Consider the following 144,179-nt stretch of genomic DNA (forward strand, 5'->3'; position numbering starts at 1 on the left):
TCTCTACATCTGGTCTCCCATACCCAGCCACCTCCTCATTCACACCTGATTGCCCTTAACTGGGGATATATTCACATGCAGGAGTCTGCTATAGACTCAGTCTGCTGCATATTCATCTTTTAACTTCCATCTTTTAAATTACATCTTTTTAATTATGATTCTGAATTAGACTGAATTCTAGAATGCATTGGGCTACTATCATCATCTGCACCATCTAATCGAGCTGTTCTCCTCTTCCCACAGGTATGCACTGACTTTACCCAGCTCTCCCTGGCTCCCGAATGTCTCTGTATACTGCATTGATTTTCCATGGTATGCACTGACTTTACCCAGCTCTCCCTGGCTCCCGAATGTCTCTATATATTGCACTGACTCTTCTATGCTTCCCCTGGATCTGAGTGTCTTGGTGCAGCACATATAATTCTTTTAGTATGCTTTCTTACCTATCAGCTTGTTTCCATGACCTGTTTTCATGTATCTCATTGTGTGATCCTGGCATCTCTTTGAGTGGTCAGTCTTACCCCTCCCTCACTTTATGACCTTTGCTTAACTCTCTACATCTGGTCTCCCATACCCAGCCACCTCCTCATTCACACCTGATTGCCCTTAACTGGGGATATATTCACATGCAGGAGTCTGCTATAGACTCAGTCTGCTGCATATTCATCTTTTAACTTCCATCTTTTAAATTACATCTTTTTAATTATGATTCTAAATTAGACTGAATTCTAGAATGCATTGGGCTACTATCATCATCTGCACCATCTAATTGAGCTGTTCTCCTCTTCCCACAGGTATGCACTGACTTTACCCAGCTCTCCCTGGCTCCAGAATGTCTCTGTATACTGCATTGATTTTCCATGGTATGCACTGACTTTACCCAGCTCTCCCTGGCTCCCGAATGTCTCTATATATTGCACTGACTCTTCTATTATTCCCCTGGATCTGAGTGTCTTGGTGCAGCACATATAATCCTTTTAGTATGCTTTCTTACCTATCAGCTGGTTTCCATGACCTGTTTTCATGTATCTCATTGTGTGATCCTGGCATCTCTTTGAGTGGTCAGTCTTACCCCTCCCTCACTTTATGACCTTTGCTTAACTCTCTACATCTGGTCTCCCATACCCAGCCACCTCCTCATTCACACCTGATTGCCCTTAACTGGGGATATATTCACATGCAGGAGTCTGCTATAGACTCAGTCTGCTGCATATTCATCTTTTAACTTCCATCTTTTAAATTACATCTTTTTAATTATGATTCTGAATTAGACTGAATTGGACTGGAATTGACTGGAAGGTAACAGAACACCGACCACTACAATGTTTCGATTTCTTTTCTCTTTCACCCCCATACTACTTTCCTTCTTACAATCTCCTGCAATCACTCCACCTAGTACGGAAATAGTCATTTCTCCCTCAATACTCCCCAGCCATCTCGCCTTCTCCTCAGAACTGTTCCTCCACATACAATCCTTTTTATCCAGACACACACGGCCGCATCATGTCCTATCCTGCTCCCACCTTCTAATGATCTGTCTGCTACTCCTCATTGCTGGTGACATATCCCCAAATCCCGGCCCTCCCCAATTCATCCCCACACTCGTTTCTAACCCCCTGCCACGATCCTCCGCACGTTTTCCCAACCACGACAACCTCATACCCATTCATCCAGCCCCCACTCCCCAGCTCCCCCTACTTGGAGCACTATGGAACGCACGCTCCATCTGCAACAAACTGACATTTATCCATGACCTCTTCATCACCAACAAACTCTCCTTCCTCGGCCTCACCGAAACCTGGCTCACCCCATCTGACTCTGCCTCTCCAGCTGCGCTCTCCTATGGCGGATTCCACCTCTCTCACACCCCTCGCCCCAGCAACAAACGCGGTGGAGGAGTTGGCTTGCTCCTGTCCGACACCTGCTCCTTCACTCCAATCCCGTTACCACCCTCCGCTAATCTTCCCTCGTTTGAGGTGCACTCTGTCCGCATCTATTCCCCCTCCAACCTCCAGCTGGCTGTCATCTACCGCCCCCCAGAACTAGCCATCTCCACCTTTCTCGACCACTTCACCACCTGGCTACTTCATTTCCTCTCTGTTGACATCCCCACTATCATCATGGGTGATTTCAATGTCCCCATTGACACTTTCACCTCAGCTGCCTCTAAACTTTTATCACTGACTGCCTCCTTCGGCCTCACTCAATGGTCCTCTGAGGCCACTCACAAAGATGGCCACACGCTGGACCTCATCTTCACCCGCCTCTGCTCCCTTACTAACCTCACTAACACACCCCTCCCCCTGTCTGACCACAACCTACTGACATTCTCGTCCCTCTCCATTCCTAGTGTGCAACCCCCACTCCACAAACTCACTCACCCTCGCAGAAATCTCAAACATCTCAACTTACAATCACTCTCTGAGTCCCTTCTCCCTCTCACAGACATAGCTTCCCTTCACGACACAGATGCTGCTGCCACTTTTTATAACACCACAATAACAGCAACACTCGATTCGGCCGCCCCACTCATGCATAGTAAAACTCGTACAATTAACAGGCAGCCCTGGCTGACCAGCCTGACCAAAGAATTGAGACGGGCTTCCAGGATTGCTGAGCAGAGATGGAAGCGATCCCACTCTGCCGACCACTTCACTGCATACAAGCAGTCCCTCGCCAGCTTCAGGTCTGCGCTCACTGCCGCAAAACAAACTTACTTCTCATCCCTCATATCCTCCCTGTCCCACAACCCTAAACAGCTTTTCAACACTTTCAATTCTCTACTCCGTCCCCCCGCACCTCCTCCCTCCCCCCTTATTTCTGCTGATGACTTCGCCTCTTTCTTTAAACAGAAGATCGATACGATCAGAGAAAGCTTTGGCCCACAGCGCCCACTACCCCTCTTAGCTGCTCAGCCCTGCTCCTCAAAAACCAGCTTCTCCACCATGACAGAAGATCAGCTCTCCACCCTCCTGTCAAGATCACACCTCACCACCTGCACGCTTGACCCGCTCCCATCCCACCTCATCCCTAACCTTTTCACGGTCTTCATCCCAACCCTAATGCACCTCTTCAACCTCTCACTCACAACAGGTGTCTTTCCCTCATCCTTCAAGCATGCCAAGATCACACCCATCCTCAAAAAGCCCTCCCTCGACCCATCCTCTGTGTCTAGCTATCGCCCGATATCTCTTCTCCCTTATGCCTCCAAATTGCTGGAGCAACACGTCCATCTTGAACTGTCCTCCCACTTCTCCTCCTGCTCCCTCTTTGATCGGTTACAATCAGGCTTCCGTTCCCATCACTCAACTGAAACTGCCCTAACTAAAGTCACCAATGACCTACTAACTGCCAGGAGCAAGCGACACTACTCTGTCCTCCTTCTCCTGGACCTGTCTTCTGCCTTTGACACTGTAGACCACTCCCTTTTGCTACAAATCCTCTCATCCCTTGGCATCACAGACTTGGCCCTTTCCTGGATCTCGTCATATCTGACATACCGAACATTCAGTGTCTCCCTCCCCCACACCACCTCCTCACTTCGCCCCTTGTCAGTCGGTGTTCCTCAAGGCTCTGTTCTAGGACCCCTACTCTTCTCCATCTACACTTTCGGCCTGGGACAGCTCATAGAATCCCACGGTTTGCAGTACCATCTCTACGCTGATGACACGCAGATCTACCTCTCCGGACCTGACCTCTCCTCCTTGTTTACCAAAATCCCGCACTGTCTGTCTGCCATTTCAGCCTTCTTTTCTGCTCGCTTTCTACAACTGAACATGGACAAAACAGAATTCATCATCTTTCCCCCATCTCACTCTACCCCTCCACCAGACCTATCCATCAATGTCAATGGCTGCTCACTATCCCCAGTCCCACACGCCCGGTGCCTCGGGGTGATCCTCGACTCTGCTCTCTCTTTCAAGCCACATATCCAAGCCCTTGCCTCCTCCTGTCGTCTCAAACTCAAAAATATTTCCCGGATCCGTGCTTTCCTTGACCGCAACACTGCAAAAACGCTAGTGCATGCCCTTATCATCTCCCGCCTCGACTACTGCAACCTCCTACTCTCTGGACTCCCCTCTAGCACTCTGGCACCACTCCAATCCATCCTACACTCTGCTGCCCGACTAATCCACCTGTCCCCCCGCTATTCCCCAGCCTCTCCCCTGTGTCAAGCCCTTCACTGGCTTCCTATCGCCCAGAGACTCCAGTTCAAAACCCTCACACTGACATACAAAGCCATCCACAACCTGTCTCCTCCATACATCTGTGACATGGTCTCCCGTTACCTACCTACACGCAACCTCCGATCCTCCCAAGACCTCCTTCTCTACTCCCCTCTCATCTCTTCTTCCCATAACCGCATCCAAGACTTCTCCCGTGCTTCCCCCATACTCTGGAACTCTCTACCCCAACACATCAGACTCGCGCCTACCATAGAAACCTTCAAAAAGAACCTGAAGACTCTTCTCTTCCGACAAGCCTACAGCCTGCAGTGATCCTCAACCTACTGAACAGCCGCACAGCCAGCTCTTCCCTCTCCTAGTGTATCCTCACCCACCCCCTGCAGACTGTGAGCCCTCGCGGGCAGGGTCCTCCCTCCTTATGTACTCGTGTGCCTTGTTATCTGCCCATGTTTAATGTATTTGTCTATATCTGCCCCGTATTCACATGTAAAGCGCCATGGAATAAATGGCGCTATAAAAATGCATAATAATAATAATAAATAATAATAATAATAATAAACCACCCAGAGACTTGAATATAAAGTGTTCCTGTGTCTACCTCGGGAAGCAGCTGAGTGAGCCGACCTTCCACAAGTGGTGTTTTGGATGTGGGCAACGTTCCAGGAACACGGGTAGAAGTTGTGGACAGATTATATGTCCTGGGTGAAGACGACTACAGGGAAGGAACAACGGTAGGACAAAATGGAGGAGCTTATCAAGCACCTGATCCTGAGCCAACAGCAGCATCGAGAGCAGCAGCGCCAAGAGCAACAGTATAGTGAGCAGCAGTTACAGCAGGAGACAAATAAACTCCTGGTGCAACAGATTCAACAGCAACAAAAGCAGATGGAACTCCTGGTGGGAGATGTCCGCAGCAGAGAAACCGCCCCTCCCCCAAATCAAGGTGATGATTCGTATGTCCAGAAAGCCTTAAGACCAGTCATGCAAAAGATGTCACCAGGGGATGATGTACAGGCATTTTTGACTGTTTTCTAACAGGTTGCAGAGTGGGAGAAGCTGCCCCAGGAGCAGCAAGCAGAGGTGTTGGCGGCCCCCTATCTGACTGACGAACTACAGAAAGCTTATTTTGACTTGGCCTTACGGGATGCCTGGGAATATGCCAAGTTAAAAACGGAGATATTGGCACACTCAGGGGTCACTATTATGGTGACAAACCTCCCCGCTCTCAGATGATTGACTTGTTGCATTTGGTCCAGAAATGGCTGCAGCCGGAGTCCTCCACTCCAGTCATGATGGTCGAACAGGTGGTCATGGACAGATTTATTCACTCCACAGGCAGGTGGTTGCCCCGGGCAGGGCCGGCGTCAGCACCCGGCACAGCGGGCAAATGCCGGGGCCCTGGGGAGAGGGGGGGGCCCACTCATGCTGTCATAGATACAGCTGGGAGAGCAGAGCAGGAGATAAAATGCTCTCTCCCCCCACAAAGTCATGCTGGCTGCGTTCTCTTAACCCCTATGTGCCAGCTCTGACACAAGCATCTTCTCACTCAGTCAGTGCAGCCAGGCAGGCACACATAGGGGTTAACAGAAGGCAGCCAGTGTGACATTGTGGGCGGAGAGAGCACATTCTCTGCTCTCCCCCCTGGGTGGCTGCAGACAGTGCTGAAGTTTATCAGGCAGATTCCTAGGAGCTCTGTCCTACTAGTGCCTGAGTGAGTGCAAAGGTATCCAGCAGTGATTGCAGTTGGACTTGTGGCTCAGTCTGCTGCTGTCTTTCTCCGCTGCCTAAAAATGTGGGTGATGTCTGGAGGAGCAGCTGGTGGGGTGCAGCCTGTAGCCGCCTAGCTCACCCAGAATACATGCATGCTGCACCAAACCTGCACCAGTGGGGTAGGAAGAAGCTTAACCCCTTCCCATCTGTATGAAGGTTATTGCTGAACCTTAAAGATAACAATCCGACCCGCATAAATGGGGTTAACCAGATGCCAGGAGGAAGGGGAGCTGCTGCCATGGATAAAACTGAGCTGTGGGCTGTACATTGGGGCCCCGTGGCCCCAGGCTGGTGACTGGAGGGACTCTGCCCAGTGCTGGCATGTGGGTGATTTCTGCTCCGGAGTCTCAGCTTCTCTCCTCCACATCACACTGTGCAGTCACAGCAACATTGGTTGTGTCTGTCCAGGTCCCAGCAGATGCCACTGCTCCCACCAAGGACATGGCATCACTTAACCCTTCCCCTGCAGCCACCGGCAACAAATCCACATTATTCCTTGATTAAATCAGGTTCCAACCCAATAGAGGAGCAGACATTTCCTGCTGCCATTAGGGTCCGGGAGGGGGTGACATTGGCTGCCCTGCTACTCTGTAGTGGGGGGTGACAAGTGTAACATGGGGTAACGATGACAGAGAAATGCACAGGATAATAGTGAGAGCGACAGAGGGCAGTGTATGGTATGGAGCAGTCAGGGGGTGGGCTGCAGGATCCCCCCATACTGTACATGACTGCTCGGGACAGGGAGGCGTTTAATGAGCTTCTAATGACGGGGCACTAATTGGGTCATTAGGGTTTGTGGAAAGGATTCAGCATCAGGTCCCTCATTAATGCCCGAGCCGCCTGTTACTTTGTAGCACAGATCTGTTGGGGCCGCAAAACCAAACAACGTTGTTTATGTAGAAAAGTCTTTGTTTCATAGAAAAACTCAAAACAGAAAAGCACCTCTACTGTATATATACACTGCACAGCACCTTTCCTCCTGTATATATACACTGCACAGCACCTCTCCTGTATATATACACTGCACAGCACCTTTCCTCCTGTATATATACACTGCAGAATCTACAATAGCTGTCACTCATGTAAGAACTGAAATCTGGCATTGTACTATACATTTCTCTGCCGTATCTGTGCATCATAAATCGGGGTATGTGTTAAAGGGGGGGCCCACTGAGACTCTTTCGCCCGGGGCCCTCGAAAACCTGGAGCCGGCCCTGGCCCCGGGCGACCCCTGGAATGCCGACAACCTGGTGGGCCTCGTAGAAAGGTACCAGGTGGTTGAGAGGTCCCCAAGGAAGCTGGAGGGTAGGGTATCTCCATAATGGGGTACTCAGCTGGAGCCTGAGTCCCAAAAGACGGGTAGTAGAGCCACCACTGGGGTAGGTCCGAGATCCCAAGAAGTCGCTGAGCAGTTGCCTAAGGCTGCTGGTAAAGACCTGATCTGCTGGAGATGCCACGGGCCTGGCCACATAGCCGCCCGTTGTCCTATGTCCTTCAGTATGGCTTACCCTCAAGTGGGGACAGCCATTGCTCTAACTTGGCCTGGATAGCTGTCCACAACTCTTGAGCTGTGTGACGGTGATCTCCAAGGCATATTAATTTAAAAACTGCCTGATTGCGGTGAGCCCTGGCTGGGCAGTACAGAGTTGGGGGGAGATTCTCTCTGCACTGTTGGAACACGTGTTTCCTTAAGGGAGAGGTTGGGGACACAGATGGAGGCCCTAGAGGAGGTGGAGGTGCCACAAGCAGTGGAGGAAGTGTTGGATACAGAGGTTTGTCCCACAAACCTTGGGGATTCCAAGACTTGTGGAGCAGCCCCTTGACTGCCTGCCACCCCACCAGCAGAGTCACCCCGTGCCCAGTCAATGAGATGTAACGTTCCTGCCCATGTTTACTCGACCAGGTGTCAGTGGTAAAATGCACTCTGGCAGACATAGATTTTTTTCAGGGAAACGGTGATGTCTGTGACATGCTGGTGTAGTGCAGGCACAGCTTTCTTAGAGAAGTAATGGTGACTGGGCAACTGGTACTGGGGGCCTATGATGGCCATCATCTTTTGGAAACCATCTGTATCCACCAGGCAGTAATGCAGTATTTCCATGGCCAACAGATTGGAGATTGTGGATTTCAAACTCTTAGCTTTGGCATGTGTATGAGGAAACATTCTTTTATGTGACCAAAACTGCAGGTCCAAGGGCTGGCTGCTGTGTTGAGTAGGGTGAACAGGACAAACTGTTGGACTGTGAGTGAGGTGCAGGCGGAGATGTTATGGAGGATTGAGAAAGATGTGTTATGCTAGGTGCCAGAAAAACAGCAGGCATGTCCATTTCTGTAACAGCTGAATTACTCTCACTCACCACGACTGTATGGGGTAAACAAGGTGGAGTTTCTGTGGCCGGAGTCCTGTGTGAGAAGACTTGGCATGGTGATGGAGGAGGAAGAAGCAGCAGATGTGCTTCATGGGATGGCTGGTAGTTGGCGAGGCCCACTAGTCTGCATTTTAGCGCAGTGAGATTCCAAGACTAAGGCATGTTGATCACACATGTGCCGGTTTGTGCATGTAGTAGTCAAATTATTGCAATCTTTGCCACTACTGAGTCTTTTTTTTTTGCAAATTTGGCAGATAATGCGAGTTGGGTCATCCTTTGCTGTCTCCAAAAGGGCCAAGCTAAACAACCTTTGCCGCACCTGCGAACTGCAGACTCATGACTGGTGCTAGCCAAAGCTACGGTTGTGGCTGAGGATGCAGTGCTTGTTGTGGCTGCATAACTCCATGTCCTTGAGGCAATCCGCTACGTAACCTCCTCATTTTCCTCCTCCTCCAACTCATCTGCTGAGCTACTCACCTGCGTGCCTCTGGACTCACAACAAGTGGGATCTATATCCTCATCCTCTCTGTTAACCCAGTCCTCACCCTGAGAGTCACCCTCCTCCTCTTCCTGCCCTGACACCACAGTACTGTCCGCATACGCCTCTGGTATCTGAGTCTCATCAGGATCACCTGCACCCTTGGGTTTTAGCATCTGGTTACGAAGGTATGCATTCTGCTCGGACCCTACTTCGTCCAGCCACCTGGATCCAACATGAAAAATTTGGGGCATTGGTGCAGATGATTTCCTCCTCTGGATTCTGTGAATCTTTGGAGCAGAACTCTGATGTCCATTGACTAGAATGTGTGAACAGTTCTGCAGAATGTCCCATCTGTGGTTCACCACAGTCCTTTGGGAGCTTGGAAATTTGTGATGCGGGGGGGAAACAAGGGTGATTGGGGGCCACCTCTGAGGATTGCACTTTCTGTCATGTTAAAGTGGAGGAAGAGGCTGAGAGGCCACTTGATGCAGCGCTTGCCATCCACTGGAGCACATGCTTTTTCTACAAGGCGTACCGCTGTGTGGCTGCCAAAGAAAGGTAGTCGAGTAGCCCATCCAGTAACAGATGTTGATAGTGGTCTTTGGATAGGACAAGACAGTGTTTGTTCAGTTGATCTTTCATTCACATTAATGCCTAGCCAATGTACACGTCAAACACCAAGCCTATTCTAGTTTAAACCACGACCTTGCTTTTTCCCACTCATGTTATATGTACCCTTCCCCACTGCCATCTTTCGCTCCTTGGTCACCATGGAGACCATTGGCACAATGCAGTTGCAATTGCTTTGTGCTGGTGTGAGGAGAGAAGGAGCTCTCTCCTTCTGTGTTGCCCCTCAATGTCGCTGTGGGTGCTGCTGCAGGGTGTTGGCGCTCAGCTGGAGTCCGTGCAATAATCGCGTGTACACCACGCAAAGAACAACAAATGGCAGTCATAAAGTCCCAAAAGTGTGTAAACTTTACTAAATAGCAAATTTAAAACCTAACAGTACAGTTACAATGGCATGTGTAAGGGGAATAACTACGTGCCCACAATGATCATATGTAGAAATAAAAGGGCCAAATTGGTCAAACACTCCTGCACAATCCCAGGAGTGGGCTATTGGCTTCGCACTCTTGTATTCAGTAGGTATGTATCATGTGGTTTTTACATCTTTACTGGGAATATGATGTAGTACTATTAGTATTGTCCTACTATTGTCATCTGCCATATTTTGGCATATGGTTGGGATTGTGCAGGAGTGTTTGATCAATTTGGCCCTTTTCTACATATGATCGTTGTGGGCATGTAGTTATTCCCCTTACCCATGCCATTGTACCTGTATTGTTAGGTTTTAAATTTGCTATTTAATAAAGTTTATACATTTTTGGGACTTTATGACTGCCATTTGTTGTTCTTTGCGTGATGTATACTGTTTGCAGTTGGCCCCTATCGGTCTTTATTTACATGTTGTTTTTTTATATATACTTAGTAACTCCAAACTAAACCCCATTTGGGATTGCCTACATGTAATATGCTTACTACAATTAGTTTGTGTTGAATAATCGCGTGTGTATGTACAGTGATTTGCGGGAACGCAACCAGTGGGGCACGGTTACACCTTTATACTGTTCAGAGAAGTCCGGCCAGAAGTGGTCTTCATTAAAAATGAGCAGAGAAGGAAATCTCCACAGATTTAATGCACCTTATTACGCTGTCAGATGTAACGCTGGTGGGTGTGGACCCGTTGCACCACAGGCTAGGCTTACCCTGGAGGGGAGTGACTAAGTGTCTACCGGGTCTTCACTAGGGCCTCTGATGCTGAGGATAAGCTGAGCTGCTGGTAGACACCAAGTACCATTTCAGGGCATTCCCTGGGACTACAGCACCTGACTGGAGGGTCAGAGGCATGAGTACGAGGTACAGGTGGGCAAGACAAAAACGTAGTCAGACGGTGCGAGGTCAGGGCAGTCAGCAAGTGTTCACAGAACAAAGCCGAAGTCAGGGATGGAGAAATCAAATAGAGTGGGTAAACTGTCCAGGTCGATAACAGGAAATATGCCGATATGCTTAAACAAAATGCTAGCATGCTAGGAACCAACATTTAGGTGAGAAATAGGGGGTGGAGTCACCTGCTAGCAGGTGATAGGCCAGGGAAGCAAATCTCTGCAGGACAGAGTGGATACAAATTCCTGTAGTGTTTGGCCGCATCCCCATGACTCACATCCAGCATAAGGTAACTCAGAGTGATGGTCATGTACTGGGTGGAGCAGAGCAAAACAGACAGTGAATAGGGTGGCGCTTAGAAGGAGTGAAAGTGGCCAACATAACATGGGGTCTAGACCCCACAGAATAATAATCACAATATATAAAAAATAATTGTTGTACTCATTTTATCTGGTGTTTGTCGTATGTTCAGATTCCCACAGCCCATGTTGAATTCCCTGTGCCTCTCACGGCAGAACTTCTGGGTCTGATGAGGTCTGGGAGGGTTCTGCTCAAGTGCTTGCCAAAGGTCATGATGTCATGGCGTGTGCCATGACTTTGTGCACACATGTGCAGAACTTTCCCAGGCGTAATCAAACCTGGAAGCCCTCTCCTAGTATCAGATGCCTGAGTTTTTCAACCCAAGTGGCGGTGATCCAAAGATGCAATGAGGATCAGAAAAGTCACTGTGAAGAGTGGAGAAGCTGGAGAGGTGAGCAGTAAGGTAAGATAAGGATATTTCTTTTTAAAATTTGATGGCTTATGGCTGCTATTTTGCTGAATTCATGTGGAAATGAATTATAACAAAAAATCTGCATTTTGGCAATGGCAGATTTTTGTAAAATTTGAGAACAATTCAATTCCACTTGAGGAATTGCAGCCCAAAACACATACTTTTGACATTGAAACAATACCAAAAACACAACTATGCAGGAAAACATAGGAAATGGGTGTAGAAAAAAGGCAGCGGTTGCTCTGGATTGATGAGTTGAAATTTTAAATATTTGGAAGGAAGTTGGTTCAAATAATACTCATAAGCTGATAACCAGCCAAAAAAAGTTCAGAAAATCAATTAAATCAATGCAAATAACCCTTGTATCTTTATGATAACATGGATAAAACACTAAAGTTTATTTAAATTCAATTTAAAACCATGAGACAACTACAAACAGATATCCACATAGAACACACAACCGTGCACTCTAGATAAACCCTGCTAACACAGCCTATATACAATTCCTGCCTGTCAGCGGAGGTTGGCACCCTAAACATAAATACGAGAATGGCGCCCCCCACTCACCGTCAGCTGACCCTATGTCTCCTAATGTGAACCCTGACATAAGTGTCAAAAATGCGCCAACATTGATACTAGACCAGAAAGGATAGGCGGGATTGAAAATCACTTAATATATATATATATATATATATATATATATATATATACATATACATATACATATAGGCCTTGTTTGTGGCAGGGTGAGATACATGGACAAAGACAAAATGTGCAAAGCAAAAAAGTGCTCGTGCTTAAAATATGGACCTCACTACCTCTGTTCCCTGCTGATATGCGGCCTACCCAGCTGTGGGGGTTGGCACCCTACTTGTCAGCGGATATGGCACCCCCACTCAATGAAGGCTGACCCTGGGACACCCTACTGATATTCTAATAATAAATCTCAGATGGGTGATAACCACAGATATATAAATGCAAAAACAGGCAAGGCACAAAAGACTGCAACATTCAGCTCTAATCTTCAGCCGAAGATTACATTAAATATATAACATGATAAACAGAGGGTGGGAACCGATACTTATCAGAGATGATATTTCATACGCCTCTACGCGTTTCACCCCAACGGATCATCAGGAGGCCATGATATGTAGATGCTGCATGGAATCAAACTTAGTCCACTTATATACATGTGTCAATAAGCGTTTAGGCAGTATATTGTCAAAGAACACAAGAGCCAGAAACAGGGCCGCCATGATATTGTAGCCCAGATATAATGTCAAAGATGCCTGATACCTATAGACCGGCTTATGGCTGCCACCCACAGTTGTAGACATGCTTACTCGTGCGGTTAAGAGAATAGACCATGGCGTATAGTTAACTCATAGCCTACCAATGCCATGCTGCTCTTAGGCCATGTTCACACCATCCTTTTTTTTAATGCGGAATCGCCGCAATTTTCCCGCTGCGGGTCCGCAGCTGTTTTCCATGCAGGGTACATTACAATGTACCCTATGGAAAACAGGAACTGCTGTGCCCACATTGCGGAAAATCGCGAAAAAAGCCGCGCGGAATAGCCGCGGTAAAAAAGAAGTACCATGTCACTTCTTTTTGCGGAACTGCAGCGGTTCTGCACCCATAGACCTCCATTGTGAGGTCAAACCCGCAGTAAAACCCGCAGATGAAAAAAATATCTGCGGGTTTTCTGCGGTTTGTGGTGCAGAACCGCTGCAGTGTGGCTGCCCCCCTGTGCCCCAATCCCACCCCCCCATGCTCCGATGCCACCCCCCCGTGCTCTGACGCCCCCCCGTGCCCTCATCTCCCCCCCTTATACTTACCCGGCCTCCCGGTGTCCGTCCGGCCGTCTTCTCCCTGGGCGCCGCCATCTTGCAAAATGGCGGGCGCATGCGCAGTGCGCCCGCCGAATCTGCCGGCCGGCAGATTCGTTCCAAAGTGCATTTTGATCACTGAGATATAACCTATCTCGGTGATCAAAATAAAAAAAATAGTAAATGACCCCCCCCCCCTTTGTCACCCCCATAGGTAGGGACAATAAAAAAATTAAGAATTTTTTTTTCCACTAAGGTTAGAATAGGGTTAGGGTTAGGGGTAGGGTTAGGGGTAGGGTTAGGGGTACGGGTAGGGTTAGGGGTAGGGTTAGGGGTAGGGTTAGGGGTAGGGTTAGGGTTAGGGTTAGGGGTAGGGTTAGGGTATTTTCAGCCATTTTAACCCTAAAAAACTTCCTAGAAAACACACAGACTCAGCATAGAAAACTGCATAAAAAAACGCATCAAAAAACGCACCAAAAAACGCACCAAAAAAAGGACCTGCGTTTTCTGCCAAGAGCTGCGGTTTTTAGTCCTGAAAAAAAAGGAGGGAAATCAGGAACGTGTGAACATAGCCTTAAGGGAGTTATCTCGGCGTGCGTTCCAGCTGGACCGCACCGGACTGCGCATATCAGGATCCCATTGTGCGCCCAGCTGCACCGAGAGATGACATTGATATGCGTGTCAGCTGGACCGCATAGCACCGCGCATGCGCGAAGGACGCCGCTGATCCAGATGCGGCGCACAAAACAGTAAAGCATGTAACAGCGCTGAAACCTGGGATAATGAAACCACAGAAAGGGAACAACACTCCCCCTCTACACATACACTTGTAGGTTAACAGATGCGAGCATAGGACTACGCATCCTAACCAGGGATTCAAGCTTCAGGAGGCTAATTTGCATATTCCAGGTGCCTTCTGGGAGAAGCGAAGTCTCCCTAAGCTAGAAGATCGTTGGGTACAGCCGGGACCAGCTGCTTCGAAAGCATCACCAAACCAGGGATTCAAGCTTCAGGAGGCTAATTTGCATATTCCAGGTGCCTTCTGGGAGAAGCGAAGTCTCCCTAAGCTAGAAGATCGTTGGGTACAGCCGGGACCAGCTGCTTCGAAAGCATCACCAAACCAAATTTTTGCCTGTAGGACATTATTGCAAGAGAGCTTGGCTGAGTAGATTACACAAGAAGGAAAACACACAGCAAGTCAGCAGGATCTAGGAGCAACATGGCAGATGTGACAACCTACATGGTGAGCTGCAGCATGTGCTACATGTTCACAGATCGACCAGAAGAAGAATCCAATTTCACCTGTCAGAAGTGTAGACTAGTGGCCCTTTTAGAAGAAAAGGTGCGGGGTCTGGAAGAAAGAATAGCAACTTTGAAACTCATCAAAGAGAATGAAGACTTTCTAGACAGAACAGAAGCATCTCTACTGGTCACAGAAGGTGCAAAAAGTGTCAGAGAACCTCCAAAAGCAGATGAGTGGAAGCATGTGACCAAAAGAAGCAAGAAGACCATGGAGAAATCACCAACCACACAACTGAAGAACCGATATCAAATCTTTGTAGAGGATGAAGATGGCACACCTAAGAATGAAGCAATACCAGCAAGCAAAAAAGAAAAGGGCACACAGCAACAAGTGACAGCAAAAAGTACAGCCAAGAAGCAACGAAGAGTGGTAGTGGTGGGAGACTCACTACTGAGAGGCACAGAAGCAGCCATCTGCAGACCGGACATAACTGCAAGAGAAGTATGCTGCCTTCCAGGTGCGATGATCAAGGATGTGACCGATAGGATACCAAAGCTCTTCAGCTCCAAGGACGTCCACCCATTTCTTCTGATACATGTTGGCACCAATGACACGGCAAGGAAGGACCTACCGACAATCTGCAAGGACTTTGAAGAGTTGGGGAAGAAAGTAAAGGAACTGGATGCACAGGTAGTTTTTTCTTCTATCCTTCCAGTAGACGGGCATGGCACCAGGAGATGGAACAGGATCCTTGATGCAAACAACTGGCTAAGACGATGGTGCAGACAACAAGGATTCGGATTCCTGGACCACGGTGTGAATTACTGGTATGATGGACTCCTCGCCAGAGACGGACTACACCTCAACAAACCTGGGAAACACACATTCGCCAGAAGACTCGCTACACTCATCAGGAGGGCGTTAAACTAGAAGAAGAGGGGACGGGAAGAAAAACATTAGACTCGAACAAAGACGACCCAGGAAAACATACTCAGAAGGGAGGTAAGAACATTTCTAAAACAATCCACAGTGAGGAGATTGGAACAAAACAAAATCCTCTAAACTGCATGCTCGCAAACGCCAGAAGCCTGACAAACAAGATGGAAGAACTAGAAGCAGAAATATCTACAGGTAACTTTGACATAGTGGGAATAACCGAGACATGGTTAGATGAAAGCTATGACTGGGCAGTTAACTTACAGGGTTACAGTCTGTTTAGAAAGGATCGTAAAAATCGGAGAGGAGGAGGGGTTTGTCTCTATGTAAAGTCTTGTCTAAAGTCCACTTTAAGGGAGGATATTAGCGAAGGGAATGAGGATGTCGAGTCCATATGGGTTGAAATTCATGGAGGGAAAAATGGTAACAAAATTCTCATTGGGGTCTGTTACAAACCCCCAAATATAACAGAAAGCATGGAAAGTCTACTTCTAAAGCAGATAGATGAAGCTGCAACCCATAATGAGGTCCTGGTTATGGGGGACTTTAACTACCCGGATATTAACTGGGAAACAGAAACCTGTGAAACCCATAAAGGCAACAGGTTTCTGCTAATAACCAAGAAAAATTATCTTTCACAATTGGTGCAGAATCCAACCAGAGGAGCAGCACTTTTAGACCTAATACTATCTAATAGACCTGACAGAATAACAAATCTGCAGGTGGTTGGGCATTTAGGAAATAGCGACCACAATATTGTGCAGTTTCACCTGTCTTTCACTAGGGGGACTTGTCAGGGAGTCACAAAAACATTGAACTTTAGGAAGGCAAAGTTTGAACAGCTTAGAGATGCCCTTAATCTGGTAGACTGGGACAATATCCTCAGAAATGAGAATACAGATAATAAATGGGAAATGTTTAAGAACATCCTAAATAGGCAGTGTAAGCGGTTTATACCTTGTGGGAATAAAAGGACTAGAAATAGGAAAAACCCAATGTGGCTAAACAAAGAAGTAAGACAGGCAATTAACAGTAAAAAGAAAGCATTTGCACTACTAAAGCAGGATGGCACCATTGAAGCTCTAAAAAACTATAGGGAGAAAAATACTTTATCTAAAAAACTAATAAAAGCTGCCAAAAAGGAAACAGAGAAGCACATTGCTAAGGAGAGTAAAACTAATCCCAAACTGTTCTTCAACTATATCAATAGTAAAAGAATAAAAACTGAAAATGTAGGCCCCTTAAAAAATAGTGAGGAAAGAATGGTTGTAGATGACGAGGAAAAAGCTAACATATTAAACACCTTCTTCTCCACGGTATTCACGGTGGAAAATGAAATGCTAGGTGAAATCCCAAGAAACAATGAAAACCCTATATTAAGGGTCACCAATCTAACCCAAGAAGAGGTGCGAAACCGGCTAAATAAGATTAAAATAGATAAATCTCCGGGTCCGGATGGCATACACCCACGAGTACTAAGAGAACTAAGTAATGTAATAGATAAACCATTATTTCTTATTTTTAGTGACTCTATAGCGACAGGGTCTGTTCCGCAGGACTGGCGCATAGCAAATGTGGTGCCAATATTCAAAAAGGGCTCTAAAAGTGAACCTGGAAATTATAGGCCAGTAAGTCTAACCTCTATTGTTGGTAAAATATTTGAAGGGTTTCTGAGGGATGTTATTCTGGATTATCTCAATGAGAATAACTGTTTAACTCCATATCAGCATGGGTTTATGAGAAATCGCTCCTGTCAAACCAATCTAATCAGTTTTTATGAAGAGGTAAGCTATAGGCTGGACCACGGTGAGTCATTGGACGTGGTATATCTCGATATTTCCAAAGCGTTTGATACCGTGCCGCACAAGAGGTTAGTACACAAAATGAGAATGCTTGGTCTGGGGGAAAATGTGTGTAAATGGGTTAGTAACTGGCTTAGTGATAGAAAGCAGAGGGTGGTTATAAATGGTATAGTCTCTAACTGGGTCGCTGTGACCAGTGGGGTACCGCAGGGGTCAGTATTGGGACCTGTTCTCTTCAACATATTCATTAATGATCTGGTAGAAGGTTTACACAGTAAAATATCGATATTTGCAGATGATACAAAACTATGTAAAGCAGTTAATACAAGAGAAGATAGTATTCTGCTACAGATGGATCTGGATAAGTTGGAAACTTGGGCTGAAAGGTGGCAGATGAGGTTTAACAATGATAAATGTAAGGTTATACACATGGGAAGAGGGAATCAATATCACCATTACACACTGAACGGGAAACCACTGGGTAAATCTGACAGGGAGAAGGACTTGGGGATCCTAGTTAATGATAAACTTACCTGGAGCAGCCAGTGCCAGGCAGCAGCTGCCAAGGCAAACAGGATCATGGGGTGCATTAAAAGAGGTCTGGATACACATGATGAGAGCATTATACTGCCTCTGTACAAATCCCTAGTTAGACCGCACATGGAGTACTGTGTCCAGTTTTGGGCACCGGTGCTCAGGAAGGATATAATGGAACTAGAGAGAGTACAAAGGAGGGCAACAAAATTAATAAAGGGGATGGGAGAACTACAATACCCAGATAGATTAGCGAAATTAGGATTATTTAGTCTAGAAAAAAGACGACTGAGGGGCGATCTAATAACCATGTATAAGTATATAAGGGGACAATACAAATATCTCGCTGAGGATCTGTTTATACCAAGGAAGGTGACGGGCACAAGGGGGCATTCTTTGCGTCTGGAGGAGAGAAGGTTTTTCCACCAACATAGAAGAGGATTCTTTACTGTTAGGGCAGTGAGAATCTGGAATTGCTTGCCTGAGGAGGTGGTGATGGCGAACTCAGTCGAGGGGTTCAAGAGAGGCCTGGATGTCTTCCTGGAGCAGAACAATATTGTATCATACAATTATTAGGTTCTGTAGAAGGACGTAGATCTGGGTATTTATTTATTATGATGGAATATAGGCTGAACTGGATGGACAAATGTCTTTTTTCGGCCTTACTAACTATGTTACTATGTTACTATGTTACTATGTCAGACTACCATTATACGCCCAGCTGCTCAAAGAGATGACATAGATATACATATCAGCTGAACCTCGTCATTTTGCGCATGCGGGTGGGACACTATTGATTAAGATATTGCGTCCTACTCATAACAAAGCATGTTTAACATGTATATAGTGTATAGTGGAAATAAATAAAGCAAAATTATAAAGTAACCATATGAAAATGGGAGTTGATATTACAGATAGCCACAGCCAATACTGTGTTTCCCCATTAACAACAGAGAATATAGTGGTGGCATAGATAGCAACAGATTACCAATCATGGCACCCTCACAACAGCCTACGCCTTTTACAGAAGACCCCAATCTCTAAGAAATGAAGATGGAGAGGAGAAAAAAATTATATGGCATAAATTATAAAAAGCATGCATAGGAGACATTTTCATGGAGGCCTCGTGGGACCACGCAATCAATCCGATAGATCCAAGCACATTCCTTCTGTAATAATAATCTATCAAAATTGCCTTCTCTCGGATTTTGTTGAAGTTGGTTCAACAAAGGACTGGAGAGTAGAGATGAGTGAATATTTCAATGTTCGTTTTGGATTATTCACCGAACATCGCCTAATGCCATTGGAGTCAATGGGAGGCAAAAACAAACGCATACACAACACCTTCAAATGGCCCAAAAGCTGCCAAAACACATCAAATTAGGGGCAGATACCGGGAAAGTGGCCTCAACTGACCCAAAGTACAAATTTTAGAATGGCATGGCATTGATTTTTAATGGTCTGTTCCAGCATTTACAGCTTTGAAATGAACTTCACATTAAGACGAGGAGGGCAAGGCATCAGTGTAGGCTTGCTGTGCTTGGAGCACTGATACCACATGCAACAGCTCAACCTGCTTTTATGCTCAGCCTCACTCAGGTGGCACAAATATCAGTTTTACAGACTACTATTGTCAGAAAAATACAGTCTACAGATTTCCAAAAATTAGGGGCAGACACCACCAAAGTGACATGAATTTTACCAGAGTAGAAATAGTATAATGGGGACCAACATCTCTTCCACTACAGCCAATCCAGCAGATAGAGACCCAATCCGGAGAGTTCACATTTCCTCAAATTAGTGTTAACATCTGCTGCAGCAGAGGCAACAGCAGGCACAGAAGCCACATTAAAGATATCACAGACTGCAATTACACAAGATCAATGCAACACATTAAATCTACAACCATGGAGAAATCACCAACCACACAACTGAAGAACCGATATCAAATCTTTGTAGAGGATGAAGATGGCACACCTAAGGATGAAGCAATACCAGCAAGCAAAAAAGAAAAGGGCACACAGCAACAAGTGACAGCAAAAAGTACAGCCAAGAAGCAACGAAGAGTGGTGGTGGTGGGAGACTCACTACTGAGAGGCACCGAAGCAGCCATCTGCAGACCGGACATAACTGCAAGAGAAGTATGCTGCCTTCCAGGTGCGATGATCAAGGATGTGACCGATAGGATACCAAAGCTCTTCAGCTCCAAGGACGTCCACCCATTTCTTCTGATACATGTTGGCACCAATGACACGGCAAGGAAGGACCTACCGACAATCTGCAGGGACTTTGAAGAGTTGGGGAAGAAAGTAAAGGAACTGGATGCACAGGTAGTTTTTTCTTCTATCCTTCCAGTAGACGGGCATGGCACCAGGAGATGGAACAGGATCCTTGATGCAAACAACTGGCTAAGACGATGGTGCAGACAACAAGGATTTGGATTCCTGGACCACGGTGTGAATTACTGGTATGATGGACTCCTCGCCAGAGACGGACTACACCTCAACAAACCTGGGAAACACACATTCGCCAGAAGACTCGCTACACTCATCAGGAGGGCGTTAAACTAGAAGAAGAGGGGACGGGAAGAAAAACATTAGACTCGAACAAAGACGACCCAGGAAAACATACTCAGAAGGGAGGTAAGAACATTTCTAAAACAATCCACAGTGAGGAGATTGGAACAAAACAAAATCCTCTAAACTGCATGCTCGCAAACGCCAGAAGCCTGACAAACAAGATGGAAGAACTAGAAGCAGAAATATCTACAGGTAACTTTGACATAGTGGGAATAACCGAGACATGGTTAGATGAAAGCTATGACTGGGCAGTTAACTTACAGGGTTACAGTCTGTTTAGAAAGGATCGTAAAAATCGGAGAGGAGGAGGGGTTTGTCTCTATGTAAAGTCTTGTCTAAAGTCCACTTTAAGGGAGGATATTAGCGAAGGGAATGAGGATGTCGAGTCCATATGGGTTGAAATTCATGGAGGGAAAAATGGTAACAAAATTCTCATTGGGGTCTGTTACAAACCCCCAAATATAACAGAAAGCATGGAAAGTCTACTTCTAAAGCAGATAGATAAAGCTGCAACCCATAATGAGGTCCTGGTTATGGGGGACTTTAACTACCCGGATATTAACTGGGAAACAGAAACTTGTGAAACCCATAAAGGCAACAGGTTTCTGCTAATAACCAAGAAAAATTATCTTTCACAATTGGTGCAGAATCCAACCAGAGGAGCAGCACTTTTAGACCTAATACTATCTAATAGACCTGACAGAATAACAAATCTGCAGGTGGTTGGGCATTTAGGAAATAGCGACCACAATATTGTGCAGTTTCACCTGTCTTTCACTAGGGGAACTTGTCAGGGAGTCACAAAAACACTGAACTTTAGGAAGGCAAAGTTTGACCAGCTTAGAGATGCCCTTAATCTGGTAGACTGGGACAATATCCTCAGAAATAAGAATACAGATAATAAATGGGAAATGTTTAAGAACATCCTAAATAGGCAGTGTAAGCGGTTTATACCTTGTGGGAATAAAAGGACTAGAAATAGGAAAAACCCAATGTGGCTAAACAAAGAAGTAAGACAGGCAATTAACAGTAAAAAGAAAGCATTTGCACTACTAAAGCAGGATGGCACCATTGAAGCTCTAAAAAACTATAGGGAGAAAAATACTTTATCTAAAAAACTAATTAAAGCTGCCAAAAAGGAAACAGAGAAGCACATTGCTAAGGAGAGTAAAACTAATCCCAAACTGTTCTTCAACTATATCAATAGTAAAAAAATAAAAACTGAAAATGTAGGCCCCTTAAAAAATAGTGAGGAAAGAATGGTTGTAGATGACGAGGAAAAAGCTAACATATTAAACACCTTCTTCTCCACGGTATTCACGGTGGAAAATGAAATGCTAGGTGAAATCCCAAGAAACAATGAAAACCCTATATTAAGGGTCACCAATCTAACCCAAGAAGAGGTGCGAAACCGGCTAAATAAGATTAAAATAGATAAATCTCCGGGTCCGGATGGCATACACCCACGAGTACTAAGGGAACTAAGTAATGTAATAGATAAACCATTATTTCTTATTTTTAGTGACTCTATAGCGACAGGGTCTGTTCCGCAGGACTGGCGCATAGCAAATGTGGTGCCAATATTCAAAAAGGGCTCTAAAAGTGAACCTGGAAATTATAGGCCAGTAAGTCTAACCTCTATTGTTGGTAAAATATTTGAAGGGTTTCTGAGGGATGTTATTCTGGATTATCTCAATGAGAATAACTGTTTAACTCCATATCAGCATGGGTTTATGAGAAATCGCTCCTGTCAAACCAATCTAATCAGTTTTTATGAAGAGGTAAGCTATAGGCTGGACCACGGTGAGTCATTGGACGTGGTATATCTCGATTTTTCCAAAGCGTTTGATACCGTGCCGCACAAGAGGTTGGTACACAAAATGAGAATGCTTGGTCTGGGGGAAAATGTGTGTAAATGGGTTAGTAACTGGCTTAGTGATAGAAAGCAGAGGGTGGTTATAAATGGTATAGTCTCTAACTGGGTCGCTGTGACCAGTGGGGTACCGCAGGGGTCAGTATTGGGACCTGTTCTCTTCAACATATTCATTAATGATCTGGTAGAAGGTTTACACAGTAAAATATCGATATTTGCAGATGATACAAAACTATGTAAAGCAGTTAATACAAGAGAAGATAGTATTCTGCTACAGATGGATCTGGATAAGTTGGAAACTTGGGCTGAAAGGTGGCAGATGAGGTTTAACAATGATAAATGTAAGGTTATACACATGGGAAGAGGGAATCAATATCACCATTACACACTGAACGGGAAACCACTGGGTAAATCTGACAGGGAGAAGGACTTGGGGATCCTAGTTAATGATAAACTTACCTGGAGCAGCCAGTGCCAGGCAGCAGCTGCCAAGGCAAACAGGATCATGGGGTGCATTAAAAGAGGTCTGGATACACATGATGAGAGCATTATACTGCCTCTGTACAAATCCCTAGTTAGACCGCACATGGAGTACTGTGTCCAGTTTTGGGCACCGGTGCTCAGGAAGGATATAATGGAACTAGAGAGAGTACAAAGGAGGGCAACAAAATTAATAAAGGGGATGGGAGAACTACAATACCCAGATAGATTAGCGAAATTAGGATTATTTAGTCTAGAAAAAAGACGACTGAGGGGCGATCTAATAACCATGTATAAGTATATAAGGGGACAATACAAATATCTCGCTGAGGATCTGTTTATACCAAGGAAGGTGACGGGCACAAGGGGGCATTCTTTGCGTCTGGAGGAGAGAAGGTTTTTCCACCAACATAGAAGAGGATTCTTTACTGTTAGGGCAGTGAGAATCTGGAATTGCTTGCCTGAGGAGGTGGTGATGGCGAACTCAGTCGAGGGGTTCAAGAGAGGCCTGGATGTCTTCCTGGAGCAGAACAGTATTGTATCATACAATTAGGTTCTGTAGAAGGACGTAGATCTGGGGATTTATTATGATGGAATATAGGCTGAACTGGATGGACAAATGTCTTTTTTCGGCCTTACTAACTATGTTACTATGTTACAACATCGCCTAGTCTGTACTGTCTGTGATTGGGTTGCAAAAGTCCTTGGAGATTCATGACTTTTTCATCTTGATGAAAGTTAGGTGGGCTACACTTTCAAGGGACAGCCAGCTGTGCTTATCCATCAGGACACCACCTGCAGTGCTGAATACACGTTCTGAGAGAACGCTGAATGCCGCGCATGATAAAACCACAAAGACATGACCAGTGAGCTCAGTCCACTCATCCATTTTTGAAGACCAAAATGTAAAAGGGTCTTAACCCTTCCTGATGGTATTGATATTGAGTTCTAGATAATTCTGCACCATTCTCTCCAGTCGTTCACCACGTATCAGACTTGGAGTTTGTTGTTCTGGTGCACGACCTGGTCTAAAAATGTCAAACAGCTCACAGAAATTGCTTCTGCACTGCTGCTGCTGATGTTCGCATTAATGAATCAATGTACCGGAGCTTGGAAGTCTAGCGTTGAAATGCACGCTGTGTGCTTCACTGCTGTCTTGGGGAAAACCTCTCTTAAGCTTATATAAAAGCATGTTTCGATACTCCAGCATTCACGTGTCCCTTTCCAGGGCGAGAAGCATCTGGCCAAATTTACTCTTATAATGTGGATCTAATAGAGTGGCAGCCCAGTAGACAGCACTATTTTGAATCATAACTATATGAGGATCATGTTGCAGCAAGAAGGCACTCATATGTCGGGCTCTTCCATGAGATTCAGGCCCATGCTGTGTTAGTGGTTGGGTAACACTGATGCTGGTTTCCTCCATCCCCTCCCACCAACCATGAACAACAGAGAGGTGAGGATTATCCTCTTCATCTCCTGACAGTTGCTCGTCCATCACCTCTTCCTTTGGAGATATGGCATGCTGAATCACGATAGCAACTAAATAGGTTTCTTTGGCTGTGCAACAGCTCTTGCACACAAATAATGTTCGGCGGCACTAATTGACAAGGTGACATATGCCTTGCTAAATCACGTTAGCAACTGAAGGGTGACCTCCGAGTATTTATGACTGCTCGGAGATTTAGTTTTCACCGCGGCAGCTGAATGATTTACAGCTACTAGCCAGGCTGAGTACATGTGGGGTTGCCTGGTAGCTGTAAATAATTCAGCTGAGATGATGAAAACTAAATCTCCGAGCAGTCATAAATACTCGAAGGTCACCCGAGCAATAAGTACACTCGCTCATCACTACTTAGTACCAATGCTTTCTGGCTGATGTTTTGATCACTTTTGAATGTTGGTTGTGCTTTCACACTCGTGGTAGCATGAGACGGACTATACAACCCACACAAGTGGCTCAGGTAGTGCAGCTCATCCAGGATGGTACATCATTGCTAGCTGAGGCAAGAAGGTTTGCTGTGTCTATCAGCGTAGTGTCCAGAGGCTAGAGGCGCTACCAGAAGACAGGCCAGTACACCAGGAGACATGGAGGGGCCGTAGGAAGGCAACAACCCAGTAGCAGGACCGCTATCTCAGCCTATGTCAAAGAAGGAACAGGAGGAACACTGCCAGAGCTCTGCAAAATGACCTCCAGCAGCCCACAAGTGTGCATGTGTCTGCACAAACAGTTAGAAACCGACTCTATGAGGATGGTCTGAAGGCCCGTCATCCACAGATGGGGGTTGTGCTCACAGCCCAACACTGTGCAGGACGCTAGGCATTTGCTACAGAACACCAGGATTGGCAAATTCGCCACTGGCTCCCTGTGCTCTTCATAGATGAAAGTGTTGAGGGAGGATCTGGAGTGACCCTTCACAGTTGACTCAGTGATTTTCAAATTGATCCACAAAGCATTGCCGACAACTGAAAATGACCAGACAGAGACGTGTGTCTCTGTTTGGGAGGATCGAGCAGATCTCTGACCCCCTGTATATTGTGTCGCACTTTTCATAATCTTAGCAAGTTATACTTCAACCAACCAACATAAGAACACGCTCACAGTTCTTAACCTATAAGAATGCAGGAACAGCCTGTACGTCAAGGTCTCGTAGAACAATACACCTTCAGTCTCATGCTCTTGTTCAAACTAGAACAATCAAGGTCTCATAACAGCTATGAACTTTTACCTAGTAACAGAATTTATCTTAAAACAGCAAAATGGAGTCGAAAAGCACAAAATGAAGCCCGCTTTAATTCTGATCTTAGTTTAACCCTTCACATTCCCCCTAGATAAATTTTGTTAACTAATATGCATCAGAGGTACTATCCCGAGCTATAAGCTCGAGGGGTACGGTCTTCACATGACTGGTGCCATATTACAAGCCATAGCTGTTGCGGTGCACCCGTCCCCCCTGTATGCTACAATTTACGGATAACAATTTTTGATAACGGTGGAGGAGGTCTTTTGAAGGTAGCCATGCCCTTGGCTTCAACATCTTCATCAGGTAACTTTGTGAAATCGGAGTAGAGAAGAGCAGGGGTGGCAACGCTTTTGGTATCATTAGCTGTCTTAGTGCAGAATTTCCTAATACATACAGAAATACACCAAAGAAAAAGTTTTAGTATTACATACATGACAAGGATAAAGGCAGCGATGTGTAACAAACTTTGCAAGATTCCAGCTATCCAGCCCCTGAGTCCCTTAAACCAATTGGCTGGATTAAGAAAGGAGAAGGTGTTTGCCCACCAACTGTCCTTATTATGATCATTGTCTTTATTATATTGATCTCTAAGTCTTCGAATATCTTCTAACTTTAACTTTAACTTCATGGTGCTATTGGGATCTATATAATGACAGCAAGTGTGTCCAATAACCTGACACATACCACCGTGTGCTGCTGTTAAGTAATCCAGTACTACAGTATGTTGATTGGTGACTATGATAAGTTGGTTTTGGACAACAACAATAGTATTAAACATTATTCCCCTTTATCTGCCCCTAGTCTGTTTAACCAGCTTGCAGTGAGATGCGTGGATACACGTCAGTCTCCCTTCCAGCTTTACTGACGTAGGAGTGATGAGGTAGACTTGATAAGGACCGTCATACAAGGGTTCTGGTCTGTGTTTTCTGACAAGCCTTTTCACGACCACAAAATCACCAGGCTTCAAGTTGTGACAAGTGTCGGTTTCTGCTGAATCTGGAAGGGAAGAAGAAATTAGAGCATGGGTGTTAGCAAGATTTTTACTAAGCTGAATAACATATTGAACAGCACGGTCAGTTTCTTCTGATAACTGCTGAGCCTGGAAATTTGCAACTGGGGGCCTGGTACCAAACAATATCTCATAAGGGGACAGGCCATGTTTTGCAATAGCGGTATTATGAATGTGGTACAGTACAATAGGTAGGAACTCTGGCCATGGAGCCGTAGTCTCCTGCATCATTTTGGTCAATTGTCCCTTCAGTGTGCCGTTCAGCCTCTCAACTTTCCCGCTGGATTGTGCATGGTACGGAGTATGGAGGGCTACAGTGGATCCAAGCATTGTCAGAACCTCCTGATACACATGAGAAGAAAAGGCCGGGTCTTGGTCACTTTCAACAACTTCTGGGACACCATATCTGCATATGACGTCCATCACCAGTTTCTTCGCTGTGATCGTTGCAGTCATGTTGGTAACGGGGAATGCTTCCGGCCAACTGCAGAACATGTCGACAACGACCAGACAATATTCATACCTTCCAGACTTAGGCAACGTGATGTGGTGCACCTGGAGCCTTTGGAAAGGATAGTCGGGCTTAGCAAGGTGCTTCGGGGGTACACGTTGAAGTTGACCGGGATTGCAGGTCTGACAGATGTTACATGCACGATTGAGTGCTGTCAGGACTGTAGAAATACCTGGAGCCCAGTAGAATTTTTGTACCAGTGATAGGGCCTGTTTTTTTCCTCGATGTGTGGGCCCATGTGCCCACGTGGCAATAGCAGGGTACATCCGCTTATGAAGAGACACAAGATGGTCCTTTTTCCAGAGACCATTGTCCATATGTGCTCTATCAGCCTTCCACTGCTTCACTTCTTCCTTTGGGGACATTCTCTGCATCGTCATTAAGCGGTCTCGCAGGGTCCGGCAGAAAACCTCAGTCTGGCGCAGATCATCTTCGCCTGTAGAGTCAGTGTTTTTTGTAACTGTTTACGCTGAGAGCGTGTGGTCACCATAGCTGGTATGGCCGGTTCAACGTGTAGGAGAGCAGCAGCTTTTGCTTGCATATCCACAAAGGCATTACCAACAGTCTGTGGACTGTTCCTAGGACTGTGCACCTTGACCTTGATAATGGCTACCTGGGTAGGTGATTTGATTGAGTCCATGAGGGTTTTAACAGATTCAGCATTCTTTACTGGAGTCCCGGCGGTAGTAATAAACCCTTGATTGGTCCATAGAGCTCCAAAATCATGAGCAATACCAAATGCATACCGTGAGTCCATGTATATATTAGCCCGCCTGTCCTTGGCCAGAACACATGCAGTAGACAGAGCCTGAAGTGCTGCTTCTTGTGCTGACTGTGAGGGCTGGAGCGCAGCTGCGTGCACTACAATGTCCTCTGTGGTAACAGCGTATCCCGTGTGGAATCTACCAAACTCATCAGCATATCTTGAACAATCCGTGTATAACACCAGATCAGGATTTGGAAGTGGATTTTCGCTGACATTTGATGGAGTAGCTGTCTCTTCAGTCAGAAGTTGGGAGCAGTCATGTTGGAGGTAATCCTCATCACTGCCATCTTTCTTGGGGACCGGCAGTAAAGTAGCGGGGTTGATTGTAGTACAGCGATGCAACTTGACGTAGTTAGGAAAAAGGAGTGAACACTGCAGCCACAAGTGCCATTGTACAGTCAAATGTCTTGGCTGTTGGAGTGTCAGTATTGCCGCAATATCATGCGGGGCAAAAATGTGCATCTCATGTCCAAGAATTATGTCTGCAGCCTCATACAACTTGGTGATGCCCGGGCCATGGGGTCGAGGCGGGCCGAATAATAGCCCACTGGTCGTTGCCTATTGCCATGCGACTGTGTAAGTACCCCTGCTGCGTGTCCTTCATTCTCAGACACATACAAATGGAACGGTCGAGTATAGTCCGGGATGCCCAAGGCAGGGGCAGAAGCAATAAGCCGCATTAATTCAGAGAAGGCACGATAAAGGCTTTCCATAGAAATCAGTGATCTTTCCTTATAGTTCATTATACCGTCTTTCAGGGCATTGTAGAGAGGTTGCATTATGTGGGATGCATTCGCTATCCACTGACGACAATAAGTACATAGTCCAAAAAAACGCTGGAGTTCAGTCTCATCTTTCGGAAAAGGAAGGGAGCTGATGGCTATTTTTCTTTCTTCTGTGAGGTGTTTGACACCCTGAAGGAGACAGTGACCCAAAAATATCACTTGACCAAGGTGGAACTGAAGTTTCGAAGCCAAAACCCGACAGTTCAGATCTGCCACATACTTGAGGAGGCTAACAGTGGCAGCAATGACTTCCTGCTCTGTTCATGCACACAACAAAAGATCATCCACATACTGAAGCAGTGTGACATAGGGGTGATCTAACTGCCAGGGTAAAAGACGCTCGCCCATATTTTTTGCAAACTGATTGGGACCCTTGTGGTATAACTGTCCACGTTAATTGTTGTCCCTGATAAGTGAATGCAAACATAAACTGGCAATCTGGGTGTAATGGAATGCTGAAGAAGGCATTGGCAAGGTCGATGACTGTGAATCAAGCAGCATCCTGAGGTATCTGGGACAAAAGAGTATGTGGATTAGGCACCACCGCAGTTTCCAGAACAGTAGCTGCATTAACTGAGCATAGATCTTGTACCAGCCAGTACACAGGGGGTTGGCCGAGTGGGGTCTTTTTTCTTAACGGGAAACAAGGGCATGTTACATGGGCAAACACAGGGTACCAGGGCACCATTATCGAGTAACGTTTGTATTTGCCCCTTGAGGCCCCGCTCCTGATCATGTTTCAAAGGGTACTGATGGACTTTGGGAAAAGGGGCACCAGGTTTGAGGAACACTTTTACTGGTTCTACAGGCATTTTCCTTATATCGCCTGGCCCTTTTGACCAGAGTTTGGGTGGTATCTCTGAGAGATATGGTGTGAGTCGCTGGTCCTCAGGCATTATTGGGGGAGGATCTGAGCCTATCAGGGCCATCATAACGTAACATTATGTAACGTAAGAACCATCTGACCATTATATTGGAATTGTATTCTGGAGCGGAACTGTGATAATAAATCTGCCCCCGGTAAATTTACCGGACATGTGGGAGAGATTACGAACTGGGCCATGACCTCAGGGAAGGATTGCACACAGGGATGGGTTTTTTAAGAGTATGTTTATTGGGTCTGCCATCTACCGCAATTAAAACAAGCTCTTGGTCTGAGAATTGAATAAAGGTACCGTCACACTCAGCGACGCTGCAGCGATATAGACAACGAACCGACCTAAACTAGATCGCTGGAGCGTCACTGTTTAGGTCGCTGTAGAGACATCAAACACAACGCAACTCCAGAACGATGCACGAGTGATCCAGTGACGTAACGGCGACTTTGATGTCAAACATGACGATACACGCCGACCTGGCGACAAAATAAAGTTCTGGACTTTTAGCTCCGACCAGCGATGGCACAGCGGGATCCAGATCGCTGCTGCGTGTCAAACACAACGAGATCGCTATCCAGGACGCTGCAACGTCACGGATTGTTGTCATTCTCTTTGCAAAGTTGCTGAGTGTGACGGTACCTTTAGGATATCCGTAGGTACATCTGATGACTTGATTATGGAATTGGCCGCCCCTTCAGTATGGATAGTGTTGAGCGATACCGTCCGATATTTGAAAGTATCGGTATCGGATGGTATCGGCCGATATCCGAAAAATATCGGATATCGCCGATACCGATATCCGATACCAATACAAGTCAATGGGACACAAATATCGGAAGGTATCCATAATGGTTCCCAGGGTCTGAAGGAGAGGAAACTCTCCTTCAGGCCCTGGGATCCATATTAATGTGTAAAATAAAGAATAAAAATAAAAAATATTGATATACTTACCCTCGGACGGGCCCTGGTTATCACCGCTGCAATCGCCATGCTTTTCTTCCTAAGAATGAGCGTTTTAATGACCTTCGATGACGTCGCGGCTTGTGATTGGTCGCTGAGCGGTCATGTGACCGCTCACGCGACCAATCACAAGCCGTGACGTCATCGAAAGTACTTAACGCGCTCATTCCTAAGACTCCCGGGATACATTAAAGACTCTAGGGAAGTCTTGAACACTTTTTCCAAGAAAACGTGGCAAAGCCAATACACATGGCTATGCTGCGATGTCATATCGCTTTATACATGCATACCACACGAACTGGCTATGAGAGCCTTGGAATTTCATATTGAAAAATACAGTGAATATTCACAGGATTTTAAATAAATTTTGTTTCAGGTGGTTTTTTTTCTGTTAACCCACAATATTTTTTCTTTTGATGATGATGTTGTATTTCTACAGAAGACAGGTGTCCCGATATTTCCCGTCTTTGGCCAATCTGACTATGGCCTTTTGGGAGTACAAATATATATATATATTCTGTGGATAATCCTTATTCTGGGGGTGTGGTCTGGTATGGCAGATACATCGATGACCTGCTCATCATATGGGGCGAAGATGTGTCTGCCATACCGGACTTCATCAAATACATGAATAAAATTAGATTCAATATTAAATTCACTCACAGGTGTGATAGGAAACATTTGATTCTTGGATCTGGAGTTACTAGGCATAGAAGGTCATACTATTATTAGTAAAACGCATGTAAAATCTATCAGTGAGAATACTGTCCTGCATGCTACAAGTAGCCACCCCAAACACACCATTAAGTCGATACCAGTGGGGGAGTACACTAGACTAAAAAGAAATTGTAGCAGAGCAGATGATATGAAAAAATAATTTAAAGAACTGGAAACTAAATTCGGTGCAAGAAAATATCCCAGATGGTCTTTAAAAAGAGCTGAAAATATAGTGGGTAAAAAAGATAGAGAAAGTATGCTAATATCTAGAAGACAGGATAGGAAAATAAAAGATCACAGAAAAAAGAAACTATTCATCAGTTTACAATATAGCCCATAATTTAATCAAATAAAACATATTATTAATAAACGCTTGCCAATTCTCTATGAGGACACTACACTATCCAATATATTGGGAGAGTGCATTAATGTGGTAGCTAGGAGAGCACCTACAATAGGAAACCTAATCTCACCGGGACTTTATCTGACTAGAACCAAATCGAGGACATGGCTGGAAGTCAATGGCTTCCATATGTGTGGAACCACATCGTGCAGCACATGTAAACATGCACTTACAAGTAAAACCTTCACTGACAAGAAAAATTCTTCAATGTATAATATAAAGCAATTCATAAATTGTCATACGACTAATGTGGTCTATAAAATAGATTGTGAGATCTGTAATCTAATATATATGGGTTGCACCACAAGAAAATTAAAGACACGCATATCCGAACATTTGAGAGATACATTAAAAGGAAATAGTAATAATCGTAATATTTCCATGGTAGCAAAAGATATCCAAATGGCCTGAATAGGAGAAATGAATTAATGTACCATTATTTGTAAATATCGACATGGACCCGTCGAAGTGCTGATTGCACGAAACGGCCGTCGTCCTCCTTCACTCCCCGCACCCTCACAATCACCTGCAACGTGTCTGAATAGCCTGTAAGCATGGATTAAGGCTGCATTAAAGACACTTTTTTCAGCAAACTGGTGAGTGCCGCTTCTTTTATTATCCTTTGATGAGATTTGTAAATATCTGTTTCAGATATTATGTCGTTTGTATGTATTATGATGTTTTAAAGATTGGTAATTTTTCTGTGTAATTTGATAGGTGCAGGCTCTGCAATTGATACGAGGTGATTAAATCAGCTGTATAAGAGTAGATGGAACACCTTATAAGAACTAGAAGGTAGATGTAGGATTAAGCTGTGATAAAGATCTTAGTTGATCAAAACGCGTTGATTATACCTTTCTTTTTCACTGCCTATGCATCCATGATGTACAAGGATTCTATGACTATGAAGTTTTAGGCCATGTTCACACAGTGCGTTTTTTACCGCGGAACCGCGGCGGTTTTGCCGCTGCGGTTCCGCAGCTGTTTTCCATGCAGGGTACAGTACACTGTACCCTATGGAAAACAGGACACACTGTGCACATGGTCCGGAAATTGTAAAAAAAAAGACGCGCTGAATAGCTCCCGGAAAAAAGAAGGAGCATGTCAATTCTTTTTCCGGAGCCGCAGCGGTTCTGCACCCATAGACCTCCATTGTGAGGTCCAAACCGCAGTAAAACCCGCAGATCAAAAATATATCTGCGGGTTTTACTGCGGTTTGATGTGCAGAACCGCTGCAGCAGGAAGTGCGGGGAGCGGGCGGAAGTGCGTGGGCGGAGTGTGGCTGCCCCCCCCGTGTTCCGATCCCGCCCCCCCGTGCTCCGATGCCCCCCCCCAGTGCTCCGATGCCCCTCCCCAGTGCTCCGATGCCCCCCCCCCGTGCCCTAATCTCCCCCCCTTATACTCACCCGGCGTCCCGGTGTCCGTCCGGCCGTCTTCTCCCTGGGCGCCGCCATCTTGCAAAATGGCGGGCGCATGCGCAGTGCGCCCGCCGAATCTGCCGGCCGGCAGATTCGTTCCAAAGTGCATTTTGATCACTGAGATATAACCTATCTCAGTGATCAAAATAAAAAAATAGTAAATGACACCCCCCCCCTTTGTCACCCCCATAGGTAGGGACAATAAAAAAATTAAGAATTTTTTTTTTTTTTTTTCACTAAGGTTAGAATAGGGGTAGGGGTAGGGTTAGGGGTAGGGTTAGGGTTAGGGGTAGGGTTAGGGTTAGGGGTAGGGTTAGGGTTAGGGGTAGGGTTAGGGGTAGGGTTAGGGGTAGGGGTAGGGTTAGGGTTAGGGGTAGGGTTAGGGGTAGGGGTAGGGTTAGGGTATTTTCAGCCATTTTAACCCTAAAAAAATTCCTAGAAAACACACAGACTCTGGCTAGAAAACTGCATCAAAAAAACGCATCAAAAAACGCATCAAAAACGGACCAAAAAAGGACCAAAAAAAGGACCTGCGTTTTCTGCCAAGAGCTGCAGTTTTTTAAAAAACAGTCAGGAAAAAAAAAGGATGGAAATCCTGAACGTGTGAACATACCCTTAACTTGGAAAATAAAGACTTTGAATTTTAAGGAGCTGGATTACCACTTCATTCCATATATTGTTTCCACTGCACGTCGGGTCAGGACGAGTTCCGTGCACCTGTGGTATCGGTGAGCCGGCAGAGACTTAGCCTCTTTTTCTTTTGTTTTACTATATGGAGAATTAGCACGGCTGGGGAGGGAGATTCCCAGACAGAGAGTTAAAAGGGATATTGGAGTAGGGAAATGAATTAGTGTAGGTGAGGAGGGCAGGAGCTGGAGTCTGTTGTGTGGGCCACTGATAAGGAACGAGCTGCCTCCTTGTAGCTGGGTATACAGCTTCCTGTATCATGGGTCCGCCTTTCTGTGCAATTGTGACGGCCAGTCCTCCAGCATGGTGGAGTTGATTATTTGCGGCATTTACTATAGCCCCAACATGTTGTTTTGTGAGATCCCCTGTCCCTATCCTAAAGAGCACATCATGATGGTGGGGTCCAGGAATAACATTGGAATACATTTCCTGGAAATCTTCTATCTCCTCTGTGTATCCTGTCTCTGACCGGGTGACTAAAGTAAGAGGGGATGGATATTCATAACTGCTAGCAATACTAGGCATAGCATGGACTGGTGCTGGCGGTGGCTGATAATAAGTGCCGTCAGCGTTTAGCAAAGGAAAGGTGGGGGCTACGACTCCGGGTCTCCTTGTTCCACAATTGTAACAGACCACTCTCCACTGAGGATTAGTAACTCCGCATAAATCACAAATCCACCCGGCAGGATCATAGGGTGGGGGCGCACTAAGTTTTGGCAACCCAGGATATATTTGTGCTTTGGGATTGAGGGGCACGGAGCTTACAGTCGGGAGGAGAGGCTTGATTTCCTGGGGAGGGTGTTGTGAATTCTGCTCTTGGGCTCCCTCCAGTGGTTATGAGTGGTAGTGCTGCTGTCTTTGGATTGCAGCATTTATCATGTGTATCCATTTTTTGCAATTTGGGCTGGGCTATTTAGTCCTGCTTTATCCTTTAGTCAGTGTCCATTGTTTTTGGAGGATTCACATCCATACCTGGTCTCTCCTGTTTTGCTGTTCATTTCAACAAAGATAAGTTCTGGCTTTGTTTTTGCTGTCCACCTGCTGTGGACCTTATAGTTCTGTGCATTTTCATGTTTTGTCTTGTCCAGCTTTGTCTGTGAAGGATTTTTTGCAGCCAAGCTGTGTCTCTGGAGATGCAGATATACCCTCCATGTCTTTAGTCAGATGTGGTGATTTGTATTTTCTGTGGTGGATATTTTCTAGTGTTTTAATACTGACCGCATAGTACTCTGTCCTATTCTTTCTTTTTAGCTAGAATGGCCTCCTATGCTAAATCTTGATTTCATGTCTGCGTATGTTATTTTCCTCTCCTCTCACAATCAATATTTGTGGGGGGCTGTCTATCCTTTGGGGATTTTCTCTGAGGCAAGATAGTTTTCCCGTTTCTGTCTTTAGGGGAAGTTAGTTCTTAGGCTGTGTCGAGGGGTCTAGGGAGTGTTAGGTACCCCCCACGGCTACTTCTAGTTGTGCTGCTAAGTTCAGGGTTTGCGGTCAGTACAGGTACCACCTTCTCCAGAGTACGTCTCATGCTGCTCCTAGGCCACCAGATCATAACAGTACAACTGGCCAACAATGAGTTAATTGCATCTCAGAAGAAAGGAGGAAAGATTTTGAGCCATTTTATTTTTCCTTAGCCTGTTTTGTCTTTTCCTCCCTATTAATCTCTGGGTGGCTACGGAACCTAGTAATAACATGAATGTTCAGGAGTTAGTTTCTCGGGTGGATCAGCTTGCTGCTAGGGTACAGGGTATTTCAGATTATATTATTTAGACTCCTGCCTTAGAACCTAAGATTCCCACTCCTGATTTGTTTTTTGGTGACAGATCCAAATTTTTGAGTTTCAAAAATAACTGTAAACTGTTTTTTGCATTGAGACCCCGGTCCTCTGGTGATCCCATTCAGCAGGTTAAAATCATCATGTTCCTGCTGCGTGGTGACCCACAGGATTGGGCATTTTCCTTGGAATCTGGCAATCCTGCTTTGCTTAATGTTGATTCTTTCTTTCAAGCATTGGGGTTATTGTATGATGAGCCTAATTCTGTGGATCAAGCTGAGAAGATCTTGTTGGCCCTGTGTCAGGGTCAAGAAGCGGCAGAATCGTATTGCCAGAAATTTAGAAAATGGTCTGTACTGACTAAATGGAATGAGGATGCCTTGGCGGCAATTTTCAGAAAGTGTCTTTCTGAATCCGTTAAAGATGTTATGGTGGGGTTCCCCACGCCTGCTGGTCTGAGTGATTCTATGTCTCTGGCCATTCAGATTGATCGGCGCTTGCGCGAGCGCAGAGTTGTGCACACTGTGGCGTTGTCCTCCGAGCGGAGCCCTGAGCCTATGCAGTGTGATAGGATTTTGTCTAGAGCTGAACGACAAGGATTTAGGCGTCAGAATAGGTTGTGTTTAGTGTTGAGCATTCCGATACCGCAAGTATCGGGTATCGACCGATATTTGCGGTATCGGAATTCCGATACTGAGTTCCGATATTTTTGTGATATCGGGAATCGGTATCGGGATTAAGATTCATGTGTAAAATAAAGAATAAAAAAAAAAATATTGATATACTTACCCTCGGACGCGCCCTGGTTGTCACCGCTGCAAGCGCCATGCTTCCGTTCCTAAGAATGAGCGCGTTAAGGATTTTCGATGACATCGCGGCTTGTGATTGGTCGCTGAGCGGTCATGTGACCGCTCACGCGACCAATCACAAGCCGCGACATCATCGAAGGTCCTTAACGCGCTCATTCTTAGAAAGGGAAGCATGGCGGTTGCAGCGGTGACAACCAGGGCGCGTCCGAGAGTAAGTATATCAATATTTTTTTTTTTTATTCTTTATTTTACACATGAATATGGATCCCAGGGCCTGAAGGAGAGTTTCCTCTCCTTCAGACCCTGGGAACATTAGAGGATACCTTCCGATATTTGTGTCCCATTGACTTGTATTGGTATCGGATATCGGTATCGGCGATATCCGATATTTTTCAGATATCGGCCGATACCATCCGATACCGATACTTTCAAATATCGGACGGTATCGCTCAACACTAGTTGTGTTTTTACTGCGGCGATTCTGCTCATGTTATTTCTGATTGCCCTAAGCGTACAAAGAGAATCGCTAGTTCTGTTACCATCAGTACTGTACAACCTAAATTTATGTTATCTGTGACCTTGATCTGCTCATTATCGTCATTTTCTGTCATGGCATTTGTGGATTCAGGCGCCGCTCTGAACTTAATGGACTTAGAATTTGCCAGACGTTGTGGTTTCCCCTTGCAGCCTTTGCAGAACCCTATTCCTTTAAGGGGGAATGATGCTACACCGTTGGCTAAAAATAAACCTCAGTTTTGGACACAGCTGACCATGCGCATGGCGCCAGCCCATCAGGAAGATTGTCGTTTTCTGGTGTTGCATAATTTGCATGATGATATTGTGCTGGGTTTTCCATGGTTACAGCTACATAATCCGGTGTTAGATTGGAAATCTATGTCTGTGACTAGTTGGGGTTGTCAGGGGGTTCATGGTCACGTTCCTTTGATGTCAATTTCCTCTTCCCCCTCTTCTGAAATTCCTGAGTTTTTGTCAGATTTCCAGGATGTGTTCGATGAGCCCAAGTCCAGTTCCCTTCAACCGCATAGGGACTGTGATTGTGCTATTGACTTGATCCAGGTTGTAAGTTCCCTAAGGGCCGACTTTTCAACCTGTCTGTGCCAGAACATGCCGCCATGCGGAGCTATATTAAGGAGTCTTTGGAGAAGGGGCATATTCGGCCATCTTCTTCACCATTGGGAGCAGGTGTTTTTTTTTGTTGCCAAGAAGGATGGCTCCTTGAGACCGTGTATTGATTATCGCCTCTTGAATAAGATCACGGTCAAATTTCAATACCCTTTGCCTTTGCTTACTGATTTGTTTGCTAGGATTAAGGGGGCTAGCTGGTTTACTAAGATTGACCTTCGAGGGGCATATAATCTTATTCGTATTAAGCAGGGTGACAAATGGAAAACTGCATTTAATACGCCCGAAGGCCATTTTGAATATCTTGTGATGCCATTCGGACTCTCTAATGCCCCATCTGTGTTCCAATGCTTCATGCATGATATCTTTCGGAGTTATCTTGATAAATTCATGGTTGTATATTTGGATGATATTTTGATTTTTTCCGATGATTGGGAGTCTCGTGTGAAACAGGTCAGGATGGTATTTCAGATCCTCTGTAATAATGCTTTATTTGTGAAGGGGTCGAAGTGCCTCTTTGGAGTGCAGAAGGTTTCTTTTTTGGGCTTCATTTTTTCTCCCTCATCTATAGAAATGGATCCGGTTAAGGTTCAGGCCATTCATGATTGGATTCAGCCCACATCTGTGAAGAGCCTTCAGAAATTCTTGGGCTTTGCTAATTTTTATCTTCGTTTCATTGCCAACTTCTCCAGTGTGGTTAAACCTCTGACCGATTTGACGAAGTAAGGCGCTGATGTGACGAATTGGTCCTCTGCGGCTGTTTCTGCCTTTCAGGAGCTTAAACGCCGTTTTACTTCTGCCCCTGTGTTGCATCAGCAGGATGTTTCTCTTCCATTTCAGGTTGAGGTTGACGCGTCTGAGATTGGGGCAGGGGCCGTTTTGTCTCAGAGGAATTCTGATGTTCCTTGATGAAACCGTGTGCCTTCTTTTCTCGGAAGTTTTCGCCTGCGGAACGCAATTATGATGTCGGCAATCGGGAGTTGTTGGCTATGAAGTGGGCATTTGAGGAGTGGCGACATTGGCTTGAGGGGGCCAAGCACCGTATTGTGGTCCTGACCGATCATAAGAATCTGTTTTACCTCGAGTCTGCCAAACGGCTGAATCCTAGACAGGCTCGATGGTCCCTGTTTTTCTCCCGTTTTGATTTTGTGGTGTCGTACCTTCCTGATACTAAGAATGTTAAGGCGGATGCGCTCTCTAGGAGTTTTTTTCCTGATTCCCCTGGGGTTCTTGAGCCGGTCGGCATTCTGAAGGAAGGGGTGATTCTTTCTGCCATCTCCCCTGATTTACGACGGGTTCTTCAGGAATTTCAAGCTAATAAACCTGACCGCTGTCCAGTGGGGAAACTGTTTGTTCCTGATAGATGGACTAGTAAAGTGATTTCTGAGGTTCATTGTTCTGTGTTGGCTGGCCATCCTGGGATTTTTGGTACCAGAGATTTGGTTGGTAGGTTCTTTTGGTGGCCTTCCTTGTCGCGGGATGTGCGTTCTTTTGTGCAGTCCTGTGGGATTTGTGCGCGAGCTAAGCCTTGCTGTTCCCGCGCTAGTGGGTTGCTTCTGCCTTTGCCGGTCCCTGAGAGACGTTGGACGCATATTTCTATGGATTTTATTTCAGATCTTCCGGTTTCCCAGAGGATGTCGGTTATCTGGGTGGTTTGTGACCGGTTTTCTAAGATGGTTCATTTGGTAACTTTGCCTAAATTGCCTTCCTCTTCTGATTTGGTTCCGTTGTTTTTTCAGCATGTGGTTCGTTTGCATGGCATTCCGGAGAATATTGTGTCCGATAGAGGTTCCCAGTTTGTTTCTAGGTTTTGGCGGGCCTTTTGTGCTAGGCTGGGCATTGATTTGTCTTTTTCTTCCGCATTTCATCCTCAGACAAATGGCCAAACCGAGTGAACTAATCAGACTTTGGAAACTTATTTGAGATGCTTTGTGTCTGCTGATCAGTATGATTGGGTGGCTTTCTTGCCATTGGCCGAGTTTGCACTTAATAATCGGGCTAGTTCTGCTACCTTGGTTTCGCCTTTTTTTTGTAATTTTGGTTTTCATCCTCGTTTTTCTTCAGTGCAGGTTGAGCCTTCTGATTGTCCTGGTGTGGATTCTGTGGTTGACAGGCTGCAGCAGATTTGGGCTCATGTGGTGGACAATTTGGTGTTGTCTCAGGAGGAGGCTCAACGTTTTGCTAACCGTCATCGGTGTGTTGGTTCCCGGCTTCGGGTTGGGGATTTGGTCTGGTTGTCTTCCCGTCATGTTCCTATGAAGGTTTCTTCCCCTAAGTTCAAGCCTCGGTTTATTGGTCCTTATAGGATTTCTGAGATTATCAATCCAGTGTCTTTTCGCTTGGCCCTTCCAGCCTCTTTTTCCATCCATAATGTGTTCCATAGATCTTTGTTGCGGAAGTATGTGGTGCCCGTTGTTCCCTCTGTTGATCCTCCGGCCCCGGTGTTGATTGATGGGGAGTTGGAGTATGTGGTTGAGAAGATTTTGGATTCTCGTTTTTCGAGGCAAAAGCTTCAGTATCTGGTCAAATGGAAGGGTTATGGCCAGGAGGATAATTCTTGGGTTGTTGCCACCGATGTTCATGTTGACGATTTGGTTTGTGCCTTTCATTTGGCTCGTCCTGATCGGCCTGGGGGCTCTGGTGAGGGTTCGGTGACCCCTCCTCAAGGGGGGGGTACTGTTGTGAATTCTGCTCTTGGGCTCCCTCCAGTGGTTATGAGTGGTAGTGCTGCTGTGTTTGGATCGCAGCATTTATCAGGTGTATCCATTTTTTGCAATTTGGGCTGGGCTATTTAGTCCTGCTTTATCCTTTAGTCAGTGCCAGTTGTCCATTGTTTTTGGAGGATTCACATCCATACCTGGTCTCTCCTGTTTTGCTGTTCATTTCAACAAAGATAAGTTCTGGCTTTGTTTTTGCTGTCCACCTTCTGTGGACCTTATAGTTCTGTGCATTTTCATGTTTTGTCTTGTCCAGCTTTGTCTGTGAAGGATTTTTTGCAGCCAAGCTGTGTCTCTGGAGATGCAGATATACCCTCCATGTCTTTAGTCAGATGTGGTGATTTGTATTTTCTGTGGTGGATATTTTCTAGTGTTTTAATACTGACCGCATAGTACTCTGTCCTATTCTTTCTTTTTAGCTAGAATGGCCTCCTATGCTAAATCCTGATTTCATGTCTGCGTATGTTATTTCCCTCTCCTTTCACAGTCAATATTTGTGGGGGGCTGTCTATCCTTTGGGGATTTTCTCTGAGGCAAGATAGTTTTCCCGTTTCTGTCTTTAGGGGAAGTTAGTTCTTAGGCTGTGTCGAGGAGTCTAGGGAGTGTTAGGTACCCCCCATGGCTACTTCTAGTTGCGCTGCTAAGTTCAGGTTTTGCGGTCAGTACAGGTACCACCTTCTCCAAAGTACGTCTCATGCTGCTCCTAGGCCACCAGATCATAACAGGAGGGACCATATTATCTAGCAGGGAGACCTCCTGCCCCAGATCTTCATTTTTAATTGTTTGTTTTTCTAGCACATTACCCTCAATCACTTCCTCAATTCCTTCCTGCACCACAAAACATCCAGTTTTTGTCATAGTAGTAGACTGCTTTCCTTTTTCAACATAGCAATAACTGAAACAATCAGAATTCACTTCCTCTGTTGATCCTCAATTTGCTATATATCAATCACTCAACTTGAAGCAGGTGAATTTTTACCAATCTTTCAATCACACCGATAACCAAACAATCACTTACAAGTTTCCTTCTAAAACTAGGCACCATATTTTACTTTCAACTTCCACTTACAATATTTCTTTCTACTTCAATACAGTACTGTTGCTTTAAACAAAATGCAGATCTCCCAGAGCATACTACACCAAGGACAGAATATACAGAGAATCTTGAGCGCAGCTACATGCCCCCTCCCATCTGAGACTTCAGCGGAGATAACAACTCACAGCATCTCTCCACATAGAAAGGAGAAAGAAATCGCGCAGCTGCTTAGACTGCCCCTCCCATTAGATTTTTAGAAATTTAGTGTCTTTCACACAGAAACAGAATGCAGCAGTTCTCAGACTTAATTAATTTCTACAAAACCTTCATCACACAAATCCAAACTCTTCTTTTTCTTCCACGGAAACGATTCTCCTTTAGTGCTAAATATCCTTACTTCAGTAAGCACAGCACAGTACTGGAGCGCCCTTTCAGTCTGTTCCACCGGGTCTGTCTGTCCCCCACTGGGACAAACCAAAATTCAACGGGGTACTCACTTAAAGGAGGAGGGCGTCTCAGACTCTCCCTCCGAATACCTCTGGTCATATATATTTATATCTATATATTCCTGAGTTACGTATTCTACCCAATCTTCGATCACCTCACCGTGCCTGATTCTAACAGTGATCAGGATTTCAGGGTATTTTGACTAGAAAGAGAATTACAATCACTGGTCAATCCGGGGTGTCTGTCCCTTATGAGGTACAGTTCGAGCACTGGGCCCCCACTACACCTCTATATGATTCCACCCAAGAATCACCCCACTATCGGGGACAACCTCAGATCCTCTTTGCAGCAACAAACACATCTAAAACCACACCAAACGGTCAGTCTGAACAGTATAACTGCCAACTTACCGTGGTTATCGTGGGGGATTTCCAGTGCCTGTGTCCGGTCCGAGGGTCCTTTGTCTTGTTGTCCTCGGGGGGCAAAGGCGTCCTTGTTTGGGGCCCGACGTTCGGGCACCAAGCTGTTGAGGGAGGATCTGGAGTGACCCTTCACGGTGGACTCAGTGATTTTCAAATTGATCCACAGAGCATTGCCGGCAACTGAAAATGACCAGACGGAGACGTGTGTCTCTGTTTGGGAGGATCGAGCAGATCTCTGACCCCCCGTTTACTGTGTCACATTTTTCATAATCTTAGCAAGTTATACTTCAACCAATCAACATAAGAACACGCTCACAGTTCCTAACCTATAAGAATGCAGGAACAGCCTGTACATCAAGGTCTCATAGAACAATATACCTTCAGTCTCATGCTCTTGTTCAAACTAGAACAATCAAGGTCTCATAACAGCTATGAACTTTTACCTTGTAACAGAATTTATCTCAAAACAGCAAAATGGAGTCGAAAAGCACAAAATGAAGTCCGCTTTAATTTTGATCTTAGTTTAACCCTTCACTAAAGCAGGTTCACACTGAGCACATATGACAGACGTGACAGAGTCTGGAGACGCCGTGGAGAGCAATCTGCTGCCTGCAACATCCTTCAGCATGACCGGTTTGGCAAAGGGTCAGTAATGGTGTGGGGTGGCATTTCTTTGGAGGGCCGCACAGCCATCCATGTGCTCGCTAGAGGTAGCCTGACTGCCATTAGGTACCAAGATGAGATCCTCAGACCCCTTCTGAGACCATATGCTGGTGCAGTTGGCCCTGGGTTCCTCCTAATGCAGGACAATGCCAGACCTCATGTGGCTGGAGTGTGTCAGCAGTTCCTGCAAGATGAAGGCATTGAAGCTATGGACTGGCCCACCCATTACCCAGACCTGAATCCGATTGAACACATCTGGGACATCATGTCTCGCTCCATCCACCAATGTCACGTTGCACCACAGACTGTCCAGGAGTTGGAGGATGCTTTAGTCCAGGTCTGGGAGGAGATCCCTCAGGAGACCAGCCGTCACTTCATCAGAAGCATGCCCAGGCGTTGTACAGTAGGGAGGTTATACAGGCACGTGGAGGCCACACACAATACTGAGCATCTTTTCCTTGTCATGAGGCATTTCCACTGAAGTTGGATCAGCCTGCAATTTGATCTTCCACTTTGATTTTGAGTATCATTCCAAATCCAGACCTCCATAGGATATTAATTTTGATTTACATTGAAATTGTTATGTTTTACTGTTCTAAACACATTCCACTATGCAATGAATAGAAATTTGCAACTGGAATCATTTCATTCAGAGATATCTAGTATGTGGTATCTTAGTGTTCCCTTTATTTTTTTGAGCAGTGTATATATATATATATATATATATATATATATGACACACACATATGTATATATATTACATAGTTTACTTCATTATTTAAATTGCCATCCCTTATTACACAGTGCCCTCTCTTGTTATGTACAGCTCCGTCCGGTACATATCAGATTATATAGAGCCCTGTCTTTAATACATACCGTCCTGTCTTGTTAAATATATAATACAATTATGGCTGATGGAGCATGGGGAAACTTCTTTTCTAATGGAGGAGCTGATGGACTGTTCGTCTGGTCAGATGCTGCTCCATCAGCTGTCATTTTATGTCTAAGAGAGTGGATAATGTAATAAAAATAACAAAAATAACAAGAATGCACTATGTAAGAGACAGCACTGTATATAACAGCAGAGAAAGATATATAAAAAAGGACGGCACCATATTCAACTAAAGAGGATGGTACGTAATAAGGGACGGTGTTTTACATAATAAGTGAGTACACTATAAACTGAAGTCCTCCATCCCCCCGCATCCCATCATTCTCCTCTCCCCCACCTCCATCATTGCCCTCTCCATCACCTCCATGATTGCCTTCTCCATCACTTCCATCATTGCCTTTTCCACCACCCCCATCATTGCCCTCTTCACTACCTCCATCATTGCCCTCTCCACCACCTCCGTCATTAACCTCTCCACCACCTCCATCATTGTCCTCTCCACCACCTCCATCATTGCCTTCTCCACCACCACCCCAATTATTGCTCTTTCCACCACCTCTATCATTGCTTTCTCCCTCACCACTCTCATCATTACTAGTGATGAGCGAGTATACTCATTACTCAGGTTTCCCCAAGCATGCTCAGGTGGTCTCCGAGTATTTTGGCGTGCTCAGAGATTTAGTTTTCATCACCGCAGCTGCATGATTTGTGGCTGCTAGACAGGCTGAATACATGTGGGAATTCCCTAACAAGCAACCCCCACATGTCTTCAAGCTGTCTAGCAGTTGCAAATCATGCAGCTGCGACGACTAAAACTAAATCTCCGAGCACACCAAAATACTCGGAGACCACCCGAGCATGCTTGGGGAAACCCGAGTAATGAGTATACTCGCTCATCACTAATCATTACCCATTCCACCATCTCCATCATTGCCTCCACCTCCACCACCCCCATCATTGCCCTTTCCACCACCACCATCATTATCCTTACCTCCACCACCATCAATGCCTTCTCCCCCACCACCCCCATCATTGCCCTTTCCACCACCTCCATCATTGCCTTCTCCCCTACCACCCCCATCATTGCCCTGTGTACCATCTACACACACCAATAACCTCTCTGAACGTTACACACACATCTCCACCACCTACACACATAGACACACACCACTTAACTCTCCGCATGTACATACACATACACACCACTCATCTCTCCGCACGTACACACACACACAAAGCTCACCTCTCTGCACATTCCCCACAGACACACACACAGCACCACTCACCTCTCCGCACATTTCCCGCAGCATCTTCTTCGCCAGCAGCTTTCTATCTGACACAGTCGGGTGCTGAATGCTAACGCCATCCAGCCGTGCTGCTGTGTCAAACAGGAAGCGCAGGAAGGAAGCAGGACGGATCTCTGCAGCTCCACTGCCATTTTGTCCTGTAGGCAGCGGAGCTGCAGGGATCGCTCCCTGCCTGCCGCACCTGAGGGCAATTTGGCCAGGGCCCCCCTGGAGCCTATGGGCAGATGAACAGGCCAGATTGTCCTCATTGTTAGCCGCCCTGCAGTGGGCTCCCTCCACCTCCGGGCCCCGGTGAATTTTAGCCTCCCTTTGATATGAACCAGAGATTCATCTAAAGCTATGTCCCTTTTTGGGGCTTTTCTGCTGAAGTGTTCAACCACTGGCCGAATTTTATAAAGATGATGAAAGTTTGAATCGTCTCAGGGAGGACACTGTGCATCAATATAATGCAAAATTTTGTGGATTGCTTTAAATCGTGTCCTTGTCATGGCCTTGCGGAATACCAGTATGCTGTAGAAAATGTCAGTACTCCAGCATTGCCAAAGCTCTGATTTTTGTATTATGCCCATATGCAGCACAATTCAACAAAATGTCATCATCTCTGCTGCATTTACAGGGGTCCATCTGGCATATGACGTGAGATTTTGGGTGAAAAATTGATGGGCATGCAAGTTTGTCTGGGTCACCATAATATTTATTATTTCCTCGCTGAAAAATAATTTGAAGAAGTCAATTTCAGAGAGGCCAGTGGTGTCAAACTGGATTCCTGAGCTGCCGATGAAATCCGGAATGACGGGCTGATAATTTTCAGGGGTGCGATCCATATGGCAGGAGTTGCCTGGGTCCTAGGGTGCCTTGCGGGGATTCCTTACTCACTAGATGAGGAGGAGGAGAAGGAATAGACAAATGTGGGATCTTCATCACTGGATGAATCTGTGTCGGAGGCAAGGAAGGCGTATGCCTCTTCTGGTGAATAGCGCCATTCACAAATGGGCCATTTTTATTTTATTCTTCCAAACACCGGGGATGTGTGTGTAAGTGGTGCTTTTACACGTGTAATGTGTGGGGCTTATGTATAGAGTACTATTTATTAAAAGAAACAGAGAGAAAAAAACTAGAGAGAAAAAATGTAGGAGAAACAAAAGAAAAAAATAAAAATAAAAATCAGATGTAAAAAATAAGTTTGCATAAAAAAAATACAGACGTTCACTACACTAATGCCCTCCCTATAAATTTACCCGACCCAAATAAGTCTTTTTTAATAAAAGAAAAATGGACGTCATCAACAATGTGACATACGCTCCCGTAATGCATTCGCTAAAAATTTACTCGACGCAAATAATTATTTTTTTGCAAAAGAAAAATGGACGTCATTAACAATGTGACGTACGCTCTCCTAATGCACTAGAAATTACCTGGCGATAGCAGGTTTTTTATGCAAAAAAAAAAAGACGCAACCTCTAAAACTACGCTGTACGATTTTTTTTCTCTAAAACAAGATCAGTCAACTAAGCTACCTCTAAAACTACGCTGTACTAACTAAAGATTTAAAGAGACAGTGTTCCTGTTTTCTACCTCAGTGTACCACTGAATGAGTTGAACTACCACAAGTGCTATTAGGTGCAGGGTGTCCAAACTTTTGCATAGGCCCATCTACCGTTTTGTAATATATATATATATATATATATATATATATATATATATGTGCAGCGCCCCAGAGTCCTGGTCGTTGCAGTAATGTCGTTCTTCCACCAGGGGGGAGTGATGTTACGTCTGATGGCACGAAAGGAGTTCACCCTGCCAGGTATCACAGCCACACACACACTTCACACGCCGGTCCATCAGGGGGAGCTAAGGGTTCTGTTCACTAGGCCACTCCTCACATAGGGTAAAACTGGTGGGTTGGTTAGGAAGTTGGTCAGTCAGAGGGAGTCGGAGGATAGGAGAGCTCCTGGCTGGGGACCGATAAGGAAAGGTCTCCAGGTCGAGCTGGCTGGAGTGATCCCTGGTCAGATGCAGACTGAAGTCTGAGGAGGAAGGAAAAAAGGACACGGAGATGCACCTGCAACCCATGCGGCAGCCTCCTAAGAAAGGACACAAAAGGAATTGTGCTGTAGTGAGTGAGAAAAGAAGTCATAGCAACAGGAGTGAAACATCAGTGGGAGACCAGCTAGAAGCAGGCTGCCTCCATCTGAAGTGCAGATCCGGTGGCTGGAATACCGAGGGAGTAATAGACTCTACATTTTACTTCAGAGACCGGCAGGGCAGTCGATTCTAAGTTGGCTGTCCGACCTAAACACCTAAGCAGACAGGGTGGCAATTGTGGAGGAGGGGCGTCACTAGGGTCCCTATAAAATAGCCTCATGCCATCACCATCATACGGGTTTGTCCTATCCATCTGGGTGACAGAGAGAGAGAAGTAACAACAGTGAGGACCTTATGGTAACTAATGCAAGTAGGGACCTACTACGTTACTGTGCGCAAGGGGAAGGCTACTGATTTCCACCTGGATAAGGGGACTCTGGAATTGCCATCAGACCGGCCGGACCCTGCTACACTGTCATCCGGCACTTTGGACTGTGGATGCTGAAGCCTTCAGTAAAGGTAAAGAGACTGCACCCATTGTGTCCTCGTTATTCACCGCGCCTTGCACCATCCACCATCATCATCTACACTTCTGGGAAGCCTTGGGGATATACTTCACCTGTGGGAAGGTATACCATCTAGCTGCCATTCCATCACCCCAGCGGACGCCTAAGCAGCGTCGGCCACCCTGACCGAATACCACAGGTGGTGTCACAAACACTACCATTATCTACAAACTCTGCCTTTTATTGGGCGCCCCTCATAGGGCCACGGTCCGGGTCGGGCCACCGTGACATCCTCGCTGAGGGAACTGAAGGACCCGGTACCGAGTACCCCATTGCCCTTACGTGGGGGCGATCCATATATACCGTATATACTCAAGTATAAGCCGAGATTTTCAGCCCACTTTTTTGGGCTGAAAGTCCCCCTCTCGGCTTATACTTGAGTCATACCCAGGGGTCGGCAGGGGAGGGGGAGCGGGGGCTGTCTAATTATACTCACCTACTCCTGGCGCGGTCCCTGTAGGTCCGTGGCTTCCCCGGCGCCGGCAGCTTCTTCCTGTACTGAGCGGTCACATGGTACCACTCATTACAGTAATGAATATGCGGCTCCACCTCCCATAGAGGTGGAGCCGCATATTCATTACTGTAATGAGCAGTAACGTTGACCGCTCAGTACAGGATGAAGCTGCCGGCGCCGGGGAAGCAGGGACTGCACAGCGCCAGGAACAGGTGAGTATAACGGGGAGGGGGAGCGCTGCCGATATTCACCTGCTCCCTGTTCCGGGCACCGCTCAGTCTCCAGCAGTAACGCTCAGGTCAGAGGGCGCGGTGATGTGGTTAGTGCACGCCCTCTATCTGAACGTCAGTACTGAAGACGCTGAAGATGGAGTGGCGCCGGAACAAGGAGCAGGTGACTATTGAAAGTGCCGGGGGCCTGAGCGGCGGAGAGGTGAGTATGTGATTTATTTTTTTAAATCGCAGCAACAGCAAATGGGGCAAGTGTCTGTATGGAGCATCTATGGGGCCATAACATTTGTGCAGCACTATATGGGGCCATAACATTTGTGTAGCCCTATATGGGGCCATAACGTTTGTGCAGTACTATATGGGGCAAGTGTTTGTATGGAGCATCTATGGGGCCATAACGTTTGTGCAGCAATATATGGGGACATAACGTTTGTGCAGCATTATATGGGGCAAGTGTCTGTATGGAGCATCTTATGAGGCCATAATCAGCATTTCTGCAGCATTATATTGGGCAAATGTGTCTATGGAGCATCTTATGGGGCCATTATTAACGTTTATGCAGGATTATATGGGGCATATTTTAATATGGAGCATCTTATGGGGCCCATCATAAACTTTATGGAGCATTATATGGGGCTCCTGATTCAATATGGATATTCAAAAACACTTAACCTACTGATGTCTCAATTAATTTTACTTTTATTGGTATCTATATTTACTTTTGACATTTACCAGTAGCTGCTGCATTTCCTACCCTAGGCTTATACTCGAGTCATTAAGTTTTCCCAGTTTTTTGTGGAAAAATTAGGGGGGTCGGCTCATACTCGGGTATATACGGTGTATATATATATATATATATATATATATATATATATATATATATACATATATATATATATATTCATCTTTTAAATACATATATGTTTTGGCCTAAAATACAAAGGAAATGTGTCATCTTTAACTTTAGGACACCTGAAAACGCTTTGCTATCCTCTTATGGCTTTCTGCTTCTTTGTGGGCCTCCACCATTTTTATTTTCATAGTGCTGGACAGCTGCTTAGAAGAACCCATGGCTACTGTTTTTTGTCACAAGGTTAGAGGAGGCTGGCTTTTTAAAAAGCTAGGAAATTTGCATCACCTGGTCTTCCCTAACGATGATAGACAAGCCAAAACCCTAAGGCTGCCGTCACACTAGCAGTATTTGGTCAGTATTTTACATCAGTATTTGTAAGCCAAAACAAGGAGTGGGTGATAAATGCAGAAGTGGTGCATACAGTGACGCTGCTACCATTAGGCGATTTGAGCTCTTTGGCTCAGGCGGCAGTAGAGAAGGGGCGGCAGATTCTGTAGTACCCGTATATACTCAAGTACAAGCTGAGATTTTCAGCCCATTTTTTGGGGCTGAAAGTCCCCCTCTCGGCTTATACTCGAGTCATACCCGGGGGTCGGCAGGGGAGGGGGGGGGCGGGAGGGGGGTGTAATTATACTCACCTACTCCCGACGCGGTCCCTGCACATCCCTGCTTCTTCCAGCGCTGAAGATTCTTCCTGCACTGAGCGGTCACATGGTACCGCTCATTACATAAATGAATATGCGGCTCCACCTCCCATAGAGGTGGAGCCGCATATTAATTTCTGTAATGAGCGGTAACGGTGACCGCTCAAAACAGGAAGAAGATGCAGCGGTGGAAGAAGCAGGGACGCAGCGCCAGGAGCAGGTGAGTATACGGGGAGGGGGAGCGCAGCGCTGCGCGATATTTACCTCTCCTCGTTCCAGTGCGGCTCTGTCTTCTGCATCCTCTGGCAGTGACGCTCAGGTCAGATGGCACGGTGCGTGCCCTCTGCTGAACGTCAGTGCCGAAGACGGAGCCGCATGAGGAGCAGGTAAATATTGCCAGTACCGGGGTCCTGAGCGAAGAGAGGTGAGTATGTGATTTTTTTTTTTATTGCAGCAAAAGCATATGGGGCAAGTGACTGTACGGAGCATCTTATGGGGCCATAACACTTGTGCAGCATTATATGGGGCAAGTGACTGTACGCAGCATCTTATGGGGCCATAACATTTGTGCAGCATTAAATGGGGCAAGTGACTATACAGAGCATCTTATGGGGCCATAACACTTGTGCAGCACTATATGGGGCAAGTGACTATACAGAGCATCTTATGGGGCCATAACACTTGTGCAGCACTATAAGGGGCAAGTGGCTGTGCGGAGCATCTTATGGGGCCATAACACTTGTGCAGCACTATAAGGGGCAAGTGGCTGTGCAGAGCATCTTATGGGGCCATAACACTTGTGCAGCACTATAAGGGGCAAGTGGCTGTGCGGAGCATCTTATGGGGCCATAACACTTGTGCAGCACTATAAGGGGCAAGTGGCTGTACGGAGCATCTTATGGGGCCATAACGTTTGTGCAGCATTATATGGGGCAGTGACTGTATGGATCATCTTATGGGGCCATAACACTTGTGCAGCACTATAAGGGGCAAGTGACTGTACGGAGCATCTTATGGGGCCATAACGCTTGTGCAGAACTATATAGGGCAAATATCTCTATGGAGCATCTTATGGGGCCCTTATTACCCTTTATGCAGGATTATATGGGGCATATTTTAATATTGAGCATCTAATGGGGCCCATCAAACTTTATGGAGCATTATATGGGGCTCCTGATTCAATATGGATATTCAAAAACACTTAACCTACTGTAGTCTCAATTAATTTTACTTTTATTGGTATCTATTTTTACTTTTGAAATTTACTGGTAGCTGCTGCATTTTCCACCCTAGGCTTATACTCGAGTCATTAAGTTTTCCCAGTTTTTTGTGGCAAAATTAGGGGGGTCGGCTTATACTCGGGTCGGCTTATACTCGAGTATATACGGTAACTGGATTCGCGCTGCTAGGTTTTTTTTTGTTTGTTTTTATAAAACTCCGGGGTCAAGTGCCCGCCCCCCCTCCTCCCTCCCTCCTTCTCGCGGCCCCTCCAGCAGGGACTGTGTGTGTGGGGGAGGGGGGCGCCATTTTTCCGTTCGCCTCAGGCAGCAGAGAGGCTAGGTTCACCCCTGGGTGCATATGTTAATATTACACTTTCCTCTAATTGTTCCACTCCTGGTTTTGGCTTACAAATACTGATGTAAAATACTGACCAAATACTGCTAGTGTGACGGCAGCCTAAGGCTACTTTCACACTAGCGTTAACTGCAATCCGTCACAATGCGTCGTTTTGCAGAAAAAACGCATCCTGCAAAAGTGTTTGCAGGATGCGTTTTTTCTCCATTGACTAACATTACGCGACGCATTGCGACGGATTGCCACACGTCGCAACCGTCGCGCGACGGTTGCGCCGTGTTTCGGCCGACCGTCGGCCGCAAAAAACGTTCCATGTAACATTTTTTGCAGCCGACGGACCGTCTTTTCCGACCGCGCATGCGCGGCCGGAACTCCTCCCCCACCTCCCCGCACCTCACAATGGGGCAGCGGATGCGCTGAAAAGCAGCATCCGCTGCACCCGTTGTGCGGCGGAGGCAACGCTAGCGTCGGTAACCTCGGCCCGACGCACTGCGACGGGCCGGGCCCGACGCTAGTGTGAAAGAAGCCTTAGAGGCTACTTAAGGTCTGAAAACTTAGTCAAAGTTATCTGAGCACACAAATCTCCAAGGGTCCCCAAACTTTTGCATCAACTTATTTTCCTTTTTGCAATTTTTAAAATGTAAAAGATGAAAATATATATATTGGTTTTTTTTGCTCAAAATAGAAATGAAATGCGTCATCTTTAACTTTAGGCCTTTTAGAGATCATTCCATCTTCAGCTTGCTTAACTGTTCAAAATAACAGTAATTTTGACCAAGGGTGCCCAAGCTTTTACATGCCAATGTATGTCACTAGTGGATATAAAAGACAAACAACAATAAATATCAATAAGTAAACCTGACTCACTTTATTGAAATGGGCTTGCCTAACCAATTACATTTGTAGTTCCTAATAAATAGTTTAATCTTGGTGGCACAGTGGATAGCACAGCAGCCTTGTGCTGGAGTCCTAGGTTCAAACCCCACCAAGGACAACATCTGCAAAGAGTTTGTATGTTCTCTCCATGTTTGCGTGGGTTTCCTCTGGGTTCTTCGGTTTCCTCCCACATTCCAAAGACATACTGATAGGGAAGTTAGATTGTGAGCCCCATCGGGGACAGTGATGATAATGTTTGCAAAAATGTAAAGCGCTGCAGAATATGTTAGCGCTATATAAAAATAAAGATTATTATTATTATATCTCTGCAATATTTATTTATTTACAGTTCTAATTGAGTTGTCATTTCTATATGTTTCTATTCCAAATTATTTGACGTGGACAATTCCTTTAAGAGCTCGCTCACACTAACCTATAAGTCGGACAAGTCACAGCCAATTTTTTCCTCTGATAGCATACTGACTAGTGTTGAGCCACCCCCCTAGTGTTCGAGTTTGGTTCGGTTTGTCGAATTGGGGTGTGTTCGACGAATGTTCGTCGAACGTTCGACGAACACCGTCGAACCCCATTGAAACCAATGGCAGGCAAACACAAACACATAGAAAACACATAGAAAACACCTTAAAAGGTGTCCAAAAGCTGACAAACTGCTCAGAAGACACAACAAACACATGGAAAAGTCACAACTAGATATAGTCATGCGAAAAGAAAAGAGGTGGAGTAGTAAAAGGAGGAGGATACACAGATATAGGCATGTCATGCCCTTCTAAAATCAAGAAAGGCTGGAGTAAAAATCTAAAATCAGCCTACCAACACCCAGACGTCGTGACAAAAAAATTTAACAAAAAAATATCTTTAGGTAGAATGGCGGGTCCATTCAGAACACTTTCCTTAGAAGACGTAGTGGTATCACCGTTGGGAGTCATGCCAAAAAAGAAACCCAATACATTGAGACTGATCCACCATTTGTCATATCCAAGGGGCAGGTCAGTAAACGACAACATCGACGCGGAACCAAGTACAATACTATGTACTGTACCTCCTTTGACGAGAAAATCAGGCAGATCAAGAAGTTGGGAAGGGGCACCCTAATGGCCAAAACAGACATTAAGGGGGCGTTCCGGTTACTACCTGTGACTCCGAATAGTGTCCGCCTATTGGGCTGCTTCTGTGAAGGAGCATACTACATAGATCGCTGTTTGCCCATGGGGTGCTCCATATCCTGCTCACTATTTGAGGCGTTTAATTGATTCCTCGAATGGGTCATCATGGACGTTTCTAAGGGGGCACATATTATCCATTACCTCGACGACTTCTTATGCCTGGGCCCAAAAGATTTGCCACAGTGTGAATACACGCAGTAGTCCACCTGTGAGAAGGGGAGAGCTGGAGGAAGAGCAGACACCCCAGAGCCGAAGGGTTAGATTGAGAAAGGAAGAAGGCGGTGTAGCTTGCTTCATGGGTGGGGTACTCTGCCTAGTAACAGACACTGCTACTAGGCCCAAAAGGATTTCCTGGGCTAGATGCAATGAAAAATTAGTAATTAGATCTACAGACGGTATAGCTTGCTTCATGGATGGGGTACTCTGCTGAGTAGCAGATACTGCTACTAGGCCCAAAAGGATTTCCTGGGCTAGATGCAGTTAAAAATTAGTAATTAGATCTACAGGCGGTGTAGCTTGCTTCATGGGTGGGGTACTCTGTTGAGTAGCAGACACTGCTACTAGGCCCAAAGTATTGCCTGGGCTAGATGCAGTTACAAATTAGTAATTAGATAAACAGGCGGTGTAGCTTGCTTCATGGGTGGGGTACTCTGCTGAGTAGCAGACACTGCTATTAGGCCCAAAGTATTGCCTGGGCTAGATGCAGTTAAAAATTAGTAATTAGATAAATAGGCAGTGTAGCTTGCTTCATGGGTGGGCTACTCTGCTGACTAGCAGACACTGAAGCTTTGGAGCAGACCTCTGAATCCCAGGCTATAGTATGAGTAAACAGCTCTGCAGACTCAACCATCTGTGCTACCCCAAGCCATAGTGTATGTAGTTTCTAAAGGTTAAAAGGGGGGAAGCGACCCCACCCACCTGGAATTGACGATGCCAACGTCATGTAGAACACAGTAAGGGAAGGGGACTCCAAAAAGAGTCTCAATTTTTTCCAAAAATTGGGCCACAGAGTTTCTTAAAATGGTTGGTGAGGTGATTTTCAAAAATCATCAAGCTTTTAGTCTCCCCAGGATGACACAGGGGTAGAAAAGTCCTTGCGGATCCAGGATTTGTTCATCTTGATGAACGTTAGTCTGTCTACATTCTCACTGGACAGCCGCGTGCGCTTATCTGTCAGCACACCACCAGCAGGAGCGCTGAACACACGTTCAGAGAGAATGCTGGCTGTGGGGTACAACATAATCTCCAAGGCATGAGTGGTGAGCTCAGGCCATTTTTCCACATTGGAAGCCCAAAATGAGCAAGGGTCCAGTTCCACAGTCATGGCATCGATGTTAACTTGGAGATACTCCTGTACTATCCTCTCTAGGCGTTGGCTATGCGTCAGACTTCTTGTCTCCTGTGGCCTTGCAAAGGATGGTCTAAAAAATTGTTGAAATGAATGGAAAAAGTGCTGTTACCACCAGATACGATGTTACTGTTACGGTTTGAGTGATGACTCGACAGTCCCATGTTTGGCAAGTTAGAACTCAGAGATTCACTATGTGCATCACTGGTGTTTTGAGGAAAAGCAGATGTAAGATTCTGTAACAGTCTCTGCTGATACTCCTGCATGCGTGAATCCCTTTCTATAGCAGGAATTATTTCGCCAAATTTACTTTTGTACCGGAGATCTAAGAGTGTGGCAACCCAGTAGTTGGCATTACTTCGGATTCTGACAATCCGAGGGTCATGTTGCAGGTAGTGCAGCAAGAAGGCACTCATGTGTCTTGCACATCCAGGAGGACCAAGTCCTTGTTGTCTTGGTGGTGGCGAGGTGAGAATCATGCTTCCTTCCTCTGCCCTCTACCCCCAACCTTGCACAACAGAAATTTGATCAAGGTCTCCCTCATCTGATGAGTCTTCCACGCCCAGCGCCAGTTCGTCCTCCACTTCTTCCTCGGCTCCTGCACCTTCCTCAACAGTTTGGCTGCTACCATGCGCCCTCAGAAATCCTTCTCCCCCACCCTCCAATGCCAGCCGCCTTTGTGCTACCGACCGTCTGGACCTTGGAGATATTATCCCTTCCGCATACGACTCCTCCTGTTCCTCCTCCTCTTGTCCCACCACCTGACTCAGAATACTGTTTAAGGTGTGCTCCAGCATGTAAATGACCAGAATAGTCATGCTGATAATGGAATTGTCAACATTGAACATCTTTGTCGCTATTTCAAAACTGTGCAGAAGGGTGCAGAAGGGTGCATAGGTCCCTGATCTGAGACCACTCCTGCAGCATGATTTGCCCCACCTCTGGATCTCATTGGCCCAGGCTATATGTCATAACATATTGCACCAGGGCTCGTCGGTGCTGCCACAGTCACTGCAATATGTGCAGAGTTGAATTCCACCGTGTGGGCACATCGCATTTCAGTCGGTGAACTGGCAGGCCTTCTGTAGAGATGTAAGTCATTGAGCTGTGGGATGCGAATGGCAGAAGTGAGCACACAGCGACCGTGCCCTCTGCAGAAGCCCATCTAGTCCGGCATAGTGGAATAAAAATTGCTGGACAACCAGGTTCAAAATGTGAGTCATACAAGGCACGTGTGTGACATTGCCCCGGCGAAGGGCCGCACCCAGGTTTGCAGCATTGTCGCACATGGCCTTCCCTGGCTGCAGGTTCAGTGGAGACAACCATTGATGGAACTCAGTCTCCAGAGCTGACCACAACTCCTCAGCTGTGTGACTCACATTTCCCAGACATTTCAAGGTAAATACCGCCTGATGCCATTGAGCCTTGGTGACAGCATAGTAAGGAGGTGTGCAAGATTCCTTCTGCGCAGTTAGAATGCGGGTGGCATTACCAGACAGGCTTTGGGTGCAGGTGGAGGACCGAGAGGAGGTTAAGGAGGTAGAAGCAGTGGAGGAACTTAGAGATACAGAGGATCGACGCGCAACTCGTGGGGACGGCAAGACTTGGACAGCAGCCCCTTCTCTTGCTGTCACCATAGTTACCCAGTGCCCAGTCACCGACATGTAATGCCCCTATCCAAGTCTACTCGTCCAAGTGTCTGTGGTGAAATGCACCCTGTCACACACAGAGTTTCTCAAGAAAGTGGTGATGTTGTGTGCGACATGCTGGTGTAGCGCAGGCACAGCTTTCTTTGAGAAGTAGTGGCGACTGGGCATCTGGTACTGGGGCACTGCGACGGACATAAGGTCTCGAAAATCCTGTGTCCACCAGGCGGAAAGGCAGCATTTCTGTAGCCAACAGCTTGCAGATGGTGAAATTCAACCTCTTAGCTTTGTCATGGCTAGGAGAAAATGGTCTTTTACTTGTCCACATCTGAGGGACCGAGGGCTGGCTGCCGTGCTTAGATGGGGTTGAGTAGGGTGTCCCCGGCAAACTGCTGGTCTGTGAGGAAGGTGCAGGCGGAGATATTATGTTGCCTTGATCAAAATGTGGTGGTCTCAATGTCGGAGAGCGCTCAACACCAGCAGGTGTTTCCACTTGCAAATGTACTGACGACCTGCCAATCACACTGGTTGTTGCGGGTAAAGAGGTGGAAGGTCTATGTCCAAAACCATGTGCGACTGTTGTCCCCACAGTCACAGAGGATGAAGAGGCCATGGATGCACTTGATGGGGCAGACAGTGGTTGGCCCGGCCCACTAGGCCGCATTGTAGCACAGTGAGCTTCCCACTGCAACTTATGCCTCATATCCATGTTCATACATGAAGTACTCAAACTATTCATTTATTGGCCTCTACTGAGATTTTGGTGATAAATCTTACAGACAACATGAGTTGGGTCATCCTTTGCGCTCTCAAAAAATGCCCAGGCTATGCAAGGCTTAGAGCCCATGTGACCTGGAGAGCCACCACGACTTGTGCTCAGAGGCACAGTTGTGGTTGAGGATGCAGTTGTTGACATGCTTCCCGTACTCCGTCTCTGTCCAGGAAGGCACAACCTAACCTCGTCGTCACTAGCATCCTCCCTCCACCTCCTCTGCTGACCTCATGGACTGGCGGACTGTGGGTGGACAGTAAGTGGGGTCTCCAACCTCGTCATCATCACCCTGTGTGTTCACACACCCGTCGTCCTCAGAGCCAACCTCTTCCTGCCCTGACCGAAAAGTCAAGTTTTCGTTCCAATCAGGTATCTCAGTCTCATCATCATCTTCCTCATTGTTTCCACCAACAGGAGTTACAGTTTGGGAACGAGGGTCTACATTATGCTCAGAACCTTCTTCATCTGGGCCTGGATCCGACTCACAAAGATTCTGGGCATCAGTGCAGATCATTTCCTCGTCTGGATTCACAGAAGCTCTGGAGCAGACCTCTGATTTGCACGCTATAGTATGGGTAAACAGCTCTGCAGACTCAACCATCTGTTTTGCCATATACTCAGATAGGCGGCTGGAGACTTGGGAGCTGTGAGGAAGCAAGTGCTATTGGGGTGACACCTCTGAGGACTGGAGTATTTGTGATGTTGAAGTTGAGGTGGAGGGGAGCCCACTTGAAGGAGCACTTGATATCTGTTCAAGCACCTGCTGTTTTTGTGCCTCATCTGGAATTTGTAGTGATGCTCGTAGCGATGGTCGTAAGAAAGAGATCATATCAGATTGTCCACGAAAAGAAGTAGACATCTTACTTTGGCTGGAAGATGGTCTTTCTTCTGCAGATGTTACTGTTGCTTTACCACCTACCCCACAGTCACAACCTTTTTTTCCCTTTGCAACACGCCTATTCCCCTTTCCACCAGCAGCAGGCCTTTTGCCACTCATTTTGGTGCTTATGTAATTGGCAACTCTGTAGTTGTTGGCACAAAAAACGATGGATGGAAACCGAGCATAGCTGAGTGGCCAAACTGTGGTACTAGCCCAAAACAATTTACTGGGCTAGATGCAATAAAAAATTATTAGATACACAGGCGGTGTAGCTACTGTAGCTTCACAGGCAGGCTACTCAGATGACTACCAGACAATGCTACTAGCCCAAAAGGATTGGCTGAGCTAGATTACACCAAATGCTGTGACAAACACTTGCACATCACTGGCACAGACCTGCCTGGCAAACAGTGCTATGAACTGCTGTAACCTACCCTGAAAAGGGCTGATATTACAACTAATCCTGACTCCCTAAACCTATCTCTATCTAACTGCAAATTCGCTCGCAATTCACTCTCTTATACTGTATAGCGCCCATAGCAGCAGCGGTGCCGTTTAACACTAAGCTGCAGCAGTGAGGAAATGGTGGCGACGGGGAAAATGGCTGGTTCTTATAGGGCAAGGACATGTGACATACACAGCCAATGACACATGCCCTTGCTTGTGTGCATCACGTGCACTTTGCTGTGTGTGTGTGCACTGCTGATAGGCTGAGAGACTGCACCGCCCCACTGAAAATGCGGGAAAGAAAAAAAAAATGGAGATCGGCGTTATTTCAGCACAGATCTATCCCCCGCCCACTATACACTGAAACAGTCTACTAACATTGATAAACAGTTTTAATGTGAAAATCAAGTTAGGCTAAATGTAGCGGGACGAAAGAGACTGAAAAGCCCTCTACTTAAAGGAAATACATAGTGGATGCTTTCCTGAAACGGAAAGTACTTGCAAGCAGCATAATACAAAGAATAGCAGGTTTACACAGAATCCTTTGCAGTAGGCGGAGCTATGCAAATCATCTCTTTCCACCCCAGTCTAATCCACAGCGCTTGGAACCGCCAAGCGTGCAATGCTGCGGATTAGTTTCTAAATTTACACAGCCAACCAATTCCTACCTGTGGACACGTGTTTCGGGCTTTAGATCCTCATCAGCACAGGGCTGGAATTGGTAACATCCACTATGTATTTCCTTTAAGTAGAGGGCTTTTCGGTCTCTTTCGTCCCGCTCCATTTAGCCCAACTTGGGTCTCTCCCTAAGGTGGCTAGCATATATGTATCGCTTGCTCACCGAGCCCCACTCCATACAGCCAACCAATTCCAGCCCTGTGCTGATGAGGATCTAAAGCCCGAAACACGTGTCCACAGGTAGGAATTGGTTGGCTGTGTAAATTTAGAAACTAATCCGCAGCATTGCACGCTTGGCGGTTCCAAGCGCTGTGGATTAGACTGGGGTGGAAAGAGATGATTTGCATAGCTCCGCCTACTGCAAAGGATTCTGTGTAAACCTGCTATTCTTTGTATTATGCTGCTTGCAAGTACTTTCCGTTTCAGGAAAGCATCCACTATGTAAAATCAAGTTAGGCTTTTGATGAATGAACAGTTATCAAACAGAAACTCGAACAGCCGAGTTTTAAGCAAATTGTTTGAGTTTGTCGAACGACTCGAACACCGCCCAAAACAGCTCGAATTTGAAATTGGCGAACAGTTCGACTCGAACACCGCTCATCTCTAGTACTGACCAATCGGATGCCAGACGCAGTCATGGAAAAGCATGCAATTTTTATAATTCTGTAGCTTTTGAAACTGTAAATGATTAATAGCTGCTGATTAACAAATGGATTGTACATGGATGACAAGTGAAAACAAAAATTCTGGATGGAAATGGGACTGATTTTTATTCTGCCGTGTGATCTTAGCCTAAATCTCATTGTGGCCCATTGAAATAAAATAATATGACAGTGTGGACCTCAGATCCAACATGGTGGACAGGTTATAATCCAGTTCTCCCAGCAACAAACATTGCACAGAATTGTATTTACTGCTTATTGTGGAGGGGCACATTCTCTGGAAATGGCAGCTACTGAAGAGATCTCTATGCATCCAGGCAGGGTGGGTGACTGCCCGACACAATAGTCTTGGCATGGAGTGGAGACCTGTCTGGGTGACATTTCTATTGCCTCCATGTCCCACCCTGCCAGCGCCTTCCCTCAGACACAGCCCCTCCACCATCCCAGACACATTGCTCCAACCATCCCCCACCCCGCACAGCTCTGATCAGGATTGGTCGGATTCTGGAAGCTGAAATATAAACAAACAGGAGACAGGCGGCTCCAGACAGACACAGATCGAAGATGCTCTGCAGCAGAGGCGGCTGTCGGCACCGTGGCAGCGCGAGCAGTTCAGCACCAGCCGCTGTGGACAGCTCCTCACGCCCTGCAGCAGGGGCTCTGCTGTCCCTGGAGAGTGGCTGCCAGTGGGCAGGTGTAAGTAAATGCTGCCAGCATAGAGCAGGTGCAGGGCACAGCTAGACTAGCAGGGTGATGGGAGGCCGGCTGAGCAGACAGAGCAGCCTGGAAGATGAGCCTGACGATGGGCTGGATCTGGGGCCCCGCGGGGACTTTGCCCTGTCCTCGTTGATCCTGAGCTCAGAGCGGATCCTGCGCAGGAACAAGCCGGCTCCATATGTGAGGAGAGCGGCCTGGATCCGGGACATTCAGGCGCTGCTCCGGGACCACAAGCAGGAGCGGGCGCTGCGGACCCTCCAGCTGCTCCGCAAGGTGAGGAGCCGGGGGGAAGCATGGCACCTTCCTGACCTTGCCAGGGTGTGCTCACCTCTTACTGTCTCTGTAGGACCTGGGCCTGGAGGGGACTTTCCTCAATGATATCCTACATAGGCATGCCCCATATCTCAACCTGGTGGACCCCATCTCCCACGAGCTGCTGCTCAGCCTGGCCAGGGAACTGCAGTGTCCAAGGAAGGTAAGGAAACCACAAGCATAGCCTTCTCTCCATGACACGACCCCTATATCCTTCATGCAGTGCTGTAACAGTCCCCCTGTATACACTATATCCTTCATGCAGTCTGTAACAGTCCCCCTGTATACACTATATCCTTCATGCAGTGCTGTAACAGTCTCCCTGTATACACTATATCCTTCATGCAATGCTGTAACAGTCCCCCTGTATACACTATATCCTTCATGCAGTCTGTAACAGTCCCCCTGTATACACTATATCCTTCATGCAATCTGTAACAGTCCCCCTGTATACACTATATCCTTCATGCAATCTGTAACAGTCCCCCTGTATACACTATATCCTTCATGCAGTCTGTAACAGTCCCCCTGTATACACTATATCCTTCATGCAATCTGTAACAGTCCCCCTGTATACACTATATCCTTCATGCAGTGCTGTAACAGTCTCCCTGTATACACTATATCCTTCATGCAGTCTGTAACAGTCCCCCTGTATACACTATATCCTTCATGCAGTCTGTAACAGTCCCCCTGTATACACTATATCCTTCATGCAATCTGTAACAGTCCCCCTGTATACACTATATCCTTCATGCAATCTGTAACAGTCCCCCTGTATACACTATATCCTTCATGCAATCTGTAATAGTCCCCCTGTATACACTATATCCTTCATGCAGTGCTGTAACAGTCTCCCTGTATACACTATATCCTTCATGCAGTGCTGTAACAGTCCCCCTGTATACACTATATCCTTCATGCAGTCTGTAACAGTCCCCCTGTATACACTATATCCTTCATGCAATCTGTAACAGTCCCCCTGTATACACTATATCCTTCATGCAATCTGTAACAGTCCCCCTGTATACACTATATCCTTCATGCAATCTGTAATAGTCCCCCTGTATACACTATATCCTTCATGCAGTGCTGTAACAGTCTCCCTGTATACACTATATCCTTCATGCAGTGCTGTAACAGTCCCCCTGTATACACTATATCCTTCATGCAATGCTGTAACAGTCCCCCTGTATACACTATATCCTTCATGCAATCTGTAACAGTCCCCCTGTATACACTATATCCTTCATGCAATGCTGTAACAGTCCCCCTGTATACACTATATCCTTCATGCAATGCTGTAACAGTCCCCCTGTATACACTATATCCTTCATGCAGTGCTGTAACAGTCTCCCTGTGTACACTATATCCTTCATGCAATCTGTAACAGTCCCCCTGCATACACTATATCCTTCATGCAATCTGTAACAGTCCCCCTGTATACACTATATCCTTCATGCAGTCTGTAACAGTCCCCCTGTATACACTATATCCTTCATGCAATCTGTAACAGTCCCCCTGTATACACTATATCCTTCATGCAATCTGTAACAGTCCCCCTGTATACACTATATCCTTCATGCAATCTGTAACAGTCCCCCTGTATACACTATATCCTTCATGCAATCTGTAACAGTCCCCCTGTATACACTATATCCTTCATGCAATCTGTAACAGTCCCCCTGTATACACTATATCCTTCATGCAGTCTGTAACAGTCCCCCTGCATACACTATATCCTTCATGCAGTCTGTAACAGTCCCCCTGTATATACTATATCCTTCATGCAGTCTGTAACAGTCCCCCTGTATATACTATATCCTTCATGCAATCTGTAACAGTCCCCCTGTATACACTATATCCTTCATGCAATCTGTAACAGTCCCCCTGTATACACTATATCCTTCATGCAATCTGTAACAGTCCCCCTGTATACACTATATCCTTCATGCAGTCTGTAACAGTCCCCCTGCATACACTATATCCTTCATGCAGTCTGTAACAGTCCCCCTGTATATACTATATCCTTCATGCAGTCTGTAACAGTCCCCCTGTATACACTATATCCTTCATGCAGTCTGTAACAGTCCCCCTGTATACACTATATCCTTCATGCAGTCTGTAACAGTCCCCCTGTATACACTATATCCTTCATGCAGTCTGTAACAGTCCCCCTGTATACACTATATCCTTCATGCAATCTGTAACAGTCCCCCTGTATACACTATATCCTTCATGCAATCTGTAACAGTCCCCCTGTATACACTATATCCTTCATGCAATGCTGTAACAGTCCCCCTGTATACACTATATCCTTCATGCAGTGCTGTAACAGTCCCCCTGTATACACTATATCCTTCATGCAATCTGTAACAGTCCCCCTGTATACACTATATCCTTCATGCAATCTGTAACAGTCCCCCTGTATACACTATATCCTTCATGCAGTGCTGTAACAGTCCCCCTGTATACACTATATCCTTCATGCAATGCTGTAACAGTCCCCCTGTATACACTATATCCTTCATGCAATGCTGTAACAGTCCCCCTGTATACACTATATCCTTCATGCAATCTGTAACAGTCCCCCTGTATACACTATATCCTTCATGCAATGCTGTAACAGTCCCCCTGTATACACTATATCCTTCATGCAATCTGTAACAGTCCCCCTGTATACACTATATCCTTCATGCAATGCTGTAACAGTCCCCCTGTATACACTATATCCTTCATGCAATGCTGTAACAGTCCCCCTGTATACACTATATCCTTCATGCAATGCTGTAACAGTCCCCCTGTATACACTATATCCTTCATGCAATCTGTAACAGTCCCCCTGTATACACTATATCCTTCATGCAATGCTGTAACAGTCCCCCTGTATACACTATATCCTTCATGCAGTGCTGTAACAGTCCCCCTGTATACACTATATCCTTCATGCAATGCTGTAACAGTCCCCCTGTATACACTATATCCTTCATGCAATCTGTAACAGTCCCCCTGCATACACTATATCCTTCATGCAGTCTGTAACAGTCCCCCTGTATACACTATATCCTTCATGCAATCTGTAACAGTCCCCCTGTATACACTATATCCTTCATGCAGTGCTGTAACAGTCCCCCTGTATACACTATATCCTTCATGCAATGCTGTAACAGTCCCCCTGTATACACTATATCCTTCATGCAATCTGTAACAGTCCCCCTGTATACACTATATCCTTCATGCAATGCTGTAACAGTCCCCCTGTATACACTATATCCTTCATGCAGTCTGTAACAGTCCCCCTGTATACACTATATCCTTCATGCAATCTGTAACAGTCCCCCTGTATACACTATATCCTTCATGCAATGCTGTAACAGTCCCCCTGTATACACTATATCCTTCATGCAGTGCTGTAACAGTCCCCCTGTATACACTATATCCTTCATGCAATCTGTAACAGTCCCCCTGTATACACTATATCCTTCATGCAATGCTGTAACAGTCCCCCTGTATACACTATATCCTTCATGCAGTCTGTAACAGTCCCCCTGTATACACTATATCCTTCATGCAGTCTGTAACAGTCCCCCTGTATACACTATATCCTTCATGCAGTCTGTAACAGTCCCCCTGTATACACTATATCCTTCATGCAGTGCTGTAACAGTCCCCCTGTATACACTATATCCTTCATGCAGTCTGTAACAGTCCCCCTGTATACACTATATCCTTCATGCAGTCTGTAACAGTCCCCCTGTATACACTATATCCTTCATGCAGTGCTGTAACAGTCTCCCTGTATACACTATATCCTTCATGCAGTCTGTAACAGTCCCCCTGTATACACTATATCCTTCATGCAGTGCTGTAACAGTCCCCCTGTATACACTATATCCTTCATGCAATGCTGTAACAGTCCCCCTGTATACACTATATCCTTCATGCAATGCTGTAACAGTCTCCCTGTATACACTATATCCTTCATGCAATGCTGTAACAGTCTCCCTGTATACACTATATCCTTCATGCAATGCTGTAACAGTCCCCCTGTATACACTATATCCTTCATGCAGTCTGTAACAGTCCCCCTGTATACACTATATCCTTCATGCAATGCTGTAACAGTCCCCCTGTATACACTATATCCTTCATGCAATCTGTAACAGTCCCCCTGTATACACTATATCCTTCATGCAGTCTGTAACAGTCCCCCTGTATACACTATATCCTTCATGCAATCTGTAACAGTCCCCCTGTATACACTATATCCTTCATGCAGTCTGTAACAGTCCCCCTGTATACACTATATCCTTCATGCAGTGCTGTAACAGTCCCCCTGTATACACTATATCCTTCATGCAATCTGTAACAGTCCCCCTGCATACACTATATCCTTCATGCAATGCTGTAACAGTCCCCCTGTATACACTATATCCTTCATGCAATGCTGTATCAGTCCCCCTGTATACACTATATCCTTCATGCAATGCTGTATCAGTCCCCCTGTATACACTATATCCTTCATGCAATCTGTAACAGTCCCCCTGCATACACTATATCCTTCATGCAATGCTGTAACAGTCCCCCTGTATACACTATATCCTTCATGCAATCTGTAACAGTCCCCCTGTATACACTATATCCTTCATGCAGTGCTGTAACAGTCCCCCTGTATACACTATATCCTTCATGCAATGCTGTAACAGTATCCCTGTGTACACTATATCCTTCATGCAGTGCTGTAACAGTCTCCCTGTATACACTATATCCTTCATGCAATCTGTAACAGTCCCCCTGTATACACTATATCCTTCATGCAGTGCTGTAACAGTCCCCCTGTATACACTATATCCTTCATGCAGTCTGTAACAGTCCCCCTGTATACACTATATCCTTCATGCAGTGCTGTAACAGTCTCCCTGTATACACTATATCCTTCATGCAATGCTGTAACAGTCTCCCTGTATACACTATATCCTTCATGCAATGCTGTAACAGTCCCCCTGTATACACTATATCCTTCATGCAGTCTGTAACAGTCCCCCTGTATACACTATATCCTTCATGCAATGCTGTAACAGGCCCCCTGTATACACTATATCCTTCATGCAATGCTGTAACAGTCCCCCTGTATACACTATATCCTTCATGCAGTCTGTAACAGTCCCCCTGTATACACTATATCCTTCATGCAATGCTGTAACAGGCCCCCTGTATACACTATATCCTTCATGCAATGCTGTAACAGTCCCCCTGTATACACTATATCCTTCATGCAGTCTGTAACAGTCCCCCTGTATACACTATATCCTTCATGCAATGCTGTAACAGTCCCCCTGTATACACTATATCCTTCATGCAATGCTGTAACAGTCCCCCTGTATACACTATATCCTTCATGCAATGCTGTAACAGTCCCCCTGTATATACTATATCCTTCATGCAATGCTGTAACAGTCCCCCTGTATACACTATATCCTTCATGCAGTCTGTAACAGTCCCCCTGTATACACTATATCCTTCATGCAATGCTGTAACAGGCCCCCTGTATACACTATATCCTTCATGCAATGCTGTAACAGTCCCCCTGTATACACTATATCCTTCATGCAGTCTGTAACAGTCCCCCTGTATACACTATATCCTTCATGCAGTCTGTAACAGTCCCCCTGTATACACTATATCCTTCATGCAGTCTGTAACAGTCCCCCTGTATACACTATATCCTTCATGCAGTGCTGTAACAGTCCCCCTGTATACACTATATCCTTCATGCAGTCTGTAACAGTCCCCCTGTATACACTATATCCTTCATGCAGTCTGTAACAGTCCCCCTGTATACACTATATCCTTCATGCAGTGCTGTAACAGTCTCCCTGTATACACTATATCCTTCATGCAGTCTGTAACAGTCCCCCTGTATACACTATATCCTTCATGCAGTGCTGTAACAGTCCCCCTGTATACACTATATCCTTCATGCAATGCTGTAACAGTCCCCCTGTATACACTATATCCTTCATGCAATGCTGTAACAGTCTCCCTGTATACACTATATCCTTCATGCAATGCTGTAACAGTCTCCCTGTATACACTATATCCTTCATGCAATGCTGTAACAGTCCCCCTGTATACACTATATCCTTCATGCAGTCTGTAACAGTCCCCCTGTATACACTATATCCTTCATGCAATGCTGTAACAGTCCCCCTGTATACACTATATCCTTCATGCAATCTGTAACAGTCCCCCTGTATACACTATATCCTTCATGCAGTCTGTAACAGTCCCCCTGTATACACTATATCCTTCATGCAATCTGTAACAGTCCCCCTGTATACACTATATCCTTCATGCAGTGCTGTAACAGTCCCCCTGTATACACTATATCCTTCATGCAGTCTGTAACAGTCCCCCTGTATATACTATATCCTTCATGCAATCTGTAACAGTCCCACTGTATATACTATATCCTTCATGCAATGCTGTAACAGTCCCCCTGTATACACTATATCCTTCATGCAATGCTGTAACAGTCCCCCTGTATACACTATATCCTTCATGCAATGCTGTAACAGTCCCACTGCATACACTATATCCTTCATGCAATGCTGTAACAGTCCCCCTGTATACACTATATCCTTCATGCAGTCTGTAACAGTCCCCCTGTATACACTATATCCTTCATGCAATGCTGTAACAGTCCCCCTGTATACACTATATCCTTCGTGCAATGCTGTAACAGTCCCCCTGTATACACTATATCCTTCATGCAGTCTGTAACAGTCCCCCTGTATATACTATATCCTTCATGCAATGCTGTAACAGTCCCCCTGTATACACTATATCCTTCATGCAGTCTGTAACAGTCCCCCTGTATACACTATATCCTTCATGCAATGCTGTAACAGGCCCCCTGTATACACTATATCCTTCATGCAATGCTGTAACAGTCCCCCTGTATACACTATATCCTTCATGCAGTCTGTAACAGTCCCCCTGTATACACTATATCCTTCATGCAATGCTGTAACAGGCCCCCTGTATACACTATATCCTTCATGCAATGCTGTAACAGTCCCCCTGTATACACTATATCCTTCATGCAGTCTGTAACAGTCCCCCTGTATACACTATATCCTTCATGCAATGCTGTAACAGTCCCCCTGTATACACTATATCCTTCATGCAATGCTGTAACAGTCCCCCTGTATACACTATATCCTTCATGCAATGCTGTAACAGTCCCCCTGTATATACTATATCCTTCATGCAATGCTGTAACAGTCCCCCTGTATACACTATATCCTTCATGCAGTCTGTAACAGTCCCCCTGTATACACTATATCCTTCATGCAATGCTGTAACAGGCCCCCTGTATACACTATATCCTTCATGCAATGCTGTAACAGTCCCCCTGTATACACTATATCCTTCATGCAGTCTGTAACAGTCCCCCTGTATACACTATATCCTTCATGCAATGCTGTAACAGTCCCCCTGTATACACTATATCCTTCATGCAATGCTGTAACAGTCTCCCTGTTTACACTATATCCTTCATGCAATCTGTAACAGTCCCCCTGTATACACTATATCCTTCATGCAGTCTGTAACAGTCCCCCTGTATACACTGTATCCTTCATGCAGTGCTGTAACAGTCCCCCTGTATACACTATATCCTTCATGCAGTGCTGTAACAGTCCCCCTGTATACACTATATCCTTCATGCAGTGCTGTAGCAGTCCCCCTGTATACACTATATCCTTCATGCAATCTGTAACAGTCCCCCTGTATACACTATATCCTTCATGCAATGCTGTAACAGTCCCCCTGTATACACTATATCCTTCATGCAGTCTGTAACAGTCCCCCTGTATACACTATATCCTTCATGCAGTGCTGTAACAGTCCCCCTGTATACACTATATCCTTCATGCAGTCTGTAACAGTCCCCCTGTATACACTATATCCTTCATGCAGTCTGTAACAGTCCCCCTGTATACACTATATCCTTCATGCAATGCTGTAACAGTCCCCCTGTATACACTATATCCTTCATGCAATCTGTAACAGTCCCCCTGTATACACTATATCCTTCATGCAGTGCTGTAACAGTCCCCCTGTATACACTATATCCTTCATGCAATCTGTAACAGTCCCCCTGTATACACTATATCCTTCATGCAGTCTGTAACAGTCCCCCTGTATACACGATATCCTTCATGCAATCTGTAACAGTCCCCCTGTATACACTATATCCTTCATGCAGTGCTGTAACAGTCCCCCTGTATACACTATATCCTTCATGCAATCTGTAACAGTCCCCCTGCATACACTATATCCTTCATGCAATGCTGTAACAGTCCCCCTGTATACACTATATCCTTCATGCAATGCTGTAACAATCCCCCTGTATACACTATATCCTTCATGCAATGCTGTATCAGTCCCCCTGTATACACTATATCCTTCATGCAATGCTGTGTCAGTCCCCCTGTATACACTATATCCTTCATGCAATCTGTAACAGTCCCCCTGCATACACTATATCCTTCATGCAATGCTGTAACAGTCCCCCTGTATACACTATATCCTTCATGCAATCTGTAACAGTCCCCCTGTATACACTATATCCTTCATGCAGTGCTGTAACAGTCCCCCTGTATACACTATATCCTTCATGCAATGCTGTAACAGTATCCCTGTGTACACTATATCCTTCATGCAGTGCTGTAACAGTCTCCCTGTATACACTATATCCTTCATGCAATCTGTAACAGTCCCCCTGTATACACTATATCCTTCATGCAGTGCTGTAACAGTCCCCCTGTATACACTATATCCTTCATGCAGTCTGTAACAGTCCCCCTGTATACACTATATCCTTCATGCAGTGCTGTAACAGTCTCCCTGTATACACTATATCCTTCATGCAATGCTGTAACAGTCTCCCTGTATACACTATATCCTTCATGCAATGCTGTAACAGTCCCCCTGTATACACTATATCCTTCATGCAGTCTGTAACAGTCCCCCTGTATACACTATATCCTTCATGCAGTCTGTAATAGTCCCCCTGTATACACTATATCCTTCATGCAATCTGTAACAGTCCCCCTGTATATACTATATCCTTCATGCAGTCTGTAACAGTCCCCCTGTATACACTATATCCTTCATGCAGTCTGTAACAGTCCCCCTGTATACACTATATCCTTCATGCAATCTGTAACAGTCCACCTGTATACACTATATCCTTCATGCAGTCTGTAACAGTCCCCCTGTATATACTATATCCTTCATGCAGTCTGTAACAGTCCCCCTGTATACACTATATCCTTCATGCAATGCTGTAACAGTCCCCCTGTATACACTATATCCTTCATGCAATCTGTAACAGTCCCCCTGTATACACTATATCCTTCATGCAGTCTGTAACAGTCCCCCTGTATACACTATATCCTTCATGCAATGCTGTAACAGTCTCCCTGTATACACTATATCCTTCATGCAATGCTGTAACAGTCTCCCTGTATACACTATATCCTTCATGCAATGCTGTAACAGTCCCCCTGTATACACTATATCCTTCATGCAGTCTGTAACAGTCCCCCTGTATATACTATATCCTTCATGCAATGCTGTAACAGTCCCCCTGTATACACTATATCCTTCATGCAGTCTGTAACAGTCCCCCTGTATACACTATATCCTTCATGCAATGCTGTAACAGGCCCCCTGTATACACTATATCCTTCATGCAATGCTGTAACAGTCCCCCTGTATACACTATATCCTTCATGCAGTCTGTAACAGTCCCCCTGTATACACTATATCCTTCATGCAATGCTGTAACAGGCCCCCTGTATACACTATATCCTTCATGCAATGCTGTAACAGTCCCCCTGTATACACTATGTCCTTCATGCAATGCTGTAACAGTCCCCCTGTATACACTATATCCTTCATGCAGTCTGTAACAGTCCCCCTGTATACACTATATCCTTCATGCAGTCTGTAACAGTCCCCCTGTATACACTATATCCTTCATGCAGTCTGTAACAGTCCCCCTGTATACACTATATCCTTCATGCAGTCTGTAACAGTCCCCCTGTATACACTATATCCTTCATGCAGTGCTGTAACAGTCCCCCTGTATACACTATATGCTTCATGCAATCTGTAACAGTCCCCCTGTATACACTATATCCTTCATGCAATCTGTAACAGTCCCCCTGTATACACTATATCCTTCATGCAATCTGTAACAGTCCCCCTGTATACACTATATCCTTCATGCAATGCTGTAACAGTCCCCCTGTATACACTATATCCTTCATGCAGTGCTGTAACAGTCCCCCTGTATACACTATATCCTTCATGCAATCTGTAACAGTCCCCCTGTATACACTATATCCTTCATGCAATCTGTAACAGTCCCCCTGTATACACTATATCCTTCATGCAGTGCTGTAACAGTCCCCCTGTATACACTATATCCTTCATGCAATGCTGTAACAGTCCCCCTGTATACACTATATCCTTCATGCAATGCTGTAACAGTCCCCCTGTATACACTATATCCTTCATGCAATCTGTAACAGTCCCCCTGTATACACTATATCCTTCATGCAATGCTGTAACAGTCCCCCTGTATACACTATATCCTTCATGCAGTGCTGTAACAGTCCCCCTGTATACACTATATCCTTCATGCAATCTGTAACAGTCCCCCTGTATACACTATATCCTTCATGCAATCTGTAACAGTCCCCCTGTATACACTATATCCTTCATGCAATCTGTAACAGTCCCCCTGTATACACTATATCCTTCATGCAATGCTGTAACAGTCCCCCTGTATACACTATATCCTTCATGCAATCTGTAACAGTCCCCCTGTATACACTATATCCTTCATGCAATGCTGTAACAGTCCCCCTGTATACACTATATCCTTCATGCAATGCTGTAACAGTCCCCCTGTATACACTATATCCTTCATGCAATGCTGTAACAGTCCCCCTGTATACACTATATCCTTCATGCAATCTGTAACAGTCCCCCTGTATACACTATATCCTTCATGCAATGCTGTAACAGTCCCCCTGTATACACTATATCCTTCATGCAGTGCTGTAACAGTCCCCCTGTATACACTATATCCTTCATGCAATGCTGTAACAGTCCCCCTGTATACACTATATCCTTCATGCAATCTGTAACAGTCCCCCTGCATACACTATATCCTTCATGCAGTCTGTAACAGTCCCCCTGCATACACTATATCCTTCATGCAGTCTGTAACAGTCCCCCTGTATACACTATATCCTTCATGCAATCTGTAACAGTCCCCCTGTATACACTATATCCTTCATGCAGTGCTGTAACAGTCCCCCTGTATACACTATATCCTTCATGCAATGCTGTAACAGTCCCCCTGTATACACTATATCCTTCATGCAATCTGTAACAGTCCCCCTGTATACACTATATCCTTCATGCAATGCTGTAACAGTCCCCCTGTATACACTATATCCTTCATGCAGTCTGTAACAGTCCCCCTGTATACACTATATCCTTCATGCAATGCTGTAACAGTCCCCCTGTATACACTATATCCTTCATGCAGTGCTGTAACAGTCCCCCTGTATACACTATATCCTTCATGCAATCTGTAACAGTCCCCCTGTATACACTATATCCTTCATGCAATGCTGTAACAGTCCCCCTGTATACACTATATCCTTCATGCAGTGCTGTAACAGTCCCCCTGTATACACTATATCCTTCATGCAATCTGTAACAGTCCCCCTGTATACACTATATCCTTCATGCAATGCTGTAACAGTCCCCCTGTATACACTATATCCTTCATGCAGTCTGTAACAGTCCCCCTGTATACACTATATCCTTCATGCAGTCTGTAACAGTCCCCCTGTATACACTATATCCTTCATGCAGTCTGTAACAGTCCCCCTGTATACACTATATCCTTCATGCAGTGCTGTAACAGTCCCCCTGTATACACTATATCCTTCATGCAGTCTGTAACAGTCCCCCTGTATACACTATATCCTTCATGCAGTCTGTAACAGTCCCCCTGTATACACTATATCCTTCATGCAGTGCTGTAACAGTCTCCCTGTATACACTATATCCTTCATGCAGTCTGTAACAGTCCCCCTGTATACACTATATCCTTCATGCAGTGCTGTAACAGTCCCCCTGTATACACTATATCCTTCATGCAATGCTGTAACAGTCCCCCTGTATACACTATATCCTTCATGCAATGCTGTAACAGTCTCCCTGTATACACTATATCCTTCATGCAATGCTGTAACAGTCTCCCTGTATACACTATATCCTTCATGCAATGCTGTAACAGTCCCCCTGTATACACTATATCCTTCATGCAGTCTGTAACAGTCCCCCTGTATACACTATATCCTTCATGCAATGCTGTAACAGTCCCCCTGTATACACTATATCCTTCATGCAATCTGTAACAGTCCCCCTGTATACACTATATCCTTCATGCAGTCTGTAACAGTCCCCCTGTATACACTATATCCTTCATGCAATCTGTAACAGTCCCCCTGTATACACTATATCCTTCATGCAGTGCTGTAACAGTCCCCCTGTATACACTATATCCTTCATGCAGTCTGTAACAGTCCCCCTGTATATACTATATCCTTCATGCAATCTGTAACAGTCCCCCTGTATATACTATATCCTTCATGCAATGCTGTAACAGTCCCCCTGTATACACTATATCCTTCATGCAATGCTGTAACAGTCCCCCTGTATACACTATATCCTTCATGCAATGCTGTAACAGTCCCACTGCATACACTATATCCTTCATGCAATGCTGTAACAGTCCCCCTGTATACACTATATCCTTCATGCAGTCTGTAACAGTCCCCCTGTATACACTATATCCTTCATGCAGTCTGTAACAGTCCCCCTGCATACACTATATCCTTCATGCAGTCTGTAACAGTCCCCCTGTATACACTATATCCTTCATGCAATCTGTAACAGTCCCCCTGTATACACTATATCCTTCATGCAGTGCTGTAACAGTCCCCCTGTATACACTATATCCTTCATGCAGTGCTGTAACAGTCCCCCTGTATACACTATATCCTTCATGCAATCTGTAACAGTCCCCCTGTATACACTATATCCTTCATGCAATCTGTAACAGTCCCCCTGTATACACTATATCCTTCATGCAATCTGTAACAGTCCCCCTGTATACACTATATCCTTCATGCAGTCTGTAACAGTCCCCCTGCATACACTATATCCTTCATGCAGTCTGTAACAGTCCCCCTGTATACACTATATCCTTCATGCAATCTGTAACAGTCCCCCTGTATACACTATATCCTTCATGCAGTGCTGTAACAGTCCCCCTGTATACACTATATCCTTCATGCAGTGCTGTAACAGTCCCCCTGTATACACTATATCCTTCATGCAATCTGTAACAGTCCCCCTGTATACACTATATCCTTCATGCAATCTGTAACAGTCCCCCTGTATACACTATATCCTTCATGCAATCTGTAACAGTCCCCCTGTATACACTATATCCTTCATGCAATGCTGTAACAGTCCCCCTGTATACACTATATCCTTCATGCAGTGCTGTAACAGTCCCCCTGTATACACTATATCCTTCATGCAATCTGTAACAGTCCCCCTGTATACACTATATCCTTCATGCAATCTGTAACAGTCCCCCTGTATACACTATATCCTTCATGCAGTGCTGTAACAGTCCCCCTGTATACACTATATCCTTCATGCAATGCTGTAACAGTCCCCCTGTATACACTATATCCTTCATGCAATGCTGTAACAGTCCCCCTGTATACACTATATCCTTCATGCAATCTGTAACAGTCCCCCTGTATACACTATATCCTTCATGCAATGCTGTAACAGTCCCCCTGTATACACTATATCCTTCATGCAGTGCTGTAACAGTCCCCCTGTATACACTATATCCTTCATGCAATCTGTAACAGTCCCCCTGTATACACTATATCCTTCATGCAATCTGTAACAGTCCCCCTGTATACACTATATCCTTCATGCAATCTGTAACAGTCCCCCTGTATACACTATATCCTTCATGCAATGCTGTAACAGTCCCCCTGTATACACTATATCCTTCATGCAATCTGTAACAGTCCCCCTGTATACACTATATCCTTCATGCAATGCTGTAACAGTCCCCCTGTATACACTATATCCTTCATGCAATGCTGTAACAGTCCCCCTGTATACACTATATCCTTCATGCAATGCTGTAACAGTCCCCCTGTATACACTATATCCTTCATGCAATCTGTAACAGTCCCCCTGTATACACTATATCCTTCATGCAATGCTGTAACAGTCCCCCTGTATACACTATATCCTTCATGCAGTGCTGTAACAGTCCCCCTGTATACACTATATCCTTCATGCAATGCTGTAACAGTCCCCCTGTATACACTATATCCTTCATGCAATCTGTAACAGTCCCCCTGCATACACTATATCCTTCATGCAGTCTGTAACAGTCCCCCTGTATACACTATATCCTTCATGCAATCTGTAACAGTCCCCCTGTATACACTATATCCTTCATGCAGTGCTGTAACAGTCCCCCTGTATACACTATATCCTTCATGCAGTGCTGTAACAGTCCCCCTGTATACACTATATCCTTCATGCAATCTGTAACAGTCCCCCTGTATACACTATATCCTTCATGCAATGCTGTAACAGTCCCCCTGTATACACTATATCCTTCATGCAGTCTGTAACAGTCCCCCTGTATACACTATATCCTTCATGCAATCTGTAACAGTCCCCCTGTATACACTATATCCTTCATGCAATGCTGTAACAGTCCCCCTGTATACACTATATCCTTCATGCAGTGCTGTAACAGTCCCCCTGTATACACTATATCCTTCATGCAATCTGTAACAGTCCCCCTGTATACACTATATCCTTCATGCAATGCTGTAACAGTCCCCCTGTATACACTATATCCTTCATGCAGTCTGTAACAGTCCCCCTGTATACACTATATCCTTCATGCAGTCTGTAACAGTCCCCCTGTATACACTATATCCTTCATGCAGTCTGTAACAGTCCCCCTGTATACACTATATCCTTCATGCAGTGCTGTAACAGTCCCCATGTATACACTATATCCTTCATGCAGTCTGTAACAGTCCCCCTGTATACACTATATCCTTCATGCAGTCTGTAACAGTCCCCCTGTATACACTATATCCTTCATGCAGTGCTGTAACAGTCTCCCTGTATACACTATATCCTTCATGCAGTCTGTAACAGTCCCCCTGTATACACTATATCCTTCATGCAGTGCTGTAACAGTCCCCCTGTATACACTATATCCTTCATGCAATGCTGTAACAGTCCCCCTGTATACACTATATCCTTCATGCAATGCTGTAACAGTCTCCCTGTATACACTATATCCTTCATGCAATGCTGTAACAGTCTCCCTGTATACACTATATCCTTCATGCAATGCTGTAACAGTCCCCCTGTATACACTATATCCTTCATGCAGTCTGTAACAGTCCCCCTGTATACACTATATCCTTCATGCAATGCTGTAACAGTCCCCCTGTATACACTATATCCTTCATGCAATCTGTAACAGTCCCCCTGTATACACTATATCCTTCATGCAGTCTGTAACAGTCCCCCTGTATACACTATATCCTTCATGCAATCTGTAACAGTCCCCCTGTATACACTATATCCTTCATGCAGTGCTGTAACAGTCCCCCTGTATACACTATATCCTTCATGCAGTCTGTAACAGTCCCCCTGTATATACTATATCCTTCATGCAATCTGTAACAGTCCCCCTGTATATACTATATCCTTCATGCAATGCTGTAACAGTCCCCCTGTATACACTATATCCTTCATGCAATGCTGTAACAGTCCCCCTGTATACACTATATCCTTCATGCAATGCTGTAACAGTCCCACTGCATACACTATATCCTTCATGCAATGCTGTAACAGTCCCCCTGTATACACTATATCCTTCATGTAGTCTGTAACAGTCCCCCTGTATACACTATATCCTTCATGCAATGCTGTAACAGTCCCCCTGTATACACTATATCCTTCGTGCAATGCTGTAACAGTCCCCCTGTATACACTATATCCTTCATGCAGTCTGTAACAGTCCCCCTGTATATACTATATCCTTCATGCAATGCTGTAACAGTCCCCCTGTATACACTATATCCTTCATGCAGTCTGTAACAGTCCCCCTGTATACACTATATCCTTCATGCAATGCTGTAACAGGCCCCCTGTATACACTATATCCTTCATGCAATGCTGTAACAGTCCCCCTGTATACACTATATCCTTCATGCAGTCTGTAACAGTCCCCCTGTATACACTATATCCTTCATGCAATGCTGTAACAGGCCCCCTGTATACACTATATCCTTCATGCAATGCTGTAACAGTCCCCCTGTATACACTATATCCTTCATGCAGTCTGTAACAGTCCCCCTGTATACACTATATCCTTCATGCAATGCTGTAACAGTCCCCCTGTATACACTATATCCTTCATGCAATGCTGTAACAGTCCCCCTGTATACACTATATCCTTCATGCAATGCTGTAACAGTCCCCCTGTATATACTATATCCTTCATGCAATGCTGTAACAGTCCCCCTGTATACACTATATCCTTCATGCAGTCTGTAACAGTCCCCCTGTATACACTATATCCTTCATGCAATGCTGTAACAGGCCCCCTGTATACACTATATCCTTCATGCAATGCTGTAACAGTCCCCCTGTATACACTATATCCTTCATGCAGTCTGTAACAGTCCCCCTGTATACACTTTATCCTTCATGCAATGCTGTAACAGTCCCCCTGTATACACTATATCCTTCATGCAATGCTGTAACAGTCTCCCTGTATACACTATATCCTTCATGCAATCTGTAACAGTCCCCCTGTATACACTATATCCTTCATGCAGTCTGTAACAGTCCCCCTGTATACACTATATCCTTCATGCAGTGCTGTAACAGTCCCCCTGTATACACTATATCCTTCATGCAGTGCTGTAACAGTCCCCCTGTATACACTATATCCTTCATGCAGTGCTGTAGCAGTCCCCCTGTATACACTATATCCTTCATGCAATCTGTAACAGTCCCCTTGTATACACTATATCCTTCATGCAATGCTGTAACAGTCCCCCTGTATACACTATATCCTTCATGCAGTCTGTAACAGTCCCCCTGTATACACTATATCCTTCATGCAGTGCTGTAACCGTCCCCCTGTATACACTATATCCTTCATGCAGTCTGTAACAGTCCCCCTGTATACACTATATCCTTCATGCAGTCTGTAACAGTCCCCCTGTATACACTATATCCTTCATGCAATGCTGTAACAGTCCCCCTGTATACACTATATCCTTCATGCAATCTGTAACAGTCCCCCTGTATACACTATATCCTTCATGCAGTGCTGTAACAGTCCCCCTGTATACACTATATCCTTCATGCAATCTGTAACAGTCCCCCTGTATACACTATATCCTTCATGCAGTCTGTAACAGTCCCCCTGTATACACGATATCCTTCATGCAATCTGTAACAGTCCCCCTGTATACACTATATCCTTCATGCAGTGCTGTAACAGTCCCCCTGTATACACTATATCCTTCATGCAATCTGTAACAGTCCCCCTGCATACACTATATCCTTCATGCAATGCTGTAACAGTCCCCCTGTATACACTATATCCTTCATGCAATCTGTAACAGTCCCCCTGTATACACTATATCCTTCATGCAATGCTGTAACAGTCCCCCTGTATACACTATATCCTTCATGCAATGCTGTATCAGTCCCCCTGTATACACTATATCCTTCATGCAATGCTGTATCAGTCCCCCTGTATACACTATATCCTTCATGCAATCTGTAACAGTCCCCCTGCATACACTATATCCTTCATGCAATGCTGTAACAGTCCCCCTGTATACACTATATCCTTCATGCAATCTGTAACAGTCCCCCTGTATACACTATATCCTTCATGCAATCTGTAACAGTCCCCCTGTATACACTATATCCTTCATGCAGTGCTGTAACAGTCCCCCTGTATACATTATATCCTTCATGCAATGCTGTAACAGTATCCCTGTGTACACTATATCCTTCATGCAGTGCTGTAACAGTCTCCCTGTATACACTATATCCTTCATGCAATCTGTAACAGTCCCCCTGTATACACTATATCCTTCATGCAGTGCTGTAACAGTCCCCCTGTATACACTATATCCTTCATGCAGTCTGTAACAGTCCCCCTGTATACACTATATCCTTCATGCAATGCTGTAACAGTCCCCCTGTATACACTATATCCTTCATGCAATGCTGTAACAGTCTCCCTGTATACACTATATCCTTCATGCAATGCTGTAACAGTCTCCCTGTATACACTATATCCTTCATGCAATGCTGTAACAGTCCCCCTGTATACACTATATCCTTCATGCAGTCTGTAACAGTCCCCCTGTATACACTATATCCTTCATGCAGTCTGTAATAGTCCCCCTGTATACACTATATCCTTCATGCAATCTGTAACAGTCCCCCTGTATATACTATATCCTTCATGCAGTCTGTAACAGTCCCCCTGTATACACTATATCCTTCATGCAGTCTGTAACAGTCCCCCTGTATACACTATATCCTTCATGCAATCTGTAACAGTCCACCTGTATACACTATATCCTTCATGCAGTCTGTAATAGTCCCCCTGTATATACTATATCCTTCATGCAGTCTGTAACAGTCCCCCTGTATACACTATATCCTTCATGCAATGCTGTAACAGTCCCCCTGTATACACTATATCCTTCATGCAATCTGTAACAGTCCCCCTGTATACACTATATCCTTCATGCAGTCTGTAACAGTCCCCCTGTATACACTATATCCTTCATGCAATGCTGTAACAGTCTCCCTGTATACACTATATCCTTCATGCAATGCTGTAACAGTCTCCCTGTATACACTATATCCTTCATGCAATGCTGTAACAGTCCCCCTGTATACACTATATCCTTCATGCAGTCTGTAACAGTCCCCCTGTATATACTATATCCTTCATGCAATGCTGTAACAGTCCCCCTGTATACACTATATCCTTCATGCAGTCTGTAACAGTCCCCCTGTATACACTATATCCTTCATGCAATGCTGTAACAGGCCCCCTGTATACACTATATCCTTCATGCAATGCTGTAACAGTCCCCCTGTATACACTATATCCTTCATGCAGTCTGTAACAGTCCCCCTGTATACACTATATCCTTCATGCAATGCTGTAACAGGCCCCCTGTATACACTATATCCTTCATGCAATGCTGTAACAGTCCCCCTGTATACACTATATCCTTCATGCAATGCTGTAACAGTCCCCCTGTATATACTATATCCTTCATGCAATGCTGTAACAGTCCCCCTGTATACACTATATCCTTCATGCAGTCTGTAACAGTCCCCCTGTATACACTATATCCTTCATGCAATGCTGTAACAGGCCCCCTGTATACACTATATCCTTCATGCAATGCTGTAACAGTCCCCCTGTATACACTATATCCTTCATGCAGTCTGTAACAGTCCCCCTGTATACACTATATCCTTCATGCAATGCTGTAACAGTCCCCCTGTATACACTATATCCTTCATGCAATGCTGTAACAGTCTCCCTGTATACACTATATCCTTCATGCAATCTGTAACAGTCCCCCTGTATACACTATATCCTTCATGCAGTCTGTAACAGTCCCCCTGTATACACTATATCCTTCATGCAGTGCTGTAACAGTCCCCCTATATACACTATATCCTTCATGCAGTGCTGTAACAGTCCCCCTGTATACACTATATCCTTCAGGCAGTGCTGTAGCAGTCCCCCTGTATACACTATATCCTTCATGCAATCTGTAACAGTCCCCCTGTATACACTATATCCTTCATGCAATGCTGTAACAGTCCCCCTGTATACACTATATCCTTCATGCAGTCTGTAACAGTCCCCCTGTATACACTATATCCTTCATGCAGTGCTGTAACAGTCCCCCTGTATACACTATATCCTTCATGCAGTCTGTAACAGTCCCCCTGTATACACTATATCCTTCATGCAGTCTGTAACAGTCCCCCTGTATACACTATATCCTTCATGCAATGCTGTAACAGTCCCCCTGTATACACTATATCCTTCATGCAATCTGTAACAGTCCCCCTGTATACACTATATCCTTCATGCAGTGCTGTAACAGTCCCCCTGTATACACTATATCCTTCATGCAATCTGTAACAGTCCCCCTGTATACACTATATCCTTCATGCAGTCTGTAACAGTCCCCCTGTATACACGATATCCTTCATGCAATCTGTAACAGTCCCCCTGTATACACTATATCCTTCATGCAGTGCTGTAACAGTCCCCCTGTATACACTATATCCTTCATGCAATCTGTAACAGTCCCCCTGCATACACTATATCCTTCATGCAATGCTGTAACAGTCCCCCTGTATACACTATATCCTTCATGCAATCTGTAACAGTCCCCCTGTATACACTATATCCTTCATGCAATGCTGTAACAGTCCCCCTGTATACACTATATCCTTCATGCAATGCTGTATCAGTCCCCCTGTATACACTATATCCTTCATGCAATGCTGTATCAGTCCCCCTGTATACACTATATCCTTCATGCAATCTGTAACAGTCCCCCTGCATACACTATATCCTTCATGCAATGCTGTAACAGTCCCCCTGTATACACTATATCCTTCATGCAGTCTGTAACAGTCCCCCTGTATATACTATATCCTTCATGCAATGCTGTAACAGTCCCCCTGTATACACTATATCCTTCATGCAGTCTGTAACAGTCCCCCTGTATACACTATATCCTTCGTGCAATGCTGTAACAGTCCCCCTGTATACACTATATCCTTCATGCAGTGCTGTAACAGTCCCCCTGTATACACTATATCCTTCATGCAATGCTGTAACAGTCCCCCTGTATACACGATATCCTTCATGCAGTGCTGTAACAGTCCCCCTGTATATACTATATCCTTCATGCAGTGCTGTAACAGTCTCCCTGTATACACTATATCCTTCATGCAATGCTGTAACAGTCTCCCTGTATACACTATATCCTTCATGCAATGCTGTAACAGTCCCCCTGTATACACTATATCCTTCATGCAGTCTGTAACAGTCCCCCTGTATACACTATATCCTTCATGCAGTCTGTAATAGTCCCCCTGTATACACTATATCCTTCATGCAATCTGTAACAGTCCCCCTGTATATACTATATCCTTCATGCAGTCTGTAACAGTCCCCCTGTATACACTATATCCTTCATGCAGTCTGTAACAGTCCCCCTGTATACAATATATCCTTCATGCAATCTGTAACAGTCCACCTGTATACACTATATCCTTCATGCAGTCTGTAACAGTCCCCCTGTATATACTATATCCTTCATGCAGTCTGTAACAGTCCCCCTGTATACACTATATCCTTCATGCAATGCTGTAACAGTCCCCCTGTATACACTATATCCTTCATGCAATCTGTAACAGTCCCCCTGTATACACTATATCCTTCATGCAGTCTGTAACAGTCCCCCTGTATACACTATATCCTTCATGCAATGCTGTAACAGTCTCCCTGTATACACTATATCCTTCATGCAATGCTGTAACAGTCTCCCTGTATACACTATATCCTTCATGCAATGCTGTAACAGTCCCCCTGTATACACTATATCCTTCATGCAGTCTGTAACAGTCCCCCTGTATACACTATATCCTTCATGCAGTCTGTAACAGTCCCCCTGTATACACTATATCCTTCATGCAATGCTGTAACAGGCCCCCTGTATACACTATATCCTTCATGCAATGCTGTAACAGTCCCCCTGTATACACTATATCCTTCATGCAGTCTGTAACAGTCCCCCTGTATACACTATATCCTTCATGCAATGCTGTAACAGTCCCCCTGTATACACTATATCCTTCATGCAATGCTGTAACAGTCTCCCTGTATACACTATATCCTTCATGCAATCTGTAACAGTCCCCCTGTATACACTATATCCTTCATGCAGTCTGTAACAGTCCCCCTGTATACACTATATCCTTCATGCAGTGCTGTAACAGTCCCCCTGTATACACTATATCCTTCATGCAGTGCTGTAACAGTCCCCCTGTATACACTATATCCTTCATGCAGTGCTGTAGCAGTCCCCCTGTATACACTATATCCTTCATGCAATCTGTAACAGTCCCCCTGTATACACTATATCCTTCATGCAATGCTGTAACAGTCCCCCTGTATACACTATATCCTTCATGCAGTGCTGTAGCAGTCCCCCTGTATACACTATATCCTTCATGCAATCTGTAACAGTCCCCTTGTATACACTATATCCTTCATGCAATGCTGTAACAGTCCCCCTGTATACACTATATCCTTCATGCAGTCTGTAACAGTCCCCCTGTATACACTATATCCTTCATGCAGTGCTGTAACAGTCCCCCTGTATACACTATATCCTTCATGCAGTCTGTAACAGTCCCCCTGTATACACTATATCCTTCATGCAGTCTGTAACAGTCCCCCTGTATACACTATATCCTTCATGCAGTCTGTAACAGTCCCCCTGTATACACTATATCCTTCATGCAATGCTGTAACAGTCCCCCTGTATACACTATATCCTTCATGCAATCTGTAACAGTCCCCCTGTATACACTATATCCTTCATGCAGTGCTGTAACAGTCCCCCTGTATACACTATATCCTTCATGCAATCTGTAACAGTCCCCCTGTATACACTATATCCTTCATGCAGTCTGTAACAGTCCCCCTGTATACACGATATCCTTCATGCAATCTGTAACAGTCCCCCTGTATACACTATATCCTTCATGCAGTGCTGTAACAGTCCCCCTGTATACACTATATCCTTCATGCAATCTGTAACAGTCCCCCTGCATACACTATATCCTTCATGCAATGCTGTAACAGTCCCCCTGTATACACTATATCCTTCATGCAATCTGTAACAGTCCCCCTGTATACACTATATCCTTCATGCAATGCTGTAACAGTCCCCCTGTTTACACTATATCCTTCATGCAATGCTGTATCAGTCCCCCTGTATACACTATATCCTTCATGCAATGCTGTATCAGTCCCCCTGTATACACTATATCCTTCATGCAATCTGTAACAGTCCCCCTGCATACACTATATCCTTCATGCAATGCTGTAACAGTCCCCCTGTATACACTATATCCTTCATGCAGTCTGTAACAGTCCCCCTGTATACACTATATCCTTCATGCAATGCTGTAACAGTCCCCCTGTATACACTATATCCTTCATGCAGTGCTGTAACAGTCTCCCTGTATACACTATATCCTTCATGCAATCTGTAACAGTCCCCCTGTATACACTATATCCTTCATGCAGTCTGTAACAGTCCCCCTGTATACACTATATCCTTCATGCAGTGCTGTAACAGTCCCCCTGTATACACTATATCCTTCATGCAGTGCTGTAACAGTCCCCCTGTATACACTATATCCTTCATGCAGTGCTGTAGCAGTCCCCCTGTATACACTATATCCTTCATGCAATCTGTAACAGTCCCCCTGTATACACTATATCCTTCATGCAATGCTGTAACAGTCCCCCTGTATACACTATATCCTTCATGCAGTCTGTAACAGTCCCCCTGTATACACTATATCCTTCATGCAGTGCTGTAACAGTCCCCCTGTATACACTATATCCTTCATGCAGTCTGTAACAGTCCCCCTGTATACACTATATCCTTCATGCAGTCTGTAACAGTCCCCCTGTATACACTATATCCTTCATGCAATGCTGTAACAGTCCCCCTGTATACACTATATCCTTCATGCAATCTGTAACAGTCCCCCTGTATACACTATATCCTTCATGCAGTGCTGTAACAGTCCCCCTGTATACACTATATCCTTCATGCAATCTGTAACAGTCCCCCTGTATACACTATATCCTTCATGCAGTCTGTAACAGTCCCCCTGTATACACGATATCCTTCATGCAATCTGTAACAGTCCCCCTGTATACACTATATCCTTCATGCAGTGCTGTAACAGTCCCCCTGTATACACTATATCCTTCATGCAGTGCTGTAACAGTCCCCCTGTATACACTATATCCTTCATGCAATCTGTAACAGTCCCCCTGCATACACTATATCCTTCATGCAATGCTGTAACAGTCCCCCTGTATACACTATATCCTTCATGCAATCTGTAACAGTCCCCCTGTATACACTATATCCTTCATGCAATGCTGTATCAGTCCCCCTGTATACACTATATCCTTCATGCAATGCTGTATCAGTCCCCCTGTATACACTATATCCTTCATGCAATCTGTAACAGTCCCCCTGCATACACTATATCCTTCATGCAATGCTGTAACAGTCCCCCTGTATACACTATATCCTTCATGCAATCTGTAACAGTCCCCCTGTATACACTATATCCTTCATGCAATCTGTAACAGTCCCCCTGTATACACTATATCCTTCATGCAGTGCTGTAACAGTCCCCCTGTATACACTATATCCTTCATGCAATGCTGTAACAGTATCCCTGTGTACACTATATCCTTCATGCAGTGCTGTAACAGTCTCCCTGTATACACTATATCCTTCATGCAATCTGTAACAGTCCCCCTGTATACACTATATCCTTCATGCAGTGCTGTAACAGTCCCCCTGTATACACTATATCCTTCATGCAGTCTGTAACAGTCCCCCTGTATACACGATATCCTTCATGCAGTCTGTAACAGTCTCCCTGTGTACACTATATCCTTCATGCAGTGCTGTAACAGTCCCCCTGTATACACTATATCCTTCATGCAGTGCTGTAACAGTCCCCCTGTATACACTATATCCTTCATGCAGTCTGTAACAGTCCCCCTGTATACACTATATCCTTCATGCAATGCTGTAACAGTCCCCCTGTATACACTATATCCTTCATGCAGTGCTGTAACAGTCTCCCTGTGTACACTATATCCTTCATGCAGTGCTGTAACAGTCCCCCTGTATACACTATATCCTTCATGCAGTCTGTAACAGTCCCCCTGTATACACTATATCCTTCATGCAATGCTGTAACAGTCTCCCTGTGTACACTATATCCTTCATGCAGTGCTGTAACAGTCCCCCTGTATACACTATATCCTTCATGCAATGCTGTAACAGTCTCCCTGTGTACACTATATCCTTCATGCAGTGCTGTAACAGTCTCCCTGTATACACTATATCCTTCATGCAATCTGTAACAGTCCCCCTGTATACACTATATCCTTCATGCAGTCTGTAACAGTCCCCCTGTATACACTATATCCTTCATGCAGTCTGTAACAGTCCCCCTGTATACACTATATCCTTCATGCAATCTGTAACAGTCTCCCTGTACACGGGCTATGTCTTTGCATATGACAAATGTGTGTTTCTTATTTTTTGATGTAATTTCCCTGGCTAGATTGCCCATGATATTGTTTTTCTCCTTTGTTTGGAGGGAAAACCTTCCAGAAACAGGAGAGCTTGCACTGAATACCAATGATAGGAGCATGGAACTGGCAGTGAGGGAGGAGGGAGATAACGCAGAAAGCTGGTGAGGAGACATGGAAGGGGAAAAGGCCAGTGCAAACAGCAGAAAGAAAGGCTAGCTCAAACCATAGAACAAATAGTTAAAATAAATCCGCTCAATAAGAAAGCAGTAAATGCAGAACACTCACACAGTACCATATAACCACAACAGAAGTGTTGTCTGAGGCAGGAGAGATGGAAGTGCCACCTTTCTTCAGATTTTCCATGATAAACTCTTGTGAAACCAACAATGCCAATACCCGTTTAGCAGAAAAATACATAAATGGCTTCGAAATATGATCGTCTGTGTAAATGTATATATTTTATTTGGACATGTGTTATTGACAAAGGTAGCCATGGACACACAGATGTTATTATAACACAGACATGATGTAACAAATGTGTGATATTGGGAACCATTACTGTAGAAAGAGATCCTCAATACCTTTCACGCCTATAGCTTATTGTCAGAATCTGGTTATATATAGATATTTTGAAAAACACTAATATATGTACAACCCATCCATGAGTCTACAAAATGTCAGAGAGATGGAATATTATTCTGGACGTAGAATGAGCAAATTTTGATACTGCTATCTTTAAATAATCCGCACCCCATATGGTGGAGTGGGACCTAACAAGGTCCATTCGGTGCAATTTAGAGAATTTTTTTGTTTTCCTTCTCCCGCAGTGAAGTGAAAAAATAAATTCTGATGCCAGGGTCATTATGTAAATAAAAGTTTGATCTGAGTGAGTGCCAGCTTAGTGTGATCCTATTCTCTCAGATGAGAAAATCATAGGACAGGAAAGGAGAAAATGTCTCCATCTTCTCCATTGTGTGAGTCAGCAGAAATTGGACTGCACTCTGTTATCATCCAAGTGTAGTCCAATGTTTCACACGCACCCATAGACTTGTATGGAATTTGGAATTTTTGTGTGTAAGTAAAGGTGTATTTCTGCCCACTCATCCATAAATGCCACCTCTATGAAGTGTATGGCTTAGGCCGGGGACACACACAACGTATAAATAAACGGTCCGTTTTTGACTGACGAGAATCGCACAAATGTTACCAAAACAGTGATCCGTGTGCAGTGCGAGGATGCGATTTTCTCGCATCAAATGATCCGTGTGACATCCGTGTGACATCCGTATGGCATCCGTGTGGTGAGATTTTCTCACACACTTGCAAAATCAGCAAATAATGGCTGAGCCTTTCCTGTCACCTGCCCAATGCCTGAGAATTTCTCGCAAGTCACACTGATGGTCCGTGTGCTGTGCGATTTTTTCTCACCCCCATAGACTTTCATTGGCGATTCTCGGCCGAGAAACGCTGACAATCGCAGCATGCTGCGATTTCACTCGGATCCTGAATACGGCCGAGAAAATATCGGATGATGGGAGCTGCCCCATAGATTAACATTGGGACGAGTGCTATGCGATTTTTTATCGCATTGCACTCGTCCGTATTACGGTCTAGTGTGACCCCGGCCTTACTGTGGATGTATGAACAGATACACCAGTCTCTGTTTGGGAACTCTGCAGCCCCTTCATGGTTACCTTTGGTCTTTGTGCTGCCTCTCTGATTAATTCTTTCCTTGCCCGGGCTGAAGGTTTTGGTGGGCGGCCCACTCTTGGCAGGTTTGTTGTGGTACCATGTTCTTTCCATTTGATGATAATGGATTTGATGGTGCTCCGGGGAATTATCAGAGATTGGGATATTTTTTATAACCCAACCCTGACTTGTACTTCTCAAGAACTTTGTCCCTGACGTGCTTAGAGATCTCCTTGGTCTTCATGGTGGTATTTGGTTAGTGGTGCCTCTTGCATAATGGTGCAAACTAATTGACTATGAATGACCACTTTGGCGCTCCTGATCATCCTTTCATCCCAGCTGCACATAATCCAACCAATCCACTTGTTGCTAAAATTGGAATCAAATCTGAAATTGTGAACCTGCACTTAGGAGGAGGTATTGATTGGTATTATCTAAGTGCTCCATCTGACAGGGATTCTACAGTAATCTGTATAGAAACCACTCAAGCTACAGTGATACTGTGCACAGAATAGGTTGTTATTATTACAGTGTCCAAATCCAGCACGTTTTACCTTATGGAGACTTGCAGTTGCAGCTGCTTCTTTTAGGGCATTAACTACAAAGCTTTATGCAAAAGAAGCGTCGCGGCCGGTGGCATCAGGATCCTAAGGAAGAAAACCAGTGTTTTTGAAACGTGTCGAGTGTTGAAATGACTGAACGTATTGCTGAACTATACTCACCCAGCATTCCAAAGAGAAAGTGTGACGTCACCAAGCTCCGTTGGCGGTACACGCTGTACATGCCCAACCTCTCTCTATCAGACGGCACTGTGTGAAACGCCAAAAGTAATGCCCTAAAAGAAGCAGCTGCAACTGCAAGTCTGCATAAGGTAAAACGTGCTGGATTTGGACACCATCCTCCCCCTGCAAGCCTCCACAAGGTAAAACCTGTTGGATCAGGACACTGTCCTTCTACTGCACACCTATGGTTGGTATTTAAATTCCTTTGCTTTCAGTCAATCACTATCGCCTGCAGTGCGGTCAATTGGGATAGACAAGGACAATAAAAATGGACATATATTGCACTCTACATGTATAGTGTCGATGAACTATTGCACTGTGGCTGTCCTTAGAAGATATCCTGCTAGTTACTTGATAATCACACCTATTCATTACAGGGAAAAATGGGCATAACCACGTGTTCATCCCATGCACACAGCACGTCTGCTATGAATTGTTTTTAGTGGGGAATACTACTAAATCTCAAGCCTGATATTGAGACCATATCATATGCAAATTAGCACCTCCTGAATTTGCATATAAGAAAATATATCCAGCTGGGACTCCAACTTAGCACAGTGGCTCACTGGTTAGCACTGCAGCCTTGCAGCGCTGGGGTCCTGGGTTCAAATCCCACCAACAACAACATCCATAAGTAGTTTGTATGTTCTCTCCATGTTTGCGTGAGTTTCCTCCATGTACTCCAATTTCCTCCCACATTCCAAAGACATACTGATATGGAATTTAGATTGTGAGCCCCATCGGGGACAGCGATAATAATGTGTGCAAACTATAAAGCACTTCGGAATATGTTAGAGCTATATAAAAATAAAGATTATTATTATACGTGTGCTCTAAAGCCTAACATTTTCATCAGGGTCACAATTTCATATTTCATTCCAATCTTACTTAATCGTGTTTAGCATGATCCCGCAGCGCTCTGACCGGCAGTACCGGCGGTAGTGTTACCACGGGTCGCAGTCACAGCTGCGGGGTCACGCCGTCATCAGACAGCATGATCCTGCAGCACTCTGACTGACAGTCTTACTGGTGGTAGTGTTACTGTGGGTGACAGTCACAGCTGCGGGGTCACACTGACATCTGACAGCATGATCCTGCAGCACCATTACCAGCGGTTGCGTTACCTCAGGTGACAGTGAAAGCTGCATGGTCACGCTGACATCTGACAGCATGATCCCACATTGCTCTGACAGATGGTCTTACCGTCAGTTGCGTCACTGCACCTGTATTTCCCACGCTGTCACACATATGATAGCGTGGGAAACACCATAGGAAGCTGGTAAAACACAAAACAAAAACTCAGCAAATCCGCAAACATTTTTATACCTGCGTATTTGCTTTGGATTTGAATGACTCAACTGAAGTCAATAGATGAAACACGCTGCAGAAGCGCACAAAGAATTGACATGCCGCAGAAAAAACACACTGCAAATACTCAAAGGAAATTGATGATCATCTGTGCGCAACACTTAAGGAATGTCATTGAATTAGTTTGCATAAGGATTCCATGGCGTTTTTGGCCCATTTCACGCTGCGAAAAAGCATCAGAAACGCACTGTGTGCACACAGCCTAAGGGCTTGTGCACATGTTACAGATTTGGTGTATTTTTTGTGCATTTTGCCATGCAGATTTCCTAGAAAACCTTGAAGCAGTCCTGATGACAACAAAGTGAATGAGAAACCTGAAGCGTCATGCAGACGTTGATTAACTGTGACTTGCAGATATGGTGCAGAAAATCTGCAGCATGTCGATTCTCTGGGCGTTTTTGCCCTGCATTTTTCACCATTCACTTCACTCAAATCAGTCAAAAACTTAGGCAAAAACACACCAAAAAGGCACATTTTGCAGCTGCCACAACAGATGCAGAAATGTCTGCATCCATCTACTCAATGTGTGCACATAGCCTATCGATCACTGAAAGGCACCACCAACTGGACTCATCTGCTTACAAACATCAGCGATTTCAATTAATAAAATGGAATGTTTCCTGAAACTTTCCCAACAAAAATTTATATTAACCTGATCGGCTTCTCCTGCTCTGTAACATTTTGCCTGCAGATCAGATGTCATTTTCACCATAATAGAATCCTTTTAAGGGTATATGGACATCCTTAGTAAAAAAAAAAAGTAGCCCAATAGTATATAGACGCAGATCCATACAATGCTGATCTGTTATCCTATCATGTGCACATGACATAGACATGATAAGTCTTTACCTAGCTCTGAAATTGTCCCAGAAATGCACTTAAAGCTTAAAGGGAATCTGTCAGCAGGTTTTTGATCCCTCATCTAAGAGCAACCTGATGTAGGCAAAGAGAAGCTGAATCCAACGATGTATCACTTAGATTACTGGGTTCAGCTGTTCTGACACAATCAGCTTTTAGATTTAGCAGTTAGGCAGAGCTGAGAAAGCAAGCCCCGCCCACACCAGGCTCTCCATGTACATTGTCTAAAGACAGTGAGCTGCTTATCACAGCAGGGGGCGTTGTCAGACCAGTAGGCATGGGTCAAAGCAATTAGAAGCTCCTGGTGCTAACACAATCATTGCAGGCAAACAACACCTGAGCTTGGTAAGAGAGGCATAGCTGAAATCTGTGTTTTAACCTCTACAGCATGCTGTCTTCAGCTTACATAGCAAAAACCTGCTGACAGATTTCCTTTAAACTTGTCTATAACTGTGGTTATATGATTTGTACATCTATCAAGAGATTTGCCTATTTTTATACCATAATTGCTGTGTGAATAGTGTCTTATTTAGCTCAGGGTATTTTTCACTTAGTAAACTGTTGATTATAAAGGAAACATAGGCTTCACTGTGTCATTTACTAGTGAATAAATAACTGTGAAAATTGACAGAAAATAAAGTTTAACAAAATTAAAACAAAGCTGCATCAATGAGTGACCACAAGCCAGAATATGTAGCGACCGTATAAGGATGGATTCACACACAGCATGCTAATAACAGTACTTTTCATAACAGTTTTAATAGCTCTTTGGGGGGGCTAAAAACTTTCTGACCAGAAGTTACTTTAACCCTTTAAGGACCGAGCCATTTTGTAGGTTAATGACCGAGACCCATTTTTTAAAATCTAACCACTGTCACTTTATGCAGTAATATCTCTGGAATTCTTCAACTTATCCCAGAGATTCTGCGATTATATTTTCGTGACATACTGTAGTTTATGATAGTGGTAAAATTTGTTCAATATAACTTGAATTTATTTGTAAAAATATTGGAAATTTGGCAAAAAATGTTGAAAATTTTGCAATTTTCATACTTTTAATTCTTATGCCCTTAAACCAGAGAGATATGTCACACAAAATAGTTAATAAATAACATTTTCTACATTCTACTTTACATCAGCACAATTTATGAAACATATTTTTTTTAATTAGAAAGCTAGAATTACAAGTTGACTGGCAATTTCTAATTTTTCCAACAAAATTTACAAAATCATTTTTTTAGGGACCACATCACATTTGAAGTGACTTTGAGGGGCCTACTGTATATAATAGAAAATACCCAAAACTGACACCATTCTAAAAACTGCATCTATCAAAGTGCTCAATACCACATTTAAGAAGTTTCTTAACCCTCAGGTGCTTCACAGGAATTAAGGCAATGTGGAAGGAAAAAAAATAACATTTTACTTTTTTGTTCACAAAATTTTAATTTAGTCCCAATTTTTTTTTTTAAAGTGCAACAGGATAAAATGGACCCCGAAATATGTTGTGCATTTTCTCCTGTTGTGGGAGAAAACTACTGTTTGGTAGCACATCAAACATAATGATCCGCTAGGCAGATATTAAGCTGCATGCTGAATCAAAGAGTGCTATGTTTTTTTATAAAAAGTTATAATTTTATTAACACATACAGAACAAATACTAAAACAATGCCTCAAAACCATATGAACCAATTATATGATGGAGATAGGCGTAAATAGAATTATAATATTAATAGGAGAGCACCAGGTAACATATATATACATAAATTCGTTAAATTAGGCAATGGAGCATGCTGAGAAAATACTTCCAATGAATATTAGATTTAGGTACCTATTATTTGTTGCACAATATTAATAATGTAAAAATATTTATATACATCCAAGTATCAATTTAATGAAATATATACATAAGTGAATATTATTCTAAAAAGACCCATAAGGGTATATTAAAGCATTGACAACAGTTAATGTGCACAGAAAGCTATTCACATAATTCAAGATAGCCTAATTACGGTTCAATTATGTCAAAATCACCAATGCTTTATAACCGCAAAACGTATTCAATCTACAGCTGATATTTAATGTGTAAATTCAATTACACGCACTGCCAAATGGTACTTCAATTGCACCATTAAACAAATCAGTGGCTTTGAACTAAAGCTAAAATTAGTACCATAATAGCTATACTCCGATTATATACTCAGAACAATTTGCTGTACATGTGCCCTTATTGTCATGTGGGTAAACATCTATCGACTCGGCATAACCTAATTTGGCAGCGCAACAATATAATAGATGGATTCCGATAATATGCTGTGCTCCGATACTGAGAACAATTTACTATAAATATGCCCTTATTATCATGTGGGTAAATATCTATCGACTGAGCATAACCAAAATTGGCTGCGCAACAATATGATAGATGGGTTCAAATTATCCCATGACCGGTGCTGAAAGTGATAGCTACAATGAGCCAACACTGCAACACCGCTAAACAGCCTAATTACAACAGAGCCGCTAGTAAGTATACTCTGTGCCGAAACTTGATGTAATACAAATAATAAATGCTGTCAAGCAATATATGAACCCTCAATACAGCAGGTGGCCATCCATGTATAGCAGAGCACTAATGCGCCAAATAAATGGTCTGAAACAGACCTAATTGCCAAGCAAACAGTAATTTACATGCATCTACACATGTCTAAATACAGGGTACGTAAAGATCCCAAAATATACGTATTACCTAATTACCGGGTGCTCCCCGCTTCCAGCCGCACATGGCACGCCACTCTCCGCCAAACCCCGACGCGCGTTTCGTGACAGCTTCCTCCTTCTCTGCTATACATGGATGGCCACCTGCTGTATTGAGGGTTCATATATTGCTTGACAGCATTTATTATTCGTATTACATCAAGTTTCGGCACAGAGTATACTTACTAGCGGCTCTGTTGTAATTAGGCTGTTTAGCGGTGTTGCAGTGTTGGCTCATTGTAGCTATCACTTTCAGCACCGGTCATGGGATAATTTGAACCCGTCTATCATATTGTTGCGCAGCCAATTTTGGTTATGCTCAGTCGATAGATATTTACCCACATGATAATAAGGGCATATTTATAGTAAATTGTTCTCAGTATCGGAGCACAGCATATTATCGGAATCCATCTATTATATTGTTGCGCTGCCAAATTAGGTTATGCCGAGTCGATAGATGTTTACCCACATGACAATAAGGGCACATGTACAGCAAATTGTTCTGAGTATATAATCGGAGTATAGCTATTATGGTACTAATTTTAGCTTTAGTTCAAAGCCACTGATTTGTTTAATGGTGCAATTGAAGTACCATTTGGCAGTGCGTGTAATTGAATTTACACATTAAATATCAGCTGTAGATTGAATACGTTTTGCGGTTATAAAGCATTGGTGATTTTGACATAATTGAACCGCAATTAGGCTATCTTGAATTATGTGAATAGCTTTCTGTGCACATTAACTGTTGTCAATGCTTTAATATACCCTTATGGGTCTTTTTAGAATAATATTCACTTATGTATATATTTCATTAAATTGATACTTGGATGTATATAAATATTTTTACATTATTAATATTGTGCAACAAATAATAGGTACCTAAATCTAATATTCATTGGAAGTATTTTCTCAGCATGCTCCATTGCCAAATTTAACGAATTTATGTATATATATGTTACCTGGTGCTCTCCTATTATTATAATTCTATTTACGCCTATCTCCATCATATAATTGGTTCATATGGTTTTGAGGCATTGTTTTAGTATTTGTTCTGTATGTGTTAATAAAATTATAACTTTTTATAAAAAAACATAGCACTCTTTGATTCAGCATGCAGCTTAATATCTGCCTAGCGGATCATTATGTTTGATGTTATATTCGAGTGTTGCCCATCCCGAGTTTGTGGTTATGGGTCTGGGTTATATGTTGACATACTGTTTGGTAGCACAACAGGGCTCGCATGGGAAGGAGTGCCATTTGACTTTTTGAACGCAAAAATGGCTGGAATCCAGAGCGAATGCCATGTTGTGTTTGGAGAGCCCTTTATGTGCCTAAACAGTGAAACCGCTCAGTTTGCTATGTAATTTCTCCTAATTTTACACCAATACCTCACATGTAATTGGGACATACTTTTCAGGCACAGTGCAAAGCTCAGAAGGGAAGGAGCGCCATATTACAGTGAAAATTTTACTGTTATGTTTGCGGGTGCCATGACCCACTGGAAGAGCCCTTGAGGTGCCAGAATGACAGAACCCCCTATAAGTGACCACATTTTACAAACTACACCTCTCAATGAAATCATCTAGGGGTGCAGTGATCATATTGACTACACTTGTGTGTCACATTTATATCATAATTACTTTTTTTGCCACAAATATTTTGTTCTGGCCCCAGATTTTACATTTTCACACAGGGAAATGGGTAAATATAGCATCAGAATTTGTCACAAAATTTCTGCTTAGCCATACAGCGCGACTCGGGAGAGATGGAGCGCTTTTTACCTCCTGGAGAGCAGATTTTTGTAGAATAGTTTGTGGACTCCATATACAGAGCCCCTAAGTGCTAGAAGAGCAGAGTGCCCCCACTTTGGAAATTATACCCCTGCCGAACATGTGAACGCTAAATGTGGTTTAGATACACTGTGGTGCTCAGAAGGGAGGGAGGCATTTGGATTTGGGAGCGCAGAATTCGCTGAATTTCTTTTGGGGGGGGGGCAAGGCACCGTTTTGCTTTTCCAGAGCCTTTGTACTACCAGTAGCGTGGAAGCCCCCTATATTTCCAATGACAGACCTGAGTAAGGGCTTGCATTTTTTGTGGATTGAGTTGAAGCTTTTCTTAGGAACATTTTACATAACATTTTGAATCAAATTTATCCGGCGCTCTACCCTGAGCACTTACTTCGGAGTTTCCATCTAAATCTCTGAGTGACGTGAGAGATGAAACCCCCAAGGGATCCATTCACTATAATGAGGCAGTAGATTTACTCTGGACTCCATCTGGCCTCTGTTCAGCGGTGTCCTTTTCAGAAGTACACAAAACTGTGTTGGGCCGCGCTTTTATGCCTGTTTAAAAAAGGACACCGCCGGATCATAGGCCAGACAGTATCCACAGTGCCTCCATTTGCTTCATTATTGGGAATCTTCTGACGGGTGTTCCCTTTGAATCATGTGTTTCAGAGATTTACACTAAAAACCCCACAGAGCGCAGAATAGATGAGCACTGCGATGGTTGTGAGACAGAATGAAAAAATCAACACTAGGTGAAGAATTGATTTTATTCATCTTTTTATTCTGTTCCTCATGTAGTATAAGTGATTAGACGACTTTATTCTTCAGGTCTGTGCGATTACAGCGATAGCAGATTTATATAGTTTTTTTTTTCTGTTTGGCTGCTGTCACACACTAAAAGACACTTTTTTTGTGAAATCAAGTTTTTGCATCACCATATTTTGAGAGCTATAATTTTTCCATATTGTGGCCCACAGAGTCATGTGAGGTCTTGTTTTTTGTGGGACGAGTTAATGTTTTATTGATACAATTTCCAGTCACATCACATTTTATGATCGCTATCTACTCCAATTGTTGGGGGGCAGAATGAACAAAAAAACAGCAATTCAGGAATTTTCTTTTGGTTTTTTTTTATGCCGTTTCGCATGTGTTAAATTTTATAAGGCAGCTTTATTTTTTGTAATCAATATGATTACAGTGATACCTTATTTGTGTTATTATTTTATGTTTTAGAGCTTTTACACAATAAAATCTTTTATAGAAAAAAATAGTAATTTTTTCATCTCTGTATTCTGAAAGCTATAACTTTTTATTTTTGATGGAGCTGTATGACAGCTTGTTTTTTGTGGGACAAGATGATGTTTGATCGCTTTTTGATCGTTTTATTCCACCTTATTTCAGCGGTATGATGAAAAACCATAGTTTGCCACTTTTTCTACGGCATTTACCAAAGGGATTAACTAGTGTGCCAGTTTTATAGATCTAATCATTCCCGATGTGGCAATAGCAAATGTGTACTCTTTTTGCTTGTTTTATTTTTTTTAACATAGTAATTTGTATTTATTAGTGTAATATTTTATGATTTTTTTATTTTGTATTTTTTTTAAGATTTTTACAATTTTTTTTACTTTTTTTACTTAGCTCATGTGTGGGACTTTCACTTTTTTCACTTTGATCATAGGTATCATGCGTTGCAATGTGTTATACCTGTACAGAAAGCTGCTTAGCCTTAGACCACGCTATAAGCATGGTCTAAGCAGCTTTCTGTAGCTTTGTGACCCAAGGGTCGTCATGATGACCCAGAGTCACCATGTCAACTATCGGGCCCTCGCGGGGTGCCGATCTGAAGGCAGAGCTCCCTCCCTCTGCCTGCCTCATAAAGGTTGCGATCACTCGCATTTACGGGTCGGTCAGATAACAAGACAGAGAAGATGGACAAGCGAGACGAAGAGGAAAAGCCCCATGTTGTGGTCCAGAAGCGTCAATAGAGTGAGAAGCCAAGTACCAGCCATATTGACATAGAAAACTCTCCTAAGGGGAGTAAGACGTGGAACCATGGGTAGAAGTATAGTACTCTTGCTTGCTGGGCTGTAGTGACGTCATTGGGGGACAAGGAGACTCCCGGGGTAGAGTGCTGGGCTGTGTTGAGACAGAAGAGCTAAGAGAAGCAGAAAGCTAGTACTGTATATAGTATATAGTTTCTTAGTATAAATATGTATATTGATGGACTATGGCCTCTCTTATTGAATTCTGCAACACCTGACTGGATGAAAACGGCACCATGCGGTCTGCAAGGGCATCTCACCATCACAGCTAACCTCCACACACCCAGCCAGGACCCCATTTTCATGTAGTGTGCAGGGCATAAAACACGAGTATCTTGCCAATGGCTACCGCCCTACAACACGTTACACTACTTTACCCAGGTTCTAACTAAATGTCATGAGTTAAACTTCCTTGATAAAAGTGAGAACTGTAAATGAAATAGGTGAACAGCGATTGTTACATCGTGCACTGTGATCACTCGACGGATAATCTGAAGCATATTCGTGTTCAACGTTCAAATCCTATCAAAATGAAACTACCTTATTTATACTGAGTATATGAACTCATAAAATATTGTACAACATTTCCGTTGACACTGTACAAAAAATATTTAAGAAAATTAGCAAAGCGAATATATTTTTCCAGGATAACAATGATGCACTTGTTCCAAAGCCCCAACTGCTACTCATCTCTTTATTGTCTTGGAACACGAATATCACTATTTAGGATTTAAATTTCCACACTTTTTGTTGGTCAAATCATTGAAAGAGCGAAAAATCTCCATTTACATGACAATTTTCAAAAGCTGAATGAGAATTTTTTTTCCCTTGTCTAATTTCCTACATAATGAACGAGCATTTTTGGACATATAATTCAGACACTCAACCTATTCACATTACACAAATATCTTGAACGATGGGTCGTTAACCTTAGAATGCTATGGATTATCGGCCAATGTAAATGCAGCTTTACTACTGTTTCTATAAGCTAAAGGTAACCTGTCATCAGGTTTTCTACCCCAAATTAATGCCATCTGTGTATGGGTACTGTAATGTTAATTACATTCATCGCTTTACTTTACAAATCTGTGTTGATGAGGGATGAGTGCAGTGGTCAGCACTAGACTTATAGCTTTGCTTCCTCTTCTCCCTATACTCCCCATCCGCCATCTGTCTTCTGTCAGTAATTGACTGGTCACTTTCTTCAGTGTCCTGCCTCCTCCATCCATCTAGTACAAGCATCGTTCCTTGTGACGACGCATGCGCAAACAGTTCCTCTAAGTGTCGGGTGAGATCTGCATAGTTTGTGGATCACGACAGACACTCACCGTCTTCTTCACTAGGACGACCAGCTCAGGAATGAGCAACATTTCAATATAGGTCACTTCCTCCATTGTGGTAGATTTTCTCTTTTTTGATTGGTGATATAGTATGTCGTGCTATGTTTCTATCAAGGAGTGGAACATCTTGCAAAAGGTCAAAGGACCCATTAAAAAATCATTAGGGTTTATAAGTTACCACTGGAACTGGCAGTGCAATGTGGTTTGTAAAAGAAACCACAACATAGATGCGCCTTAAATGGTTTGTCCCACAATTTGACTTTATCCTTGATCTGTAGGATAGGGAATAACTTGAAGATTGCCTTTGAGTGCTACTGCCGGTTCTCCCCTGTGATCCTAAAACAGGTCTCGAAAGAGCACCTTCCAAATAGAATGGAGGTTAAGCATTCCCACCTTTGCTTCCGTCATTCATTCAGGCAACGGGAATGCTAGCGTTAGCCGGACTCAGGGGTCTTACTCCCAGTGATCAGAAAGATATTCCCTATCCTACAGACAGGGAATAACTAGATAACTACAAATCTTGGTACAAACCCATTTATGTTGATTGAATCTGGTTATGAGTGTCCTTGCCTAGTGGACAACTTTGAAGAGAGGTTGAACGTGATGGATTTATGTCTTTTTTTTCAGCTTATATAACTATAATAATAATAATCTTTATTTTTATATAGCGCTAACATATTCCGCAGCGCTTTACAAGTTGCACACATTATCATCACTGTCCCCGTTGGGGCTCACAATCTAAACTCCCTATCAGTATGTCTTTGGAATGAAGGTAACTGTGTCAAAATATATGACTACTATGTTTTCCCCCAAAATTTACATTTTTAGGAACAAGACCAGATGAAATCTACGGACCGCATTTGCCGGCAGCTACTCTACCATTTGACACCACACTCAAAATGGCATCGACACAGTCTACCTCGAAGGAAAAGTATGGCCTGGTGAGTAGGATATTAAAAGGGGACTAATTGTAGCAAAAGCAGAATATATATATATATATATATATATATATATATTGTATGTGCAAGTCCACTTCATTCTGGTAGGCTTGGGTTATCCTTGTATTATGTGAATGGTCACTTATCTGAATTGCTGCAATGTAATCTATTGCTACGTTTTACCTGTTGATTGCCAGACTATCTGAAAGGAGTTGTCTCTGATAACACAACCTTAAGGGTTCATTTACACGGGCAGATAATCGACTGAGCGCTAAAGGATGCGATTCAAACTCACAATTAGCAAACCATATCAGACGAGTGTTTATATAGGATGAGAATCGTGCATAAAATGGTTGAACGGCGATGGTTACATCGGGCACTGTGCGCACACAGATAATCTGAATTTGTATTCTCTCTCTCTCTCTCTCTCTCTCTCTCTCGCGATAGGCGTCCACGCCCCTAAGACCTATGTCATCACTCTGCCCACGCCCCTTCATTGGCTGAAAAAAATGGCGCCAAGCGCGTCATACGAAACGCGACTTTGGCGCGAAAGTCGCGTACCGCATGGCCGACCCCACACAGGGATCGGGTCGGGTTTCATGAAACCCGACTTTGCCAAAAGTCGGCGACTTTTGAAAATGAACGATCCGTTTAGCTCAACCCTACTCCTGAACAATTGCCTTGGGACACAATAAACCAATTACTGACAGCCATTCCTACTCAGCATTTCAATTTCCACTTCTCGTTTTTGCAGATCTAAGCATTAAACCAGCGAACAATCTCCATTTACATTGCACAATTTTCAAAAGAAGAATTTGAATATATTAATTTGTATAAACAATTTCATGCACAATGAATTAGTGGGTTTGGAAACATCATTGAGTCTCTCTACCCATTCTCATTACACAATTATCGGGACTAATGGGTCGTTATTAGTGATGAGCAAACTTGCTCGGATAAGGTGTTATCTGAGCATGCTCGTGTGCTAACTGAGTGTCTTCGGTGTGCTTGAAAAATATGTTTGAGTCCCCGCAGCTGTTGCCTGTTTGTTATGCAATCCCTCCATGTGTTCTGGCTGTCGAACAGCCGCAAAACATGCAGCCGTTGTGACTCGAACATATTATTATTTGAGCACGCTGGAGGCACCATGTTAGCACCCGAGCACGCTCTGATAACACCTTATCCGAGCACGTTCGCTCATCACTAGTCATTATTGTTAGAATTTGAAGGATTATCCGCCAGCGTAAATGTGCACTAATGGTATTACCTGTTTATTCAACTCGTTTTACGGTTATATTTATTGGGCATTTACAGTCCATAGATGGTCAGATCCTACAGAAAATTCCCATGCATAGCTATAAATATAAACTTAATGTAAGGTTCAAAATGTGTAAGTGTCTCTTGGATGAACACGTCATTTATTTAAAAGATATGAGTAAAAATGACGAGATTTCAATCCTCTGAATGCCGGAGAAATATTAGACATTTCCCTCTTCTGTTAATTTTTCCATTAATTTACTCTGCAGTTAAATGCTATCCATCGGTGCCTGATTCTTTTCATATTGGGAAGGGAACGGGCTAACTGTAGTTTTCTGAAAGGGTTAACAATGTTAAGTTAAAGAAATGCCTGCTCACATAATTTCTACTTTATATAATTTGTGTCCAGTTCTGATAACCTATAGAAACTGTATATACTGAATTTATACTGTACATGTGAGCAATCTTAGATTTTGACAAGTCATCAGTCTTAAAGGGAACGTGTCACCAGGGTTTCCCAAAATAAACTAAAGTCACCTCTCTTAACTATTCTATTACCTCAGTCCTGTATCTTAGCCCCAACTTCCCCTGCATATGCCAAAAAATACCTTAAATACTTCTGGCATCCAGCACAGTTGGTCTGATATGCCTCTTTTTTCCAGTGCCTTCTTAATCCCTGCAGCTGCCATCCTCCTTACTTGATTGATGTGGATGATGCGTCCCACGTCCGCCTCAGATCACAGCGAATCTTGTACTTGGGCAGATGCGAAGTCTGATACCTGCATGCACTAGCAACAACTTCACTTACGGGTAAATAGGCGCTGGCACATTACAGAACTTCAACTACACAGGTGCTAAATTCACTGAGATCTGTTAATGATGTAGGATGCGTCACCCACATCAGTCAAGTCAGGAGAACTGCCGCTGCAGGGATTGAGGAGGTGCCAAGAAAAGAGACCTCTATTGGACCAAGCACGCCGTATGCCGGAAGTATATGAGGATTTTTTTTACATATGCCAGGGGAGTTGGAAGCTTAGGTACAGGTCGATGGACTGTGGTAGTAGCACAGTTAAAGGTGGTGGCTTTAGTTTAAATTGTGAAAACCTGGTGACACATTCCCTTTAACTTGTATTTGTGGTTGTGAATTGTATGGAAATACAAATACTACATTTTCAAAGTTAACTCCTTCTCTTTTGGCAGCCTGAAAAACAGCCTGCAACAGAAGTCAAATATTGAGTCCCTGGATCTGTCTGGAATTCCTTTGACTCCCAGAGATGTTCAGCGTGTGATTCTTTACTTACAAAGCCATGGAGATAGTCTAACCAGTGTGGACTTAAGCTTTGCTGAGCTCACAGACAGTACTTTGAGCTTGGCTCTTCCTGCTTTGGCAGTTCTCCCCAATATCACGCACCTTGCACTTAATGGAAACCGACTTTCTTGTGCCACCCTGAAGGAGCTTAGCGAAGCCATGAAGGACAGTGCCAACTTCCCCTCGCTGGCCTGGGTAGATCTGGGTAACAATGTAGACATCTGCTCCATGCCCCAACCTTTGCTCTTGGGGCTGAGGCGGCGTCTGTGCCAGCAGAATCTGCTTCCCACCATTCCTGAGGCACAAGACAGTGACTTATCTGAGGGAGGAATTCCCATGTCTTTTCCTTTGCCTTGGGACAGGTGAGACCTCTTAGTCCAGTAGCCATGGAGACAGGGACTGACCACCTCTCCTTAAACCAATGTTGATGTCATCTAATATAAGAAGGAAGAGTGGATCTTACACTCACAGTGCCACAAGTAGTTGTTTTCAGCCAAGGAGGAGGGGCGCCAGATAAAGGTACCACGTAGCCCCACGCATCTTCACCCACCGGGCGAGGAGCCCGGAGACAAGGCAGTCCATCACAGCTCAGCACCGGCCTCATCACTGTGTGTTCTGTGGATTAATCTCTAAACAAAAGGGGACAGTGATCACAGCCAGACAGGAACAGAACTGCAGTGTCAGGAAAACCGGAAAGGAGGGGGGTGCCCAAGACCAAGAGGAGGGGGCATTTGCTGCCATAGAATGCATGATTTTGAGTGGACAAACAGCAAAAATCCTAAAAAACTTTATATAATATTTTTTAATCCCCAGCTATTTACCCTTTCACTCTCGCAACGGTGAGCAAAATGTAAAATAAATACCGGCAAAGGGTTTACTTGGCCTGCAGAAGTTGAATATTGTGAAGCCCACAAAGGCAGTGTTGTATCTGGAAGGTTTCAGTGACAGCTAAAAGCTGCCCCTTGTCCTGAGAGCAGGAGGAGTTCTCAGTGCAAGTGAATTTTTCGAAACACTGAATGTATATACAACGCCACGTTTACGTGTGTGTATGCTGTAGATGAAAAACAGGATCTGGTTACACTATCAAGACTATTTAGAAAATCTCACCAATTCTTTCATGTATCAGGAAATATTAATTTGCTCATTATGCATTTGTAAAAACATGATTCACAATGACACGATTGTCTACTGCCAAGTTCCTCTTCAAAAATATGAAAACTGAGCTTCTCTGTAAGATGTCACAATGCGATATTAGCAAATTCATTGTCTCAAGCCTGTGAAGCAAACACAATGTGGAATTACAAAAAACTCTACATGCATCCGTACACTATTGCCAATTATCAAGTTCCTCAAAAATGGAAGTGACACTGACAGCCTATTACAAAAGTCACAAGACATGTTACTAAATTAACAGGTCTCCCCAAAGATTCTCTTATTTAAAAAGATAAAAAAGGATTTAACAAAATTATGCAACTGAAAAAGGACTCAGAAATATAATGTTTGGTAATATTTCTTGGTACACAGTGTATTATTAATGGACTCATAAGACCACTAGGAAATGTATCTCTACAATAATTATTATGGGGACATGTAAAGCTTGGCAGGAGACTGGCATTTCAGGGGAAGAAAAGATAGCGTGTTACTGTCAAATGTGTCTTTTTTACAATTCTAAAGGTTCCGACAATGTTAGATCTCAGATTAATGATAAGGTAACCGTTGTACGTTATAGCACTGAGCATTACATGGGCTAAGCATCGTCTAGATTGCTACTAGCATAAATGTATAGTACTTTTGTAACTGTTTCTAGGAGAATCTTTTTTTATTAAGTACTCATTAAGGATTTATAATTCCGTCTACCTGTTTGTCAATAAGTGGTTGTAAATTCATCGTGATTCTCATTGTTTCATTCATTTAGGCACCTTATCGGCTTAACTCACGTCATTGGCCAAGGTAGATAGTCTGTGGAGGGGTTCCCACTTGACTAATACCAGTATCTACCCTACTTCTTCGTAATACCAGCCAATTAATGTGCATTATGATACTAACTACTGTTAGCTGTTAGTATTGTTGCATTAAACGACAAGGCACAAGCATCAACCATGTCAACATGTATAACTCAGAGTACAGTATATTAGCAAAAGTAAAGTTGTAGGCTATTTGGCACAAGGCCGTAATTAGTTAATAGATACGGTATTTTGTTTTCTCCTTGGTCACCTTGCTCACTAAGGCAAGGTCCACAGAATTTTACTCTACGTTCAATGGTTTCGTCAGTTCTTGCAAAACCAGATATGTGCATATGCCCTGACGAGGCACTTACTACAGCTCTGGCAAAAATTAAGAGACCACCAAATCAAAACCTGTCATCAGCAGCCCAATCTCCAGACCTGAACCCCATTGAAAACCTCTGGAATGTAATTAAGAGGATGATGGATAGTCACAAGCCATCAAACAAAGAAGAACTGCTTACATTTTTGCGCCGGAAGCAGTGTGAAAGACTGGTGGAAAGCATGCCTAGACGCATGAAAGCTGTGATTAAAAATCATGGTTATGCCACAAAATATTGATTTCTGAATGCTTCCTGTGTTAAAACATTAGTATTGTTGTTTCTAAATGATTATGAACTTGTTTTCTTTGCATTATTTGAGGTCTGCCTAGGTTTTTTAATTTTGACCATTTTTCCTTTTCAGAAAAAAAAACAACATTTATTGCTTGGAAATTATGGAAATTAGGAGACATGTTGTCAGAGGTTTGTAGACTAAAAGAACAATTTACATTTTACTCAAAAATAAACGTAAAAAGAGAAAAAACAGACAAACTGACAGTTTTGCAGTGGTCTCTTTTATTTTTTGCCAGAGCTGTATAATGGTGGAAATGGAGTCAATGTGTGTACATAATTTTCAGCCTTATATGCCTAGTTGAGGCTGGCAGCAAGACCTACGTCTTACTGCCCTCTTTCAATAGGTGTATACGACTGGAAATGATGTATCACAGATCACACAGTGATCCATTTGCTTCAATATAGTCAATGCCTCGTCAGAGCATATGCCCGAATATGCCAGCCTCAACTACACATATACAGCTGAAAATTATGTATGACAGAGCACACTGAGACTCTCATTACTGTCAGTGGCCCCATCAGTGCACATACTGTTTTGGGGACGTACAGACATAATTCTTGACAAAACCACTGAATGTAGAGTAAAACGCTTTGAAAAAAATAGCCTAAGGTTGAAAAAACGTGTAATAATGAGAGTGGTCGTTTCTTGCAGTGGGCAGTCAGACATGAGGACGGAGGTGTAATTTTTTTGCATTGCAGATATAATTAGAGTAATAATAATGGTAGTTCAGGCCTTGGGCATTTTAATGAAAATGATCGTTGAAGGTGTAAACTTTTGGCATTATAGGACAATAGTCACATATTCAGGCCTTCTACTAATGTAAGGCATTGATGTCTACTAATATTTTAGCACAGCTTGGAAGATCAAGAGATATTTTCTTGGTAGCTGATCTTCTAACTGTGTTGAACATAGAATATGCAATGCAACTATTGTGAATGGTGTTACCATTACATGGAAGCAGAACTTCTCACAAGAATGTATGCATTATAGATATACGTAGACCAGTGTTTTTTTGATCTTGTATTCTAATGTCTGAACACTCTTAATTTACGTCTTTTACACTGTCTATATTTTGTAAGTGAAAAGTATGCATTATAGCTAATCCACTGTATGTAGGTATCACTGTCCTGACATAACAGAAAAGTGATTGCCCACTTGTAATGTCCTTTTATCCCATGTGTCAATAAAATAAAATTGCTAAGTGTCATCCCCAGGCCTGCATTTTTACTTACGCTGAACATGGGAATGGATCTGAGCAATGCACAAACACAGACCATATGCAAAATGATGGTTTTTATCGCTAAATACATTAAAAGTATTGTGTATCTGTTACTAGGTTTTACAGCAAAAATTATATAAATTAATAGATATCTTAGACTATGAGGCCAATTTAATTGCAGTACTTTGAAAATTAATATCAGAATGACTGTATTATTATAATTATAATATGTATTATTGTGAAAGCTTAACTCTATCTCCGATGACCTGGGGTGATTAACCCCTTCACCCCCCAAGCCTGTTTTCACCTTCATTACCATGCCAAATTTTACAATTCTGACCAGTGTCACTCTGGAATGATTGGTAATAACTCTGGAACGAGTCATCGTATTTTAGTTATTCTGCAATTCTTTTTTGTGACATATTGTACTTCATGATAGTGATTTGCGTTTATTTGTGAAAAAATAACAGTGGAAAACCTCTACAAGTGACCCCATTTTTGAAACTTGACCCCTCAAGGAATGTATTTAGATACTCGAAAGGGAAGGAGCACAACTGGACTTTTGAAACGCAAAAATCGTAGAAATCATTGGCAGACACCATGTCGAGTTTGGAGAGCCCCTGATGGGCCTAAACAGTGGAACCCCCACAAGTGATCCCATCTTAGAAACTAGACCCCTCAAGGAATGTATTTAGATATGTGCTGAGCACCTTGAACCCTTCTTCACAGAAGTTTATAATGTAGAGCCGTGAAAATAAAAAAATCACATTTTTTCTAAAAAAATGTTCTATTAGCCCCAATTTTCTTAGTTTCACAAGGGTAACAGGAGAAAATGGGTGTCAAAATATGTTGTGCAATTTCTCCTGAGTACACGATATCCCATATGTGATCGAAAACTACTTGTGAGACACAAAGCAATGCTCAGAAGAGAAGTAGCATCATATTGGAGTTCAGATTTTGCTGGAATGGTTTGAGTGTGCCAAGTCACAATGGCAGAGCCGGTGAGGTGCCAGAACAGCAGAAACCCCCCCCAAAGTGACCTAATTTTACAAACTACACCCACCAATAAATTAATCTAGAGGTGCAGTGATCATATTGAAACAACATCTGCCTCACATAATTTTAGACCATTGGGCAGTGGAGAAAGAATAAGTAAATTTTTACCACTAACATTTTGTTTTAGCCCCAGATTTTATATTTTTACACTGGGAAATGGGTAAAAATGGCACCAAAAGTTGTCCCACAATTTCTGCTCAATGTAGAACTACCCCGTATGTGGGCGTACGGTACTGCTTAGCCATACGACGAGAATCGGGACGAATGGAGGGCTATTTGCCTTCTGGAGCACAGATTTTCCTATAATACTTTATGGAGTCTATATGCAGAGTCCTTAAGTGCTAGTAGAGCAGAATCACCCCACATGTGACCGTATTTTGGAAATAATAGCCCTTTGGGAATTTATCTACAGGTGTAGTGACGATTTTGACTACATGGGTGTTTTCCAGAAAAAAAGCAGCAGTTTTGGATTTTAGAGTGCAGAATTCATTGGATTTCTCTTGGAGGGTGAGGAGCCATTTTACTTTTCCAGAGCCTTTGTGCTATCAGTAATGTGAAAGCCCTCTATATTTCCGTTAACAGATGATGGACCTGAGTGGGGACCTGTTTTTTTTTGTGGATTGACTTGAAGCTTTTGTTGGGAACATTTTACATAACATTTTGAAGCTCATTTATTCTACCTTATATGCTGAGCACTTACTTTGGGGTTTTCATCTAAATCTCCAAGTAACATGATTCAGATGAAATCCCCGAGGGATCTATTTGCTATAATGAGACAGTAGAGTTACTCTGGACTCCATCTGGCCTCTGTTCAGGTGTCCTTTTCAGAAGTGCACAAAACTGTGACCGACTGCACTTTTATGCATGCCTTAAAAGAAGGACACCGCCGGATTAGAGGCTAGACAACATCCAAAGTGACTCTATCTGCCTCATTATAGGGAATTTTCTGCAGGAGGTTCTGTCTGAATCACATATTTCAGAGATTTACATGGAAAGGCTGATGTAAGCTCTCAGCATAGAGCGCATGATAAATGTGAGCCAAGCATTACTGCGATCTTTGGGAGGCAGAATGAACAAATCAACAGCAGGTGAAGAATTGGTTTTATTTACTTTTTACACCATTAATCGTGCATTATAAGTGATTAGATGACTTTATTCTTTGGGTTGATGTAATTACAGCAATGCCAGATTTATATTTGTGCTGTCCGTCCTACTCTGGCATCTGCTGCAGCTCCCAGACACCAGAGGCTGCACACACCGTGCACGTCTTCTGGCAATGCACTTAGGGCATGCATGCCCCCGCTTCTTAAAGGGGCAGCATGCACTCCAGAAGTGTCCCCAGATTTCTGCTGGGAGGCATCATGTATTTAAGCCACCCTCCCCTGTAGGGAAGTGCCTTAGCAACTTGTTTGTCATCAAACATTCTAGTTTGTTGTCAGGTCCCCAACATGTCAGAACCAGTATTTGTTATCCTGAACCTGTCCTGTCTGAACTGGTACGTGTGATCCTGAATCCGTCCTGTCTGAACCAGCACCAGTATCCTTTCTGTCAGTGATGCTACCCCTGTCCCACATGACATTCCAACTCAGTACCTGTGGCCCTGTCTCTTGGAGGAAGCTGCTGCGGTATCGGGGACTGCCCTGGAGTGGGGAGTGGTATCTGGCAGCTACCTGCAGCAAAAACCTAACTCCACTATCAGGGACTCTAGTGAAGAAGTAGCCACTTAGTCACGCCCCTCCAGGACATGCCCGGCTCACAGCACAGTGGTTCCACAGCCACCAGCGTCACACTCGCCTGTATCTCTGAGACCCCAAACCATAGTAAGGAACATTAGATTTGCATCGAATTTATCAATTTTCCTGTCCAAGATTTAGTCATCAGTAGAATTGTAATTTCAGCAGATTCTTTCATCCCTACAAATTATGAGTAAAGTTTACTCATCAAAGACCATTACCAGACTCTTTGCTCCTGCAATTACACATATAGTGCTATAGCTATTAGATAAAATGGTTGTAAGTGGAGATGAACAAATCGATTAGATGCAAATCAGATTAATTTTTATAAATTTACTGGACTTGGCAAATTTGAACAATTTGTGATTCTCTTTGTGCAAATCGCCAAAAATGCATGCTGTTACTTTACACAATTTAAAATATTGCATCAGCCAGAGAAGTCACACATGATCTAAATCATGACCAGACTGGCTTCCCAATTATGCCTTTCAGCTATCACATCACATGGATCACATGGCATAGCACAGCCTTCACATAGGATAGCCCAGCTTCAGTCACCGCTCAATACATAGTGAGTGGTGGCTATAACCAACCCCCCAGCGCTGACTGACAGCTGGCTCAGTAGTGCATCAGTGTTGAGCCAGTTGTCAGTCAGTGTTGGGGCATGGTTACGGTTGGCACTCACTATGTATTGAACAGTGACTGAAGTCGCAGCGGCAATTCCTCTAAGACTATTAATATGATAGTTAATTTCCTCCCGGTAGCTGTGCTTTCAGTGCGGAAGCTGCACAGATTTAAAACACAGTTAAGACCTTCAAATTAACCCCGTTTATACTCAGTTCCATAATGCTTAATGTAATGGACTCTATTACCCAATTTTTTACCATTTGGAATTCAGGAAAATTTGCTACAAGTTGGACCACTTACTATGACCTAACATTGAGAAAGGTGTTTAATAGTGATGGGCGAGCACTAATGCCCAGGTGCTCGTTGCTCGGTGAGCAAATTGGAATACTCGGGTACTCGACTTGAGCAGTGAGCCCAATGTAAGTCTATGGGAAACCCGAGTATTGTTGCTGCGATCCCCCCCACCCCCGGGGGTCCTTTTAACATCTGAAAACGTCTGAAAATGATGGAAACACTGCTCAAATGACACGGGAACATCACAGGGATTGCCCCTGGAAGCATTTCTGACTCCTAGGTCACAGCTGTAAGCAATAGCGTCAGAGTTTCACGCCATTTTTACAGGTGCACCAAAAAACATACATAAACTAAACCAAAATGGATTTTGCTGGGAAATATGTTAAGGTACATCCTTTCCAGGGTAATGACTTGTATATAAGGCAAAATAATTAACCCCAGACCAAAATGTTACTTCACCACTTGGGCTATGTTAATATGCAGCGTTTTTTATGCGTTTTACAACTTTAACATTGCTTTCAACCAATACAAATGCATTCACTCGGAAATGTCATTGTAACATTTAACAACCCTAGCTGGCCAAGTGGTGTGTGATACATAAGCAGACACATCTTGTTTAATTTCTGAAGGAGGGACTCTTAAAGTCACAAAGCCTATTTTTAGAGTGGCATCAGGCGGCATTAATATTCTTAAAGGGCAATTATTAAACAGTGGGTCTCCTATTATGTTATAATGCATAATAATGTTATTGCCTATGCAGTGTGTGGCTGGTCTGCCAAAAATTATGACGAACCCCAATACCCCTTTTTATGAGAGGTACAGGAGGGCTTCCTGAAAAAATGTTGCATTGAATGCAAGGCCTGCCCTGCTATCAAGTCTTATGCACCCCAAGAATCCTTTGAACCCAGGCACTGGAAAGCCACAGGAAAACCCACTTCACATTATTCATTTTGTACTCCCATACTGTTTCCTTATGTATTGATGGCAAGGACTGCCCTGCTACCAAGTCATATGCACCCCAAGAAGCCTTTGAACCCAGGTACTGGATGGCCTCAGGAAAACCCACTTCACATTCTTTAGTTGGTCCTGCCATACTGTTTCCTTATGCATTGAATGCAAGGGCCGCCTTGACCCATATTTGCACGTACCCCAATCCACCCTTGGAAGAAACATGGAGGAGGGCCTCCTAAAAAAAAGCTGTCCCATTACAAAGGAGCAGGTCTCCTAAACTCATAATGCCCATACACTTAATACATGGGCTGACAAACATTTCCCCATGGGGGAGTACATTTAAAAATAATATTTTATGGGGATCATAGACACCCTTGCCAAAAAATTGACCGGCTGTAGCAGCATACAACACATTCACCCTGGTGTTCATGTGGCGGAGAATGATGAGACGTGGAGGAAGGCCTCATTAAAAACTAGGCCCAATTTAAAGGAGCGGGTCTCCTAGACTTGCAATGCCCATACACTAAGGCTGGTTTCACATTTGCGGTTGTGTCCGCAGCGTTTCGGCCGCATACATCCGCATGCGTCGTGTTTTCTATCTTTAATGTTGTGGAAGCAGGTTCCTTTCCTTTTTATATGCTTTTGGCCTCGTTTGTCTATGCATGCGTCGTTTCGGCTTGTGCAGCTGGGCACAGCTAACGCAACATGGTGCAATTTTGGTGCCACCAAACGCATGCGGATGCTTGCGAAAGGAATGCATCGAAACAATGCATTACAGTCTATGGGAACGCAGGTGTACGCAAGCACACGCGTTCTCTAGTGTTTTCGTACGCATGTGTTTTTCCACAGTAAACATGTCTAGACACTGATTAGCTACCCGCCACACAAAGATAGATAAAAAGAATGTGTGTGCACTGGCAGTACACTGCTCTACAGACCTGGAAGCAGACAGACTTGGAAGCAGACTGACTTGGAAGCAGACTGGAACCTTTCCAGAAGAATCACAACTTTGGCTAATGTGAGTATAAAAGCGAATGTCTGTCTGTCCTTTTTTCTATCTTTAGTACGTACTAATTTTTGTCCCTTTTTTCTTGCAGCATTCATAATGTCTTCTTCCTCGTCTTTTGAGGAGTGCCCTGGCCCTGAATGTGCTGGACGGGAAAGTGAAGTGAGTACATTCCCTACTGATTGGTAAGTATTCTCTGTCACATATACATATGTGGTCATTTTTTTTTTTATCAGATCAGTTCTTCCACTGCAGCGGAGGCAGACCAGGAGCAGCCAGGACAAGTTCGGATGGCAAGATGGCGTGTAAGTATACTTAAGGACACCTGTGGGACACCTGGGTTCAGCAGCACTTGGATAACGTGGTCATCTGGCGGCTGTGGAATGAGGTGGCTCGAGCGATGATGAATGGCTGGGACAACGCCACGGGTCCACAAGGAATTTTGTAAGTATTTAAATGTTGTGTGATGCACCATTCACCTTGGCCGGGATCACACAACTGTGTGTGATGTGATAAACTCCTCTGAGTTTCTCGCATCACACACAGTTGTGTGATCCTGACCGAAAGTGCATTGTCTAAAATTTTTTTCTTTTTTTCACAGTGAACAAAGTCAGAACCTATTGGCGTTAGATAAAGGATCGCTTCAACAAGGACCTTTGTCAGGAGGGCCAGGTTCGCAGTGGGGCTGCAGCAAGGATCATAAAGTATAAATATCATCGCATGCTGGCGTTTTTGACACCGGTCCTTGCCCAGAGAACGTAAGTATTTTTGTGGTGTATTGTGTTGTATTCCCTAATCTTTTTTTTTCTAGTCCACAGGAGTTGGTGCTTTTACTATTGTAAATTTTCTTTTATTTTCACAGAACCTGGAGCAGCACCCTCAAACCTAGATCTGGAGCGGTCCTTCCTCGAATAGCCACGGGCCCGTCCCAGCCATCCACCAGCGAAGCAGCAAGTGGGCCGGCAACACAGACTAGAGACCAGGAAGCTGGTCCATCAGGTGTTCCCCTGTCCCAGTCCTCTGCCTCTTTTTTTGGGGGCTCTTCCTGCCAGCAGCAGAAGGCCTCGGACAACAGGTTACTCATGCCGGAGTTTCTTCACTTGAGCTCGGTCTTCCAGAATGGCTTAAAGGTGCTGGGAGATAGACTGGAAAGTGGTCTGACTCATATTAACACTTCCAGGATGTCAACCAGCGCCTTAACTGTTGTGAATTCTGTTTTCGAACTCCCTCCTGTGGTCATGAATGGTACTTCGGCGAGTTCTGTCCATGGACTCCCTCTGGTGGCTGTGAGTGGAGCTGCTGCTCCTGAGGTTCCTTCCACAGGTGACGTAGTTTATTCTTTGGCTGGCTGTTCTATTTAACTCCACTCAGATCGTTACTCCATGCCAGCTGTCAATGTTCTTGTACTGGTTCAGTTCGCTCCTGGATCTTTCTGGTGACCTGTCTACTCCAGCAGAAGCTAAGTCCCTGCTAGTTAATTATTTGTTCATTGTTTCCTTGTCCAGTTGGCTATCATGATTTTGTCTTGCTAGCTGGAAGCTCTGGGATGCAGACTGGCACCTCCGCACCGTGAGTCGGTGCGGAGGTCTTTTTGCATACTCTGCGTGGTTTTTTGTAGTTTTTTGTGCTGACCGCAAAGATACCTTTTCTATCCTCAGTCTGTTTAGTAAGTCTGGCCTCCCTTTGCTGAAACCTGTTTTCATCTCTGTGTTTGTGACTTTCATCTTAACTCACAGTCAATATATGTGGGGGGCTGCGTTTTCCTTTGGGGAATTTCTCTGAGGCAAGGTAGGCTTTATTTTCTATCTTTAGGGCTAGTTAGCTCTTAGGCTGTGAAGAGGCGTCTAGGTCGTGTTAGGTACGCTCCACGGCTATTTCTAGTTGTGTGATAGGATTAGGGGTTGCGGTCAGCAGAGCTCCCACTTCCCAGAGCTTGTCCTGTGTGAGTTTAACCATCAGGTCGTTCCGGGTGCTCTTAACCACCAGGTCCATAACAGTACAGCTGGCCCAAAGTATTAATGCATCTCAATAGAGGGATAAGAGAAGTTCTGAGACCATTTTTTTTCTCTGCAGTGTTTTTTGTCTTTCTTTTCCCCTTAACCTCTGGGTGGTTCAGGACACAGGTGTAGATATGGACATTCAGGGTCTGTCCTCTTGTGTGGATCATCTCACGGCAAGGGTACAAAACATTCAAGATTTTGTGGTTCAGAATCCGATGTTAGAGCCTAGAATTCCAATTCCTGATTTGTTTTCTGGGGATAGATCTAAATTCCTGAATTTCAAAAATAATTGTAAACTGTTTCTAGCTTTGAAACCCCGCTCCTCTGGTGACCCCGTTCAACAAGTAAAAATCATTATTTCTTTGTTGCGTGGTGACCCTCAAGACTGGGCATTTTCCCTTGCGCCAGGAGATCCTGCATTGCGTGATGTTAATGCGTTTTTTCTGGTGCTTGGATTGTTTTATGATGAACCAAATTCAGTGGATCAGGCAGAGAAAATCTTGCTGGCTTTGTGTCAGGGTCAGGATGAAGCGGAGGTGTACTGTCAGAAGTTTAGAAAGTGGTCTGTGCTTACTCAGTGGAATGAGTGTGCCCTGGCGGCAATTTTCAGAAAGGGTCTTTCTGAAGCCCTTAAGGATGTCATGGTGGGATTTCCCACGCCTGCTGGTCTGAATGAGTCTATGTCCTTGGCCATTCAGATCGATCGGCGCTTGCGTGAGCGCAAAGCTGTGCACCATTTGGCGGTATTCTCTGAGCATAGGCCTGAGCCTATGCAATGTGATAGGACTTTGACCAGAGCGGAACGGCAAGAACACAGACGTCGGAATGGGCTGTGTTTTTACTGTGGTGATTCCACTCATGCTATCTCCGATTGTCCTAAGCGCACTAAGCGGTTCGCTAGGTCTGCCACCATTGGTATGGTACAGTCTAAATTTCTTTTGTCCGTTACTCTGATTTGCTCTCTGTCGTCCTATTCTGTTATGGCATTTGTGGATTCAGGCGCTGCCCTGAATTTGATGGACTTGGAGTTTGCCAGGCGCTGTGGTTTTTTCTTGGAGCCCTTGCAGTATCCTATTCCATTGAGAGGAATTGATGCTACGCCTTTCGCCAAGAATAAGCCTCAATACTGGACTCAATTGACCATGTGCATGGCTCCTGCACATCAGGAGGATATTCGCTTTTTGGTGTTGCATAATCTGCATGATGTGGTCGTTTTGGGGTTGCCATGGCTACAGGTCCATAATAATGGATTGGAAATCTATGTCTGTGTCCGGCTGGGGTTGTCAGGGGGTACATGGTGATGTTCCATTGCTGTCAATTTCGCCTTCCACTCCTTCTGAAGTCCCTGAGTTTTTGTCAGATTACCGGGATGTATTTGAAGAGCCCCAATCCGGTGCCTTACCTCCTCATAGGGATTGCGATTGTGCTATTAATTTGATTCCTGGTAGTAAGTTTCCTAAGGGCCGACTGTTTAATTTATCTGTGCCAGAGCACGCCGCTATGCGGAGTTATATAAAGGAATCCTTGGAGAAAGGTCATATTCGCCCGTCGTCATGACCGTTGGGAGCAGGGTTCTTTTTTGTGGCCAAGAAGGATGGCTCTTTGAGACCTTGTATTGATTACCGCCTTCTTAATAAGATCACAGTCAAATTTCAGTACCCTTTGCCGCTGCTGTCTGATTTATTTGCTCGGATTAAGGGGGCTAGTTGGTTCACCAAGATAGATCTTCGAGGGGCGTATAATCTTGTGCGAACTAAACAGGGCGATGAATGGAAAATAGCATTTAATACGCCCGAGGGCCATTTTGAGTACCTGGTTATGCCATTCGGGCTTTCTAATGCTCCATCTGTGTTTCAGTCCTTTATGCATGACATCTTCCGAGAGTACCTGGATAGATTCATGATTGTATATTTGGATGATATTTTGGTCTTTTCGGATGATTGGGAGTCTCATGTGAAGCAGGTCAGAATGGTGTTCCAGGTCCTGCGTGCGAATTCCTTGTTTGTGAAGGGGTCGAAATGTCTCTTTGGGGTTCAGAAGGTTTCATTTTTGGGTTTCATTTTTTCCCCTTCTACTATCGAGATGGACCCTGTTAAAGTTCAGGCCATTTATGATTGGACTCAGCCGACATCTGTGAAGAGCCTGCAGAAGTTCCTGGGCTTTGCTAATTTTTACCGTCGCTTCATCTCTAATTTTTCTAGTGTTGTTAAACCATTGACTGATTTGACCAAGAAAGGTGCTGATGTGGTCAATTGGTCCTCGGCGGCTGTAGAGGCTTTTCAGGAGTTGAAGCGTCGTTTTTCTTCTGCCCCTGTGTTGTGCCAGCCAGATGTTTCGCTCCCGTTTTAGGTCGAGGTTGATGCTTCTGAGATTGGAGCAGGGGCTGTTTTGTCGCAAAGAAGTTCTGATGGCTCGGTGATGAAACCATGTGCCTTCTTTTCTAGAAAATTCTCGCCTGCTGAGCGCAATTATGATGTTGGCAATCGAGAGTTGTTGGCCATGAAGTGGGCATTCGAGGAGTGGCGACATTGGCTTGAAGGAGCCAAGCATCGCGTGGTGGTCTTGACGGATCACAAGAATTTGACTTATCTCGAGTCTGCCAAACTGTTGAATCCTAGACAGGCTCGATGGTCACTGTTTTTCTCCCGTTTTGATTTTGTGGTTTCGTACCTTCCGGGCTCTAAGAATGTGAAGGCTGATGCCCTGTCAAGGAGTTTTGTGCCTGACTCTCCGGGTGTTCCTGAGCCGGCGGGTATTCTCAAAGAGGGGGTAATTTTGTCTGCCATCTCCCCTGATTTGCGGCGCGTGCTGCAGAAGTTTCAGGCTGATAGACCTGACAGTTGTCCAGCGGAGAAACTGTTTGTCCCTGATAGATGGACTAGTAGAGTTATCTCTGAGGTTCATTGTTCGGTGTTGGCGGGTCATCCTGGAATCTTTGGTACCAGAGATTTGGTGGCTAGATCCTTTTGGTGGCCTTCTTTGTCACGTGATGTGCCTTCTTTTGTGCAGTCCTGTGGGATTTGTGCTCGGGCTAAGCCCTGCTGTTCTCGTGCCAGTGGGTTGCTTTTGCCCTTGCCGGTCCCGAAGAGGCCCTGGATGCATATTTCCATGGATTTTATTTCAGATCTCCCTGTCTCTCAAAGGATGTCGGTCATTTGGGTGGTTTGTGATCGCTTCTCTAAGATGGTCCATTTGGTACCCTTGTCTAAATTGCCTTCCTCCTCTGATTTGGTGCCATTGTTTTTCCAGCATGTGGTTCGTTTGCATGGCATTCCGGAGAACATCATCTCGGACAGAGGTTCTCAGTTTGTTTCGAGGTTTTGGCGGTCCTTTTGTGCTAAGATGGGCATTGATTTGTCTTTTTCTTCGGCTTTCCATCCTCAGACAAATGGCCAAACCGAACGAACTAATCAGACTTTGGAGACATATTTGAGATGCTTTGTTTCTGCTGATCAGGATGATTGGGTGTCCTTCTTGCCTTTGGCTGAGTTCGCCCTTAATAATCGGGCCAGCTCGGCTACTTTGGTTTCGCCTTTTTTCTGTAATTCTGGTTTCCATCCTCGTTTCTCTTCAGGGCAGGTTGAGCCTTCGGACTGTCCTGGTGTGGATACGGTGGTGGACAGATTGCAGCAGATTTGGACTCATGTGGTGGACAATTTGACATTGTCCCAGGACAAGGCTCAACGTTTTGCTAACCGCCGGCCCTGTGTTGGTCCCCGACTTCGTGTTGGGGATTTGGGTTGGTTGTCATCTTGTCATGTTCCTATGAAGGTTTCCTCTCCTAAGTTTAAGCCTCGTTTCATTGGGCCATATAAGATTTCTGAAGTTCTTAATCCTGTGTCATTTCGTTTGGACCTTCCAGCTTCTTTTGCCATCCATAATGTGTTCCATAGGTCGTTATTGCGGAGATACGTGGCGCCTATGGTTCCCTCCGTTGATCCTCCTGCCCCGGTGTTGGTCGAGGGGGAGTTGGAGTATGTGGTGGAGAAGATTTTGGATTCTCGTATTTCAAGACGGAAACTCCAGTACCTGGTCAAGTGGAAGGGTTATGGTCAGGAAGATAATTCCTGGGTTTTTGCCTCTGATGTTCATGCTGCCGATCTAGTTCGTGCCTTTCATTTGGCTCGTCCTGATCGGCCTGGGGGCTCTGGTGAGGGTTCGGTGACCCCTCCTCAAGGGGGGGGTACTGTTGTGAATTCTGTTTTCGGGCTCCCTCCTGTGGTCATGAATGGTACTTCGGCGAGTTCTGTCCATGGACTCCCTCTGGTGGCTGTGAGTGGAGCTGCTGCTTCTGAGGTTCCTTCCACAGGTGACGTAATTTATTCTTTGGCTGGCTGTTCTATTTAACTCCACTCAGATCGTTACTCCATGCCAGCTGTCAATGTTCTTGTACTGGTTCAGTTCGCTCCTGGATCTTTCTGGTGACCTGTCTACTCCAGCAGAAGCTAAGTCCCTGCTAGTTAATTATTTGTTCATTGTTTCCTTGTCCAGTTGGCTATTATGATTTTGTCTTGCTAGCTGGAAGCTCTGGGATGCAGAGTGGCACCTCCGCACCGACTCACGGTGCGGAGGTCTTTTTGCATACTCTGCGTGGTTTTTTATAGTTTTTTGTGCTGACCGCAAAGATACCTTTTCTATCCTCAGTCTGTTTAGTAAGTCTGGCCTCCCTCTGCTGAAACCTGTTTTCATCTCTGTGTTTGTGATTTTCATCTTAACTCACAGTCAATATATGTGGGGGGCTGCCTTTTCCTTTGGGGAATTTCTCTGAGGCAAGGTAGGCTTTATTTTCTATCTTTAGGGCTAGTTAGCTCTTAGGCTGTGAAGAGGCGTCTAGGTCGTGTTAGGTACGCTCCACGGCTATTTCTAGTTGTGTGATAGGATTAGGGGTTGCGGTCAGCAGAGCTCCCACTTCCCAGAGCTTGTCCTGTGTGAGTTTAACCATCAGGTCGTTCCGGGTGCTCTTAACCACCAGGTCCATAACACTTAACCATCTGGAAGCCGACCTCCAGAGACCAGCACATCATTTCTTTAATCAAATTGAACAGGACATGTTGGAACACCTTACTCCTGATCTCCAGCTTAATGTCATGCAGGCCTGCAATGCTGCTTACATGCATGCTATGTAGCAGACTCACTACTTGCAGCAGTCAGTGGGAGTATTTCCACCTCTGCCAACACTGAGATGCTTGACCTCAATACCGAGTTCTGCTGCATACCACTGCACGGCCACCACCATTCCAAGCCCTGCTGGACACCACTACAGCGCCCCCACTATGCCGAGTGCTGCTGCACAGTCCACCGCCACCACCATGCCGAGTGCTGCTCCTTCTTGGACCTCCTCCACCACTAATGACATGCTGCAGCAACTGGACCCTGGCAGGCTGTCCACCAGCACCATGCCACAGCAGCAGCACCCATATCCTGCCAGGCCGTCCACCCACACCATGCCACAGCAGCAGCAACCGGATACTGCCAGGTCCTCCACCAGTACAATCCCGCCTGAAGACACCATGCCAACACTCCCCAGAAGAGAGCAGCGCAGAACACTGGGGGGAAGAAAAAAAACAGCGGACTCTCGCACTCCCTTCCCCCTCACCTCAAGATGTGTCTGTGATATCCGGTTTGTGCCTCCCTTCCAGTGTGTCTGTCCCGTCCCATGCCTCCACTACCTCCCTGACCCCACTACTTTCGTCGCCCCTTCCCCTGTAACCCCTTCGTCATCTTTACCCAGTCAAACCTCTCAGCTCAACACACCCCAGTTCCGTCACGTTTCTCCAAGTCGCCGTAAGTAAATGAAACATTTTTTTTTAATAAATATTTTTTTTGCCCCTACTACTATTTGGTTCTTTGTGTTCCGCTACCGGCAACACACACCGTACGCCGACTAAACACACTGCGCAGTACACTTTGTGTTTTTGCCGCCTCATATCTCCAGGACCGACACAACTTGAACACTGCACTGCAGCTTTGCTTCTTGTGTCTGTCATGGAGCTATGAGTTGTCAAAAACAAATATGACTTTCATTTTCTCCAGCATCTCTTCAGTCTGTGTAATCTATTGGGCACAGAATGAAGAGACGATGGAGGTAATACAAGGCATATATCTATACTCAACTAGCCAGGTGTCAGAAATAGTAAATTCAGGATGCAGAAAACCCAGCATCCTGAATTAACTATTTCTGACATCTGGCCTGGTGAGTATAGATATGCCTTGTATTACCTCTATCGTCTCTTCATTCTGCATCCAATAGATACTGCAGACTTAAGAGACGCTGGATCGAATCAGAAGTCGCCTACCATAGCATTGACATCCTAAGTGAATTTGAGTTGATTACAGACAGAGGGCACTCGGTACAGGTTTCAAAACAGGTTTTTTAGTTACACAAAACATTACAGGAACATTTTAATACTAGCTATTGAACCCATTCTACACCCGGGTGGCGAGCATTTATATTGGTATATGGTCTCCATCCTGTCATGTGCTGCCCCATCCTGCGTCCCCATCCTGTCATGTGCTGCTCCATCCTGCGTCCCCATCCTGTCAGGAGCTGCTCCATCCTGCGCCCCATCCTGTCATGTGCTGCACCCATCCTGCGCCCCCATTCTGTCATGTGCTGCTCCCATCCTGCGCCCCTATTCTGACATGCGCTGCTCCCATCCTGCGCCCCCATTCTCACATGCGCTGCTCCCATCCTGCGCCCTCATTCTGACATGCGCTGCTCCCATCCTGCGCCCCCATTCTGACATGTGCTGCTCCCATCCTGCGCCCTCATTCTGACATATGCTGCACCCATCCTGCGCCTCCTTTCTGACATGTGCTGCACCCATCCTGCACCTCCACTCTGACATGTGCTGCACCCATCCTGCGCCCCCATCCTGTCATGTGCTGCTCCCATCCTGCGCCCCCGTTCTGTCATGTGCTGCTCCCATCCATATGCCCCGTACACTGCTCCATAAAGGTTTATGGCCCCCATAAGATGCTCCATAGTATATGCCCCGTACACTGCTCCATAAATGTTTATGGCCCCATAAGATGCTCCATAGTATATGCCCCGTACACTGCTCCATAAAGGTTGATGGCCCCATAAGATGCTCCATAGTATATGCCCCGTACACTGCTCCATAAAGGTTGATGGCCCCCATAAGATGCTCCATAGTATATGCCCCGCACACTGCTCCATAAAGGTTTATGGCCCCCATAAGATGCTCCATAGTATATGACCCGTACACTGCTCCATAAAGGTTTATGGCCCCCATAAGATGCTCCATAGAATATGCCCCGTACACTGCTCCATAAAGGTTTATGGCCCCCTGTTGTGAATTCTGTGGCTGAGTTCACTTCTGTGGTCACAAGTGGTATTGCAGTCTCTGGGCTTCCTCCCTCAGGTGTTTTGGTGAGCTCGTTGGCTGCCTTGCTATTTAGCTCCACCTGAGTCTGTCTTCCTTGCTCCTTGTCAATGTTCCAGTGTTGGATCTGAGCTACTGCATCTTTCCTTGGGCCTGCTGCTCTGCTAGTTAAGTGCTTCTAGTTTGTTTTCTGTTTTTTCTGTCCAGCTTGCTATTAACTTTTGCTGGAAGCTCTGAGAAGCAAAGGGGTGCACCGCCGTGCTGTTAGTTCGGCACGGTGGGTCTTTTTGCCCCTTTGCGTGGTTTTCGTTTTAGGGTTTTTTGTAGACTGCATAGTTCTCTTTGCTATCCTCGCTCTGTCTAGAATATCGGGCCTCACTTTGCTGAATCTATTTCATTCCTACGTTTGTCTTTTCATCTTGCTAACAGTCATTATATGTGGGGGGCTGCCTATTCCTTTGGGGTATTTCTCTGAGGTAAGTCAGGCTTGTATTTCTATCTTCAGGCTAGTCAGCTCCTCAGGCAGTGCCGAGTTGCATAGGTAGTGATAGGCGCAATCCACTGCTGCTTATAGTTGTGTGAGGATAGATCAGGTACTGCAGTCTACAGAGATTCCACGTCTCAGAGCTCGTCCTATTGTTTTTGGTTATTGCCAGATCTCTGTATGTGCGCTGATTACTGCACGCTGTGTTGCCTGATTGCCAGCCATAACAGTACAAGGAGCCACACCAATGATTCCCAATAGAGGGAAAAAAGAAATCCTGACATCATTTTTTTTTCTTAGCTCTGTCTTCAGTCTTTTTTTTCCCCTAGACATTAGAGTGCTTCTGGACACAGCTGTGGACATGGATATTCAGGCTCTGTGCTCCTCAATGGATAATCTCGTTGTATATGTACAAAAGATTCAAGATACTATTGATCAGAAATCGATGCTAGAACCAAGAATTCCGATTCCTGATTTGTTTTTTGGTGACAGAACTAAGTTCCTGAGCTTCAGAAATAATTGTAAGCTATTTTTGGCCTTGAAACCTCATTCTTCTGGTAATCCTATTCAACAGGTTTTGATTATTATTTCTTTTTTGCGCGGCGACCCACAGGACTGGGCGTTTTCTCTTGCACCAGGAGATTCTGCATTGAGTAATGTTGATGCATTTTTCCAGGCGCTGGGATTGCTTTACGATGAGCCTAATTCAGTGGATCAGGCTGAGAAAAATCTGCTGGCTTTATGCCAGGGTCAGGATGATGTAGAAGTATATTGTCAGAAATTTAGGAAGTGGTCAGTACTCACTCTGTGGAATGAATCTGCACTAGCGGCTTTGTTCAGAAAGGGTCTCTCTGAAGCTCTTAAGGATGTAATGGTGGGATTTCCTATGCCTGCTGGTTTGAATGAGTCTATGTCCTTGGCCATTCAGATCGGTCGTCGCTTGCGCGAGCGTAAATCTGTGCACCATCTGGCGGTATTGTCTGAGAGTAAACCTGAGCCTATGCAGTGCGACAGGACTATGACTAAAGTAGAACGGCAAGAACACAGACGTCTGAACAGGCTGTGTTTCTATTGTGGTGATTCTACTCATGCTATTTCTAATTGTCCTAAACGCACTAGGCGGTTCGATAGCTCTGCCGTTATTGGTACTGTACAGTCCAAATTCCTTTTGTCCATTACCTTAATGTGCTCTTTGTCATCGTATTCTGTCATGGCGTTTGTGGATTCAGGCGCTGCCCTGAATCTGATGGATTTGGATTATGCTAAACGTTGTGGATTTTTCTTGGAGCCTTTGCGGTGTCCTATTCCGTTGAGAGGAATTGATGCTACACCTTTGGCCAAGAATAAGCCTCAGTACTGGGCCCAGCTGACTATGTGCATGGCTCCTGCACATCAGGAAGTTATTCGCTTTCTGGTACTGCATAATTTGCATGATGTGGTCGTGTTGGGGTTGCCATGGCTACAAACCCATAATCCAGTATTGGATTGGAACTCTATGTCGGTAACCAGCTGGGGTTGTCAGGGGGTACATGGTGATGTTCCATTTTTGTCTATTTCGTCATCCATTCCTTCTGACATCCCAGAGTTCTTGTCGGACTTTCAGGATGTATTTGAAGAGTCCAAGTCTGATGCCCTACCTCCGCATAGGAATTGTGATTGTGCTATCGATTTGATTCCTGGTAGTAAATTCCCTAAGGGTCGTTAATTTAATTTGTCCGTACCTGAACACACCGCTATGCGCAGTTATGTGAAGGAGTCCCTGGAGAAGGGACATATTCGCCCATCGTCGTCACCATTGGGAGCAGGGTTCTTTTTTGTAGCCAAGAAGGATGGTTCGCTGAGACCGTGTATTGATTACCGCCTTCTTAATAAGATCACTGTTAAGTTTCAGTATCCCTTGCCATTGATTTCTGACTTGTTTGCTCGGATTAAGGGGGCTAGTTGGTTTACTAAGATTGATCTTCGTGGTGCGTATAATCTGGTGAGAATCAGGCAGGGAGATGAATGGAAAACTGCATTTAATACGCCCGAGGGTCATTTTGAGTATCTGGTGATGCCGTTCGGACTTGCCAATGCTCCATCTGTTTTTCAGTCTTTTATGCATGACATTTTCCGTGAGTATCTGGATAAATTCTTGATTGTTTACTTGGATGACATTTTGATCTTCTCAGATGATTGGGAGTCTCATGTGAAGCAGGTCAGAATGGTTTTTCAGGTCCTGCGTGCTAATTCCTTGTTCGTGAAGGGATCAAAGTGTCTCTTCGGTGTGCAGAAAGTTTCATTTTTGGGGTTCATCTTTTCCCCTTCTACTGTCGAGATGGATCCGGTTAAGGTTCAGGCCATCCAGGATTGGACTCAGCCGACATCTCTTAAAAGTCTGCAGAAATTCCTGGGCTTTGCTAATTTTTATCGTCGCTTCATCTGTAATTTTTCTAGCATTGCCAGACCATTGACCGATTTGACCAAGAAGGGTGCTGATTTGGTTAATTGGTCTTCTGCTGCCGTGGAAGCTTTTCAGGAGTTGAAGCGTCGTTTTTGCTGTGCCCCTGTGTTGTGTCAACCTGATGTTTCTCTTCCGTTCCAGGTCGAGGTTGATGCTTCTGAGATTGGTGCAGGGGCGGTTTTGTCACAGAGAGGTTCTGGTTGCTCAGTGTTCAAACCATGTGCTTTCTTTTCCAGGAAATTTTCTGCTGCTGAGCGTAATTATGATGTGGGCAACCGAGAGTTGCTGGCCATGAAGTGGGCATTCGAGGAGTGGCGTCATTGGCTTGAGGGTGCTAAGCATCGGGTGGTGGTATTGACTGATCATAAGAACCTTACTTATCTTGAGTCTGCCAAGCGCTTGAATCCTAGACAGGCCCGTTGGTCGTTATTTTTTGCTCGTTTTGATTTTGTGATTTCATACCTTCCGGGCTCTAAAAATGTGAAGGCGGATGCTCTGTCTAGGAGTTTTGTGCCCGACTCTCCGGGGTTATCTGAGCCGGCGAGTATCCTCAAGGAAGGAGTCATTGTGTCTGCCATCTCCCCTGATTTGCGGAGAGTGTTGCAGAAATTTCAGGCTAATAAACCTGATCGTTGTCCGGCCAAGAAACTGTTCGTCCCTGATAGGTGGACTAGTAAAGTTATCTCTGAACTTCATTGTTCGGTGCTGGCCGGTCATCCAGGAATCTTTGGTACCAGGGAGTTGGTTGCTAGATCCTTCTGGTGGCCATCTCTGTCACGGGATGTGCGTGCTTTTGTGCAGTCCTGTGGAATTTGTGCTAGGGCTAAGCCCTGCTGTTCACGTGCCAGTGGGTTGCTTTTGCCCTTGCCGGTCCCGAAGAGGCCTTGGACACATATTTCGATGGATTTCATTTCTGACCTTCCCGTTTCTCAAAAAATGTCGGTCATTTGGGTGGTCTGTGATCGCTTTTCTAAAATGGTCCATCTGGTGCCCTTGGTTAAATTGCCTTCCTCCTCTGATTTGGTGCCTTTGTTCTTCCAGCATGTGGTTCGTTTACATGGCATTCCTGAGAATATTGTTTCTGACAGAGGTTCCCAGTTTGTCTCGAGGTTCTGGCGAGCCTTTTGTGGTAGGATGGGCATTGACCTATCTTTCTCCTCGGCCTTCCATCCTCAGACTAATGGCCAGACCGAACGAACCAATCAGACCTTGGAAACATATCTGAGATGTTTTGTTTCCGCTGACCAGGATGATTGGGTGTCATTTTTGCCGTTGGCTGAGTTCGCCCTTAATAATCGGGCCAGCTCGGCTACCTTGGTCTCTCCATTTTTCTGCAATTCTGGGTTCCATCCTCGTTTCTCTTCAGGACAGGTTGAGTCTTCGGACTGTCCTGGTGTGGATTCTGTGGTGGACAGGTTGCAGCAGATCTGGACTCAGGTAGTGGACAATTTGACCTTGTCCCAGGAGAAGGCTCAGCTTTTCGCTAATCGCAGACGCCGTGTGGGACCCCGACTTCGTGTTGGGGATCTGGTTTGGTTATCTTCTCGTCATATTCCTATGAAGGTTTCCTCTCCTAAATTTAAACCTCGTTTTATTGGTCCGTATAGGATTTCTGAGATTCTCAATCCGGTGTCTTTTCGTCTGACCCTCCCAGACTCCTTTTCCATACATAATGTATTCCATAGGTCGTTGTTGAGGAGATACGTGGCACCTATGGTTCCATCTGTGGAGCCTCCTGCCCCTGTTTTGGTGGAGGGGGAATTGGAGTATATTGTGGAGAAGATTTTGGATTCTCGTGTCTCTAGACGGAAACTCCAGTATCTGGTCAAATGGAAGGGTTATGCTCAGGAAGATAATTCCTGGGTTTTTGCCTCTGATGTCCATGCCCCAGATCTTGTTCGTGCCTTTCATGTGGCTCATGCTGGTCGGCCTGGGGGTTCTGGTGAGGGTTCGGTGACCCCTCCTCAAGGGGGGGGTACTGTTGTGAATTCTGTGGCTGAGTTCACTTCTGTGGTCACAAGTGGTATTGCAGTCTCTGGGCTTCCTCCCTCAGGTGTTTTGGTGAGCTCGTTGGCTGCCTTGCTATTTAGCTCCACCTGAGTCTGTCTTCCTTGCTCCTTGTCAATGTTCCAGTGTTGGATCTGAGCTACTGCATCTTTCCTTGGGCCTGCTGCTCTGCTAGTTAAGTGCTTCTAGTTTGTTTTCTGTTTTTTCTGTCCAGCTTGCTATTAACTTTTGCTGGAAGCTCTGAGAAGCAAAGGGGTGCACCGCCGTGCTGTTAGTTCGGCACGGTGGGTCTTTTTGCCCCTTTGCGTGGTTTTCGTTTTAGGGTTTTTTGTAGACTGCATAGTTCTCTTTGCTATCCTCGCTCTGTCTAGAATATCGGGCCTCACTTTGCTGAATCTATTTCATTCCTACGTTTGTCTTTTCATCTTGCTAACAGTCATTATATGTGGGGGGCTGCCTATTCCTTTGGGGTATTTCTCTGAGGTAAGTCAGGCTTGTATTTCTATCTTCAGGCTAGTCAGCTCCTCAGGCAGTGCCGAGTTGCATAGGTAGTGATAGGCGCAATCCACTGCTGCTTATAGTTGTGTGAAGATAGATCAGGTACTGCAGTCTACAGAGATTCCACGTCTCAGAGCTCGTCCTATTGTTTTTGGTTATTGCCAGATCTCTGTATGTGCGCTGATTACTGCACGCTGTGTTGCCTGATTGCCAGCCATAACAGCCCCCATAACATGCTCCATAGTATTATATGCCCCGTATGCTGCTGCGATATATAAGAAAAAATAACATACTCACCTATCGTCGCTGGGCGCCGAGTGCTGGGGGGACTGAGCAGGCGGGGACACCGGCGCGCTGTGAGGGTCAGGTGCCGGAGTCGCCGCTAGCTCAGGCCCCCGACACTTGCTATATTCACCTGGTTCTGATCCAGCGCTGCGTGCGGCTCCGTGTTCCGGTTCCTCTGGCTGTGACTTCAGTGAGTGGGCGGCACGCATTAAGCGCGTCATCGCGCCCTCTGAACTGTGAACGTCACAGGCAGAGGACCCGGAACACGGAGCCGCACGCAGCGCTGGAACGAGACAGGTGAATATAGCATATACTTACCGTCCTGGTGCGTCCCTGCCTCTCCGTTGGAGACCGCGGTGTGCATTCAGTGTATACGCATACAGCAATCTCCTGGGAGCGTCACTCTGTGGGGTCCAGACTGCGCCGGCGCTTGCACTTGCGCAGTCTATAAAGGCTTCGGACAGAGTCACGCTCCCAGCCTTATATTATAGATTACAGGAACATATACACAGCTCGGTGAGAGAAACTCACTCTAAGGCTATGTGCATACGTAGGAAATGTGATGTTAGGACTGGCGGAACGCACCAAGTATAAGGTGAAATAATATTGGTGTGTTCGCAGTCCGGGGTCCACCGTTTAGGTGAAAACCTGCTGCTAGTAAATGGCAGCGCTATATGGCGGTGGAAGCGAACCCTGTAAAGCCACAGGTCCGCAATACCACACTAATGAGTGCAAGCAAGGAGTCAGCGAACTCAATCCCAAAACTCAGGGTTGAAGTCCGTACAGACTACTTGCTCACAACACCGCAACTGGGTGTGTTAGATAACTGTTAGATATAGTTAGAGCACCGAAGTGCGAACTGTGCCGTGCTGGCAGACACCACTAAGCACCCGGACGTGGGTTAGGAAGCGAACTACTGGCGCGTGGCGCCACACTGGCGGTCACAGCAATAGATGCTGATTCGTGTGTAACAAGATGAGAGGTTAGTCGTGCGCTAGATAGCAGCCATACACCTTACGCGAACAGTCATACAATAGGGTAGGGGTATTTAATGAACGACTTGCACTCACAACAAACACACATATACAATTGTAAACTAGCGCATGGCCGTGCGGTCATGAGAAGCTTATATAGCTGCAGCACGTTCAGGACCTTCAAATAAAGGACCAATGGGAAGCTGCCACAGAAGTTAGCGCCTTCAGGACCTTCCAGGAGGACCAATGGGAACCGCTGCAGCATTTGGCATGTGACCCTCGATCTCCAACGGGAGATCTCACCCTGGGCATGCTCAGAAGGGAAAAAGCAGGACTTAGTCCCAAAAGCGTTCGCTCGCTGCTGCCCAGCACTGGCTTTAAAGGCAAAAGCTGGGAAAGCAACAGCAAGCCTAAGCACAGAGTGAGACTGAGCCAGACGCAAGGACCGTCGTCTCCGCTGAGCAGGCTCCACTGTGGCAGGAGAAGAATGGGAGACCGCAGCAGAAACGGCCCGAGATTCCACCTGAGCAGAAGCGGGAACTCGACCCCTAACATTTGATGCAGAATTTTCTGCTAAATCTGCATCTTCTGGCAGAATCCGCAGGTGCGTTTTTTGTGCAGATTTTACCACTGTGGATTTCTATAATGGAGGGGTGCAGAACTGCACAAAAGAAGTCACATGCATTTCTTTGAAATCTGCAGCGTTTCTGCGCAGATTTTTCTGCACCATGTGCACAGCTTTTTTTTCACATTGATTTACATTGTACTGTAAATTACAGTGCAGTTCTGCAGCGTTACTGCTGCAGAAAAATCTGCTGCAGTTCTGCACTAAATCTGCACTAAATCTGCATCGTGTGCACATACCCTTATACATAATGTCCACTAAACAATCTCAAAACCTCCCAAAAGTGAACATTAAACCAAAACATCAAAAACCAATGTTCAAATAGTTTATTAAATATTATTTTTAAAAAAGGAGAAACTAACAGAATAATACATAATAAATATCACAGTGCAAAAAAACGCATCATGTAGGGTACAGATCAAATATACATGCTGGAGAATAATCTCCAAATGGACAATCCTACAGGTGCAGAAGTGTATCATGAACGGTCTAAAAAGTCCAAATGAAGTGCATGAAAAGTAAGCAAATACTAGTGCCAGTGTAAAGATGATCTGTAGTGCCCCAGGACTCCAGCTCCAATGTACGTTTCGCCACCGTGGCTTTTCAAGGAGTCACCCTGTGGTGCTCACAGCAGGCCGGTATCAGTAACCATAGAGGTCTCAAGGACCTCTATGGTTACTGTCCTGACGCATCGCTGACCCCCAATCATGTGATGGTGTACATAACAGCTGACATGTCGCGACTTTGATGTGGGCTCAGCGCCGAAGCCCACATCAAAGGAGGAGACACGACATGCGCCATACTAGTACGGGGGATGTCGTGAAGGGGTTAAGAGCGATCAGGTTTAGTTGTCTGATGTTAGATTGGTTGGAATTGTAATTTATGTCTAAGTGGGATTGTTTTAATATGTATTTGTATGTTTTGTTAAGGATGGGATTGTTCTCAATTTTGTATGCACACCCTATTGGTGCTGTGTCAATTGTGGGGAGGTGTATATAATGGTGGTTGGAACGCTGTTTAGTGTGCTTGATAATGGTCTGACCAAAACGTCGCCACAAGGGACAGAATAAAATGTAAGATTGATCTTTCACCATTTTGTGAGGCGCTGTCTTTTTGATCTTTTTTCGATAATGCCGTTGTCGTGTTCTTCTCTGTCTTTCTCTGTCTCTTTGTTGCTCATAAGCAAAGGCAAGAAACAGATTTAGATCCAAATCCAGGTTGAAATAAAAGCTCTCCATGCGAAGATACATTGTGAAGCAGGATACAGGAGCGAAATCTGAATATTTCAGCTGTACAAAGAATCTATATAAAGAATTCCCATGAGACACGCCCATTGATGTCCCAATGGTGGTGTCTGTTTATCGAGATTTTTCTCCTGGTAATTTTTCACCATAACAACTCATGCGCATAAAAAGCGCAAATGGAAGCAAAACGCATGCTATCGTATGCAAACATTGCATTTTTTTGAATGCATGCATAAGCTCATGCGGATAAAAAATGCGTTTGCATGCGTTTTTTCATGCGTGAAACCAGCCAGTGCATGGGCTGACAAACATTTCCCCATGGGGGGTACATTTTTAAAAAATATTTTATGGATGAGAGACACCTTTGCCAAAAAAATTGACTGGCTGTAGCAGCACGGAACATGTTAACCCTGGTGATCTAATGCCGGAGAATCATGAGACGTGAAGGAAGGTCTCATTAAAAACTAGGCCCGATTTAAAGGAGCGGGTCTCCTAGACTTGTAATGCCCATACACTAAGTGTATGGGCTGACAAACATTTCCCCCTGGGGGAGTAAAATTTGTTTTGGCTTCAAATTAGTAATGGGCATCATAAAAACACCCTTGCACAAAAATTGGGTGACTTTTGCATCATGGAATACGTTCACTCTGGTGTTCTACTGGTTGTGGCTGATGAGGATGAGGATGTGATAAGGAGGAGGATAACACCAAACAGACAAAATCAGGAAATCTATAACCCATGTGTGGTTGTGAAGAGGTGCATGAGAATACACCTCCACAAAAAAGACAATGTATTTGAGGTTATTTTTCACTGTTTTCATTCGGTGGTGTACAGAACTCTTGCCCAATCCAGCCCTTGTTCATTTTTATAAGAGTCAGCCTGTCAGCATTTTCAGTTGACAGGCAGATGCGCTTATCTGTTATAATTCCACCAGTGCACTAAAAACCCGCTCTGGACATGTGGCATGAACTGGCTCTCTACGCCTTGGAGGTCCTGGCCTGCCCTGCTGCTAGTGTTTTGTCAGCTTGGATACCCAATAATTAAAAGGCACAGAGGAATCACGGAGGACGTTTGTATGATCAGCAAGGTACTCCCTCAGCATCTTCCCAAACATTGCACTTCTTGTGACAGCACCCCTTGTCTCTGTGCCGGCACGATGGGAGGGTCTGAGAAAACTGTCCCAGAACTTTGCCATGGTTCCCCTGCCTGTGCTGGATTGTACTTCTGTCTCTTTCGCTTGGACTCCTTGGTTGTACAACAAACTCTGACGTCTCCTGCCAGTGTTCTCAGATGGGAATTTTTTTAGTAATTCCGCTACAAGGACCCTGTGGTACTGCAAAATTTAGTACACCTGTTTGCATCTGGAAGAAGAGATTGAAAGTTCTCCTTGTAGTTTGGGTCTAGAAGTGTCGCCAACCAGTAATGAGTGTCACCAAAAATTTTAATAATGCGAGGGTCATGGGAAACGCAGCGCAACATAAAGTCAACCACGTGTGCCAGACTGCTAACAGGCAAGACTTCCATGTCCTCACCAACAGGATGACTGACCATGCTGTCCTCCTCCTCCCTGTCCTCAGGCCATCCACGCTGAACAGACGGTATGACAGCTGTGCTTGTACTACCATCTGTGGTGCATGAAAGTAGCTCCTGTTCTTCCTCTCCTCTTACTGATTGTCTACCAATCCATGTTGGGATGACATGAGGCTGGGCTTAGTGTAATCACCCTGTTTAGTTCCTTGCTCCATGTCCTCGTGCTCTGCCTGCAATGCATCCTCTTTAATTGTGAGCAAGGAGGTTTTCAGAATGCAGAGAAGTTGGAGAGTGATGCTAATTATGGCGTCATCACCGCTCACCATCTTGGTGCAGTCCTCAAAGTTTTTGAGGATGGTACATATGTCTGACATCCATATCCACTCCTGAGGTCTCATGGGTGGAGTCTGAACTGAATAACGATGGCCTTGTTGATGCTGGTCATCAACAACTGCCCTCTTCTGCTCACAAATCCTTTCCAACATATGCAGTGTAGAGTTCCAACACGTGGGGACATCACCCACCAGTTGGTGAGCCGGAAGATGCAAACGCTGCTGAAGAACAGCAAGGGTGGCTGGAGCTGTATCTGACTTTCTAAAATGGGCAGACAGGCAACGTACTTTGACTAGCAGATCCGGCAGCTCCGAATAGCTTTTGAGAAAATGTTGAATGACGAGGTAAAGCACATGGGCCAGGCAAGGTATGTGTTAGCTCACCTTGCCTCAGAGCCGTCACCAGGTTCCGGCCGTTGTCACATATAACCATGCCTGACTGCTCTTTCAACGCTGTCCACAACTCTTCAGCATTGTGCAGTTTGTCACCTAAGCAGATTAGCTTCAGCACAGCCTTTTGACACTTGGCTGAGACAGTGCTGCAGTGCTTCCAGCTTCTGACTGATGCGCTCATTTCAGAGATGGAGGCTGAAGAGGAGGAGAAGGTACAGGAGCTGTAGACTGTCGGGGCAACCCTTATTGATGTAGGGCCCGCAATCCTTGGCATCGGGAGGATGAGTTCCATCCCAAGGTCCGACTGGGTCCCGACTTCTACTATGTTAACCCAGTGTGCCGTCAGTGAGCTGTGCCATCCCTACCCACAAGCACTTGTCCATGTGTCCGTGGTTAGGTGGACTTTCCCAGTAACAGCATTGTTGAGGGCACGAGTAATGTTGTAGGACAGGTGATGGTGTAATATCGGTACGGCAGAGCGGGAGAAATAATGGCGACTGGCGACCGAGTACCTTGTGATGGCTGCCGCCATCAGGTTGTGGAAAGCTTCCTCCTCAATGAGCCTAAAAGGCAACATTTCGAGTGCAAGCAGACGAGAAATATGAGAATTTATTACTGTGGCCTGTGGGGTGTTGGCTGCGTATTTCCGCTTGCATTCCAATGACTGGGGTATAGACAACTGAAGGCTGCGCTGTGACAAGGATGTGGATGGGCTTGATGGTGCTGGTTGACTGTGGGCAACAACAGGTGCAGGGCTAGAGGCATCTTCACATGCACCGTGGACTGGGGATTGGCTTCTACACAAAGCAGTGGAAGAAGCAGTGTTGTCACCTGCAGACAGTGTTCCTGGAGCCTGTGGTTCAGCCCACAAAGTCGGGTGCTTTGCTGCCATGTGCCTGATCATGCTGGTGGTGCTGGTCAGGCTGGTAGTTTTGCTACCCCTGCTGATATGGGCATGGCAGGTGCTGCAAATGGCCTGTTTGGGGTTATCTTTAAAAAATAACCAGACTCGGGAAGATCTAACAGTTCTAATGGCAACTTCCATCATGTTGGTGTTACGCGGAACAGATGCACACCTTCTGTCTGCAGCCACCACACTGCTTCTTTCTGCCTGATTGGGTGCTATCCCTCCTTCCCCATGTGTGCTGCTGTCCTCGCTCTGCATGTCCTCCTGCCAGGTTGGGTCAGTTACTATGATATCCACCACCTCATCTTCCACATCTGCACCCTGCTGCTCCTCCTGACTTTCTGGCAATTGTCTCATCATCGTCCACCTCTTGTGACACTTTCCCACCATCGCCTTCGTGTGACTGTGGCTGCTCAAATCTTTGGGCATCGCTACATGCGATCTCATCTTCCCCTCTTCAATGTTGACCGTCCGAGAGTCCAGAATCTTTAAAGGGAAAAGTGAACAGCTCTTTGGAGTGTTCAAGTGTGGGATCAGTTGTCTCAGGGCACTCGGCATGGTGGGAGGAAGGAGGGTCAGGGTGAGTAATACGCGGTGCACTCTCACAGCTACTCAGACTTGACCATGTGGAAGATGTGGTGGTGGTGGTGGCTGAGTGACTGGAACCATTATCCGTTATCGAACCAACAACCGTTTCACACTGCTCTGGCTTCAACAGCGGTGTGCTGTGGTCCCCTAGAAACTGGGACAGGAAGGTCGAGCGAGAAGATGTGGGTCTTTGTTGTGGCCCACTTTCAGCTTGGCCACGGCTTCGTCCTCTGCATGCACCATCAGCATCACATCCACTACCCCATCCCTTGCCTTGTCCATTTTAAATGGACTACTGAAATATTTTAAAAGTTCAATACAAATGGATTAATTTCGAGAAAACTTATATGTGATCAGTATGCCTGAAAAGCAAGGATTTGGAGACCATAGATAGACAAGGCGTCTGACAGAGATAACAGACTGTTTCAATATGTGCAATACCTATACAGAAAAGAAATACCAACTGTGTATGAATATAAAACTATGAATACCAAATAAAATCTATTACCCAAAAAAAGTATTAAAGAAAAATAATAAAATAATGAATAATTATAATAATTATAAAATCATAATTACAAAAAATCAGTTAAAAATATTGTAATAATATTATGCACATACAAAAAAACTATTGATGAGATAAAAAGAATTTATAATTTTTTTTTTTTAAATTACAATAAAAAACCCAACAATAGTTATATAACAAAAGTGTAGCAGGGGACAAGGAACACCAGACTGTATGGTAGACAATAACAAATAAGCATATACACCAGCGACTAATGTATAACCATCTTGTAGGACATCACCAAGTGTAAATGATTATAACAATAATCGTGTGCAAACAAAATGTAAAAAGTTCAATATAATTATTGAAGTAATGAATATAAAAGTGCAGTACTTGAAAAAATAAAAAGTAAAAATAATTCACTGGTCAACAGCATTTTTGGTGCCAAAGATATTTCATCGAATTTAGGGTAACTTTGGGCTGCTGATTCTGAATATGTCATCAGTTTTGCCAGATTGGCTCAAGTTTTTGAGATTTTTGGTATCTTATTTATAGCACTTGTTGGTAAATGCGACGCATCATCTCATTAATTTCTTTGGATTAGTACTTGAACTGAGCAGTTCTCAATATAGTTTTGTGTTAATTAGTGTTCTAAAAGTTTGTTCATAGCTTGATTTTTGCACTAACTTTATGTTGTTGTCTGTTTTCCAGTGAAAAGCATGAACTCATCAAGAAGAAGTTGTCTTAACGATCCAGACTCATTCTGTTACATTTGTGGTGAATACACACTGCCAAAACATAGAAGAAACATAACAGACTTCGTAAAAAAAGTGTATTTTGCCTATTTTGGGGTTATGCTTGGGGACCAAGACAAGTTTTGGGCACCACACATAGTGTGCAAAGCATGTATTGAATTATTACGAAAATGGAGCAAAGGACAAAGAAAAAGCTTCAAATTTGGTGTTCCAATGGTGTGGAGAGAGCAAAAAAATCATCATGATGACTGTTATTTCTGTGCAGTGCAAGTGCAAGGATTCAATAAGCATAAGAAACGAAAATGGGAGTATCCTAACATGGAATCTGCAAGAAGGCCTGTCCCTCATTGTGAAGATGTGCCTGTACCTGTGTTTACCATGTTACCTGACCTTCCCCCACCTGATGATGATGAAGTGTGTATTGGCAGTGTGTATTCACCACAAATGTAACAGAATGAGTCTGGATCGTTAAGACAACTTCTTCTTGATGAGTTCATGCTTTTCACTGGAAAACAGACAACAACATAAAGTTAGTGCAAAAATCAAGCTATGAACAAACTTTTAGAACAGGCGAAGAAGAATCACAGCTGATCGGCACCGAAGAGACTACTTGTGAAACAGCACAGCTGCGAGTGGGGAAATCCCAGCAGTAGGCTAGACGGCTTAAGCTTCTACTGAAGACGGGGAGGTGCTTGCTCAGAACCAAAGTGTTGCACATCGAAACAAAGAAATAGAAATAGAAAAAGCAGCACTCACCCCAGTTCCTCAGGTGAAAAAAACTCCTTTAATAGGCATGGCACAAAGTTCCAAACTTGGTGTAGTACAGGCTACGGCATGAGAGGGAGGCAGTGCGGGAGGGTGCAGTGACGAGACAAACTTTTAGAACACTAATTAACACAAAACTATATTGAGAACTGCTCAGTTCAAGTACTAATCCAAAGAAATTAATGAGATGATGCGTCGCATTTACCAACAAGTGCTATAAATAAGATACCAAAAATCTCAAAAACTTGAGCCAATCTGGCAAAACTGATAGCATATTCAGAATCAGCACCCCAAAAATACCCCAAATTCATTAAAATATTTTGGACACCAGAAAAAAAATTTTTTTTTGTTGACCTGTGATTAGTGAAAATCAATGTGATTAACAAGTGCACCAAAATATGTGATGAACAAATATGGATAAGAGAAACTAATGCCCAAGAAATATCAAAAAATATTAGATACAAAGGCCAATGATCAAGTGATCAAAGGACAAAGAATCGCTGGTGCAATAAGTATAACATCAATTCATATTAATTCATGATACCAACCAGTCTGAAGCTCCACCGTCCCCTGCACACACCACTCCAACGTACGTTTCACTACCGCTTTGTCAGGGAGTGATGTGGCAAGGGTTCAGTGGGTATATATACAAGGAAGACAGCTGATGCTGATACCAATCAGTGGCACTATGTTACCTGACGCCGCGCACTAACACATGCAGCAGCTATCACCGCGTGTCAGACACCCGGAAGGACGTGACCAAGTGCGACACTTTTGTTATATACCTATTGTTGTTTTTTAATTGTAATTTTTAAATTAATTTTAATAAATTATTTTTATCTCATCAATTGTTTTTGTATGTGCATATTATTACAATATTTTTAACTGATTTTTCTGTAATCATGATTTTATAATTGTTTCAATATGTGGCCTGTTTTAAAAAAATAAAAATTTAACTACAAAATACTGTATAGACCAAGGGTAGCAGACATAAAACTGGAATGTATGCCTGAAAAGCAAGGATTTGGAGTCCACAGATAGACTAGGCGTCTGACTGATAAATCACTGTTTCAGTATGTGGCCTGTATTTTTTAAAAATTTATAACCACAAAATACTGTATGCACCAAGGGTAGCAGACCAAAAAGTGGAATGTATGCCTGAAAAGTAAGGATTTGGAGACCACAGATAGACCAGGCATCTGACTGAGCTGCCGCCCCGGAATAACGGAGAAGCAGGGAAGTGCAGAGCCCGTGCCAGGAGGGTGAGTATGACCGGGGAGGGTGAGCCATGCGATATTCTCCTGTTCCAGTTCCAACACCGCACTGTGTCTTCTGCGTCCTCTGGCTGTGACGTTCAGGTCAGAGGGTGCGATGACGTGGTTAGTGCGCGCCCTCTGCCTGACCAGTCACTGCAGAGAGACGGAAGACACATGGCGCACGGTGGTGGAACAGGGACAGGTGAATATCGCAAGTGCTGGGGGCCTGAGCCAGTGGCGACACCGGCATCTGGCCCCCATAGCACGCCGGTGTCCCCGCCTGCTCAGGACAGACACCAGCATCTGGCCCCAGATACGAGAGGTGAGTATGTCATTTTTTTTAAATCACAGCAGCAGGGGGCATATTAAACTATGGATCATCTTATGGGGCCATCACCCATTATGGAGCCCTCACCCTTTATGGAGCAGCATATGGGGCATATTATTCTATGGAGCATCTTATGGGGCCATCATTAACCTTTTGTGCAGAATTATATGGGGCATATTTTAATATGGAGCATCTTATGGGGCCATTATTAACCTTTGTGCAGCATTATATGGGGCATATTTTTGTATGGAGCATCTTAGGGGGTCCATCATGAACTTTATGGAGCATTATATGGGGCGTATTTTGTATGGAGCATCTTATGGGGCTCATCATGAACTGTATGGAGCATTATATGAGGCTCCTTATTCAATATGGATATTCAAAAACATTTAACCTACTGATGTCTCAATTAATTTTACTTTTATTGGTATCTATTTTTATTTTTTAAATTTACCAGGAGCTGCTGCATTTGCTACCCTAGGTTAATACTCGAGTCAATAAGTTTTCCCAGTTTTTTGTGGCAAAATTAGGGGCCTCGGCTTATGCTCGGGTTGGCTTATACTCGAGTATATACGGTAATTGTAATTGAAAATACATGTTTGGTATACAATGATTTTAAATCTACTCTACTGGCTTGACATCTGGTTTCTATAGAGGCATCAACATTAATCTAATGCCAGTGTTACTGGATTTACTGTTGTTGGACTTATTCCAGCACTTTGCTAGCCTTATAGCATGTACATTGATGTGCTGAGAAAGCTAATTCACAAATGTGCTGTTGGCATAAATGAAAGCATCTGATGAACAATGATATTCCAATATACAGTGCTGTCTAAACATTTACTCATTGCAAGGTTTTCCATGCACCTACATTGATATTAATCCACTGTCAACTTAAATTACTGTCATCCGAAAGATCAGCTGATGACAACGGCTTGTTATTCCATGACTGTAATGTCAAATGTTACATTACTGTAGAGTCTTGTGTCTTATTCTATATAACATACTATGTAGCATATGTTCACAATAGCCTTATAACTGGGAAAACAAGTGACCAGGCTGAGTTTGTAAAAAATATTTTAAATGTTAAAGAAGTTACCTCATCTTCATTAATGGTTAAACTTGCAGAGTGCTTGTAAAAAGAAGCAACTTTGCCTTTAACCTTTTTATATAAAAACCCTCTCTTTTCACAAAAAACAAAGTTTTTAATTCTGCAGTTTTCAGCTTATTGCCTAGGTTACTAGATACCTTAGGCTATGCTCACATGCAGCATTTTCACGATGCGATTTTTAATGCAAATTAAAAGCTGCTTTTTACAGTACCAGCAAAACCTACAAGATTTCAGCAATATCATACAAACTCTTGTTTTATTTCCTGTCTAAATTTGAAAACTCTAGCGTTTTTTAAATCTGCATTATGTAAATTTTTTTAGTGTTTTGCAGCACTTTTTACCCATATAAAGCAATGAGAAAGTGAAAAATTCTGCAAAAACATAACAAAAATATCAGAAAAATGGGCGTTTTGAACATAGCATTTTTACTGCAAGGGAGCAGGTTTGGCTTCTGAATATAGCCTTGCAGATGTGTATATAACTCGTCTTCGGCGCCCCAGCGTGTTACATGAAAGTGTGGGTCCTAGCTGGGTTTGTGGACTTGTGCTGTGAGGGCATTATGCATGTGAAAGCAGCGTGTAGCCGAAGTTGTGGGCTTGCCAGGACTTCACAGTTTAATGAGGGTGTCCACCTTTCCAAAATAAACTCTTGTTAGGGGTAAATTGGTAAGGCTAGGTTCACATTGCATTAGTGGGTATTCGCTAACGGAATCCGTTACATAGCGCCACTAACACAATGTAACGGATCCGTTAGTGCACCCATTGACCGCAATGTATGTAAGGCATCCCTAACGCATGCCATTTTTGGCATGCGTTAGCGATGTTCCGTTATTTTGTGACGGACCTCGAACGCGGTCTGCAGCGTTTTTGGGTCCGTTCTCGCTAGCGCAGATCGAGCATCTGCGCTAGCGCAATCGCTAAACGCGATCCCTTTTTGGACATTGCGTTAACGCAGTCCGTTAGCGTATGCGCTAAACGGACTGCACTAACTCAATGTGAACCTAGCCTGTTATGGACCTGGTGGTTAGGAGCACCCGGAACGACCTGATGGTTAAACTAACACAGGACAAGCTCTGGGAAGTGGGAGCTCTGCTGACCGCAACCCCTAATCCTATCACAAACACTAGAAATAGCCGTGGAGTGTACCTAACTCTGCCTAGACGCCTCTTCACAGCCAAAGAGCTAACTAGCCCTAGAGATAGAAAATAAAGCCTACCTTGCCTCAGAGAAATTCCCCAAAGGAAAAGGCAGCCCCCCACATATATTGACTGTGAGTTAAGATGAAAGTCACAAACACAGAAATGAAACAGGTTTCAGCAAAGGAGGCCAGACTAACTAAACAGACTGAGGATAGGAAAGGTATCTTTGCGGTCAGCACAAAAAACTACAAAAAGACCACGCAGAGTGTGCAAAAAGACCTCAGCACCGACTCACGGTGCGGAGGTGCCACTCTGCATCCCAGAGCTTCCAGCTAGCAAGGCAAAATCATGATAGCAAGCTGGACAAGAAAACAATGAACAAATAATTAACTAGCAGGGACTTAGCTTCTGCTGGAGTAGACAGGTCACCAGAAAGATCCAAGAGCGAACTGAACCAGTACAATAACATTGACAGCTGGCATGGAGTAACGATCTGAGTGGAGTTAAATAGAGCAGCCAGCCAAAGAATAAACTAAGTCACCTGTGGAAGGAACCTCAGAAGCAGCAGCTCCACTCACAGCCACCAGAGGGAGTCCATGGACAGAACTCGCCGAAGTACCATTCATGACCACAGGAGGGAGTTCGATAACAGAATTCACAACAGTACCCCCCCCTTGAGGAGGGGTCACCGAACCCTCACCAGAGCCCCCAGGCCGATCAGGACGAGCCAAATGAAAGGCACGAACTAGATCGGCAGCATGAACATCAGAGGCAAAAACCCAGGAATTATCTTCCTGACCATAACCCTTCCACTTGACCAGGTACTGGAGTTTCTGTCTCGAAATACGAGAATCCAAAATCTTCTCCACCACATACTCCAACTCCCCCTCGACCAACACCGGGGCAGGAGGATCAACGGAGGGAACCATAGGCGCCACGTATCTCCGCAATAACGACCTATGGAACACATTATGGATGGCAAAAGAAGCTGGAAGGGCCAAACAAAATGACACAGGATTGAGAACTTCAGAAATCTTATACGGACCAATGAAACGAGGCTTAAACTTAGGAGAGGAAACCTTCATAGGAACATAACGAGACGACAACCAAACCAAATCCCCAACACGAAGTCGGGGACCAACACAGCGCCGGCGGTTAGCGAAACGTTGAGCCTTCTCCTGGGACAATGTCAAATTGTCCACCACATGAGTCCAAATCTGCTGCAACCTGTCCACCACAGTATCCACACCAGGAAAGTCCGAAGGCTCAACCTGCCCTGAAGAGAAACGAGGATGAAAACCAGAATTACAGAAAAAAGGCGAAACCAAAGTAGCCGAGCTGGCCCGATTATTAAGGGCGAACTCAACCAAAGGCAAGAAGGACACCCAATCATCCTGATCAGCAGAAACAAAGCATCTCAGATATGTTTCCAAAGTCTGATTAGTTCGTTCGGTTTGGCCATTTGTCTGAGGATGGAAAGCCGAAGAAAAAGACAAATCAATGCCCATCTTAGCACAAAAGGACCGCCAAAACCTCGAAACAAACTGGGAACCTCTGTCCGAGACGATGTTCTCCGGAATGCCATGCAAACGAACCACATGCTGGAAAAACAATGGCACCAAATCAGAGGAGGAAGGCAATTTAGACAAGGGTACCAAATGGACCATCTTAGAGAAGCGATCACAAACCACCCAAATGACCGACATCCTTTGAGAGACAGGGAGATCTGAAATAAAATCCATGGAAATATGCGTCCAGGGCCTCTTCGGGACCGGCAAGGGCAAAAGCAACCCACTGGTCTTTGCATAGGGGAACTCGCCAGGGATGCCCTCTCTCCCCAGCTTTATTTGCCTTGGCAATAGAAGCCTTGGCAATACGGATGAGGTCCTCTGTAGATATTAAAGGGATACTTATTGCTGATCGGGTGGACACTATAGGTCTTTATGCTGATGATATGGTGGTGTTTATGGACCAGACAGAAGATACATTACCAAAAGTAATAACGATGATTGATAAATTTAGTAAGTTTTCTGGCCTATATATAAATTGGGATAAGTCTGCTCTGATGCCTCTCTCCCATATCCCAATGCCATGCCTTGAAACCCTCTCGCTGTTGCCCATTGTCTCCAATTTTAAGTACCTCGGGATACATATGTCCCAGCGCAGTCACCTAGATTTGCATCTCAATATATATCCACTAATTGACGTGGTTAAATCTAAATATGCTACCTGGGACAAGCTCCCGCTATCTGTAGCTGGTCGTATCAATCTGATCAAAATGATTTTACTCCCAAAATTGAGCTACTGTTTTCAACATAGTGCCGTTTCAATACCTAAATCTTTCTTTGCAACCCTAAACTCCCTTACTACATCCTTCATATGGGGGAAGGCTAGACCTAAACTTAAATTATCCACCCTGCAGAGACCCAACCAGGGGGGCGGGGCGGCCTTGCCGGACTTCTATCTGTATTACCAAAATGATAAGTGAGTGGATGCCCAGGAAATCTCTTCCCAACTCTGAAAGCCATATATTACATTCAGCTAAAGTTAATTGCCCGCTGGGTTTTTTAGAGATGGAGAAAATTGCTGTCCCTCGTTTGCTTCCTTTGCTTCGCCTGGCACGATCAATATGGAGACAAATTAAAAAAGTGACACAATCTGTCGATATAGCAGCCGAAATGCCGTTATGGAACAATGGTTATTTTCCGGATTATTGGGCCACCCGTCTACTGAATTTTGGATATCATATGGCGTCCTCACGGTGAGCAATATACATAGCCAGGGGATTTTTGTTTCTTTTGAACAATTACAAAATACTCATAATATACCGAAGTCTCAATTTTTCCGCTACCTGCAATTAAGATCTGCTTTCCAATCACATGTACGAAATACGGGTGCGGGTCGAGCTATTTCAACTCTACCGTTAATAGGAATTCTTAATTCACAGGGCCCTCAGGGACTCATTTCCTCTTTATATACCTATCTGATATCCATACGCGAAGTATATACCATAGATTCAATTACGGGAAAGTGGGGGAGGCTTCTTCCAGATACACTAGGAGAAGAATGGGATGAAATCTTGGAATCTCCAACTAAGGTCTCCCCATCAATCAATAATAAGATGATCCAACTGTATATAATTTATCAATCTTATTTGACCCCGACTCGTCTTTTTAAAATGGGCCGTCTTCATTCATCAGACTGCTTGAGGTGTCACTCTAGTGACGCAGATTTTATCCATATGATATGGAAGTGTCCTGTTATTTTTCAATATTGGAGAGAAGTGACGGTACTATTGACATCTTTGGTGTCGATCCCTGTTCCACTTGAGCCACTGGTATGTTTGTTCGGAGTATGGGAGGCGGAGGCTTGGGATCACCACACGGGAATTTTTCTGAGGGAGTCGCTGTTTATGGCACGAAAGGTGTTGGCGCTGCGTTGGATGGGAGATTCTGGTCCATCTCTTAGAGCATGGGTTGACTTAGTAAATTCAATTATTCCGTATGAGCGGACGCTATATCAGAATAGGGGTTGTTCAACTAAATTTGAGAAGATATGGGGAAGATGGAATTCATCCTGTCATACTGTATAAGTTAAAAGGATTCAGTATACGCATAAGAAAAGGGTGTATGATTATTTAGACACTATTTACCCAAAGAGCGGAATTTATTTAGAACTCTCTCTTGTAAGCGGCATTATGTTAGTATTAGAGGCTTTATTAGAAGTTAATGTAGTTAAGGTTTAAAATAAGGCATTAATGATCAACATGCACAGTTTATTATCTTTATAATATTTTATACATGGCTATGTATGGTAATTTCCTGTAATCAATGGATAATGATGAATACAAGCAAAAATGTGTATGATCTATCCTGAAATCAATAAACGAATTTAAAAAAAAAAGCAACCCACTGGCACGAGAACAGCAGGGCTTAGCCTGAGCACAAGTCCCACAGGACTGCACAAAAGAACGCACATCCTGCGACAAAGAAGGCCACCAAAAGGATCTAGCCACCAAATCTCTGGTACCAAAGATTCCAGGATGACCAGCCAACACCGAACAATGAACCTCAGAGATAACTCTACTAGTCCATCTATCAGGGACAAACAGTTTCTCCGCTGGACAACGGTCAGGTCTATCAGCCTGAAACTTCTGCAGCACCCGCCGCAAATCAGGGGAGATGGCAGACAAAATTACCCCCTCTTTGAGAATACCCGCCGGCTCAGGAACACCCGGAGAGTCAGGCACAAAACTCCTTGACATGGCATCAGCCTTCACATTCTTAGAGCCCGGAAGGTACGAAACCACAAAATCAAAACGGGAGAAAAACAGCGACCATCGAGCCTGTCTAGGATTCAACCGTTTGGCAGACTCGAGATAAGTCAAATTCTTGTAATCCGTCAAGACCACCACGCGATGCTTGGCTCCTTCAAGCCAATGTCGCCACTCCCCACTCCTCGAATGCCCACTTCATGGCCAACAACTCTCGATTGCCAACATCATAATTGCGCTCAGCAGGCGAGAACTTTCTAGAAA

At 44.5% G+C, this 144,179-nt stretch overlaps 1 protein-coding gene across 1 annotated transcript; it reads left to right on the forward strand.

The window, feature by feature from the left end:
* The first annotated feature begins 60,286 nt into the window (after window positions 1-60,286).
* LRRC75B (leucine rich repeat containing 75B) lies at window positions 60,287-106,458 on the forward strand. Its single transcript, XM_069757423.1, has 4 exons — window positions 60,287-60,777; window positions 60,851-60,979; window positions 99,952-100,064; window positions 102,519-106,458. Exons 1-4 carry the CDS (start codon window positions 60,541-60,543, stop codon window positions 102,991-102,993), a joined length of 954 nt encoding a protein of 317 aa, XP_069613524.1. The 5' UTR covers window positions 60,287-60,540; the 3' UTR covers window positions 102,994-106,458.
* Window positions 106,459-144,179: the final 37,721 nt, after the last annotated feature.

Source organism: Ranitomeya imitator, chromosome 1, assembly GCF_032444005.1.
Source record: "Ranitomeya imitator isolate aRanImi1 chromosome 1, aRanImi1.pri, whole genome shotgun sequence".
NCBI classification, from domain to species: Eukaryota; Metazoa; Chordata; class Amphibia; order Anura; family Dendrobatidae; genus Ranitomeya; species Ranitomeya imitator.

What these genes read in the sequence shown, in the direction of transcription:
- LRRC75B (XM_069757423.1), top strand. Translation starts at nt 60,541, where the DNA reads ATGGGAGGCCGGCTGAGCAGACAGAGCAGCCTGGAAGATGAGCCTGAC. An exon ending in AACTGCAGTGTCCAAGGAAG is followed by an intron (nt 60,980 to 99,951) that starts GTAAGGAAACCA and finishes TTACATTTTTAG; the next exon opens with GAACAAGACCAGATGAAATC. An exon ending in CGAAGGAAAAGTATGGCCTG is followed by an intron (nt 100,065 to 102,518) that starts GTGAGTAGGATA and finishes CTCTTTTGGCAG; the next exon opens with CCTGAAAAACAGCCTGCAAC.